Below are 141,429 nucleotides of genomic sequence, written 5' to 3' on the forward strand. Positions count from 1 at the left end.
ATTTAATCCTCCTTCCAGTTCCATTAGGTAGCTACTATTACTGTCACTGGTTCAGTTGAGAAAACTGCCAAAAACACAGCTAGAAAAGGAACAGAACCAGGATTCAGACTTAGGCTGGCCCAACCTTTGCCAAATACATCTTGTCTTCCTCCATCCTGCCACACACCGCCTGTTGCTTCCTCACCTTGCCCAGTCCTCTGGGGGTAGGATCCATGTGACTCCCTTCTTGTTACCTGTCCTCAGCACCCAGTGGGTGAGACCTGGGGTGCAAGCAGTCGTTGCAGAGGTTACTGTGATTTTGCCCCTGGATGACCTGTCCACAACTCAGGAGGGACTGCAGAACTCACACAGCTCTTGGCCTGAGCCCCTGTTACCAAGCGAAAGGAGGCTTTAGTCAAGGACTCTGAGGGGAGATAAATGCTGGGAGTGGACTCAACTCTGGTCGGGACCCAAGCACCCAGCCCTCCCCAAGACATTGTTTGAACTGGGCCAGGCCACCAGACACAGCCCCTCCCGCCCGCCCCAGCCAGGGTGGTGCTTGTGTGGGAAGGACTTTAACTCCAGCTGCCAGACCCCTGAACGGGAGAGGCAGAGAGGACTGGCCAACATGCACAACTTCCGCAGCCTCCTGGCCCTTCTGCTGCTGCCGCTGCTACTGCTGGGGGCTGCCATGGGCCCTGCCGGAGCCCTCAGTGACGATGAAAAACACGTGATGGTGGAGCTGCACAATCTCTACCGAGCCCAGGTGTCCCCGCCGGCTGCCAACATGCTGCAAATGGTAAGTGTGGCCAGGGCCCCCACCAAACCCTTTCACGGCGTGAGTGGAAGCTATCTCAGGGATTCATCTCTCTGGCAGGAACAGAGTCCCTGACATTGTAGAATTCACAGGCCCCCATAAGCAGCCTCTTTATACAGATGAGGAAACTGAGGCTCAGAGGGACTTGCTGGTCCCTCAGGGGGCTTGCATGTCCCATAGCTGGTAGAGCCAGGCCTGGAAGCCCTGCTCCCTGATCCAGTGACCCCTTCCCAGCACTTCCTAAAATGCATGTGCCCCTGAGAGGGGGAACACAGGAAGTTCCTAACACCTTGGTGAAATGATCTTTCAGATACCTCCCAAGGAGATGAGAAGAAAAAATAGAGCAGCAGGATGAGTCCCAGCACCCAGGGTAGGAGAGATGTACTAAGGAGGTGGGGTGAGAACAGGAACCAGAAGCAGACAGGGCTCTGAATCACACAGATCAAAATCTGTCTCGACCACTCACAAGGCCTGTGATTTGGGGTGAGTCCCTTAACCTAGTAAGGACCCTCAGTTTCCCATCTGTAAAATGATGTCATAATTAGAGCTACATAAATATCAACATGGACAGAATCTCACAGATATAATATTGACTGGGGGAAAATGAAATCTAAAAAAAATATACATACATATATTTTTGGTATAGTAGGGTATATTTACATGAAAGAGATAAAGTGAGAAATTCACCCCCTTCCTGCCCTCCCTGAGGGCTACACTGGCCCTTCTTCTCCAGTCACCCTTAGGTGAGGGGCAGTGTCCAGGGACCCCCTAGCTGGTGCCTGAGAGCCAGGTTGCACCAGGGGTCCAAGACCAGAGTTCTAACAGCTCTGTCCAATTGACTGAAGTGACTCTGGGTGGACCCTTTACCTTCAAAGGCGTCTGTTTCCTGATCACATGGTGCGGGCAGTCCCTGCCCTGAGGGTTAGACAGGATGACCTATGAAAAAGATCTAGGAAGGGCTCCAGAGATGCACACAGCACCGCCCTTCACAGCCCTGTCGGGCCTTGGCAACCAGGAATTGCAGACAACAAACTAGGAGCTCCCGATTCTGTTACCAGCTCTGCCAACAGTTCCCCAGTTGAGGCCTGGAACACATTGTTGGGCCTCAGTTTCCCCATCTGTAGGTCCCTGATGCCCTAGAGTCTTGCTGGCTGAGGCTGGGGGCTACACAGGCTGAAAGCTGCTTTGTAGACAGAGGTGGACCTCAGGAGTGGGGCAACATTCTAGGAAGCAGTTCAGGTATTGATGGGATATGCTGCTGCCTGGTAGGAAGTGATCTGAGGAGGGGGAGATAAGGCTGGACTGGGACACTAGGATAAATTTGGGACAAAGCTTAGGCTCAGCTTCAGCAGCGGTAAATACAGAGACTCTGGAGTCAGATGGCCTGGGTTCAAATCTTGACTTTGCCATTTATTAGCTATGTGACCTCAGCCAAGTTACTTAACCTCTCTGTGCCCCAACTGTAAATCGGGGATGATAACACTATAATAACTCTCTTGTAGAGTGGCTGAAAGGATGAAATGAGTGACTATGTGTAAAGCATTTAGAACAGGGCCTGGCACACAGTAAGTGTGCAATAAGTGTTTGATAACAAAAGAGGGAATGGATCCAGGGTGAGGCAGGTGGGGGTTATCACAGATTCTTCTCTCTCCCTCAGCCTCCAAGTCTAAGCATCACCACTTTTACCTCCCAGAAGGTTCAATTTTTCTTGAATCCCATCTCCCCCCACCCCTCCGAGACCATCTCTTTGACACAACCCTGGTTCAGTCTTTCATTTCTTTTCCCACGGAATTCTAGAACAGCCTCTACCTGCTTTCTCAGCCTCTGGCTTCTACTACCAGAATGAATGATCCAACACTCTGGCCTGACTCTTTTCAAAACCCATCCATGGCTCCCACTGGCTCCCTGCTGCCTCCAGATAAAGCTCCAGCTCCTGAGAAGCCCCACTCTGTGTGTCTGGCCTTGTCTACCTCTCCAGCCTCCTCTCCTTCACACTTTCTCCTTGAGTAACCCGAGCAGCTTATCTGTCCACCACCAAAACGTTTCCGATCTCCATGCCTTTGTTGATGTTTGCCCTCTTCTCAGGATGCCTTTCCCCTCTCCACCTGGCCAATGCCTCATCTTTTAACACTTAGCTTAATGTCTCCTTCTCCATCCTCAGGTTGCACTAAATGGCCCTCTTTTGGTGCCCCTATACTACCCATCGCATATCTGTCAGTTACCACATGGTGGCCCAGTTAATGGTTTATGATACTGGGAACTTGGGCTTCTTAGTCCTTGCTGTTACCCCAGGGCTGGCATAGTGCTCAGGACTGTTGAATGAATGAGTGAGTGGATGAATGAATGGACTTGCTTTCATATGGTGACCAAGTGGCCAGTGAGGGTGGGTACCTTGACTCTTGAACCTCCACAGGGGTCTCTGGACAACTGAGAAGCCTTAAGAATCACAGGAATGACTCTCTAATGGTGGGACTCCAGGCATCCAGTCAGGATGGAAATTACAGCCGAGCTCTGTAGGAGAGACTGCTTTAAGCAGGGTTGTGTCTCAGTCATCAACAGCTGAGAAATGTCTGTTGAGCACTTGCTCTGGGCCAGCACTGTGTCAGACACGCTGAAGGAGCTTACAGTCTAGTCTGGAGCCCTGAAGGTCATCCCAGACACCCTGAGCCTGGTCCCCAGCACCCTGCCCCTTTCCTGCTCCCTATCCTCCACTACTACCAGTTTGAGAGAGCCTCAGGGACCAGTGACTTGGGACAAAAATGCCCACAGAGGGAAAGGGATTCACCTGAATTTACAGCATTTTACTATCCCAGCCCAGTGCTCCCATCCGCACCCCAGGCAGCTGCTCCTGAGAACCCTGTGGCCACACAGCCCCCTCCCCTCAGGGTCACCCAAGCTCTTGGCACTTTATGGGCTGTCTGGCTCCCACAGCTGGCGGGCCCCCAGAGGGTGGAGCAAGAGTTGCTGCCAGGCCATCCATTTCTAGGAGAGGCCAAGGACAGTTTAATGGGATCCAGGCCTCCCTCCTCAATCCCTTGGTCAGATGCCTTGTTAATCTGTCTTCCCACCCACACTGGGCCCGTCCTTCCAGCCTGGGACACAGAACCTCAGAGGCCCTCTAATCTGAAATGCCCCCCACCATCTCACCTGAGGTCCTCCCTGGAGAACACTGCCTTTGGGACCTGACAGCTCTTTGGGCCACCAAGGCTCTGAAAATAGGCCTCTCAGTGAGGGTCTCACACACACACTTAATTTTCTTGGGGAAAGGGGTGGTCCAGTTGACAAGAGAGCAATTGGGAGGGAAGCCCAGAGCTGGTAAAGCCGTAGAGGCTGGGCTATCCCAAGGGGAGAGTGGGAGGTTAAAGGGGGTGCTGGCCCCTCAAGTCAGATTTCTGGTGGGTGGGTAGAGGGAGTGGAATGGCTGAATAAACAACCCAGCCCCGGAACATCTCACTGGACATCGTGTGTGCTTCAGAACAGTTCAGGCAGCCCTGGCAGGGGCATCACCACCCACCTTGCAAATAGAATGATATTAGTATTAATTAATAATCCCATTATCAAAAACATCATCTCATTTTTTCTTCCCAAAGTCCTATGAGAGTTCAGAAAAGTTAGGCAATCTCTCTAAAACCACACAGCTGGCGAATGGTCCCAAGTTTGCCTAACTCCATGGTCTGGGATGGCACCCTCCCACCTCCCCGCAGAAGCTCCCCATCAGCACAGCTGTGTTCCAGATCATGGCCACAAGTCACCCCGCAAGGAGGGGAGGGTCTTCGGCCTCCAGAGGCCCCCCCAGAATACCCTCCACCTTCTTTTCTGATCCTCACCCAATTTAGACATCCGTACCTCCCTCTCCCACCCTCCTTTCCCGCCTCCACTGAGCCCGAGGCGTCCTCACCTCCCCCTCACAACCTGACCCGCAGAGGTGGGACAAGGAGCTGGCCGCCTTCGCCAAGGCCTATGCGCAGCAGTGCGTGTGGGGCCACAACAAGGAGCGTGGGCGTCGCGGCGAGAACCTGTTCGCCATCACGGACGAGGGCCTGGACGTGCCTCTGGCCATGGAGGAGTGGCACCACGAGCGCGAGCACTACAACCTCAGCGCCGCCACCTGCGCCACAGGCCAGATGTGCGGCCACTACACGCAGGTGAGAAGCTGGACGGGCGGGCGGGGCCACAGGAAATAGGCGAGGCCAGGCGGGGCGGGGCGGAGCCGGGCTGGGCGGGCCCACCTCTCCCTTCAGGGCCCGTTAAGTCCCGATTGCATCCTTCATAAAAGTCATCTCTCCACAGCAATTCATGTGTTGTCCAGGCCCCCAACGAAGTCTGCTTCTCAGACTGTCTAAACCATTTTCAGTTGTCTCTTTAAAAGCCACAATCTTCTGAAAACCTAGGCGGCCCCTCTCGGCCTCCTGGTCCTGAAGAGACCTGAATTAGGTGTCCCAGAGCCTTTTTCCTGGAGGGTAGTTACTGTGCCAGGCGATCCTGATGGAGCTCTAAGCAGTCTCGTCCTCTGGCCGAGGTTACACAACGGCTGTTTGCCCCAGCAGTGAAGCGCTTCCCCCCGCCTTCGGTCTTCTCTCTCTCACTGTCCCTCTTGTCATTTCTCAGCGTGTCTAAGTTGCTGCTTCTAATCTGCCAGGGACTGATAAAGCAAATACACAATCTTTCTTCTGCCTTGAAAAACTACATGCAAAATAAGAGAGCAAGCTGTCACCAAGTGAACGTTTCGGAGAGCCTTCTGAGAGCATTTCCTGCCTCGTGCAGTCACTCTTTGCTATGTCAGGGTTTTACTGCATTTTGAAAGTTTGAGTTTGCAGACAAGGGGCATAGGGGTGTGTGTAGGAGAATTAACATTAGTGTTATTGAATTCTTTTTTTTTTTGTCCTCCCAATGCTTATTTGTTGTTCAAACAATAACATGACAAATTTTAAAAAAAGAAAAAGGAAATGAACCAACCATCTTCCCACCCATATCCACCAATTCCATTTTCCAGTGTTTCTTTTAGGTGGTATTTTTAGTGCTGATCTTTAGAGAAGGAAATCCCAACATCACCCACCCAGATCAGGAAGTTGTGAGGCCCCAGCCCTCCCTGCCCCCTTCTCTCTGTTCCCTGCCACCTCTCACACTCCCCGTACAAACATCCTCCTGTAGGAATTGCTGTCAGTGCCCAGCAGGAGTCGGGCTGCCCCATCTCCACCCCTGTGTTCTCTAAGGCTGAGTGCATGTGCATTCTGGGGTCATTTCTGCCTGGGAGATGCTCGACAGTGGTCCCTCGGGAACTCTCAGCTGATTCAAGCAGCAAGACCCCAATCCTGGGGAGTTGTGCAGAATTAACAGCGAGAGCCAGATCTCAACAAAAAACGGGCCTCAGTTTGAGTGACTCCTGGGCAGACTAAGCCTAGAAATAGCAAAGGGAGGCTATATTGGCTTGTCTCAGCCGATGGCAGGGCACAAAGGTTGTTTTGACTTTTTAAAATTTATACTTAAGACAGAATGCCTTCTTCCAGTTAGGAGACCCACACTTAGAAATGGCAGGGCAGGTCCCTGCTTACTTGTGATTTGGGGGGAAGTTTTACTTCCAAAATGGCTCCTCCTGTTCCCTTCCTTGGCCTTTGCTTGTTGTTGATGTTTAAGATTCTCCCATTTGAGATTCATTCCTTTGTTATATCCCTCTTTTAAAATGCAAGGGCCTCTAGGAGGAGCCCACAGGAAGAATTCATGAGGGTCTATCAAAGGGGAAGGTTTTCAGAGGGAGAGAGTCCTAGTGAAATAGTGTGTGTGGTTGGTAGAGGAGAGTAGGCTGCTTGGGACAAATTTCCCCCCAAGCCCCCTGTTCAGAGTTTTGTCCTGAAGCTGTGTGTCCTCAGGGACTTGGATCTTACATATAGGGTTCCTCCTCTCCTCACTCATAGAAGGCTGATGTAGAGAGACACCAGCTAGGAGCCATCTTGCCCAGGCTAAACTGTTGGGTTTGCCCTCCTTCAGGTGGTCTGGGCCAAGACAGAGAGGATTGGCTGTGGTGCCCACTTCTGTGAGAAGCTCCAGGGTGTTGAGGAGACCAATATCCACTTGCTGGTTTGCAACTATGAGCCCCCGTGAGTGGGGAGGGAGCCCTGGGGGAAGGGGGTGGGCAGAGCCAAGGGGAGGGCTGAGCTGGACACAGTCTGAGGAGGAGGAAGGGGGCCAACCTGGGGTCCATACCCTCTACCCTTGGAGGAGCTGCAAGGGCACCCATGGGAGTCTGCTCTTACTGGCCCAGCAAGTTAGGGTAGGGCAAGTAAGACCCAGGGAGCGCTTCCAGACTAGGTGTGTGTGTGAGGGGTAGGGACAGGGGTTGGCAGGGACCCCCCTCCCCCCAGCATCCTCCTCGCCTCCTGCAGGGGGAACGTGAAGGGGCAAAGACCCTACCAGGAGGGAACTCCGTGCTCCCAATGTCCCTTGGGCTACCACTGCGAACACTCCCTGTGTGGTGAGTCCGGGGTGGGGTGGCGTTGGGGGAGGCAGGTGAGGCAGGGGACGCCTACTGGATGGTCTGGTGTCTTCCAAGGCTCCAGAGTGGTGCATGGGCCAGGGGAGGAACCCTCAGCGGCCCCACCCCATCTGGGTTCCCAAGCCCGCTTTACCTGCTTTGCCCTCCTTGCACACCACTTTGGCGCCCTGGCATTCCAAATGAACAGCTTTCTACCCTCCAAGCAGAGGGTAGAGGAGAGTCGGGGGCTCCTGAGCACAGGGGGTGGAGGGGTGGAGGTGGGGGGCGTGGCCAGATGGGTGGTCAGAGGGACTCCAAAGGCCAGGCCTGCAACGCGATGGGTGTTTTAGGAACAGGAATCCAGCGGGAGAAATCCCCTGAAAAAGTGGAAGTGCGTGTGTAGAGAGGGGAAGACTTGGACAAGGAGGTGGATGGAGGGGCAACTGTCAGTCACAAGAAATAACATGTATTATCAATGAGGGACATATTTGCTGGACAGGGTGTGTGCATGTGTGTTTGTGTGTCTTCGTAGGACATTTGATCACCTCACCTTGATTGTGGTGGGGTGAGGGATGCGGGGTCCTGCTTGCAGCACTAACGCCAGGCCTTGTCTCTCTTATCAGAACCCATCAGAGGCCCGGAGGAGGCTCAGGATTTGCCTTACCTAGTAACTGAGGCCCCATCTTCCCTGGCAACAGAAGCCTCAGGCTCTAGGAAAGAGGGTATCACTTCTTCCTTAGCAACGGAAACTCCATCCTTGGTAACAGAGGTCTCAGGCTCCCTGGCAACAAACGCTCTACCTGCTGTAGAAACCAAGGCCCCATCTTCCTTAGTAACGGAAGACTCCCCTTCCATGGCAACAGAGGCTCCACCTTCCTTAGCAACTGAGGTCCCTTCCTTATTGGCAACTCACAGGCTACTCTACTTGGATGAGAGACCGGCTACCCTCCCCAAATCAACCCATGATCCTACCCCCAAATCAGCAGACAAAGAGGCCAGCAGTACAAGAATGCCCTCCAGGAGCCCAGAGAGTTCTCTGCAGCCCAAGATGTCCTTGACGGGGACATGGGAGCCGCTACCCCACTCCCAGGAGGAGGGCGAGGCTGAGGCCGAGTCGCCTCATTCCAGTGAGATCTTGGCCTCAGTTTTTCCAGCGCAGGACAAGCCAGGTGAGCCGCAGGCCGCACTGGAGCACAAGGGACACACCTCCTCCAAGTCCCTGTCCAACTCCCCCAGTGCCTCTGCCACCGCTAATGCCATGGGTGGGCGTATCCTGGCCCTGCAGTCCTCCTTGCCAGGTAAGGCCTGTAGCGCCCATCCTACCTTCCCTTCTGGCTCCAGAATGTCAGCACCCTGCCTCTAGTATAGATGATATAGGCACGGCGGGGCATGCACCCTCCGAGTAGGAGCTTCCTCCCTGGCTGCTGGGCCCCACGTGCATGCCTTGGTAGGGTGGGTGGGAGGTCAGGCAGAGCTGTCTCCAGGCTAAGGCAAAGCCTCTCCCTTCCTGCAGGTGCAGAGGGCCCTGAAAAGCATGGCATCAAGTCAGGGTTGAACTCGAGCCCTGGGCACGGCGGGGGCCTCCTCCTGGGGCTGCTGCTACTGCCTCCCCTGGTGCTGGCTGGAATCTTCTGAAGGGGTCACCACTCAAAGGCAAGGCCTCATGGGGGGGACCCTAGCCTCATGCCCACTCTGGATTGTCTTTCTCCAATAAGAGACCACAGCTTCCTGGAAGGTCCTCTCTGTGGCCCAGCAGCCTCCCTTCACCCTAGCCAGACTCCAGGCCAGAGGCCTTGTGCCCTCAGGAGGCCTCGACAGGGACAACCCTTGGCACTGCCCCAGGATGCCTCTGCCTTTGGGGAGGTCCACCCCTCAGCCAGCTGCAGATTGTCCTGAGCAGTGTTCCTGTGGCCTATGCCCACTCTCCAGCTGTCCTGTGGCCACAGTCCTGCTCTCCCAGGGACAGAAGATCTCAGGGCCTCCCAGGAACCCCTCAGCCCCTTCCAGTCCCCTGGCCCCTTCCTTGAGCCACTGGAGTCTAGGGCTGTTCCCAGGAGTGCTTCCTGCCTTCCCAGGGTGAAGAAGTCAGCTGTCCTCCTGCCAACTCCCCCACCCTGTCCCCAGCCCGCCAAACAAGATGTTTCTTGGCTGAAGTCCCTCTGGAAGGGAAAGGCTGCAGGGCATGTGCCTCATCCACAGACATCTTTGGGGGCATGGGGCCTGGCCACTGCGAGCTCAGGTTGCTGCCCACTGACTGCATGTGTCTGGACCCCTTCTGTTCCTCCCATCTCAGTCTAGGGGGTGGAGGTGGTGGTGAGTGAGGACTCTGGGGAGGTCCCTGCCTGCCTGGCCTTGGGTTGTCTACCTAGGCAAGGTAAGGGTTCTCCCTGAGTGTCTGGTCCCCTAACTTTCCTGTTTAGCAGGCAGCGGGTGTCGTGAGGGGCAGATGAAGGACAAGCCCCATCTGAGAGGGGTTCTATGGGTGGGGCAGGCAGGGACCAGGGAAGGGAGGCAGCCCCTGACTCCTGAATAAAAGCCCGTGTAAGAGGACCAGTCGCCGTGCTTGCGAGCAACAGAGGGGGTAAGGGAGGGCTCTTGGGCAGGAGGCCCTGAGAGGCTCACCTCTTCCCCTACTGACTCATGGCAACTGTTCCTTCTCCTTCACACGCCCTCTCCCCCAAACACTCCATTTAGTTCTTTGAGGCACTTTTCCTTTCCTTCCTAACCCCCGCCCCCAAATCTTCAGGTAGCCGGCGGAAAGGGGCTAGGGCCAAGGGTTGGCGAAGGGTGCTGGGCTGACTCTCCCAGCCCTGGGAGTCACTAGTGGAGCCTAGCTGGGTTCGTGACCCAGGATCAAGGAGTGGCATACGACCTCTTCACAGGGGTCCTGCTGGCACGCCCACCCAGGACACAAGGTCTGAAATGTACCTCAGCATGGTTTGGCCAACCCCTGGTGCTTAGAGGAGTCCTGAGAAAGGGCTCTGGAGTCCCAGACACCCTCCAGGGAAGCACAGGATTGTCCCGAAGTGCTGTGGGGCAGGCAAGCGCAAGTGTGTGAGTAGGGCTAGCAATGGTAGGTGATGAGGGCAGCCTGGGACCCAGCTTGGGTTGGTGGGGAGGGGCAGCTAAACAGGAAGCATCCAAATAGTCCAGGGCTGAATGCTGTGTGTGTGTGTATGAGATGATAGACTGTATCTCCATTAAGGTATAACTCATATAACATAAAATTCACTCATTTAAAGTGTACCACTCAATGGTTTTTAGTATATTCACAGGGTTGTGCAACCATCACAATTTGGGAACATTTTTATCACCCCAAACAGAAACCCAGCACCCCTCAGCAGTCACTTCCCATTTTCCCTCCACGGCCCCCAGCCCCTGCCCTAAGCAATCACTAATCTATTGTCTCTATGGGTTTGTCTATTCTGACATTTTATATAAATAGAATCATACAATATGTGGCCTTTTGTGTCTGGCTTCTTTCACTTAGCGTATTTTCAGGTTCATCCATGTTGTAACATGAGATAGTACTTTATTCCTTTTTATTACCAAGTAATATTCCTTTGTATGGAATATATTTATCCATTCATCAATTGTTGGGCACTTGGCTTGTTTCCACATTTTGGCTATTATAAATAATACTGCTACAAGCATTCATGTAAAAGTTTTTGTGTGGCAATATGTCTTCATTTCTCTTGGGTACATACTAGGAGTGGTATCATATGGCTACTCTGATCATATAGTAACTCTATGTTTAACTTTTTCAGGAACTGCCAGACTACTTTCCAAAGTGGCTGCACTGTTTTACATTCCCACCAGCAATGTACAAGGGTTTCAATTTCTCCACACTACCAACACTTGTTACTGTCTTTTTTGATTAGAGTCATTCTAGCGAGTGTGAAGTAGTATCTTGCTGTGGTTTTGACTTTCATTTCCCTGATGGCTAATGATGTTGACCATCTCTCCATGTGCTTAGTGGCCATCGGTATATCTTCTTTGGAGAAATATCTACTCAAGTCTTTTGCCCATTTTTTAATTGGGGTATTTGTCTTTTTATTATTGAGTTGTAGGAGTTCTTTACATATTCTAGATACAAGTCCCTTATCAGATATAGGATTTGCAAACATTTTCTCTCATTCTGTGGGCTGCCTTTTCAGTTTTTCTTGATATCCTTCAAACACAAAAGCTGTTAATTTTGAGGACTTCCGACTTTTTTCTTTTGTTGCTTGTGCTTTTGGTGTTACATCTAAGAAACCACTGCCTAATCCAAGGTCATGAAGATTTATGCCTGTGTTTAAAATTTTTACGTTAATTGTGTGAATTAAAATGTGAATGTTTCTTTCTGGACTCCCAATCATATTCCATTGACTTATGTATCTATCTTTACGCTAATGCCACACCATCTTGATTACTGTAGCATTGTAGTTAAGTTTTGAAATTGGGAAGTGCAAGTCCTCCAACTTTGTTTTTTTTCAAGACTGTGTAGGCTATCATCCCTTGAATTTCCATATAAATTTTAGGATCAGCTTGTCAAATTTCTGCAAAGAAGTCAACTGAGATTTTGATAGGGATTATGTAATCCACCATTTTAGCAATGTTAAGGCTTCCGATCCATGAACATGGGATGTCTTTCCACTTATTTAGGTCTTCTTTACTTTCTTTCAACAATGTGTTATAATTTTCAAAATATAAGTTTTGTAATTCTTTTGTTAAATTTGTATTTTATTAATTTTTATGCTATTGTAAATGAAATTGTTTCACTAATTTCATTTTCACTTTGCAAGTGTATAGAAATACAATTGATTTTTGTACATCAATTTTATATCCTGCAACCTTGTTGAATTCATTTATTAGTTATAACAGTATTTTCAGTGGATTCTTCAGGATTTTCAATACAATATCATGTCATCTGCAGAGACAGTTTTGCTTCTGCCTTTCTAACACAGATAATATTTCATTTTCTTTCCCAGTTGCCCGGGCTAGACCCTCCAGTACAATGTTGACTAACGGCAAGAGCAGAGCCTTGTCTTGTTCCTGATCTCAGGGGAAAAACATTAGGTGTTTCACCATTTGGTATAATATTAATTACGGGTTTTTCATAGATGCCATTTACTAGGTTGAGGAAGCTCCCTTCTCTTTTTAGGTTTTTGAATGTTTTCATCATGAAGGGATGTTGAATTTTGTTAAACACTTCTCCTGTGTCTATTGAGATGACTGTATGGTTTTGTTCCTCCTATGGACAGAATGTATTACATTAATTGATTTTCAGATGCTGACCCTGCTTGCCTTCCTGAGGGGGGAAGGGCGTCCCTCCCTTTGTGGGCCTGTCTTCGCAAGCTAGTCCCAAGTTCTATGAGGTGGTCAGGTGAGGTAGCCTCTGGGCAGAGCCAGACTGTGGAGGCCCAAACCCATCTTTCTCAGTTTTGGGGTGGGATGTACCAGCCTCCTGCAAAGCAAGAACACCTGTTTCCAGCACTCAGGTTCCAGCCCAACCTGTCATATGAGAAAACCTACTAAGACCAGCAGCAGGAATCTCTTTGGAAATTTTGGGGGGTAAATAACAGAAGCCAAGACATGGTATCCCATAGTAGTCAGGGAGGGGAGGAGAATGGGAGGGCAGGTTCAAAAGGAGGGCAGGGGGCTGGCACTCTGAGGCCTCGAGGACCAGAGTAGGGCAGGTCTGCTCCTGCACTCTGCTGCGTGACTCCCAGGCATCTGGGCACTGGCACAGCAACAAGGGCTACAGTAGGGCCCTGCAAAGACCACCACTGCCACCTCGGGCTTCATCACAGGGGGTCCCAAAAGGTCTGTCAGAGGACATTCCAGCTTTGTCCATTGGAATTAGGTTTTCCAGGAGGGGAGGGAGGTAACTGGGTCCCCACAGGGACATTCCCACTCCTGTCACCCCTCCTTTTGCTGACAGCTCAGCTCCCCCCACCTACCCCCCAAATCCTCCACACCCCTCCCCCACCAATTCAACCCAATCTCCTTTCTCAGATAAGGACTCTGTCACTCTAGTTTCCAGGACTGAGAGGAAACATGCCAGGTGCTAGGGGGGGTTGGGGGAGGGGAGCAGGTGAGGCTTCAGCCCTCAAAGAATGAAAGGTTCAGGAGACAAAGGGAGCATTTACCATACACAACACACGCACCTTAATACTGAACTGAAAATGGTTAGGAATAAAAACCTGTACTTTGCTCAACTAAAAACCGAGACAGAGCATCAAAGGTGATTTTCTTGCTGTTTCTGGGTGGAAGATAACCTGGGAAATGCAGTCAAGACCCTGAAATTCAGAAATCCCAGGGTATTACCTGGTAATGGCACTGCTTCTCCTCAAAGTGACTTGACAGGCCCACCCACGCTGGCTCTTTACCTTGGTGGCTTCTCCAGACACCTAGGAGGAGATGGCTGTCAGAGGGAGGGGCTCTTCAGGACCAGCTCAGCTCAGACTCCTGAATCTGGGGGACCACAGGAAGAAATTTCTGCAAAAACAGGACTTGAGGGTGGAACAATGGGAAGAAAAGTTACCCCAGGGCAGTGGTCAGTGCCATGGGAAACCACACTGGGCTAGAGAAAGGTCATGTGCTGTGTGGCAGACACACCTCTAAAGGGCCTTCCTCCTCTACAGAATTGATGCCAGCGAGGCCTGGCCTGCTCACCTTGCCATGTGCTTTCCCTCCCTGCCACTTCAGCTGTCTGAAGTGAGTGTGAGATCTTAGTAACCCCCACCAATGTACATTTACAGGATACCTGCACAGGCATGCTCCTGTGTTCCTGGGGAACAAGGATACATAAGGTAAACTGGGGCAACTGTTACTAGGCCAATGGGGAAAACCAGTTCTGCAAAAGCATCCCAGGGCCTTCCCTGGGCATGACCCAGCCCATACCTGTGAGGAAGTATGACCAAAGTCCCAAATCCCAGCTCCCCGAAGCCATCTCCCCTAGAGCAAGGGCAGAGAAACATCTGGGGAACCAAGCTGGCCCTCAACTGGTATTAAAACCCCATCAGCTAGCTGGAAGCCCATGGTCTGTAGGGGCCAGCATATTCCATTTGTCAGTTCTGCCTGTTTATAGGCAAAAGCAAATGTTGGGCAGAAGCAAATGAAGGGAGCTTTGCCTTTTCCAGAGAAGGCCAAGCTCAGTGCTTCAGCTGGGCCTGTGTCCACTCCTGCTGTAACCATGGGACTGCTACACCAACCGACTTGGTAAAACCCAACAATGTCATCTGCAAACAGTCTGAGAGGACAGCTGGGGGTTTGGGTGGAACATTTTCTGAAGCTGGGAGGACCTTTAGAGCTCCTGTCTACCTGGGAAGAGGTCTAGGCACTAGCTGTTGCTCTGTGAACTGGAGTCTCGGCTTGTCTAATTCAGAAAACCACCCAATGACCCGAGCCTTCGCCCTGCCCCCCCCAACACCCCCCTAGCCTCCCGCCCGGCTGATCTACACCAAGCCCGGGCTCTTCTCATGCCCAGGCCAGGCTGCCCCCAGTCCTGTCACTTTACACACAACCCTTCTCACACAACCACAAAGGACTGAGAAAGACCCTGCAGACAGTTAAGCTCATAAAAATAAGAGACTCCCCACAAAGCTCCAAATCACCACCAATGAATTTATTTGAGGGAGAAAGGGTCAAATCTTATTAGGAACTTTAAACTGGATAGGACTAGACACTGATCTGCCTAACATCTGGGTGTTCACAAGTGCACGGGTAACCATATCCTGCACGTAAGGCATCACCATTAAACCAATGAACATTTGACGAGAAGGACACGTTCTGAGCAGTCACATGATTTCCCTTTCAGAAGGTGCTGCCTCATCAGAAAAGTAGTGTTGAGAAAACCGAAGACAGCCTCCTAGCAAAGGCCTGGACATGACGGCGGCCTCGTGAAAGGGGATCACACCTTATTTACAAAGCAAGAGAGTGAAACTCCCAGCTGAGCTGCAGGATGAGAGCTGGGGCTGACTCGAGGGGTGTGAATGGGGGTTGGGACCTGACTTCATGAGCCTTTGCCCATCCAACGTGGGCCTCCACAAGCCATTCTTTGGCCCCCTGCACAAGGCAGACTCAGGAAATCTGCAAAGTAAGGGGATTCTGCCCCAATTCCCCAGCCCCACCCCACCTTCCCCAGTTCTAACAGTGACCAATCCACTGGATGCAGCCTCACCCCCACCCAACCCCTACTTCTGGACAGACACAAGGCATATATGGAAACCGAAGCCCAGCTGTGCTGGAGCACATCTAGGTGCTGCTGGGTTGGTTGTCTTACAGGTGCCCCGAGATGATCAGGCCTCACCCACGGTGGCCAGGCTGAGACAGCGTGGTTTTTTTTAGGTGATTCAGGTTACTCCAGGGCAAAGCACGATCCTGATGACACCCGGCGGAAAAGCAGGCTAGAGCCTCGAAAGAGCTGGCCCTGGATTGGAAGGAGCAGTAGGGTCAGTGAAAGGGAGGCCATGCTTCTCATCCCACCCCAGAGCCAGGCCAGCGAAAGACAAAGAAGGGTCCAGTAGCTCAGAGACCCCTGAGTCAGAAATAGAGGGCCTAGGTTTGCATTCCTGAGGGCAAGGTCAGAATCTGCTCTGTGCTGAAGCACAAGGGAGCGGTTTACTTCATGCCACAGGGTGTCCAGTATTTTTATTTATGTATGTATGTATGTATGTATGTATGTATGTATGTATGTATGTATGTATGTATTTATGGCTATGTTGTGTCTTCGTTGCTGAGCACGGCCTTTTCTCTGGTTGCGGCGAGTGGGGGCTACTCTTCGTTGCGGTGCGCGGGCTTGTCACTGCGGTGGCTCCTCTTGTTGCGAACCACAGGCTCTAGGCGCACGGGCTCAGTAGTTGTGGCACACAGGCTTAGTTGCTCCGCGGCATGTGGGATCTTCCTGGACCAGGGCTCGAACCCGTGTCCCCTGCATTGGCAGGCGGATTCTCAACGACTGCGCCACCAGGGAAGTCCCGGGTGTCCAGTATTCACCGGGCTACTGAGTAGGAAACCCCCAGAGGAGACTCACTGCCCTCTGGCTTCAGAGCCCAAGTGGACTGGGGCTCCTCCAATACTAGAGGACGTGATGCATGTAGGATCAACTGTATTCGCTGGAAGGCCTGCGTCTGTCTCTGGCCTCCCTGCTTTCCTCCTATCCGTCCTTTTCTCAACCTTGAGGCCAGTCAGTGTGCTAGCTCCTCCTGCCCAGGCCACTGCCCCATTTTACTCTGAAGCCAACCAAGGTCAGGAAAAGTCAGGGATCTGTCCTGGGCCAGCCACCTGGATCCTTGACCCAGAGCTCCAGCCAGCAGGACCGTGCTTGGGCATAGAACACAAAGACTTCAAGACTGGCACCCTTGCCAAGCTCACCACATGGCCCAGCTCCACCCTCAGGCTCTCCTGGGCACCTGGGGCATCCTGCACGGGTGGAGGGAGGGGCCGGCCTCCAACATGCCAGATGTGTTTTCATCCCAGGTTACTTGAGGTATAAGAAGTTCTTGGGCTTCACAACCTACCCTGTGGGCTCCCTCATACTTGTTCTAAGAGTCTTTGAGAGTTGAAGAAAAGAAGACCTTGTCTGATGTGTAATTCTTAAGTAAATTCAGATCTGACCACCTCAAACCCCTTTTACAGGTTACGGAAAAAAACCGAATGAACTTTTTGGCCAGTCCAATAAAATAAATTGAAATTTTAATTTAAATGCCTCAAACCAAAAGTCTACATCCTCTTTATCCTCCTTACAACATCAGATTCCACGACAACCCCTTAACTTTCCATGTAATGAAGAGTCCACAAAAACCTTTCCATCTGACTGATGTGGTAGAAAAGTGAGAAAAACCTCCCTGGAGAGCAGGCTTACCTGCACACTCAGGTACTTCCAGCAGTGGATCCAGGATTTGAACACTGGGGAATAAGGGGGTAGCCCGGCCTGCAGCCTGCGGGGAAGGAGAGCATGTTAGATCCAGAGAACAGCGGGAGACGGATCAGCTAAGGAAAAGGAGCCCTCAGGAAGGAATGGCTTGGGGCTGCCACCACCCCCATACCGAACCACAGATTCCTCCCAAAGGGGTGCGATGAATCCCAGAGGAAGCCAGGGGCCTGGTGGGCCAAGCCCACACATAGAGCAGGTGGGAGGGGGCAGGGCACTGGACGGGCTCAGCCAGGTCCCCCCAGCAGCCTTGGCAGGGTGCCTGCGAAGGGGCACACACCTACCCGCAGTTATTCACGGCCATGAGATCACCGACCAGCAGGAAGGGGTAGGTCAGCATGCTCACTGCGATCTGCAGGGAGACCTGAGGGTCAGTGAGCCCACCTACCACCAGCCCCCGACCCGGGCTCCAGGAGCAGGCACACCCTAGACCGAGGCCTGCCTCCAGCCATCTCCAGAGCTGGCCTCCAAAGCCCCGCCCAGGCCCCCAGCTCAGTGGGAAGAGCAGCTGGCCAGACTTACCCCCATCACAAATTTAGTGTAGCTCCGGATGGCCAGGGCCTGGCTGAACTGAAAAGACAAAAAGGGAGACTGGTTTGCCCCAGGTACCTCGGGATGCAGACTTCAAACATGCAGGCCCCGGCCCCGTCTGCGCTGCCTGGTCTGCAGCCCCTTCACCTCACCCTCCGCACTGGCCTCACACCCCCTCTGCACTCAGCTCCTCACACGCCCGTGGCACACGCTGCGCTCCCTTTCAGGGCCTGCCAGCAGCTTCTGTGGCCTGGCAGTCAGATCCAAGAGAAGATTTGGGAGGCAGAAGTGGGATATCCGGACTGGAGGGCCTTCTGTGACCCAGCCAGGGATGGTGAGTGGAAGAGACGAGGTAGGTGGGATCACGGGCTATGGCCTACGTAACCTCCTCCGAGCTGTAAGCTGCCAGGGCTGGGCCTTTGTTTGCCTTGATCAGTGCCTGCCCGGGGCTCAGCGCACAGTAAGTGCTTACTGAATGGAAAGTCAGGCACCCATCTGAACTGCACACAGAATCCTGGGTCCTGTAGCAGAAGGTGAAGGGCAGCCCTGGGCTTACCGCCACCCTACCTCACCAAACTCTCATCCCCTTCAGGCCCCAACTCCTGAAGTCAACTTTGCCCATGAAACAGCCCCAAACTACAAAGGGTGACTACCTATCCCTCAGCTTCCTGTGACATGGCCATCCCACCCGATGGATGCCCTGCAACCCTGGGCGGAGATGTGCTCAGCCCTCTGCCTGAGCAGCCTCATCTTAGCCTTTAAGCCAGAAAAGCACGTGAAAAATACTTTCGGTGAAGTGTCGACTGCTGTTCTCAGTGAGGTAAGTGCAGCAGCCCCTGGTCAAACACCTGCCCACCTGGACTGGAGGAACCAATCAGCTGTGGGACACCCCTCCCACTCAAGGCACCCCAGCTGTCCCAGGTTGTTCTGTATGTGAAGGCAGCAGCTGACCCACCCGTAACGCCCCTGAGAAAGGGGCATTGTTGTGCTACCGTAATTGCAGGTGGGAGCTGCTCTCTATGGAGCAACTGGAATCTGCTCACATTAAAAGGCCAGTAAGACTCACCTACCCAATTCATATGGCCAGTTTCCCTCTGCCCCAGCTGCGAGCTCTGAGAGGCATCCCTCACTACAGACTCTTTCCCGGACCACCCCCACACCGGAACTGCCATTCTGGGGCCCAGACACAGACACACGGAGACTATGAACCCTGCCCACCCCAACAAGGTGATTCTGGCAGACAGGTCCCCAATCCCTCACCCAGCCTCCGAGGGTGGGTGATTCCCGCTGTTAGAATGTCTGGCTCCCAGGAACCCCTGCCTATCACTGCTCCCCAACTCTTATCTTGGGTCAGGCCGAACCAGCTGACCTATCAGATCCCTAGAATCCTTTCTTCAACAAGTGCCTTTTAGAAGGACCAAGGCCTCCCCGTGCCTGACCCAATCTGCCGAGAGGTCTGTGCATACCAGGCTGTGTAGACCACTGCTAACAAGAGTGGGGTGCACCTGCATGGTACACTTCCTAGCTGACTGAAGCACCCTCAGCCTGGCCCAGGGAAGGACCTAGTCCCAGCCCTGTCAATTCGCAGGCAAGGGCCCCAGGAGAGCCCTTCAATCTCTGGGTCTCATCTGTCTGTAAAACAGGATGTTATACCTGCTCTGTTCCTTTCACAACTGAGGTGCTGTCAGGATCAAATGTCACAATGTTCACTAAAGGGCTTGAAAAAGCCTAAAACAGTGAGCATAAGTTCAAGGGTTATTATTAGCTGGTCTACGTCCTGATTTACCAGGGATCCCTAGTTTGGTTTGGGTCACTGCCTCCAACTAGCCGTGGATAAGCTAGGGTCTGTTTGACCTAAAGCTGCCTAGGGACGGGCATTCCATAAACCCCTCTACGTCTTGTTAGCAATCTCCTCCCTCGAGGCCGTTCTCCTCAGAGGCAAAGCTGACCCAGGGACAACCAGTCTTCTCCTCAGACCCCTCCCCAGAGGCCCTCTCCAGCCCTAGGGGCCCAGTACTCAGAATCCCAGAGTCCTCAAGTCTGCCCCAGACCCTGGGCATCAGCAGTACATGGAAAGATGGACAAGTCCTTGTTCCAACCAACCTGGGAACCTGGATTCTGGTCGTTCCCCAGCCCCCCTGGGGTGTCACTCACGCTGTCATCCACCAGGTAGGCATTGATGAAGTGGGCCAGCAGGTTACAGCCCCACAAGAAAACCACATCTCCCAGGAGGTGAGGGATTAAGCCGCTAAAAAACAAGGTGAGCAAAGATAAGCAGGGGAGGGAAGAGAACAATTCCTGGGGGCTCCACACCCAGGAAGCAGACAAGGATGTTCCAAGCTCAAAACTTCAGCATATCCACCAGCACCACATCGGGAAGGAAGCCCGCAGGGGCCACATGGGCCAGCAGCTATCCACAGCAGGAAAGCAGTGTTCCTTTCTCCATGGGGAGTGGGGGGTGGTATGTGTGTTATATGCTACATCTGACAGCACAAGTTAAGCTTATGGCCTCACAAGCGGTGTTCAAACCACAGAAGCTGGGCCTTAAGATGTGAATGGTGCAAAATCCGGGATTTTCCAATGCAGATTATGAAAGAGTACCTACACGTTAGCAGTCTTCTCCTGGCCTTTTTACCCAATCCTCTCTCACAAAACACTTTGCTCAGTGCACCTGTATTCACCCCTGGAATGTTCCACTAAAAACATTCCATACAAGCTTTTACAAGGAGGGCTGACTTTTAAAGTGATGGCCTTTAGAATGCGCATCTCTACACACTAATGTGAAGTTTCCCTAAGATACAGTGCTGAGGGCAAAAAGCCAGATTGAGACCAGTGGGTCCTGTGTGATACTTGTGGGTTTGGGGTTTTTTTTTCTTTTTATTTATTTATTTTTGGCTGCGTTGGGTCTTCATTGCTTTGTGCGAGTTTTTCTCTAGTTGCGGCGAGCGGGGGCTACTCTTCGTTGCAGTGCGTGGGCTTCTCGTTGCAGTGCGTGGGCTTCTTGTTGCAGTGGCTTCTCTTGTTGCGGAGCACGGGCTCTAGGCGCGCAGGCTTCAGTAGTTGTGGTGCATGGGCTTAGTTGCTCTGCGGCATGTGGGATCTTCCCGGAGCAGGGCTCGAACCCGTGTCCCCTGCATTGGCAGGCAGATTCTTAACCACTGCGCCACCAGGGAAGCCCTTGTGGGTTTTTTTTTTTTGAATGTGTTTATTCGCTTGTTTAGATATAGAAGGACATGGAAAGATCTCCAGGAGAACAGCTATCTCTTGGAGAGAGGACACAGAATTATGATTTTTGAATTTTCAAAAATCTTATTTCAAAATATTTGAAAGTTCAAAATACCTGTAACACATCTATGATATGAGAGATATAAATAAAGTGATCCTTCATGAATGCAATTTCCAATCCTGTTGCTTCCACCTGTGCTCAGACTGACTTTTCACAGGTACACTCAGTGCTTTCTGAGTACATACATCACCTGTTCTATAAACACGTGAAAAAAAAAAAAGAACCCAATGGGTAAGGTATCTGTTGTGTGGGAATCCTACTCACACACCAGAAAAGAATGTATACAATGAGTGTGAAAAACACCAGAGGTGGTGATATGTAGTGTTTTAGGGTCTGAAGCACCAGTCACACAAGCAAATATTTATTTACACACATATATATGCACACCCATACATATGTGTACATATACATAGATATGAATATACATATGAATATGTGCGTATATAAATCAAGGTTTATCAACCTTGACACTACTGACCTTTAGGTCTGGATGATTCTTTGCAATGGGGGCTGACCTCTGCACTGCAGGATGTTTAGCAGCATCCCTGGTCTCCACCCACTAGATCCCAGCTGTGACCATCAAAAGATGTCTCCAGACATTACAGATGTCCCCTGGGGCAAAATCACCTCCTAGTGAGACACACACACACACACCCCCCCTCCTAGTGAGACACACACACACACACACACACACACACACGGCCGATGATGAAACCACAAGATGAGTTAAAAGAGAGCCCCACGTCTAGTGTACTGTGTACACAGCATGTATGTCTCTGCCTAGACCTTAAAAAAGCAAAACAAAAAATATTCGTCAGGCCTGGATTTGGGGTTCTGTTTGTAGTTTACAGTCTTTTCGGTGTGAGTTTTCTTTACAGGTGGAGTAAGATGGGTGTGAGACACCAAGGAGGGCAGGGGGTCCAGGGCCCTCAGGAGACTATATGCCCTGAAGACATCTGCTCTGCAGAAACATAGGCCCAGCAGGACCAGGTCTTGACTTTTTAAGAGAAGGCAGAATAGGGATTGTTTTGTGAAACATCCTAAATGTTGAATATGAAGAACTAATTTCTCAGAAGTGCTATGTCAAACAGGATCCATCAGCTGGAGTCAGCCTGTGAGCTGCCAGAGCTTGACCTTCAGCCCAAGTCACAGGTTTTCAGTGACTTTTCAGCAGTGAAACCAAGGACGATGGAAGCCCTAAAGACCAGCCTCGTGCCCACCCCCAGCCCTGGAGCACATGGACAGGGACAGTGGGGTCGGGGGTGCGGTTTTGGCCACCCCCACCCCCAGCGTGCTGGACAAACAGTACCATTTCTGTGTAAGCCGTGATGTGGACAGGGCTGGGCAGTTTTGTTCCCGATGATCCGTAGCTCGCATAGGCCATGGAGCTCTACGGGCCAAGGTGCAGCTGCTCAGGCAGGGACAGAGCCCTGTGGTTAGTCTGAGGCCAACAGCTGTGGCCTGAGGGCTGAGAATGCGCCTGTTAGTAGAGCCATGCTCCGTGGCCAGTTATGGGGTGTATAAACTCACGTACACAAAGAATCCCAGCAGCCCCTCTTCTTTGAAAATCTTCCCAATGGAGCTCAACACGCCGCTGTGGAGAACATAGGGATACAACGTCACCCGGGCACCTTGGAGAAGCCCATGCCCTGGCCGGGATGGGGAGGGGGCATTCTCTGTCACCAGGCAGAACCCAAGCGTAGATGATTACAGCTCTTGTTGGGGAGTGAGAGGGCGTCTACGCAGTTTATGGAGACTGGGGAAACCCAACCACCCACAGGGGCAGAACCCTAGTTCTCTATTGCTTTTTTCTATGGATCTGGAATGTAGGAATGAACCTTCTAGCCTGGGCTGCTGCAGAGGCGACGGGACCTTCTCCTGCCTGGCTCTAGTGCTTACTTCTGGCTGAACAACCTTTTGGCAAAGAAGCCTGCATGTCTCACAGAGAGAGGAGGAGAGGTGGTGAGTGGAGAGAAGCACCTTCCCAGAGGGCAGAGAAGGAATACAGGGCCCTGCAGCAGGAGGCCCTGCAATCAGACTGCACAGATGCAGCTTGGGAAAAGGCATCTGGCCCTCCCCAGCAGGGAACTCGGGGATGCGCACCCTGCCCACTGCAGCCTGTTAGAGATCACAGGACAGGCTGGATGTCTTAGGTGTGAAATGCAAAGGAGGCTCAAGTGCAACCTCTGTGACCTGTGACAATGCCAAGTGACCTGTTCTGCATAGAGGTTCTGCGAAGCCAAGAGGGCCAGGGTAGCCTAGGAGAAAGACGGTGGGAGCCAGAGCCCTGCCAGGCCCCACTACCCTTCCTCTCAGGACAGTGGCTCAGCCCACTGGGTTCTAAGCCCACGGGGGGAATGGGCCAATTTCCCATTAGTGAACTCAAAATGAGGCACCATGGCAGCCAAGCTTCCTGGGGCAGTGGCCCCAAGGACAGCAGCAGAAAACAACTGAACCCAGGAAATAAGAATTTGAGCGAGGAAGGATAACAGATGCATGTACTCCTGCCACGAGCCTCCAGGACCCACCTCCTGTCCTGCACTGAGCCTCAGAGGGGCAGGGAGGGCACAAGTGCCACAGGGAAGGACTGTGTCAACACACCTATGCCCCTACAGATCCAGCTCAGTGCCAGGCATGGCAGGTGCTGGGTAAATATTTGGTAAACAATGGAAGGCCAAGCCCCAAGGCCATGGGGTGGACAGCTGCTTAGGAGAGGATGAAACGAACTCTAAGCTGGCTTCTGTGACAGCTGGAAAAAGGGCTAGGGCATAACCTAGGGGGTCTAGGAGGGAACCCCGCCAGGACTCCTAATCCAACTAGACTCCAGTCCCACTCACCCCTCTGCAGGGCATCTAGGCTCATCCAGGGCTGCCCCAGACAAGACAGGGAGAAAATACCCCTGGACCCAGACTATGGAAGCCACTACCCCATTCCTCTGAAGCTGGCACATTAAGAAATAGGGCAGAAAAGGGGCAGGAGCTGACCACACTATGGCCTGTCCTGGCACACTCTGAATAGTGACAGGGCCACTCCTGCCAACCCTAAGGATTACCCACCTGTACTTGGCCTCCCGTCCCACAAACTGGACCATGCAGCGCATTGAGATGACTGAGGAAAGAGAAAACACACACAGGTGACATGGTGGCCAAAGTCCAAGACTCCCCAGCTGTGGGTGGGGTGCCCGGCACAGTGGCCACTGCACAACACAGCCTGTGTCAGAGCGCGGGAGGGGAGGAGGGCCCCTGGGATTCCCCATCACACCCCATGACCATGGCATCCCCTTTCTTCTGGCTGGGAAAAGCCCCAGCTCCCTTTGGACTGAACTCCCGGCCAATTCCAGTGATACTACTTCCCAGTAATTCTACCGCTGCCCGTCTACAGCCCATGAGGGGTCACCCCACGGCTGACATGCAGTCTCCAATGGGGCGGCTCACCATGCAGGGGGTGGGCCAGCATGCGGGACACGCACTGCATCATCATCTCATAGGAGGTCTGCAAGAGAGCAGAGGGCGGGGACTTGGTCTGGCCTGTCTCTGGAACTGGTGCTCACTGGGAGCTATAAGCACTTACGGGGGAAAAACTGGGATCCTGCAGCACCCATGTGGGGTCGGTCTACCTCAGATGGCCCCCCTGGTCACCCACACAAAATTCCCTCTAACCAGGACTGCTGCCAGGTCCCAGGCCAGGTCCCGTGGCGGCTGAGAGGCTTTCTGTGATTCCCTGCAGTGGCCCTGCTGGGGCTCCTCCCACATCCCACCCCACTGTGCACACAGCAGGCCCCAACTGTGACACTTCAGTGACCTGCCCAACTGGGCAGTGAGAGATAATCAGGCTCTCCTCTCCAATTCCAGGTACCTACCTCCTTCACCACTTTCTTCAGAGAAGTCTTCATGTCATCTTTGTTGGCAACCTGCTCAATCTCATCTGGAGGGAAAACCTGAGATGCAAAGAACAAAAGTGGATCAAAAGCAAAATACAGGTGCGCCTCTTCGATGTAACTTTGAAGGGATGGAGAGGGCAGGAAACAGCTCCTACTATTTTCTTGGCCATGTCCATTAGCTGGGCCCGCCTTGGGTAACACCCTGGGGCTGGAGCTAGAGGGGGAGAAAGTCCCTGCCTAGTGTCACATTTGTAAGAAAGCAGGCAGATGGTGAGGCAGGGGCCTTTCCAACTGAGGAGACTCGGCGTTGGGCCACCAGGGCTTGGAGTCTGGCTTTGGTGCTGGGGTGGAGCCCTGACCAGTGTGGGAACCGAGAAGCAGGACTGGTGCACATGGCTGCCTCCAGGGGTGGCAGGGGGCTCAGGGGAACCTCGGGCAACCGGTCCTGGTTTCACCCCGGGCTCACCTTCTTCATGCTGCCCCGGGTCACGGTGGAGAGGGCGTTGGACATCAGCCGGGGGCTCAGGCCTCGGAACAGCCCTATCTTCCCATCCACTTGCACAATGTACTTGGCTACAAGAAAGCAGAGGTGGCAGCGTCACGTTCAGCCCAGACGCACCCACTCCTGGGTCACATTCACACCCAGACCAGACGCAGCTTGTCCTTCTTTAGTACCTGCTGACTTCAGTCACGGAAGGGAGCACCGTCCAGGGCCACGGAAGCAATCGGGCCCCGCCCCCAAACATCTTCTCTAGCCCATTTCTTTTTGTAAAACCTTCAAAACATATTTTTCTGACAAACAAGTTCATATGTTTTTCTTTTTGTAGTTTGGAAAATCTACTTGGCAAACTTAACTACAGTTTCTCAACTCAGCAACTTAAGTGCTGCAACCTAGGAACCAATTCTGTTGCTTATAAAAAATGTTTTTCTCTGGGAAAAGAAAAAATGGAAAAAGGCAACCACAAGCAGTGATGAAGTTTGCAACCTAAGGTAGGGAAAAAGGAAAAGGAAGGGCTCCCAGGGGAAAGACTCAAGAGTGTCCTTTGAGCATGCCACAGAGAGGGCCATCCCCACCTCGTCACTGTGCTGCATCCAGGATCCCACCTGGCACCTACTGGCATTTATTAATTACAGGGGGGAAAGCCAGTGGAGAAGTAACTAAAACAGAGGCACCAATGAACTATTCTATAGAAAAACACTTAAGTGGTCAGGGAAGCTGGACCCTGACCCTGTTTGAGTCAGTGTTTTTTTGTTTGGGTCTCTAAAAGGATACTTTCTTAATGTTTTGCTGTTTTATTCAATATCAACTTTTAAATGATGTTCAAAAAGGAGACGTATTTTTATAAACCTGCATACCTGGAAGCTGGCAGAACATTCCCTCAGACAATGTGCTCCCCTCGAGCCAAGACTTTAGCTCTCCAGCACCGCACAGTGGCGGGAACCAGCAAGGGAGGGTGCCGTTCTCTCCTCTGCCACATGTCTGCCAACAGCAATTCCATGTGGCAGCTGTATGGGCTTCCCCTGGTCCTGAGAGCACCTGGTACCTGCATGTTTGGCTTCCTGAGATTGGGGTGGTGCTGGAAAGAGAGGAGTAGGAGGAGAGAGGACACTGGGCGACGTGGCCAGGACGTCCTGCTTCACGGAGTGAACAGGCAGAAGGAAGGTTTATTTTGGGGGAGGGGAGCGCCAGTCAGCAGAAGGGAGAGCTGGCGGGATAAAGCCTGAGTGTGGTCTCCAGCAGGACACTTAACCTCTTTCCATCCAATTTCCTAGCCAGAAAAAAAGGGAGTAAGGACCCCTATTTCTCCCCATCTCAGAGCTGAATTACGAAAAAGTGAGAACAGACAAAGGTATGCAGAAACGTCTACAGAGGTCTTTGTGGGCCCAAAGGGTCCCCTGGCTCGCGAGGGGCTCCATCATTCCATGGTTTCTCTGTAGTCCCTGATAACTCTCCAGGAAGTTCTTTCCGGGAGAACACCAAAGAATGTCATGGCAGCTGTGGCGCTTTTCATAGCTGAGGGGGAGTAGTAGACCCCATCCAGACGGTCGCTAGACAGCCAGACAGCTGAGCCCCTCCCCAACACAAGGAGTCTGCTTACACCATCTGCACTGAAACAACATTTATATAAATGGTGGGGGGCGGGGGGAGCACCTCAGAACTCTGCTCATCTTTGCAAGAGGCAGTAAGGTGACTGTCAAGACCCCTCTGCCCTGAGTCCTTTCGGGAATGACTGTGTGACATGAACAGAGATGATCTGGGTTCCAACCTCTCTACGGCTAGAGCCTGCATAGTGGTGTATGGAGGAATCACACGTAGGGGCTGGCAGCCCGCCACCCCGGCCTCCCGCAAATCCAGCGTCGCTCTGCATACCGGCTTCGTTGCACTACGGCGGGGGGTGCCTCCCTGATTCTGTGACGTCCTCCTTCCCCACGTTGACAACTTTTAAGTGAAACAAATACGAACAGATTTCCCCGCAAAATGACATGTTCCACCTGGCTCTATACTGTACTCAACAATGAGATGGCAAAACTAGAAGAGAAACATGACATCAGATTCTGCCAGCAGGGTGTGAAGTGAAAAAAAGGTGACAGGAGGCGAGGCCCCAAGTTATTTGGCAGAAAGAAAGATTTTCAGAGAAGATGCTAGACTGACTAAACAGATAAGATGAGCAGAGGTGGAGGGAGCACGAGAGGGTCAGCCTGGCTGTGAACACAGAGAGCAAAGGCACATTTAAAGAAGTCTGGGGAGTTCCCTGGTGGCTAGCAGTTAGGATTCCAGGCTTTCACTGACGTGACCGGGGTTCAATCCCTGGTCGGGGAACTGAGATCCTGCAAGCCGTGTGGTGTGACCAAAAAAATAAAAAAAAATAAAGAAGTCTGGGAAGGGTGGGGACTGGGAGAGGGACAGGGATGGTGGATTTGAAACGGCCTTGGCCAGCTGGGGGTCAGGGAATGAGCTGCACAGGCAGCCAGTGGGCTTTGCTGGCATCAGGGAAGCTCCACCGTGGTGGGCTTCCTGATGGAGAGACCCTCTGGCAGGCAAGGCTGCAGGGGGCGGAGGGGGCGGGTGCTTGGATGGAGGGCCTGGGCATGAAGAAGCTGATACGGAGTATGGGGCCAGAGCAGTTAGCAGCCTTCCTGAGCTCGAGCAGCTCACGAGGGCACACCAGGGGTGAAGCTGAGACCCACCATGTACTGTTCTACACCCAGGGGATGGAGATGCCTGAGTGAGTAGGCACCACTGCCTGAGGAATGCAGGGGAACAGGACAAAGGAAAAGAACCCAGGAGGCCCCAATGGGCCTCCTGCTGGAGGAGCAGGAAAGTAAAAGAACTGCTAAAAGGGCAGCCAGACTGCTCAGAAGGCAAAAAAAACACAAAAAACAAAAAATGGAAACCCACTCCCTACCCCCACTTCCAGGCACAGCCTGGGGTGGCCAGGATGACAGGGACCATTGTCTTGGACTGCCCTCTCTCAGGCACCTGTCTCCCTATCCTGCTGCCTGGGCTGACAGCTGGCAGCTCACACAGAGGAGATGGACCAAAGTTGTGTTGGTCACCTGCTCCCATCCTGACGCCCTGCTGCCTGACCCCCCTTCCATGCCGGCTCTGACTCTGGGTGCCCGATGCTGCCCGGTGTGCTCCCCAGGGCCACCTGGGCCTGTTCCCTGTTTGGTGCTTCTTTTTTGTCTCTCTCGGTGTGGGCTTTCCTGCCTGGGAAGCACACTCACCGTAGGTGAAGAAGCTCGGCAGGTAGAGGACCTTCCTCCCCAGCACATTGGTCCCAATGGTGGGGGGCATCGGCTCATGACCTACCTTCAGAATCAACAAATACAAAGGGAAAGTCAGATTCTACTGTTGATTCAGTCTCACTACTTCTCACCTTTCCCAGGCCTCTAACTCTTCTCCCACAAAGTCAAATGCCATTTCTGTTGATGTTTTCCCCATCAAAACATACCCAAAATTTCATCAATGTCTATTACTATCAACATCGTGTAATCTCCCAATGCACAGAAATGTCCAGTCCCAGATACCACCCTTACCATAATCCAAGTCACCCCATCCCTCAACATTCTTACCTTCCAATTCCAGATATTTCCAGTGCAGAAACCCCCCCCCATGTTTATGTACACTAAACCCCACGCTCACCTCAGAAAAAAATCTCAGTTAATTCTCATCGCCAGGTTAAAACATCAGTCCAGTCTCAATCTCAAATGTAGCAACACCAAAACACATCACACCCAAATCTCAGCCCCAAACTTCAGATAGCTCATTCACCCCACACTCAAATTTCTTACTGTACCCACTGCAGATGTCGACAAATCTGTCCCTCTCACTCCCAGCCACCTCGAATCCCAGCTGCTCCTCAAACAATTCCTCAACTGTGATCTAATCTTGATCACCCCGTATCCCTGTGACAGAATGACCCCCTCATTTCTGCAGGGTTATCATAATTCTTGCTGTATAGATAGATGCTGGTTATAATTAAGGTATGTGTTAAACTCATGGGTGGGTGAAGGACCAAGCCACCCAAACCTCTGTGAGGAGGAGAGGTTTCTCCTGAGGGGTGAGGCCATTTGTTATGCTGCCGATTAATGAGAAGATTCTCTGCTGCCAGGCAAGGGGCAAGGTGTCTAGGAGACCAGCGCCTTAGTGGGGTGTGAGAAGGCCTTTCCCTGGCAGGGGACCAGGGCCGTAGCCCTGTCCCTCAGAGCAGGCCAGACAAATCCATGGACCAGAGGAGCGCCTCTTGGATGTGGAAGAGCGTAGAAACAGCAGGGTTGGGAAGCTCTGCCTTAAATAGAACTAGGTATGCTTCCAGCGTTTTCTGGGCTCAATTTCCTTTCTTCCTCACCTTAGTCAAGTGTTTTGAAGTTCAGGCTGTCCCTTATGGATGGGATTCTGAGCTACATGACAGATTACTGATCATAAATTAAGAAACCCCCTCCACGATGGAGAACTTCTTAAAAGAAAAACATCTAGCCCAGGAGAGTTGAAGGAAAGGGTTGGCCAGGTGAACCAAGCAGTTAGCCCTCCCCTTCCAGACCTTTCCCCTTCTGGGTTAAAAGCTCGAAGGTTCTGAGGTTAGTTTTGCTTTGATTTTGTTCTCTCATACAGGCAGCATTCCATTTACACCCTCAACTCCAAGTCTGAGCCAACGTTCTTTTGCTGCCTTATCCACTCCAGTCACAACAACTGGGGAGGCCCATCGATTCCAATTTCACCCTTAAACCTGCTTGTTCCCTTCATCCTGTATCCCCATGGCTCCCAAATCTGTTGAGTCTATTTTCTTAACTTCCACCTGTGTTATCAAAGGCACGCTGACCCTATCTCACTCCTATTCCCTTCACTCTCAAGTTCTAGTTATCTGTTCCCAAGTCTACTCACCCAATTTCATCCCCAAATCTGTTAACCCAGTCCTAACCACAGCCAAAGCTGCGGTTCTATACCATATACTGACAGAGCCAGTCCCTCAAATCTCTAACACCCATGAGCCCTGATCTCAGGCACTGCATTCTTACTCACTTAATCGGGACAGCCCTCAGATCTGCCAATCCAATCCTGCCATCCACCCCCAAACAGGGATCTTCCTTTTTGCAAGATGTTATCTCTGATTCCCAAGCTATACCCATTAAGATTTCACCCTCAAGGACTTCCCTGGTGGCACAGTGGTTAAGAATCTGCGTGCCAATGCAGGGGACACGGGTTCAAGCCCTGGTCCAGGAAGATCTCACATGCTGTGGAGCAACCAAGCCCGTGCGCCACAACTACTGAGCCCGCACTCCGCAGCAAGAGAAGCCACTGCAGTGAGAAGCCCGTGCACCGCAACGACGAGTAGCCCCCACTCACCACAACTAGAGAAAGCCCGCGTGCAGCAGTGAAGGCCCAACACAGGCAAAAATAAATTAATTAATTAAAAAAAAAAGACTTCACCCTCAAATATGTTACACTCAGCACCAGCTGCGTTCACATCGGGTAGACCACCTGTCACCCCAACTGGGCTCACCCATCCGTATCCACCCCCCATACAGTTCTTCCACCCTCTGGACTTCCTCATTCCCCAATTCCCTATCCTCCTTCATTCTCCATTCTCTCTCATTCCTTAACTGCCTTTCCAAGTGACCCTTATTTCAATTTTCTTCTCCTGTAAACCAAACCTACCAAGGTCCAAATGATGGAGCCACTTCCAGGTTCCTTCACATGAAGCCCCCCCCATTCCTTGTACTCTAACATCCTCCATTCCACAGACACTCCTATCAGCCACCCCGAAGTCCCAGCCCTCACCCAATCTCACTCCATCATCCTTGCTTCTCATCTGAAGTACCACCAGTTAGTTCCAAAGCCTCAATTTCTCTCCCAAAGCTGGAATCTCTATTGCTGCAAACACAACCTGAATTTTTGTAAGTAAAGGAGCCCTCACTCCCAAATCACAACCAAACACCAGTCTCGACCTTCCCCCATCAGCCATTTCCAAATCTCAGTCACGATTAGATTCTAGTCAGGCATCGTAATGTCCCTGAAGGAATCTCCTCGTTCTTTGTCACATTCCTTGTCACACTCCAAAATCCACTGCCCCCATTCCTCAGACTCCAGATTTCAATTACTCCTATTCTCAAGTCCCTCTCATTCCAACTGTATCTCCCATTCTCAGTCCATTATCAGGACAGTAAATCTGATACCCATTTGCCTCAACTCAAATCAAATCTCAAGTCTTGGTTAGGTCTCCATCTCAAACCCCGCCCCCCAACTTAACTGAAAATTCTAGGCTAAATCTTCAGATATTAGTCCAAGCCCAAACCATCCACATCTACATTGTGCTCATCTCAGTCATGCCCACCTAATTCTGCCAAATGCACTCTCTCCACCTCAGCTCGGGCGCCCCCTTCCAGCTCCATCTCTCCCTTTCTCAAGCAGCCCAATTCATCTGTAAGGCACTGCTGGTCCCACCAAATATGCCAAGTGCCCCTGCATGCCTCGATTCCAGAGACATCCTACCTTAGCCTCATTTTCTGCCAGCCCCTACACATCCTGCTACCCTGTGTTCCAACTGGCCCTTCTGCCCAATTCCACTACGCCCATACCCCTCAGCCCATCCCCCCATACAGCTCCCACCCCGAACCGTGAATTCAGTGTTCTCCTCCAAATGCGTCATCCCTTTCCCCCTAAAAGCCTCCTGGCTCCCCATTCCAGACAAATCGCCACTACCCCTCCCCCACTGCGTCGCCCTATCTGTTCCCCTCCCCCAAAGCACGTCATCCTGTCCCCTCCTCCCATCAAATCTGTCGTCGCCATCAAATCCAGAGCCCCCATCTCCGGTAAACCGATTCGCCTCCGCCTCTCCCACCAAATTCCGTCACCGTTAAATCCAGTGCCCCGGTCCCCTCCTCCCCGGAGTCTGATGCCCCTTTTTCTTTCCTAAATTTTTGGCCATGACCCTCAGTCCTTTGTCCCCCCAACCCCAAACCGCTTTAAATCCATCTCTATCAAATCCAGAGCTCTTGCTCCCCTTCACCCTAAATATGTGCTCATCTTCTGAATATTCTGCCTTGACCCCCAATCCTCCTCCCCACCCAGTCGCCAAAACTTCCCACCCCTCCCCCAATTCTGTTGTTTCTTCTTTCACCCCAAAATGCTGCCACTTCCCTCCTAGTCCAAGTCCATCGCCTCCATTCTTTCGTCTCCCAAACCTATCTCTCCGTTCCATCGCCCCCTCCCCTGCACCCCCAAATCCCTCGTTCCTTCCACCCTCTCCCAAATCTGTCGCTGACCCCTTTGCCCCCTTCTCCTGCATCCCCAAACCCATGGCCCCTGCATCCCCAAATCCCTCACCGTTTTTCTCCTCTCCCGCTCCTTCTGCGCACCAACCCGCCGTCCCCGCCCCTCTCCTCATATCCGTTGCCATCGACTCCCCGCCCCCATCCTCCTCCAGATCCTGGCCTGTCACCTTCTTATCATCCCCCACCTCCCTATGGCGCCCCTGGTCCCACACCTGGATGAGCAGCTTCACGTAGAGCAGCGGGTGACTGAGCGCCGTCACTCCGGCGCCCAGCGCCACGAAAAGAGCCTCGGTGGTCGGGGCGTTGTCCCCGGAGCCCAGGCCACCGGATGCGCCGTCCATCCTGCGGGCCGAGGGTTGCGCCGCAGGCCGAGGGTGGCGCGGATGTGCGCGGTGTGCAGGCGGCGGATCGCGAGCCCGGGCCTCGACCCCCGCCGCCGCTCCACCGCGAGCTCCAGCTCCTGCTCCGGCTCCCGCCATCCCCGCGGCACCGCCGCGAGCCCAGGGCGCCACTTCCGGGTCGGAAGCCCCCATGGCAAGGGGCGGCGAGGTCACTCCCCCGTCACGTGATGGGACGGGTGCCCTGCCCCTCGCTGGCGTCAGGGGGCGGGGCCGGGCCGCACCACTCGCGGCCGCGGGGGAGTGCAGGAGTGTAGGCGAGGCGGGCGGTAAGCGACGGATGCGGTCCCCGGGCGGGGTCGGGTCCTGGCTCAGCGCTGGGCTGTGAGCCGGGGGTCAGTGGTCGCGGGCGACCAGGCCGTGGGTTCGGAGACTGTGAAGGCGGCCGCAGGCCCGGGCGCTCCCCCGGGAGCCCCGGAGAGCGGCAGGGGCGGGGCTCGGAGGTTCTGGAAGCCAGATGCCCCCAATATGGTCTGAGGCGCTTCCAATCCCCCTCCCAGGCTTCGGGAGTTTTCTCCGCAGTTCTGGGCCCGCCTTTTTGCGGCCCCGCTGCCTGCGGGGCCTCCCGCTGCAGGCCGAGTCCCTTCGCGCTCGCCAGCCTTGTCTCACCCGTTTGCCCTCCCCACCAGACCAAATCCAGTTGCACCGCGGCGGTTGTGGTCCTCCTCCTTTGCAGTTGACCCTTCTTCGCCAACCTGCCTTAGAGCTCATGGTTAGAAAATGTGTTTTGCCCTATTTACTTCACTGGGTCTGAAGGTTTTATTTAGTCCTTCAATGTGAGCACACGCAAGCGTTCTGCTAGGCGCCGTTAGTCTAGTCGTTAGGTAATAAAAATGAGTAATAACTGGCTCTTAAATTGCACTTACTTGTGCCATCTTTTGAAGTGCTTTGCAGCAAGATAACTCAAGTATGATCCTCTCAGCAGCCCTGTGAGCAAGGTGTTTATTCCAGCACGTGCCCTGTTCATGTTTGGCACCGTGCCCATCCCCTGCAAGAACACCTAAAGCCTGCTAGTTGTGGAGGTGCTCGATAAAAGTTTCTGTTTCAACGGAAAGAAAGCGAGTGTCCAAGAGTCGGCAGGGACACAGCAATGGGTGACCTGATCCCTTTGACTGTATTTATCCTGTGTTCATTGTGAGAAAGTTCTTTAGAATAGACATCTGCCTTCTGACCCCTTAATCCGGGTTTGAAGTCTGAGCTTCCTGCCTCCCTTCCTGCCTTGCCCCCTGAAAAGCCACCTCCCGGCTGGCTACTCCTGACAACAAAGACTGCGTACACTTTCCACATCTCAATCCTGTCAGTCCGCCTCCCTCACTTGCTCTCTCCCCCACTCTGGCCTCTCTAACCCAGGTTTGTTCTGGTGTGAGTCACTGGAAAGCTTCCTAGCCCTTTCAGGTTACAGTGTTTGCCTCTTCAAACACAGCTTTCATCAAACCTACCTCCCACCCCCAGGAGCACTTTAATTGACTTCCTTTTGCCTGGATTCTGATTTAGCTTTCTTAAAAGGGACCTTAAAGTCAGCTACATCCACAGCCTTATCTAACGTAACAGTGCCTTACTAACTCCACCCGGAAGAGTGGGGTTACCTTCCTTCTGAAACTTCCTCACACAAACCTTCTCCTCCTCTGGGCTTTTCCTCCCCATGTTTCTGCAGCTCTCTGTTTTTCCTTCTGAACCCCATAGTGTGTCCACCATTAGGCCTTTTACTCTGCCTTACGTAGTCACCTTACTTTTTGTGTGTGTTTGGTCCTTTCAAAATGGTTCCCTGTAAAGCAGCTACATTGTGTTGCATTGTTTTGTATCTTTGCACCAACTGTGGTGATATACATATAGTAAATGTTCAGTGAATTGTTTTTAAGTAATTGAACAGTTTAGCCCAAGAAATTAAAGTAAAAATAGGTCAGTTAAAGCTGTTAGATCCCTAGGGAACGAAGTGGAAGCAAATGCAAAACTGCCCTGTAGCTGTGTTTCCACAACTCAGGGCTCACAGGGACAAAAAGAGGAAGGAAAAAAAAAATCCTCACGATAAAAATACTACAAACCACTCAAAAACACATTCCATTACAAGAGTAAATGCGCAAAACAGGAGGATTAATACTCGTGGGAACTTGATGTAATAAGTAATCTGAAAGAAACTTTAAGGGGAAAATGGTAGTTTTCAAATGAAGGCAAAGAATAGAAAGTGCTGAAAAAAAAAAGAAAAGGACATTGTGAAAAAAGAAGAGGTATATTTGAAAAGGAATCAAGTAGCTCATCTAGAAATGAAAAGTGTACTCACTGAAGTGATTGAGTGAAAGAAAATCTTGCTCAGTATTCCCTCTACTGAGCAACCTGGCAGTATGTACTCAGAGCTATGAAGCAGTTAGCTCTGGGCTGGTTAGTGCCTCCCTGTGTGTGCCTCCCATTACCCTCTGTGACTGCCTCCTCACAGGGCTTACGGTGCAGCACTGTGGCTGCCTGCTTTCCTGTCAGTCTCCTCATTAGACTGTAAGCTCTTGGAGTCCAGGGACTATCCTATTCATGGTTGGCACAGTGCCTGGCACGTGGTAGGAGCCCACTAAATACTTGCTAGAAAATGAATGAGCAAATATACTTTTAACAGTTGTACAAAGTTATTTATGGTAGCACCACTTAAAGAATGAAAACTTGGACTTCCATGGTGGTGCAGTAGTTAAGAATCTGCCTGCCAATGCAGGGGACACGTGTTTGATCCCTGGTCCGGGAAGAACCCACATGCTGCGGAGCAACTGGGCCCGTGCGCCACAACTACTGAGCCTGTGCTCTACAGCCTGCGAGCCACAACTACAGAGCCCACTTGCTGCAACTACTGAAGCCCATGCACCTAGAGCCCGTGCTCCGTAACAGGAGAAGCCACTGCAAGGAGAAGACCGCGCACCGCAACGAAGAGTAGCCCCTGGTCACCGCAACTAGAGAAAGCCTGCACGCAGCAACGAAGATCCAATGCAGCCAAAAATAAATTAAAAAAAAAAAAGAATGAAAACTTTAGGGGGCTTCCCTGGTGGTGCAGCAGTTAAGAATCCTCCTGTCAATGCAGGGGACATGGGTTTGAGCCCTGGTCCGGGAAGATCCCACATGCCGCGGAGCAACTAAGCCCATGCGCCACAGCTACTGAGCCTGTGCTCTAGAGCCCGCGAGCCACAACTACTGAGCCCATGTGCCACAGTTACTGAAGCCCGTGTGCCTAGAGTCCATGCTCTGCAACAAGAGAAGCCACCGCAATGAGAAGCCCGTGCACCGCAACAAAGATTAGCCCCCACTCACCACAACTAGAGAAACCCTGCGCACAGCAACAAAGACCCAACACAGCCAAAAAAATAAAGAAAGAAAATAAAGAAAAAAAGGGAAAAAAAAGAATGGAAACTTTAGGAAGACCCATATGCCCCAAAGTAGGACCAAACAAACAGCAGAGGATTAACAAGAAATATTACTCTTGGGAATTCCCTGGTGGTCCAGTGGTTAGGACTTGGTGCTTTCACTGTCGTGGCCCAGGTTCGGTCCCTGGTTGGGGAACTAAGATCCTGCAAGCCTCGTGGTGCAGTCAGGAAAAAAGAAAAAAAAAAAAGAAAAAAAGAATACTGTTGAGAATTGCCAGGTATATAGATCACCAGTCCCCGGGATCCTGTGGGGAACTACTGTTACAATGAAAAGAGAGAATACAAAATAGTAAGTACCCATTATTGCAACTAAGTTGACATCACACAAACCAGGTCAGGAAGGAACTTGAGGTGATGCCAAGGCCAGCATGAGAGTTCAGGCCTCACCTGGGGAAGCCCAGGTGTCAGAATTTATCCTGGTATAAAGAAGATGGGTTTGTCTGGATGCAGGCTCCCTGTTTACTAGTTCTGAGCAAGAATGTTCTGGCTGCTGCCTCTGTTCACCTGCTTGCCTGGGGTAGGGGTGGGGAGCGCTGGCCTTCCATCTGTACTGAATTCCTGGGGTCCTATACTCACCTTAACTCAGGAATCACCTCTTGTCCTAATTAGGCTAAAAGAAGGTACATTATAACTGTCATCATCTCAGGAATTCTGGCATATCGTGCAGGTCACCAGATGTATTGGCATGCGAGATCCCTAAGCCTTCTGGGAGAAACATAGAAGACAGCTAAGGGACTAATAGGTCCCAAGGCCTTGGGATGAAGCCTACAAGAGTGAAGACGGGGAAATGGGGCCTCTACACTCTGGGGAGACATGGTGTGTCACGGTGAGCACAGTACTCACCCAGGGTCAAATGCCTGGTTGGTGTTCTGCTCTATCATCCTGCTCTTGGTGGAGAAAGGTGAGTCCATTTAAATCTCTTGTGCCCAATGTTTGTTTATCCTGAGAGGTGGGAAGAAGTTTTCTTCTCCTGAAGTAAAAATCAAGCATTAATGGGCCATTGCCCCGAGTCTGGGTGAGTTTGGGGATTAAGACAATATCAGGACTTTTCATTCAGTGGAAGAATATTTAGCACTGAAAAGACATGAACTATTGATATGGGCAATGACATGGGTGAGTCTCAAAGACATTATTCTAAGTGAAATAATCCAGACACAAAAGAGCACATGTTGTATGATTCCATTTATATGAAGTTGTAAAACAGGCAAAATTAATCTGTGGGGATAAAAATCAGAACAGTGGTTACCTGTGGAAGAATGACTGGAAAGAGGCATGTGGAACTTTCTGGGGGGAATAAAAGCATTTTTCATCTTGACTAGGGTGGTAGTTATGTGAGTAGGTACACTAGTAAAAGCTCACCAAACTGTACTCTTAAAATCTGGGCATTTTCTTCTAAGACCATTATTCCTTAATTAAGGAAGAAATATTTCAGGACTAAGATTCTTGTTGTTTCCTTTTAGTGAGTATCTAAGGGTTTTAAAGGGTCAAAATGTTGCACACATTCGTGTGAATTCTTACATAACTAGAAAAACAAAACTATTCCCTTCTCCACTGCTTCCCTGTCACCCTGTGGCAGAGTCTGAATCCTTATGTGCAGTGGTGTGCTGGTAAGTGTTTAATAACTGGCTCTCTAGGAAAAGAAAAGCCCTGATTTGTAGCACTTGCTGATTCACGTGGTGTAAATATTCTCACCATGGCTGATTTCATGGTGCTAGTGAGATGTCACTGAGCACAGATTTGGGAAGAAATGGGTACAGTTGACTTTCGCAAGCCAGTAGGAGCCAGCTCCAGCACACCCCTGCGGCAAGCCTTTATTGCAAAGCTTCCGGGGAGTCTTGGCGGGGCTGAGGGAGCAGCCGTTAAGCGGTGTGAGGCTCTGGGGTGAGCAGCCATTTCCTATTAGCTTGAACGTGAAGGATGGCAGGAAGGAAGGGACACTGCTCTCAAGTGGTCGTGTAAATACAACCCCATTGTAAGAGGGGTCAGCCTTGCAAGATACGGCAGTTCGGCAGCTGTATAACTGGGGTTAGCAATCTGCTGGCAGCATTTGGATTTTCAAGTGAAAATATGGGTTATTTCATTTAAAATTCCTGAATTTTCTTGGGGAGAACAAAGAGCAAAATCCAGTACCAGAGGGCCTGCACTCCCTCCTGACAAGAATAGGTCATAACAGGATAAAAGCTGCCCCCGTGAGAAGGGCATGGATTCTCCACCCATCTCTGCATCTCAACAACACACCTGCTGCAACCAGGGGTTTGCCTACATGGCTCTAGTTGGAATTTGAGTTTCTAAATCCTGGTTTACATTGTGCAGTCTCTAAGAATTAGTTTGGTTTCTGGTAGAACGGTGTGTGTGTGTGTGTAGACTGTTACTTGCTGGGTGAGCTGAAGAATATCCATGCACAGCTACAGTCCTCCCAGTTGGAGGAACCAGACTTGGCATCTTAGGGTACTCACGTTCACTCTGGGTGCTCTTGAGCCACCGACGGACAACAGAACCTGGCCAGGGCATTGACTGGACCCCTGATTCCCAATTCTCGCTGAACATTAGAATCGCTAAAGGAGTTTAAAAAAAAAAAATCTCAGCCTAGGCAGTTGACTAAGAATCTCTGGGGATAGAGTCTGGAAATTAAAATGTTTTAGGGAAGCTCTACAGATGATCCCAATATGTTTTTTGTTTTTTTTGTTTTTGTTTGTTTTTCTTTTAATGAAGGCACCAGTTAAAGGTGCTTTTTCCTTGGACCAAAGGAAGAGTCACAGGTAGCATCCAACTTAAGTTCTCTTTCCTCCTCAGGTTGTAGTTCTCAGTCCTTCGTCTAAGAAAGGGGCAGGACAGTAAGAGAGGTGTGGCTTGCTCACCCCCACCGCTGCTCGGGACCAGGTAGAAGTTGCATCTCGTTCAGAAGACTAGGGCCGGGGTTCCAGCAGGGACTAGAGGCAGAATGAACTTTGGCTCTCAGTGAAGCTGGGTGCCCTGTGAGAGTTCAGAAGGGACAGAAAATAAAAATGCCCCTTGAGTCCTTCAACCAATATTTATTGAGCACCTACTATGTGCCAAGCACTGTTGCAGTTACTGGGGATATAGCAGTAAGCAAAATAGACAAAAATGCCTGCTTCATGGAGCTGGCATTCTAATGGGGGAGACAATAAACATAATAAAGAAATCAGTATATGAGAAAGAGATAAGTGAGAAAAATAAAGCAGAGGAGGGGGACTGGGAATATGTAGTGGTATTACAATTTGGGGAATATATGGGGATGAGGAAGGCCCTTGGTGAGAAGGTAACACTTAAGCAAATATTTAAAGGAGGCAAGAGGGTGAGCCAGGTGGGTATATGGCAGAAGAGAGTTCTAGATTGAAGGAATGGCACATGCAAAAACCCTGAGGTGGGAGTTTGTCTGGCAGGTTGGAGGGCAGAGAGGAGGTCAAGTCCCTAGAGCAGAGTGAGGGGGGGATAGTGGTGGAAATGAGGTCAGGGAGTATTGGGCCTTGTAGGCCATTGTCTGTGGACTTGGCTATGACACCCAGTGACACATAAATTGGAGAGATCCCTAAGGTAGACCAGACAAAGGTGGCCCTTGAAAAGTGTGGGGAAACTGAGGCTAGAGTCACGGACATTCAGTCAGCTTTCTTTCTGATTTGCCTTATAGGGGACTGGGACTGTGATGGGGGGGGTCACTGAACCCTGAGATGGGTGGAAAACTGCAGGGTGTATGTATGTGTCACCCTGAGGGGCCGGGGCCTGGGGGAGGAGGCGGGACAGGGCTGGGGCTTGATGGAACCTGGTCAAGGTGGAGGGCAGACGATGGAGGAAAGAGAACCCTACACTCTTCCACGACCCCTTCCTACATGCTCAGAGTGTCCTACTCCCTATTCAGGAAAGATTTGTGGAGGGCCTGCTATGTGGCAGGCACTGTGCTAACTTCTGGGGACACAGAGACACATAAGCCAAGGTCCTGTCCCCTCAGGGTCTTGTAAAGACTACAGCCTCTGGCGAGATTTTAAGAGTGTCATTTGTCACATTTCCCCACGTTCCTAGCACTGGGGCTATTTGCTGAAAGGAAAGAAGGAAGAGAGAATCCTGGCGGGAAGAAAGAAGGAATCATGCAGCTCTTTGATGGGAGAAATGGATTTTAGTGGTTCGTTATGTAACAGTTCTCCCAGAAGTATGCAAAAGCGGAGCTTTGTGACAGAGAAGATGCGCTGATGGTGGATCTCCAGCGGGTGGAGAATAACTCCTGCTGGCGTGTGGGGAGATGGGCAGCAGTAGCTCAGGCGGGGAAGTGCTCATGGGATAAAGGTCACCAGTGGGCAGGGCAGCTGGCTGTGCGGAAACAATCTGTTCTTTCTCCACTCAAAACCTGTCGATTCTCTCCAAGCTGCTCATGTTTCTCCAGCAGGTCTCAAGAAAGGCCCACAGCTGTTTGAAGATAAAAAGAGCCTGACCTAGGGTGTGAGGGCCCACCTGCTGGCCGTGTGCTCTGAGAAGCCGCCGCCTAGCACCATTCCTGGGCTTGGGCCTTGCCTTGCTGGCTCCCATCTGGCGCCTTCCTGCCCGGTCCCCATTCCGGTTGTGTGGGCGTAGCTCGGCCTCCTGCATGTTCCCTGTTAAGGCCAGCCCTGCTGCTGCTTCACCCACCCGGCTGGCTCCTCATTCCAGCTTTCCCAGGACACCACCCTAGGTCCCACCTGAGGGCAGCCTCTGGTGACCTTGAGGCCTTCTTGAATAGCAGGACAGGGCCAGGGCCTGGCACAAGGCTGGCCCAATCCCTGAGAGTACCAAGTCTGAAACTAGATCATTCACACGCCGAAGAAGAAGAAAGAGTTGTTTATGTTCTTCACTGACGTCCTCCCGGCCACCCACGTCAGGACTGACACGTTTGCTGTCTTGTCTTTCAGGCCTCCGCACCCCTAGAATGGACCTTCCCCTGGCTCATGTGGAGGGAGGTTGATTTTAACGCCCTGTGTTGCTCAAGGCGCTAATGGGCTCTGAATAATCACACCCCACGGACTGACAGTACAAATTAGGAACACCCAGAGCACAAAGGGGCAGGGGGCACACAGAAGGGGAAATATGGGAAGCTTCCTGGGATGGGAGCAGGAACAGCAGGAAGCAGGACTGCCTGAGCCTGGCACCCAGGCCTGCTGATGGGCAGCCGGCAGCACCAAGCTCTCCCCGAAGATAGGAAGATAAATGCCGGAGGGACTGAACGGGAAAATTCTGGCTGTTTGGAGGAGGGGACAGAGGAGACTAGTCTATGAGGGGGGCGAGCTTTTTTCATCCCTCCTCCTCCAAGCCAGGGACTGCTGAGGAAAGCCCACCCCTCCACTGGCACTGGTGGTGTGGCCTCTGCTCATCACATGACTACCCAGACAGCCCACACCCCCAACCCTGTCAGGGCCTCCCCGAGCCTCGAGCCTCATAGGGGCTAGAAGACTGAGGGGGAGGGGGAGGCTGCGAGGGGAGGAACGGCAAGGGCTGCACCAGACACTGGAGCAGGTTTCAGCCAGCTGCCGGCATCTCCCCTGGATCCACGTCATCCCTCACTCACAGGCCTGTCTGTCACAGGCCATTAAGTTCTTGGCAGGTGCTATGTTTGGCTGGGGCTGCAGGCCAGGTTGGGGGCAAGGGGGTCCCAGGGAACATGCCAGCCTGTCCTCTCTGGGCCTTGGCTCAGTGGGGCTACGTGCTCCTCTGGGGAGTCCTCACTCTCCCCTGAAAAAGCCACACCCTCACACACCCCTGGAGATCACACATCTCTCTCTCTCTCTCTCTCTCTCTCTCTCTCTCTCTCTCTCTCTCTCTCTCTCTCACACACACACACACACACACACACACACACACACACACACACCATCCAGGTCCCAAATGTTGACATTTCCTCCCTGGCAGCCCCCAAATGCCCTCTGTTGCCCCAGGGCTGCCAGTGAAAGGCCCTTTGGGTGCCCCTAGTCTGCACACAAAGCCCCATTTGCATCCCAGGGCAGAGCTTTCTTGCCAGCCTGCCAGCTTGTCTGCCATGTGACTGCCCAGCCCTACAGTTCCTGCTTGGGCATCCCTCCCTCTTTCCCTCTGTCTGGGCTGCAGGAACTGAGCTCTTCCATCCTCCTTAAGGCTTGAAAGCAGAACTAAGAGAAGAGAAAGCATGAGGCTTATCTATGCCAAGGACCCCAAGAGCCCTGAAATGGATGCCCCCACTCAGAGAGAGATGTATTCACAACCATTGAATCAGGGCCTACTCTGCATAAATAAAATTCAGTTCATGTGAAAGCACCTCAGCTCAGCAGACAAAGCCTGCCAGGGACAGGCTCCTGGGGCCCCCTCAGCCCGTGTCCTGCCATTTCCCAGTCCCTAGACACTCCAATGTGCTAGACTCCCTGCCCTTATTCCTAGTCTCTCCCTGGTCTCTCAAGCCCACACCACTTCCTTCTGCTTTGAATGCCTTTTCCCACCTTCTCAACCTGGAGAGTTTACTCATCCTTCATCCTTCAGGCTGCCTCTGCTAGGAAGCCTTCCTTGATAGCACCCTCTGCTCTCTGCAGACTTCAGTGCCCCTTCTTTGGGCACAGCTTCCCTGTTCAAAGCATTTCCCACATTGTATTTCAGTTGTTAACAGGCCCATCTTCCTCCTTAGACTATGAGCTAAGGGGCAGGGGACAGTGTTTAATCCATAACCTCTACCATAGGGCTGACACATAGTAGATGCTCAAGAAATACTTGCCAACCGAATGCATGACTTAATGAATGGGGCAGAAGAGATCCAAGTAAACAGAGAAGAACACCAGGTCGCTGAGGAGGGAAAGGAATGCTAGCAGTAGATATCAAGGAAGGCTTCCTGGAGGAAGTAAATAAGCTGTTGACAGGGTGGAGACATTCCAGGCAAAAGGAACTGATTGGTCGGGGGTGGGGTGCAGGGGAGCCATAGAAAAGGTGTTCTGTCAGGAATAACATTCACTGAGCACCTTCTCTGTACCAGGCCTTACTCTAAACCCTTACACATGGTATTATTTAATCTTCACAACAACTATAGGAGATTGGCACTGTAATTATCCCCATTTCACAGATGAAGAAAGTGAAGTTCAGTTACTGGCCCAAGGAGTTTAGGTCAGATTTGATGAGAGAAGCAGAACAACCAGAAGTGATACAGAATATGGGATTTGACCTTATGCAATGGGGCAGCTACTTAAAGAATTGATGCTTCTGAGTCTAAAATCCTCATGGCAGGCAGTGAGGAAGGGAAGATGGATGTGAAATTGGGGAGAACAAGAAGGAACTGAACCAGTAAGGAAGGGCTGGGACTCTGGAGGATGAACAGGCAGCCACGCCGAGACAACTTCGGTGACACAAGTGACCTGCAGAAGAAGTTGGCACCCTTTGTCCTGGAGCTAAACACACACCCAGCCTGGGACTAGACAAGCTGAAGGAGGTCGGTAGAGAACCCACAGATTTGCATCAACACGCGTGAACTGCAGCACCGCAGGAGCCCTGCACCAACCACAGGAGCAAGCACGGCTGCTGCGTCCCCCCCTGCCACCATGGTCAGCTTGCAGGAAAGGGAATTCTGGAACTGTGGTTCAGCTTAGCTCAGCTGACACAGCCCAGAGCTACCACTCAAGGTCCCAACCCAGACCTGCATGTGTATAAGGAAGAAATGGCTGGGAAGTTCATCAGAGCCAAACCAGGGGCTCTTGGCAGCACTCCAAGGAATTTGGGATTCCTTCTGTGGGATAACAGTGCTGATTTTCGAGACTGTGTGTTGAGTTGGAAGCGAAGGTGGGACATGCCCCTGGTGATGTCCTGAAGGTGCTGAGCATATTGAGGTTGGGGTGGGAGACAGGAAGAGATGCCTGTGGAACCCTGGGATAGATTCTGAATTGGGTGGAAGAGGCTGTGTGTAAATGAGGGAACCAGAAGCTGAGCCTTGGGTGGTGCCTACAGGCGAGAAGCAAGTCAGGCAGAAAGGCTGGCAGAACTGTGTGGGCCGAGGTCAGGGAGGTGGGAGGACCAGGGAAGCAGAGCCCTGGAAGACTTTTTTTGGGTGTGGGCATCTTGGCCCTCCTTCTTGGGCAGATGCAGCTCTGATGGTGCCTGTGCCATGTTTGGAGTTGGGCATTTAGTGTGGCCTCCTGCTGGTGCCCCTACCCACTCTCCCCCACCTTCATGAGGGGCAGGTCCAGATGCTGCTCTGGAAGCCCAAGGTGCTGGCAGCTGAGGGGTGAGATAAGCCTCTGGGCTCAGGCTGTGATGTTTGTCCATCCTGCATGCCTTCTGAGGCCCCACTGGGTGCAGGACACTGGGCTTGGCTGGGGATCGCCCAGGAAGCATGGGCACCTGGGCCCTGCAAGCCGGGAGCTAGTGTACAGTCTGGTGGGAGGCAGAGGAGGAAACTGGGCCCTGCAGTGGAGAAGAGAGGAACACGAAGGAGGGAGGCCTCCTGAGACTTGGGAGGAATCCAGGAAGAAGTGGCATTTAAAGACGAATCCAATCAAGCCCCTAGATCTAATCACACTGACAGGAAATCCAGGGGCCAGCTCTGCAGTCAGCAGACTGTGGTACCTGTAGGGCCAGGAACCCAGTGTCCTCATAGCCATATTGTGGGGGAAAACAGAAAGAACAAGGTGAACCTGTGGATGAAAAGAGAGTTAATAGACAGAAGAACAGCCCATTGTAACATGTGGACCTTATTTGGATCCTGATTTTTTTTAAAAATGGTGATCGGTTAGTCTGCTCAGGCTGCCATAACAAAATACCATAGACTGGGAAGCTTAAAAACAACAGAAATTTATTTCTCACAGTTCTGGAGGCTTGAAGTCCCTGATCAAGGTCTGGCAGGGTTCTGTTTCTGGTGAGGACTCTCCTCCTAGCTTGTAGACGGCCACTTAGTCTCAGGTGCCCTTTCCTCAGAGTATGCAGGAGTGTGTGTGGGGGTGTGTGGAGAGAGAGATCTCTTCCCCGTCTTATAAGACCACCAACCCTATCAGATTAGGGCCTCACTCTCATGACCTCATTTAGCCTTAATTACCTCCTAAAGGCCCTTTTTCCAAATTCAGCCACAATGGAGATTAGGGCTTCAATATGTGAATTTGGAGGGACACAATTCAGTTCATAGCAGATGACATTTATGAAGCATTGGCACTTTGCTGACTGGGTATTTTATTATATTGAGGAATTACTGCTAAATATCTCTTGGGGTATAATAATGGTAACAGTGCTTCATATATATACACATACATGTATATAACATGTATAAAATATATATATGTATGCATGTATAGAATAATATTGGCATTATATGTACTGTGATATGTACACAGTACATTATACGTACATTATGTGTACATTTTTGCACACAGGAGTATATATATTTCCTTATTATTTATTTACTTATTTTTAAAATTTATTTATTTATTTATTTATTTATTTATTTTTGGCTGCATTGGGTCTCCTTTCCATCCCAGCCTCCAGTTTACACTCAGGAGGGCAATCCTTTTTCCTAGCTCCTATCATATCCTTTTGGAGATATTCTACACACGACACACGAATGTATGTGCAAAACTACCTTCCTTTTTTTTTTTCTGTAAAATATAAATGGTAGTGTATAATGTTGTTCTGCATCTTATTTCTCTTTTTTCTACTTTATCTTTAAAATCATGTCAGATTAGTACATAAAATTTCATACTGTGGGGCTTCCCTGGTGGTGCAGTGGTTGAGAGTCTGCCTGCCGATGCAGGGGACACGGGTTCGTGCCCCGGTCCGGAAGATCCCACATGCTGCCGAGCGGCTGGACCCGTAAGCCATGGCCACTGGGCCTGCGCATCCGGAGCCTGTGCTCCGCAACGGGAGAGGCCACAACAGTGAGAGGCCCGCGTACCGCAAAAAAAAAAAAAAAAAATTTCATACTGTGTAATGGCTCTACTGTATAAACGTACCGTAAAGTCATGTAACATTTAAGTTGCTGCCAATTTATGTGCTATCATAACCAAGGCTACACTGAATACTTTGTAGACCTAACATTTTTGCACACAGGAAGAAATATATTTGTATAGGCAACAGGAAGAAATGAGAACGCTGGATCAAAGTGCATGTGCATTTAAAAGTTTTTTAATTAATTAATTAATTTTATTTTTGGCTGTATTGGGTCTTTGTTGCTGTGCGCGGGCTTTCTTTAGTTGCAGTAAGCGGGAGCTACTCTTCGTTGCAGTGTGCAGGCTTCTCATTGCGGTGGCTTCTCTTGTTGCAGAGCACGGGCTCTAGGCGTGTAGGCTTCAGTAGTTGTGGTGCATGGACTTAGTTGCTCCGCAGCATGTGGGATCTTCCTGGACCAGGGCTTGAACCCGTGTCCCCTGCATTGGCAGGCGGATTCTTAACCACTGTGCCACGAGGGAAGCCTCCTTATTTTTTAGATATGCACCAAAATATTTGTGGGTGAAATCATCTGATTTGCTTCAGAATGGTCTGGGAAGGGGAAGTGAATGTGGCTATAGATGGAGCTGGGCTGACCATGAGTTGATGGTTGTTTGTTGGGTTATGAGTTCATGGGGGTGCATCATATTATTCTGTCTACTTTTGCATATGTTCTAAATTCTCCATAACAAAAAGTAAAAACAAAAAGTGAGGAGGATTATTGAGATTTAGGGTTGGGGGGAGAAGCCAGGCATCTGCTAGAAGAAATTACTCAGGCAAAGCTCTGACTGAGGGAGTGAGGCTTTTGGGTGTGTGAGGCCCCAGTGTTTCACAGGCGCTGGATCGTGAAGCTGTGCCAGGTGCTTCAGGTACCAAGATGACTGAGGCTCAGTCCCTACCCTCCAGGACAAACACCAGTCTCAATGGAGGGCCCTGGCTCAGGGCAAGTGAGACCAGAACCCAGTGGGAGAGCCCTGAAGGGCCTGTGAAGCTTGAATAAGGGGAACAGAAACAGTTGTCATTGTTCTGGAAGTGCTGGGAGACCAAGTGGTAAAAGGAGGCATCAGGCAGAGACCACCCAGTGTGCTAGGAATAGGGAAGCCTGAGGATGGAGCAGCAAGAATGTGATCCTCCAGGCTCCCAACCAAATCTTTGCTGGAATTGTAGGAAACTGACCTTCGCTTTAGAAATCTGACTTCTTTTTGTGTTCTTACTAGGTGACTTTGGGCAAGTTACTTAAACCCTCTGATCCTCAGTTTCTTCTTCTGTAAAATGGGGATCGTAATAGGGCCCACCCCATAAGGTTGCTGTGGTATTAAATGAGAAAATATTTCTAAACCACTGAAAAGAGTTTGTGTTAGTTATTATTATCATCAGAGTTTCAGGGAGGAAGTTGCCTTCCCTTGGGTCAAGAAGGTGGAGACATCAGTTACTAAAATGAGAGAACCCCAGTGGGGAGGTGGGAACACCATATTACTCTTCTCTGCCAGCCCCTAATAGGTTTGTGATTTATTTTTAATTAAAAAAGCTGTTTTCTTACAGTGGTGAGCAGGGTCAGATGCAGAAAAGAAGTTGTAGAGAAAAGACCAAATAAAATCCACTGGACCTTGTGAGAAAGTGTGGTTGGCCAGAGTGGTGAGTGTCTCAGGCCAAGAGCCCAGTTCCAGAAACTCCCTCTACACCCCGGTTGCCCTCTTGGGGTGGCTTCTGGAACAGGGGGTCTACAGGAGTGAAAGGTCAGGCCCCGTGGGGGTGAGGTGGGGCCTAAACAGGCTCCTCCCTCTGTGGGGAGCACCCGCCTTTCCCCTTCAAGGCTGTGGCTCTGGGACCACTTCCTCTTTCCTCACTCTGAAGCAGGGAGCAGGCCTGCTGAGGCCTCAGGAAAAACGGGACTCCAGGGTGCCTTAGCACACCTGTGACCCCAGGTGGGGGTGGCTGAGTGTGCTGGTTGGAGACCTCTCTCCCTGCTACAGGGGTAGCTGAGGACCACCTTAGAGGCCTGCAGGATGGAGGGGGCGAGTAAGGCGAAGCTGTCATCTGTGTCCAATCTGGTGACTGTGTTTGATAATAGCAGGTACGGGGTAGTGGAGGTGGGAAGGGTCACCATGGCCAACTGGCAGTCTCTCTCACGCTCCTCTGCCCACCCCTGGGCCCTTGGGCAGCCCAGACCCTCCCAGTCTCCAGGCTAAGGAGCAGGGCTGGGGCCATCTTGGACCCTCACAGTGAGCAGTTCTCTCTCTGGGCCCTGTCCTGCACATCTCCTCCTGTCTGGGCAGTGCCCACGTCCCCCGGCCATGGGTTCCTTGGAGCATGGGAGAGTGTTGTTGGGGCACCAGGCCTGGGCATGGGTGAGAGCGTGTGTGTTGATGTGTTGGGGAGAGTCCAGCTGTGTGTGTAATTATGAGTGAGCGTGGGTGGACCAGATGCCGTGTTTGGGCTGCAGAACTCCACCCGTTGTCTCTCCAGCAGAAATAATAGCTAATACTTATCAAGTGCTTACTCCCTATGAGTAGGATAACCATACAATTTATCATTCAGACCAGGACACAATGGAAACTGAAAGTGAATGCCATTAAATTTTTTTGGTGGGAGGGAGGGGACAATAGGAAAGGTTGAGACTATCACAGGCAAACCGGGATGTGTGGTCAGCCTACCTATAGGGCACTGTTCTAAGTGCATTTGCTACTTATTTCATTTAATCATCTAACAGCCTATTGGGGGTAGGTTCCATCTCTATACCCATCTTACAGATGAGAAAGGGGAGGCACAGAGAGGTGGGGAGGCTTTAAGTGCTTTAAGTTCATGGGCAAGGAGCAATGCAGGGGCTTCCATCTGAAGGGAAAAGCCTGGACCGGATGTGTAGAGGTCATTGTGTGTCTGTATGTGACATTAATCCATTCTGCAGGCATTTCTTAAGCCCAGGACTGTGTTAGGGATTGTGACTGTTGTAGGTAGGGTTCTCTGGAAATAGACTCTGGGGTAGAGATTTGCTTCAGGAAGTTTGCTGGGGAGGCTTTTGGGAACAATACTTGTGTGGGTGAGGGAGGCAGCTTTGGGCACAGGGAGAGGTTGAACTGCCGATCACTTGCCACAGAGGCTGCAGCTTGTGCCAGAGAGCTCTGGAGCTGGAGGCCTCTCAGGCTGTTCCAGATGAGGCAAAGGGCTAGGTCTTTGTACCCCCACATGGACTAGTCATTGGATGTGGACTTGACCTTAGATGAGGTAGCTCTCTTCCAGAGAGGGCAATTCCCAGGGAGGGACCCAGTCAATAACCTGTCAGCCACCATAACACCAGAAGCTAGGGGAAGAGTGCCTCAGTGCTGAGGGGGTGTGGGTGGCATAGCACAGCATCGCACAGGAACTGTATCAGATGCAGGAGCCTAAAGAATGATCCCTGCCCGGAGGACTTCTGTCTTTCGTGCTAAGCTCATGGAATGACCATGATGCCAGGTCATGGACAATAGATATCATGGGAGGGGCCTTGACGCTCTGCTGAGTGTACTCAGAGCAGGCAAAGCCTCCTGTGGGCTTCACGGTGGAGGCAGCATAGACGTGGACCTAGAAGGGCAGTTCAGCTTCCTGAGCAGGTGACCTGACCCTGCCTCTCCCAGAGGGCTTTGCCGGGCACATTCTCTTCAGCACCAAGGACAGCTCTAGGCAGCACCTTCCTGGACCACCACCCCACTCAACATGCCAGGCATGCCCAGTGGAGACCCTCAGCATGTGTGCTCTGCCTAGGCAGCACTCCTAGCAGGAGGAGGCAGCCCTCAGACCAGATGGGGTCAGAGGAGGTCTTGTCGGGAGGGTGGGAGTCACTCCTTACTGTATGAGGGGCCCCATGCCAGCTGCCTTGGCCTAAGCTTTCTTGTGAGGCACTTCCCTTCAGTGCCTTAACTGATCTGAAATTGAGGGGTGAAGAGGAAACAGAAGCTGGCCTGGGCACTTGGAGAGAAATGCAGAAGCTGAAACCAAATGTAGAACAGAAAGCCTGAGACTCAGCTAATTCCATGAGCTGCAGACCAGACCAGTGTGCTGAGGAACCGTGGTGCATTGGAGTGCCAGAGAGGAGCCATGGGGGACTGGGTCCCAATCCTCTCTCTGCCACCAACCGGGGTGTGATGTGGGGCAGGTCACATTGACTCTCTGCACCTGTTTCTCCTTGACTCACATGCAGAGGGGCAGTTTAAGGCTCAGGCTCGGGAGACAGCCTGCCTGATCTGAATCCCACCTCTGCCCGCCTCTTGCTACAAGGTCCTCTCTTTTCCTAGCTGCAGAATAGGGGTAATGAGAAACTTTCTCACAGAGCTTTGAACATTTTGTACCTGTCTGGTCCTCCATTTCCCAGCCTGCCTTTCTCATAAGGGTGCCCACCCTGTGCTGTCACCACAAGCCTTTCCACACCAAAGGGAATGGGTCCCAGCCCAAGTCGTTGGATATATTCCTTGATGGTGGCCTCTGTTATCTAAAGAATTTAACTGGCCTACAAATCCAATAGGCAGGATAACAAAGCCACACTACGAAAGCTCATCCCTGGAGGGAGAGGGAAACTGATCCCAGGCTGGCTTTTCCCACCACTAGAGGTGTGGAGGGCATAGCTCACACTGAAAAGCCCCAGCTTTATCAGCTCTGCCCTCCCTTTAGAGTGTTCTATGGCTCCCACCTTCCCTCGATATATCAGTTACTGGGATTTTAGGGGATTTCCTGCTTACAGAGACTTAAAACCAGGGGTGAGGTCCACAGGCGAGGTGATCTGGGAGGGCACTTAAAACCCTCTATGTGCAAAAAGAAGGGTTCCTAGCTGCATTTTAAACAGGGAAGTGTGTTGTTCCCCGGAAAACAAGACACAGTATATGCTGACTCATTTTGAAGACTGGAGTTCCCTCCAAGAAAGTTGTAGGGGAGGGAAGTAGAAGTCTCAGTCAGTTCTTCCTGTGCACCAGGTACTCAGAGGCCAGTGAACATCTGTGATTTGCACTAACTGCCCCAAAATCCCCACCAGAGAGGTGCTATTCTTCTCCCTACTCTACAGGATGGAAACCCTCAGGTCTGCTGTCTTCTCCTCAGGACCCCAGGAGCAGCACCCAGAGTCCACGGCCTGGAGGCTGGGCATCACCACCCTGAGTGCGGGCCTCCTTCACCCACAGGGCCATGGGATAAGCCCACCATGGAGGAGGCCATGGACTCCGGGCCCAGGACGGTCAGCAGGAGGTATCTGAGCTCCCTGAAGAGCAAGCTGTCCATCAGGGACTGGAGGAAATCTTGCCAGGCTAGGACCTGCCCTGGCCCAGGGACACAGGTGCCCGAGGGGTAGAAGTGGGGAGCTGGGTGGGGGCCCCTCCACTGACCTCCTTCCCACACATTCTCTCCCAGCCAGAGCCAGCACTTCCCCAGGTGGGGTCTTGTGTGACCAGAGATCAGCTGAAAGCTAGATTCACATCCACCCCACCCTTAACAGCCTTTGATTAAGTGTCTACTATAAACCCCGCTGCTGGCATTATTTCTCATAACCCTCACTATAGGAGTCTTTTAGACATGGAAATTGAAAGTCAGACAGCTTAAGGAACTTGTCCAAGGCCACAGAACTTGGAACCTAGTACCTTTCCCAGGGGCGGCCTCCATTTACCCACTGAAGAAGGCAACAGTGCCAACTAGAAATAGAGGTCAGCGCTAATTCCTGCCCTTAGACTCATCCTGGGCAGGTCACCTCCCTTCTCTGGGTTTCAGTTTTCTTGTCTGTGGAATTTAAGGGCTCAGCTGCATGAGGCTGTGAACCCTGGAGCCAGACTACCAGGGTGCATGTCCCAGCTCTTCTGCTTACTATGTGACCTTGGGCAAATCTCTTTAACCCTTTTGTGCTTGTTTCCTCATTTATAAAATGGGGACGGTGATCATAGTAGTACATACTATGTATACTGGTTATCAGTTGCTGCATAACAAACTACACCAAAATGTAGAGGCCAAATAGTTTATTATTTCTGACAGTTTTGTGGGTTGATTGGAATGCTATTGGATGGTTTTTCTGTTGGTCTCACTTGGAGTTTGTCTTAGTCAGTTCGGGATGCCATAGCAAAATACCACAGACTAGGTGACTTAAACAGCAGAAGTGCATTTTCTCACAGCTCTGCAGACTGGACATCCAAGATCAAGGTGCTGGCAGGGTTGGTTTCTGTGGAGGCTCCCTTCCTGGCTTGTAGATGGCCATCTTCTCACTATGTCCTCACACGACCTTTCCTCTGTTCACATGCTCTCCTGGTGTCCCTCCCTCTTCTTATAAGGACACCAGTCTTAATGGATTAGGCTCTACCCTTCTATCTCAATTAACTTAATTACTAAAGGCCCTATTTCCAAAATATAGTCACATTGGAGGTTAGGGCTTCAATGTATTGATTTGGGGACACAGTTCAGTCCATAACAGGGTCTCTCAAGTGGCTGAAGTCAGATGCTGGCTGGGGTGGGAATGCCCAAGATAGCTCATCTCCCAAGCCCGGTGCCTGGGCAGGGACAGCTGGAAAGCTGTGCTGAGCTAGGATGCTGGCATGGCTGGACCCCTGGCTCCCTCTCCCTGTAGTCCCAGGACCTCTCCTCTCCATGTGGCCTCTCCATCAGGGCAGCTAGACCTCCAGATGGGGTAGTTTGTGGCTCCCAAGAGAGCACAAGTGGAAGCTTCCAGGCCCCTTAAGGCTTTAGGCCCAGAACTGGCACAGCCTCACCCTGCCCCATCCTCTCAGTTAAATCGGTCCCAGCACCAGCCCAGATGAGTTGCAGGAAGGCATGAATCCCAGGAGGTACGTTTCACTGGGGCATCTTTGGATACTGCTCCCATCAGAGGGGACCAATGCTCTCCTTTTCCTTCTCCTCCCAACTCCCCTGCAGGAGCCTGAGGAGAAGAGGGTCGTCCAGGAGCTGCTGGAGACAGAGCAGGCCTATGTGGCACGCCTCCACCTGCTAGACCAGGCCAGTGGCCAGGATGCCCGCTCCTGAGCCCCAGCACCTGGGTGTCCTCACCCCACCCCTGCTCTCCCTTCTGACCCACCTCACACGAGCTGAGAGTTAGGACCTCGGGGTTTGATTCTAGGAAGCCTTAGTCTTTTAACTCCATTGGCCGGAGTTCAGGCAGAAATCGGGATTTAGCTCATTAGCGCCACTCCTGGTTCCACCGTTGGTGCCTGGGCTGGTCTCACAGGAGTGGAGAACACACCAGCCAGTCCTTCCAGGCCCCACACAGCATCCTCATCTGTCATTCCAGCTCCCAACATCCTCACCATTGTTAGCCCTTCACACTTGCTTAAGGAGCCCTAAGGCGAGAAGGTTAAATCACTGAACATCAGCAGTGGGATCTTGAGCCTGGCGAAGTCCAAGACTTGACAGACACGAGATAGGCCCATTTCTGACATTCATCAGCTGCCAGCCTTTGGCCAAGTCCCTGTGTCTCTAGGCCTTGGTTTGCGCATCTGTAAAGTGGCCGGAATACAATCTTCCCTGCTTCTCTCTCTTCCCAGGGTTTTTGTGAGATTGATGGGAGATTAAGGAGGTGGAAGCATTCAGCAAGCTGGGGAGGGACCCCAAAGCCCCTGGGACTGTGCTTATCTCCCCCTGGGCTGTGTTGGGGGTGGAGGTCCTTCTCTGCCACAGGCCCAGTGACCCAGTGACGGCTGTAGGTGTTCTTCCAGGAGCTGCTGAAGGAAGCCCGCAGCAGCAAGGCCTTCCCCGAGGATGTGGTCAGGCTCATCTTCTCCAACACCGCCTCCATCTACCAGTTCCATGCACAGTTCTTCCTCCCAGAGCTGCAGCGGCGGCTGGATGACTGGTGAGGTCCAGCAGGAGCCCCTGAGGCCCCCTGACCACAGCCCTGGTCAGGTCTGGTTGCAGCCCCCAGGGAACTGGGTTTGGCCTATTATGCCTCTGCCCTTGCTGTGTGGCCATGACTCTCCTCCTCTGGGCTTGCTCTGTCTGCACAGTGAGGGGCTTGGATGAGGCGTGTGTGTGTGTGTGTGTGTGTGTGTGTGTGTGTGTGTCCTGGAGAAGGGGATGGATCAGGTCCTCACTAGGCTGAGTGACTTAGGAGGCAGTGGAAATAACCAGCACTAACTGAGGGTTTCCTACTTGCCCTGACTTGGGCTTTACACCTATTAACTCGCTTAATCTTCACATCAGCCTGCTGTGTGATGATGGCATCGTGGTTATGCAGGAACCCCTCTCTGTTTTCAGAGATGACCACTAAAGTATTTAGTGCTGAAATTAGTATCTTGCCAAAGAAATGCCATGATGTCTGGGATGTCCTTTAAAATTCTTTGTTAAAAAAGAATCTTAGTAATTGTTAAGTGCAGGGACAGATACATAGGGGTTCGTTATTATATTCTTTTTATTTTATGATTGCTTAAAATTTTTTGCAATAAATTTTTTAAAAAAAGACAACCCTGTGAGGTTGCCTACCATCATGCCCAGTTTTTTCAGATGGGAAAATTAAGGTATAGAGAGGCTAGGTGACTGGCCCAAGAACACACAGCTAGAGTAAGTGGTGCAGTTGGAAATCAAACTCAGGCAGGCCAGCTCCAGATGGTCAGTCCTTACCGCTCTGCTGTAACAGTTCCTGGGTCGAATGACCTTTACTTACCTCTCTGAGCCTGGATTTCCTCCTCTCTAAGATGGGCCACTGACTGTCCCTCCTCCCCCATGCAGTGTTGTGAGAATTAAATGAGATGAGACATGCACCGAATCTTGGGCAGTGCCTGGCATGTGGCCCTAGTTATTGTTACATGAACAAGCATCAGGTGGTTATTGAATGCCTGTTGTGGGCCTGACACTGTACTGGGCCTTTAGGGGAATCCAATCCATGGGAGAGAACAGCATCTGCCCTCAGGGGGCTCACAGTCTAAGGGGGAGTGAACCATACAAATGTGTGAGGATGACACGCCCCCCCCATACCTGCACCCAGAAGTGCCGCAGAAAGGCTGTGTTGGGGGGTGAGGGGAGCCTTACCTAACTTGACCCTGTCTGGAGTTAAGAGAAGAGGTCCCCAGGCCGAGGGCAGTACCTGGTGCCCCTCCTGCAGGACGACCACCCCCCGCATTGGCGACGTGATCCAGAAGCTGGCCCCCTTCCTGAAGATGTACAGTGAGTATGTCAAGAACTTTGAGCGAGCCGCCGAGCTGCTGGCCACCTGGACTGACAAGTCTCCACCCTTCCAGGAGGTTATCACCCGCATTCAGGTGAGGTTGGGGTGGGCGCGGGGCAGAGCCTGCACTGCCACCCCAGTGTGCAGTAGCTCAGGTTCCCCAGTGATTTTGGGCACCTCCCTGGCTCAGTTGCTGCACGCTCCCCCGACCCTCAGGGGCAGCCTGACCCACCCCTTCCCCCTCTCACCCCCACGCTCTCCCTCCCCCCTCCCTCCCCAAGAGCAGCGAGGCCTCGGGCAGCCTGACCCTGCAGCACCACATGCTGGAACCTGTGCAGAGAATCCCACGCTATGAGCTGCTGCTCAAGGAGTATGTCCAGAAGCTGCCAGCCCAGGCCCCAGACCTGGCTGATGCCCAGAGTGAGGACACCCCCAGGGAATCCAGGGGGTTGGGGAGGTTTGAGCCACTTCCATAATTTATGGAGCACCTGCTAAAATGGTTATGATGACCATCAGCCATCAACACTGACCGCTGGTACTTCATAGACATTGTCTATAGCATCAGCCACTTTTTTATAGACATTAAGGCCCAGAGAGGTTAAGTGACTTGCTCAAGGTCACACAGCCAAAAAGGAACAGAGCTGGGATTTGAAACCATGCCTTCACCCCTCTGGATCTGGGGGGCATTGAAAGTCACAGAAGCCAACGGCCTAAGCCCTGTTTTTTGGTGGCTTCTAGTCTCTCCACTCTGGGTGGGAAATGGCCCCCATCATCCAAATACCTCATGTGCCAGGCTACAGGGGAAGGCTGCTCCTGGGGGTGCTCATGGCAGGCCCTGAGGCCACTTGATTAAGCCTCAAGGACCTCCTGCCTCAGCCACAAGCCCCGTATTTTCAGGGGGTAACTCTGGCCCTGCCCCCGTTTCAGAAGCCCTTGACATGATCTTCTCAGCCGCTCAACACTCCAACGCAGCCATCACTGAGATGGTGAGCATCCCAGCCCTCGGAATAGAAGCAGTGGGCATCCTCAGGGGCCCTGTCACCTCCTCTCTGCAGCTCTCAGCCTCCCCCAGCCCACCCAGGTCTCTGTATCTCCTCATCCCCTGATCCTTCCTCACAACACCTGGCCCAGCTCCCCCTCACACCCTGTCCCTGTTCACACAAGGCAAACCTTCCAGAAGCAGGCAGGCCCTGCCTGGCCTCGGCTGAAGGTGCACCTCCTGTCCCCAGGAGCGGCTTCAGGAACTGTGGGAAGTGTACCAGCGCCTGGGCCTGGAGGACGACATAGTAGACCCCTCCAACACCCTGCTGCGTGAGGGCCCTGTCCTCAAGATCTCCTTCCGCCGCATCGGCCCCATTGAGCGCTACCTTTTCTTGGTAGGGGGATGCTGGGGGACCTGCCTCACACTGGGGAGGGAAGTCCACGGGCCCTCTGCCCCAGGTTCTGCCTGCCTGGCATCTACCCAGCTGGCACTGCAGGACGAACAGGGACGAGCCTGCTTCTCTATCCTTCTCTACTTTGGCACCCAGGTGACTTGGGACAAGTCACGTGCTACCTCCAGGCCTCAGGAATTTCTAACTGAGGGGGTTCCCAGACATGCCCTGGGAAGCAGCAGAGTCAGAATTTGAACCCAGTCTGTTTGGCTCCAAAGCCTGTGTTATCAATCTGTGCTCTAGAGAGTGTACAGCAGGAGGGAATTAGGTTGGCTGCTAGGAAGAACTGCCCTAGTTTGCACTGAAGAAGCCAGGGTGTCTCCTGGAGATCTGGAAACTGGTCCCACCTGAAGGTTTTGGGGAGGGAGCTACAATCTCTCATAAGCCCCTGCCACCCTTGCCCCCTGTGAGAAAGGCCTCGTAGGTTTCTGAGGTCTGATGTGGTTCCTTGATGCCCACAGGTAGGGCAGTCCTTCAGTGACCTACCTGTTGGATTGGGGCTAGACAACCACTTCCTCATCACACCTGTGAGGTCCTGTGAGCTGGCCCAGCGGGTGGCGAGAGGGGAGGGAGACCCAGTGGGGCTCAGCCCACGCCCAGGGAAGCCTGCCTGATTGTCCTTCCTGCCCTTGCCACTGTGCACACACTCATGCTTGTGTCTCCTGCAGTTCAACAACATGCTGCTCTACTGTGTGCCCAGGGTCATCCAGGTGGGCGCCCAATTCCAGGTCAGGACCCGTATCGATGTGGCCAGCATGAAGGTAAGAGGGACCCTAACCACCTTCGGGCTTTACCCCAAGGGTGGGACCGAGTATGTGGAGTAGCAGGAGGGGCCAACCTGGGTCTCAGTCCAGGAACCCAGGTGTGTCAGGTCCAGGGCAACATGAAGGTGGAAAAGTTTTGGGGTTAGATCTCTCCCACCTGGCCTCCCAGCCTTCCTGTCCAGGGCCCTTCCCAGCTTCCAGCTTTGCTCTGCTTTCCCTACCATCTACACCAGTATTTTGAAAACTTTAATACATGCATGAATCCCCTGGGTGTCTTGTTAAAATGTGGGTTCTGATTCAGGAGGTCTGGAGAGGGGCCGGAGATTCTGCATTTCTAACCAGCTCCTGGGTGATGCCAGTACTGCAGCTCCCCAGGCCACACTTTGAGTAGGAAGGGCCTCCACTTTCAGCTCAGCTGCTGACTTGGGTGTGTCCCCATCCAGAGATGGCCACAAATGAGCGGAGACAGCACAGCAGTCCATAGTAGTGCCCAACGACTGGGCGGTCACTGTGGGTTGGGTTGGGCCCTAAATCATCCCACTGGATCCTCTTAACAGCCCTGTGATGTAGGGGCTGTTATTATCCCCTGCATTTTTTTGGTTTTTAAAAATCTTTAAAAAATAATAACTTTATTACCTAAAAATATAGATAATACACATTCCCAAATCAAACTATATCAAAAATATATGCAATATATATTGCATATATATGCACCCCATCCCCTAGTTCCCCTTCCTGGAGGCAGCCTTTGCTTCTTGTGAGGCCTTCCAGAGGTAGTCTTTGCATATACAAACTAATAGTATATTCATTATGGCTTCCTTACTTTTGTTTCACATAAACAGTGAGACTATTTTTCACATACACTATTCTGCACTTGACTTTTTTAACTAACTACTAATTCTGGAGGTGCTTGGAAATCAGTTCGTTAGGAGCTTCCTCATCCTTTTGCATAGCTGCATAGCATCCCAGCATGTGGAGGTACCGTAATTTGTTCAGCTAATCCTCTACTGACAGACATTTAGATTGTTCTCAGTTGTCAGTGTCTGCAAATGAGACTGCAGTGAATAACTGTGTACAGTATGCCTGTGTGTATATCTGTAGTTAATCCCACTTTTAAAAGTAGGGAAATAAAGTGGTACATCCAGACAATGGAATATTATTCAGTGATAAAAAGAAATGAGCTATTAAGCCATGAAGAAACATGGAGGAAACTTAAATGCATATCACTAAGTGAAAGACGCCTATCTGAAAAGGCTACATATATACATACATAGTATGTACAATACTATGTGATTCCAATGATATGACATTCTGGAAAAGGCAAAACTATGGAGACAGCAAGAGGATCAGTGGTTACCAGTAGTTGGGGGAAGAGAGGGATGAACATGGAGGATTTTAAGGGCAGTAGAACTATTTTGTATGGTACTATAATGGTAGATAACAGTCATTACACATTTATCCAAACCCACAGAATGTATAACACCAAGAGTGAACCCTGATGTAAACTCTGAACCTTGGGTAATAATGATGTGTCAGTGTAGATTCATTGATTCTAACAAATGTACCATTCTGGTGGGGGATTGTTATTAATGGAGGAGGCTGTGCATATGTGGGCTCAGGGAGTATATGGGAAATCTCTGTACCTTCCTCTTAATTATGCTGTGAACCTAAAACTGATCTTAAAAAAAAAGTCTTTTTTAAAAATTAAAAAAACCCAAGGCCCAGAAAGATTAAGTAACTTGCTTGGGGGTCACACAGCAAATCCTGGTTTGCATGATCAAACTCAGGTATAACAGAGTCCAGAGCCTCTGTACCTAACCAGCATACTATACAATCTCCTACTAAGGCTTCAACCTGGAAGGATAAAGCATAGGGTGGAACTGAAGGCATAGTGGAGGAAATAGGAGGGGAAACTTCTTGACAGCCCCTCTCTGATCGCTCCTGAGTCCTGGTGGCTGGGGCTGGAGAAGCAGAGGTCAGATCTGGCCTCTATCTTGGTACCCTTACCTCTCCCCCTTCCCTACCCCTATTGACTCCCCCTCCCCCCACTCATCTCCCAGGATCTGCCTCAGGAGGGAGCTGCAGGCAGAACTCGAACCAGGACACTTCTCCACCTCTGGAGAACCCCTGAGCCTCTGAGAGCCCCCAGAAGGAGGGCCTTGCCCCTGCTGCTGACTGGGCTTGCCTGGCATTTGGGGCTGAATCAAGGACTTGGGGGTGGGGTGTAGCCTGCGGGTGATGAGGGCTGATGGAGGGACTTGGGCACCTTCTGGGGCTTCACAGCCCGTCCCCCATATCTCAGCTGAGTTCCCCTAGGAGTGCAGCCCCCCCACCTTGCGTCATCCAGCTTTCCTAACTGAAGTGGCCAGAATGTCCCAGAGGCTAGGGTGCGTGCAAGCACATGGGAGCCTTGGTGAGTGAGACTGAGAAAGGCAAGTTATGGAGAGTTAAAGACAGAGAAATGGAGACAGGCAGCCCTGTCTTAGGACTGACTGGCAGAGACCCAGGCATAGAAAAAGAGAGGCAGAAAATTGACAGATAGAAAAGCCAAGAAATATGGAGACCACAACAGACTATCGTAAAGAGAAAATACATAGAAATGGGCCTGACAGTGTCAGATGCTCAGGGTATGTGCCGAGGGCTCCCGGGCCCAGTGTGTGCTGGGTTCCTGGCGTCTCCAGTCGCAGTGAACATATTCCCTACAGGGCGTGTCTGGTGCTCTGGTGGCCGCACAGCGCCCACTCCTGGATGGCACGGGCCTGGCAGGAGCAGAGCTGTCCACCTACACGCATTTGTGCAAGAATCATTTCCTGAGTCTAAGCTTTGGAGGCGGGTCTGAACTTTGACCAACATGATGGCTCCCACTGGCTGTGACCCCCTGGCCTCCTCCTCCCTGAGTGTCAAGGAGGCCTAGTTCTCAGCAGCTGATTCGCCCCCCAGGGTCTGACTTGGTCCTATCGTTGTGCCATCCTGTACAGGGCCAGCCTGGGAAGAAGGAAGGGGTTAGGGTACATATGTACTCAGCGTCTCCATGGACAACTGTGCAGGTTGTGCACTGTGCAAGCACACCTCAACTAAGATGAGCACACCTCATCCACAGACGACAGCATAGATTGCATATTTACAGTTCTCACTGTCCGGCAGATGGCAGTCAAGTGTCTGGTTCAACAAACCAGACACTTGACTGAATGTTACGCCCGTTTGCCAACAGATGTCAGTAAAGTGTTTTGAGGAAGGGGTGTCTTTCTCTAATTAGCACAAAGGCACTGAGTGGGCTGGCAGGGGCCTGAACTGGCCAAGTCTGGTGATTGAGCCTGGGTATTGCGGAGCTCGGGGAATTGTCCTCTAGAAACCTTCATCCTGCCCCTCTGCAGAGGTGGTCCCTCAGGTCAGGGGCTCTTCCCAGTTCCCCTTTTTCTATTAAAAGCATCATGTTTCTTCCTGGCCGTGGACTCCAGACCTTAGATTTCTCCCTTCTTTTCTCTCTCCCCTCTCCTTCACCCAATCAGGCATGGAGTCTTGCCAGATTCCTGATACTGTTCCCCAGGTAGAAACCTTTTCTCTCTCCAGGCAGGCATGGACCATTCAGGGTATCCCTCCCTACCGGCCTCTGGGCTGCTGGTTTGTCCTATTTTCCCCAGCCCTTCGACCCTTATACATAGCTGCTGGAGTGGCTTTCCCAAACACCTCTCTCCACATGAGCTTCTCCATTTATAAACCCTTAGAGCTTCCCCATTGTCAAGGGTATCAAGTGCAAATCACATCAGGCCTCTTCTAGAGGGAACGGACTGGTTCTGTGGGCCCGAGATGTAGACTAGGCCTAACATGAGGAAGAATGTTCCCAGAGTCATGCTCTCTGAGGTGTGGTGGGCTGCCTGAAAGTGTGCCAAGGCCTGGTCACCTCGTGACAGGGAGCCAGCAGAGGGGCCCACATGTCAGGTGGATTCAGTGACAACAAAGTTGCTCCATGCTAGGCCCTTGGGCTCTAGGTCTGTATCTTAGCTTCCCTTTGTGACTCTGTCTCCACATTGCCTGGGAGAAGTCTGTGCTTACTGGGCTCTGGGAGTGCGGTGGAAATAGATGTGCTTCTGCTTTACCCTTGGGGACCAAAAACCTGAATTTGAATCTTCATTATGCTCTTTAGATGCTGTGTGACCTCAAGCAGGTCTCTTGCCCTCTCTGATCTTCATTTTCTCATCTCCCAAATGAGGGTGATAATATCTACCTGTCCAGACTGTTGTGAAGATTTTCTTTAACTTTTTATTCTGGACACTTTTAAGCTGAGAAAATGGTACAATGAACCCCCATATACTCATCACCTGGCTAAAACTGGTTTCCTCAGCAATCCCCCTCTTAATCTCCTTTTCTAATGGATTATATAAGAGCAAATCTCAGACACATAATCATTTCACCTATAAATACTTCAGTATGTCTCTTCAAGAAATAAGAACTCTTTTTTTGCCCTAAAAGTTGCCAAAAGTACCATTATTACATCTAACAAATTAATGATAATTATTTAATAACATTAAGATCCCTTAGTTTTCCATGACTGTCTCATAATTGTCTTCTCACAGCTGATCTGTTTGAATCATTTGTAATATGCTTCTTACATCCCCTTTTATCCATTATACCTCCCTCTCCTAGTTTTTCTCTCATTTATTAGTTGAAGAAATCAGATCATTTCTCTGGTAGAGTTTCTCACAGTCTGGATTTTGCTGACCGCACCCCTGTGGTGTCATTCAGCATGTCCCTCGGTCCCCCATATTTCTTGTAAACTGGTAGGTAACCATAAATTCAGCTGTGCCAGGGGTCTGTAGCTGTTGACAGGCACTGCCTTCAGGGGCACATGATGACCATTAAGCATTAGAATTGATTAGTGGGTTCAGCAGTTGTGCTGATTAAATGAGACCATGTGTGGGGTGCTCAGTGGCTGTCACATAGTAGGTGCTCTGTGACGGGCAGCTTTCATAACGGACTCGGGACCTGTGGAGTTCTGGGACAAGGATGGTAAAAGACAGGAAGTGGGGGTCTGTTGGATCTGTGAATTGGGTGATCAATTCCTCCATTCACTCTATGGGGTAAAAAGGTCTTGTTCTAGGCCATACATCTGGTCTTGAAAAAGCTGTGTCCCCAAACCCAATTTGTGACCCAGTTTCCATTTTGGGTGATTCCTTTGTCAGGAGCCGTCACCCCTTCCTCACACTGGGCCAACTTACCTGCTAAAGTTCCAGGAGCCCTAAGTCTCATTTGCTGTACAGAGCGAGGCCAGGTTGCAGGCGCATTTGCTTGGCTTGATGGGATTAGGGAGCAGTTGAACAAGCTCCCTATCCTTGTCTCTAATTTGAATTGTCCTTGGGGCACAGTTCACCTACCTCCCTGCCACAGTGCCTGGGGGGCGGGTGGGCGAGTCTGAGCAGTCTCTCCCTCCCATTCCGAGCAGGTGCGGGAGCTGACTGACGCGGAGTTCCCCCACTCCTTCCTGGTGTCCGGGAAGCAGCGCACCCTGGAGCTGCGGGCCCGGTAGGCAGGCAGGCTGAGGGCCGGGCGAGATGGGAAAACTACGAGGGGCTGCTCTCCTCAACACCTGTGTTCACTTTCTGAGCAGGTCCCAGGAGGAAATGATCTCCTGGTTGCAGGTATCAGAATGCTCCAGGGCCCCTAGGATTCTGACCTCCCTACCCAGGCTGCGGGGGAGAGAGGGATGCTGTGTGTGTGTGTGTGTGTGTGTGTGTGTGTGTGTGTGTGAGTGCACACCCGCCTGCTTGCTCCCTGTTCTTCCTCAAAGTTGCTCTGTAGTAGTTGGAGTCAGACCTGGGTTCAAATCTTGCTGCCTCTCACTGCCTAGCTGGGTGGCCTGGGGCAAGTCACTTAATGTCTCTGAGCCTCAGTTTTCACATCTGTAATCTGGGTCTAATATTTTCTCCTCCCTTAAATCAGGCAATGTACACTTAGAATCTAACGTCTAGCAACCAGTAGGCTTTTAGCAATGTTTGTGGAATGTGTAGATGGATTCACAGATGAGCAAGCCCTTCTTGCCGCCCCCCTAACCACCTCCCTGTGCTCCGCCACCTGCCCCAGGCCTGCCAAGCCGCCATTGACCAAATCGAGAAGCGGAATGAAACCTTCAAAGCTGCGGTCCAGAGCCCTGAGGGAGACACCCAGGAGCAGGAGGTAAATGAAGGCTCTGTATCCCTCCTGGAGCCGCCAGCCTTACACAGGAATGATTCCCTCTCTTTGTTCTACCTAGGCCAGCTTGGAGGGCTGGAGAGTGTCACCCACCATGAATGATTTGAAGGGATCAGGGGAAGCTCACACACGCCAACATCACCCTACTCAGAAACTCAATGCCAAAGATTCCCCCATTGGCAAAAAATTCCTTTGGGAGGCTTTATGTGCAACTACCCCTAGGAAGGATTTTACATCTATATGTATAACTCGGGCTGTGGGGGTGGTGTGTGTGCAGGTTTGGGTTTTTCTTTTTTCTTTTTTTTTTTTGCTATCTTCCAAGAGTTCTTCATTTATCTCTATTAATTCATGCTCCAAGGGCAGGGACTGGTCCTCAGTTTGAAAGAATCAGAATTGACTATGTCAGCAAATAAAAGCAAATCAGTCCCTGAATCTTTTGTAATGTGCAGTGAGCATGTCTGCCCTATGCTCTAGAGAGACAACATCTATTTTCAAGGCTGATTGCTATAGGAAGATTCTTGAAAAGACAGTCCAGAAAAAAGGAAACACAAGAGATCCTAGGAGAACCATCTCCCAACATTTCTTTTTGGGGGGGGGGGATTTTAAATTTAAATTTTATTTATTTTTTATACAGCAGGTTCTTATTAATCTATTTTATACATATTAGTGTATACACGTCAATCCCAATCTCCTAATTCATCCCACCACCACTCCCCCACCCCCGCCACTTTCCCCCCTTGGTGTCCATATGTTTGTTCTCTACATCTGTGTCTCTATTTCTGCCCTGCAAACCAGTTCATCTGTACCATTTTCTAGGTTCCACATATATGCATTAATATACGATACTTGTTTTTCTGTCTTACTTCACTCTGTATGACAGTCTCTAGATCCATCCACATCTCTACAAACGACCCAATTTTGTTCCTTTTTATGGCTGAGCACTATTCCATTGTATATATGTACCACATCTTCTTTATCCATTCATCTGTCAGTGGGCATTTAGGTTGCTTCCATGACCTGGCTATTGTAAATAGTGCTGCAATGAACATTGGGGTGCATGTGTCTTTTTGAATTATGGTTTTCTCTGGGTATATGCCCAGTAGTGGGATTGCTGGGTCATAAGATAGTTCTATTTTTAGTTTTTTAAGGAGCCTTCATACTGTTCTCCGTAGTGGCTGTATCAATTTACATTCCCACCAACAGTACAAGAGGGTTCTCTTTTCTCCACACCCTCTCCAACATTTGCTGTTTGCAGATTTTCTGATGATACCCATTCTAACTGATGTGAGGTGATACCTCATTGTAGTTTTTTTTTTTTTTTCGCGGTATGCGGGCCTCTCACTGTTGTGGCCTCTCCCGTGTGGAGCACAGGCTCCGGATGCACAGGCTCAGCAGCCATGGCTCACGGGCCCAGCCACTCTGCAGCATGTGGGATCTTCCTGGACCGGGGCATGAACCTGTGTCCCCTGCATCGGCAGGGAGACTCTCAACCACTGCGCCACCAGGGAAGCCCCTCATTGTAGTTTTGATTTTCATTTTTCTAATAATTAGTGATGTTGAGCAGCTTCTCATGTGCTTCTTGGCCATCTGTATGTCTTCTTTGTAGAAATGTCTATTTAGGTCTTCTGCCCGTTTTTTGATTGGGTTGTTTGTTTTTTTAATATTGAACGGCATGAGCTGTTTATATATTTTGGAGACTAATCCTTTGTCCATTGATTCGTTTGCAAATATTTTCTCCCATTCTGAAGGTTGTCTTTTCATCTTGTTTATAGTTTCCTTTGCTTTGCAAAAGCTTTTAAGTTTCATTAGGTCCCATTTGTTTATTTTTGTTTTTATTTCCATTACTCTAGGAGGTGGATCAAAAAAGATCTTGCTGTGATTTATGTCAAAGAGTGTTCTTCCTATGTTTTCCTCTAAGAGTTTTATAGTGTCCGGTCTTACATTTAGGTCTCTAATCCATTTTGAGTTTATTTTTGTGTATGGTATTAGGGAGTGTTCTAATTTCATTCTTTTACATGTAGTTGTCCAGTTTTCCCAGCACCACTTATTGAAGAGACTGTCTTTTCTCCATTGTATATCCTTGCCTCCTTTGTCATAGATTAGTTGACCATAGGTGTGTGGGTTTATCTCTGGGCTTTCTATCCTGTTCCATTGATCTGTATTTCTGTTTTTGTGCCAGTAGCATATTGTCTTGATTACTGTAGCTTTGTAGTATATTCTGAAGTCAGGGAGTCTGATTCCTCCAGCTCCGTTTTTTTCCTGCAAAACTGCTTTGGCTATTCGGGATCTTCTATGTCTCCATACAAATTTTAAGATTTTTTTTTCTAGTTCTGTAAAAAATGCCACTGGTAATTTGATAGGAACTGCATTGAATCCGTAGATTGCTTTGGGTAGTATAGTCACTTTCACAATATTGATTCTTCCAATCCAAGAACATGGTATATCTCTCCATCTGTTTGTGTCATCTTTGATTTCTTTCATCAGTGTCTTATAGTTTTCTGAGTACAGGTCTTTTACCTCCTTAAGTAGGTTTATTCCTAGGTATTTTATTACTTTTGTTGCAATGGTGAATGGGATTGTTTCCTTAATTTCTCTTTCTGATCTTTCATTGTTAGTATATAGGAATGCAAGAGATTTCTGTGCATTAACTTTGTATCCTGAAACTTTATTAGATTCATTGATTAGCTCTAGTAGTTTTCTGATGGCATCTTTAGGATTCTCTATGTATAGTATCATGTCATCTTCAAACAGTGACAGATTTACTTCTTCTTTTCCAATTTGTATTCCTTTTATTTCTTTTTCCTCTCTGATTGCCATGGGTAGGACTTCCAAAACTATGTTGAATAATAGTGGCGAGAGTAGACATCCTTGTCTTGTCCCTGATCTTAGAGGAAATGCTTCCAGTTTTTCACCATTGAGAATGATGTTTGCTCTGGGTTTGTCTTATATGGCCTTTATTATGTTGAGGTAATTTCCCTCTATGCCCACTTTCTGGAGAGTTTTTATAATAAATGGGTGTTGAATTTTGTCAAAACCTTTTTCTGCATCTATTGAGATGATCATATGGTTTTTCTTCTTCAATTTGTTAATATGGTGTATCCCATTGATTGATTTGCATATATTGAAGAATCCTTGCATCCCTGGGATAAATCCCACTTGATCATGGTGTATGATCCTTTTAATGTGTTGTTGCGTTCTGTTTGCTAGTTTTTTTTTTTTTTTTTTTTGCGGTACGCGGGCCTCTCACTGTTGTGGCCTCTCCCATTGCAGAGCACAGGCTCCGGACACGCAGGCCCAGCGGCCATGGCTCACCCATGGCTCACGGGCCCAGGCGCTCCACAGCATGTGGGATCTTCCTGGACCAGGGCACAAACCCGTGTCCCCTGCATCGGCAGGCAGACTCTTAACCACTGTGCCACCAGGGAAGCCCTGTTTGCTAGTATTTTATTGAGGATTTTTACATCTATATTCATCAGTGATATTGGTCTGTAGTTTTCTTTTTTTGTTAGTATCCTTGTCTGGTTTTGGTATCAGCGTGATGGTGGCCTCATAGAATGAGTTTGGGAGTGTTCCTTCCTCTGCAGTATTTTGGAAGAGTTTGAGAAGGATGGGTGTTAGCTCTTCTCTAAATGTTTGATAGAATTCACCTGTGAAGCCATCTGGTCCTGGACTGTTTGTTGGAAGATTTTTAATCACAGTTTCAATTTCATTACTTGTGATTGGTCTGTTCATATTTTCTGTTTCTTCCTGGTTCGGTCTTGGAAGGTTATACCTTTCTAAGAATTTGTCCATTTCTTCCAGGTTGTCCATTTTATTGGCATAGAGTTGCTTGTAGTGGTCTCTTATGATGCTTTTGTATTTCTGCGCTGTCCGTTGTAACTTCTCCTTTCTCATTTCTAATTTTATTGATTTGAGTCCTCTCCCTCTTTTTCTTGATGAGTCTGGCTAGAGGTTTATCAATTTTGTTCATCTTCTCAAAGAACCAGCTTTTAGTTTTATTGATCTGTGCTATTGTTTTCTTTGTTTCTATTTCATTTATTTCTGCTCTGATCTTTATGATTTCTTTCCTTATACTAACTCTGGGTTTTGTTTGTTCTTTCTCTAGTTCCTTTAGGTGTAAGGTTAGATTGTTTATTTGAGATGTTTCTTGTTTCTTGAGGTAGGCTTGTATTGCTATAAACTTCCTTCTTAGAACTGCTTTTGCTGCATCCCATAGGTTTTGGATTGTCATGTTTTTGTTGTAATATGTCTCTAGGTATTTTGTGATTTCCTCTTTGATTTCTTCAGTGATCTCTTGGTTACTTAGTAACATATTGTTTAGCCTCCATGTGTTTGTGTTTTTTTACGGTTTTTTTTTCCCTGTGATTGCTTTCTAATCTCATAGCGTTGTGGTCAGAAAAGATGCTTGATATGATTTCAATTTTCTTAAATTTACCGAGGCTTGATTTGTGACCCAAGATGTGATCTATCCTGGAGAATGTTCCCTGTGCACTTAAGAAGAAAGTGTAATCTGCTGTTTTTGGATGGAGTGTGCTATAAATATCAATTAAATCTATCTGGTCTATTGTATCATTTAAAGCTTGGGTTTCCTTATTAATTTTCTGTTTGGATGATCTGTCCACTGGTGTAAGTGAGGTGTTAAAGTCCCCCACTATTATTGTGTTACTGTTGATTTCCTCTTTTATAGCTGTTAGCAGTTACCTTATGTATTGAGGTGCTCCTATGTTGGGTGCATATATATTTATAATTGCTATAGCTTCTTCTTGGATTGATCCCTTGATCATTATGTAGTATCCTTCCTTGTCTCTTGTAACATTCTTTATTTTAAAGTCTATTTTATCTGATATGAGTATTGCTACTCCAGCTTTCTTTTGATTTCCATTTGCATGGAATATCTTTTTCCATCCCCTCACTTTCAGTCTGTATGTGTCCCTAGGTCTGAAGTGGGTCTCTTGTAGACAAGATATATATGGGTATTGTTTTTGTATCCATTCAGCGAGCCTGTGTCTTTTGGTTGGAGCATTTAATCCATTCACGTTTAAGGTAATTATCGATATGTATGTTCCTATTACCATTTTCTTAATTGTTTTTGTAGGCCCTTTTCTTCTCTTGTGTTTCCCACTTAGAGAAGTTCCTTTAGCATTTGTTGTAGAGCTGGTTTGGTGGTGCTGAATTCCCTTAGCTTTTGCTTGTCTGTAAAGCTTTTGATTTCTCCATTGAATCTGAATGAGATCCTTGCCAGGTAGAGTAATCTTGGTTGTAGGTTCTTCCCTTTCATCACTTTAAATATATCATGCCACTCCCGTCTGGCTTGTAGAGTTTCTGCTGAGAAATCAACTATTAACATTATGGGAGTTCCCTTGTATGTTATTTGTCATTTTTCCCTCATTGCTTTCAATAATTTTTCTTTGTCTTTAATTTTTGTCACTTTGATTACTATGTGTCTTGGTGTGTTTCTGCTTGGGTTTTTCCTGCCTGGGACTCTCTGTGCTTCCTGGACTTGGGTGGCTATTTCCTCTCCCATGTTAGGGAAGTTTCGACTATAATCTCTTCAAAATATTTTCTCAGGACCTTTCTCTCTCTCTTCTCCTTCTGGGACCCCTATAATGCAAATGTTGTTGCGTTCAATGTTGTCCCAGAGGTCTCTTAGGCTGTCTTCATTTCTTTTCATTCTTTTCTCTTTATTCTGTTCTGCAGCAGTGAGTTCCACCATTCTGTCTTCCAGGTCACTTATCCATTCTTCTGCCTCAGTTATTCTGCTATTGATTCCTTCTAGTGTATTTTTCATTTCAGTTATTGTATTGTTCATCTCTGTTTGTTTGTTCTTTAATTCTTCTAGGTGTTTGTTCTTTAATTCTTCCAGGTCTTTGTTAAACATTTCTTGCATCTTCTCGATCTTTGCCTCCATTCTTTTTCCGAGGTCCTGGATCATCTTCACTATCATTATTCTGAATTCTTTTTCTGGAAGGTTGCCTATCTGCACTTCATTTAGTTGTTTTTCTGGGGTTTTATCTTGTTCCTTCATCTGGTACAAAGTCCTCTGCCTTTTCATTTTGTCTATCTTTCTGTGAATGTGGTTTTCCTTCCACAGGCTGCAGAATTGTAGTTCTTGCTTCTGCTGTCTGCCCTCTGGTGGATGAAGCTATCTAAGAGGCTTGTGCAAGCTTCCTGATGGGAGGGACTGGTGGTGGGTAGAGCTGGGTGTTGAGCTCTGGTGGGCAGAGCTCAGTAAAACTTTAATTCACTTGTCTACTGATGGGTGGGGCTGGGTTCCCTCCCTGTTGGTTGTTTGGCCTGAGGCGACCCAACACTGGAGCCTACCCAGCTCTTTGGTGGGGCTAATGGCAGACCCTGGGAGGGCTCATGCCAAGGAGTGCTTCCCAGAACTTCTGCTGCCAGTGTCCTTGTCCTCATGGTGAGCTATAGCCACCCCCCACCTCTGCAGGAGACCCTCCAACACTAGCAGGTAGGTCTGGTTCAGTCTCCTATGGGGTCACTGCTCCTTCTCCTGGGTCCCGATGAGCACACTACTTGGTGTATGCCCTCCAAGAGTGGAGTCTCTGTTTCCCCCAGTCCTGTCGAAGTCCTGCAATCAAATCCCACTAGCCTTCAAACTCTGATTCTCTAGGAATTCCTCCTCCTGTTGCCGGACCCCCAGGTTGGGAAGCCTGACGTGGGGCTCAGAACCTTCACTCCAGTGGGTGGGCTTCTGTGGTATAATTGTTCTCCAGTTTGTGAGTCACCACCCAGCAGTTATGGGATTTGATTTTATGTGATTGCGCCCCTCCTACTGTCTCATTGCGGCTTCTCCTTTGTCTTTGGATGTGGGGTATCTTTTTTGGCGAATTCCATTGTCTTCCTGTCAATGATTGTTCAGCAGTTAGTCATGATTCCGTTGTTCTTGCAAGAGGGAGTGAGCGCATGTCCAGGTTTGGGTTTTGAAAGAGCCTGAAAAATGTGAGACCAAGGGAAGGTGGAAGGCAGGTGGGGTGGTAGTTATGGAGAGCGTCTGTGACTTGATTTCAGATCTGAGCTCTGAACTCTGGCCTGCTGGGTGCCTTTGCTGAGTCCCTTGATCTCTCTGGGGCTCAGTTTCCTCACCTGTAAAATAGGACTCATAGTAACTGACCTCCCCTTTACGTGGTCTTTATTCGTCCAGTCCGCTTCGTGTGGAAGCCACTGGGAAACATAGCACACATAATCTCTGCCACAAGCAGGTGGGTACAGGGGGTCCTGAAGTGCCCACCCTGCCACCTCACAGCTGCAGTCCGAGAAGCTGGGCCTCCGGGCGCCGCAGTGGGTCCGTGACAAGATGGTGACCATGTGTATGCGCTGCCAGGAGCCCTTCAACGCCCTGATGCGCCGCCGCCACCACTGCCGGGCCTGCGGCTACGTGAGTACCCACCTCGGCCTCTGCCTTCCCAGCTCAGGCCCTGCCCTCCCATCCCTGCCAACCCTGCCCGCTTCAACCGGTACAGCCAGAAGCACTGGGCGCTAACTGTGCCAGGTGTGTGAGTTACCTTGTTTGGACCTCATGGTGCCCACGTGTGAAGCAGGTCGGCTCTTCGCCCCGTTCTGCAGGTAGGACATGAGGCTCAGACAGGTTGAGCGACCTGCTCAAGACACTCCCCAAAGCTGATCCTATTCATTCATCTGCTTCCTCACCACCATTTCCCAAGACCCCCAGGGCCCAGCACCAGGAAATGGTCTCCAGTTCCAGGGTGGGGGCACCCAAATCCTTCAGCCCCTGTCGGGCCTTTAATCCACCACCTCATCAGCCCCACACCTGTTACTCACCCACCCCTCACCGTCCTCTTTTCTTGACCAATCTCAGCTAACTGTCCCCTCCTCTTCTTGGCAAACCCTCAGCACTCCAGCACCTGCTCGGTTCTTCTGCTAACTCTGCCCGCCAGGTTCAAGCCTCAGCTTCCTCACCTGTACAATGGGGATTAGTAACACCTACCTCCAGGGTGGTAATGAGGACTCAACAAAAGAAGGTTCACCCCCTTCCCTCTCTTTGTCCCCCTTTCCTTGCCCCTCCTCAATCACTTGGGCAGCCTCACTCAGAGGAACAGCCACCAGCTGATTGAGGAAGGAACCACTCCTCCCTCTTGTCAGCTCAGGCCCAGTTATCAGAGGCAGATCTTGCTTTGCTTTTTAAGCACTTGCTGTACTTGAGCTGTTCTCTGTTAACATTACAACCCTCTCCATTTACTCTGCAAACAGAGAAGCCCTTTAATGACCTCCGTCTTTAATGACCTCGGGGGACAGGAGGAGACCAGCTGGGCAGGTTGGGGCCAGTCAGCGAGGCGTCCCCAAATGTGTTAAACTGCAATCAGGACACAAAGTAAATTTCTAGGACTGGGACACACCTATGTTCAGGTGTAAGTGAGTTTCATACCACAGCCAAATAGAAAGGATCTGGGGATTAGTTTCCATTTTCGGTGAGTCACATCAGTAAATAAGAGTTGAGTCTACTCACACTTGTAACTTTGTAAGTAGTTTCTAAAAAATTATTTTAAATAGTTAAGAAATACAAAGAGGCACAAAGAACATATAACAACACCCATGTACCTGCCTTCCAGGGACAAAAAGAAATAAAATATTCTGAGAACTAAATGAAATGTATGATCCTTGATCGAATCCTGGGTGGGAAAAACAGAACCAGAAACAAAAGTCATTACTGGGACCATTGGGGGAAATTTGATTATGAAGCATATATAGGTAACAATATTGTATCAATGTTAAATTTCCTGTGTGTGATCATGACATCATAGATAGGGAGGAGAATGCCCTTGTTCTTAGGAGACACCAGCTACATATTTAAGGGTGATGTGACATGATGACTATAATTTAAACTCAGATGGTTCAGAAAAAACATATATATGTATGTGTGTGTGTGTGTGTGTATATATGTATATATATATAGAGAGAGAGAGAGAGAAAGGGAGAGAGGGAGAAATCAAAAGTGGCAAAAATGTTCACAATTCGTGAATTTGGTGGTGGGGGTATCACTGTATTATTCTTTCAACTTGTCTTCAGGTTTGAAATTTTTCAAAATAAAAAGTTGGTAGAGGAGAGAAGAGAAAATAAATACATGCTAATTGTATTTAAAAAACTTAAATCTCAATATAAAACAAAATAAAATATTCTCAAGGTAGCTGAAGCCCTGTGTGTGGGACTGCATGAAGCACCCGATTCTGGGGTTTCTCCTGCCCATACGAACCTTTGTACTCTGTGAGTCATCCTTTCTGTGGTTGGGTGCCCAGTTTCTGCCTCCCCGCCTGCCAGACAGGAATCCTGGTGACGGTGGGGCAAGCCCAGGCCGTCCCCTGTGGCTCCCTCCCAGGCCACGTGCTGTGCTGGGCACACAGACTGGCTTCCTGATGAATAACCCTTCGTCCAAGTCTCTATCTCTTGCCCCCATTTCCAATCCCACATCCTGGACTCACTGTGACACTCCAGTCTTCCTGGAAGTCACATCCTGCAGTGCCTGTGTTTCTCCCCAGGTTTCCTCATGCCTCTTTCACCCCATCTCCCCAGCCTGATCTGTGACGGCCTTCTTGGGGACGTCTCCGTGGTGGGCTGGGGGCCGGGCGCCACTCCACAGACTCCACATGGCGGGTCTTCCTGGCAAAAACAGCCAGCCCATCATTTTTGTATCAGAACATGTTTGACTCTAGGACTGGGTGGACTGCAAAATCTGCATGACTCTTAATGCTAAACTGTAGAATGGTAAAGACACCTTCTGTTTGAGGAGGGCCAGTTGCTGCCAGAGAGCTCTGTGGCCTTCGTCAAGTCACTGTCCCCTCGTTGCAGGTGAGAGTAAAAGTCCCAGGGCTGGTCACCTGGTGGGGTTGCTGGGAGTCATGTGAGATGGCAGAGGGGAGAGAGAGCACTCAGAGAAGTGATCAGATGCAAGGGGTGTGCGCAGGTCAAGCCCCCGGGATCGGTAGCTGCCCTCACAACGGGGAACGTGAAGGGAGAGAGGTTGAGCTCCTGCAGTGGGGGCCAGGCCTCGAGCCCCCAGCTGCGGGCCCTCTCCCCCTGCACTGCAGCCTCCAGGCGGCTGGGCCTCTGCCAGCGCAGGGGATGCCCAGCTCTGCCTCCATCTCTCTCCTGAAGCTTTCTTTTTATTCCTCCAGTCTCGGGTTGCTCTCACGTCCTCACCTTCTGGGCCAAGGCACGAACGGGGACCTCCATGCCTCACCTCAGCCCCCAAGCCTCTCCTGCCTGTCTTCCCCCAGGTGGTGTGTGCCAGGTGCTCCGACTACCGGGCTGAACTCAAATACGATGACAACAGGCCCAACCGAGTCTGCTTAGACTGCTATGCGTTCCTCACCGGAAACGTGCTCCCTGAGGACAAGGAGGACAAGAGGCGTGGCATCCTGGAGGTGAGGGCCGGTTTCCTCTACTAGGCAAATGTGTGCACGGCCTCACCAAGTGCTGGCACTTTCCTCAGTGCTGAGGAACAAGCCTGGCGTGGTCACACTCCCTGTCCTTCTCTCTCTGCCCACAGACAGCCCCCCGATGGAACACCCCCCCACCCCAGCCCGGCCCTGGCCAAATAAAACAGAGCTGGGCCTGTCACCAAATAGAAGCAACTTTTGGCTCCAGGCTATGGCCCAGGCTCTCCACCTTTCCTCTGCATCCTCATCCGATAATCGCACGGCCCCCTGGACCACTCCTGTTCACATCCCCATGCCCTGCCCTAGCAGTCCCAGGAGGTGAAAAGAGCTGGTGCGGCTGATTCCATTTTACAGATGGGGGTACTGAGGCTGCAGGTCAGAGTCCCACTGCAGGGAAGAGGCAGCCTGGAGACTCCATTGTAATTGGAAGGGACTTCAGGGACCAGCTGGCTGGAGACCCAGGCCCAGAGAAGTGACTCATCCAAGGTCACACAGCGAGTTAGGAGCCAGCTCTCTGATCTCTACCACAGATGTTCTCTGCTGTCCTTGGGGCTGAGCCACTCCCCACCCCAGGCACTCCCACTGCTGGTCAGCACCTCTAGGGCACTAGCACCGAGCCCAGACACTGGTTACCCCTGCCCCTCTGCCACTCCCTCATTAAAGCCAGGTTGACATCCCACTGTCCTTGGGAGGTGGGAGAAGACCCCAGTCTATTCCAGCTGAACTCAGCTCCCAGGTTCAAGTTGGTTCCTTTCCACTGACATCTGCCCACTCTCCAATCCTCCCTCATTCTTTTAGGCCCCGGCCCTGCCCATGCCCTCCCCCATCACTAGACCATACCACACAGCTTTTGCTCCTGGAGAGAAGGAATGGTCTGCCCCTTTTCAGGCTCCAATTCTGTTCCCTGGGGCAGCTCTCAGGGGATAAGCCCTCCCAGCACCTGCGCAGAGGTCAGGCTGGCTGAGGTTTGACTGCAGCTCTGCCACTGGCCAGCTCTGTGACTGCAAGTCCCTGATGGGACCTCTCTGAGCCTCAGGGACAAATAACACCTCGTTGCAGGGTTGCCGAAAGGTTTAGAAAGAGTGATTTCTAATGACCGACATCTTTCAGGTAGTGGGTGCCCTGTTCCCTGACAGTCCCTCTCTCTGGTTTCAGAAAGGAGCTGCGGCGGGGTCCGAGCAGAGCCTAATGTGCAGCTTCCTACAGCTCCTCGGGGACAAGTGGGGCAAGAGTGGGTCCCGGGGCTGGTGCGTGATCCCCCGGGATGACCCCCTCGTGCTCTATGTCTATGCTGCCCCTCAGGTAATGCCATGCCCCACCCCTCCTCACAGTATGTGTGTGTGTCAGGGGTGGTGGTGGGGGTGAGTACTGTTGGCCCCATAAGTCAGATGAGGCTCAGTGAGGACCTGGTTCCCTCAAGTCACAGGGTTAGTGGCTTTCAGAGCTGGGCCCAGACTCCAGGTCGCGACTGCTTTGCCCTCAGGGGGTGACCAGTCCTCTTCCTCAATGCCCTCCTGCCACCCCACCCCACTTCATGGGTTTTTGCGGGGCAAGAGGCAGGTAGGTGCCTGGTACCTTCCAAACAGCCATCTGAGGCAGTGGCGCCGAATGGGAGGACAGCAGCCCACAGCTCTGCCCTCCCCTCCCAGGATATGCGGGCCCACACCTCCATCCCCCTGCTGGGCTACCAGGTGACCGCTGGGCCCCAGGCGGACCCCCGGGTCTTCCAGCTGCAACAATCAGGCCAGCTCTATACCTTCAAGGCCGAAACCGAGGAGCTGAAGGATCGCTGGGTGAAGGCCATGGAGCGGGCGGCCAGCGGCTGGAGCCCCGGGGGGCCCAACGACAGGGACCTGTCTGACTGAGCCACAGCCGGGCCTTCTCCCCCTCAGAGCCCTGCTCCTGCCGCGCACGGGCTGACACTTCAGCCGACCCACTGCCCCAAGCTGAGCTTTCAAAGAATCGATTTCCAGTTGTCTGTGTTCAGACCGTGTGTCCTGATTTGAGATTCAGAAAACATGGGTTCATTCCTTTGGGGAGGGGATGACGAAGCATCCCAGTTTGCCCAGGGCCGAGGGGATTCCTGGAACGTGGGACTTTCAGTGCTAAAACTAGGAAAGTCCCAGGTAACCCAGTACTGTTGGTCACCAATGTGGTTCACAGGCTGGCTGCACATATGTATCACCTGGGAAGCTTTAAAAGATACCAACAAATAAATATAAAAATAAACTAAAAATTCAAACAATGCAATGCCTGGATCCATTACCAAAGATTTCTGATTTGACTGGTCTGGGATGGAGAGGCATGGGTATGTTTTAGGAGTACCCATATGAGTCTGATGTGCAGCCTAGGTTATCCAGATGAAGAACAAAGCAAGCAAACTACCAAGTGCTAGGCATGAGGTTAATAATAATAACAAATATCAAACATCTACTGAGGCAGGCACTGTTCTAAGTGTTTTACATGGATTATCTCGTTTTACCTTCAGGACTTATAATCTCCATTTTTCAGATGAGGACACTGAGTCTTAGAGAGGTTTAGTCATTGGCTCAAGGTCACACAGCTGGTGGATGCCTGAGCCAGGTTTTAACCTAGTGCACTAAGGTGAAGGCTCTGTCCATCGGGTAGCAGAGCAATTGGCTGAGCAGAAAAGGAGAGGAAAGAGGGAAGAAAATGGGGAAAGACAGGAGGGGAAAGGTAGGAGCAGGAGGAGAGGGCAGGAGCATCTCTGGCTGGTGGGTGAGGCTGCTTTTTCATAAGAGACCACCAGGGGGTGGCAATGACCAGCAGGCCACATCCAAGAACCCTAGCCGGGGCCCTGACACCCGAAGCCACTTCCATCAGGCCCAGCTGCGGCTGGGCTCTGCCCCTGAAGAAGGTGAAACAGACCAGTCATAGATCTTTGTCCCCTTCTAGGCCCAGCAGTTTGCCTACCGCCACCCCCCAACCTGAGGCCACCTCCCTTCCCTAGGGTATTTTTTAAAGCCCAAGAAAACCTAATTGGCATGATCTCTTTGGGGACCAGGCTGACCTGGCCATAAGTTCATTCCTTCATTCAACAAATATTTGTTGAGCATCTTCTTTGAGCCAAATGCAGTACCTATAGTGGGGGTACAGCAGTGAAGGAGACAGACAACATTTCTGCCTTCATGGAGTTTATATTCTTATTCAACAAAATAAATGCATAAAAGGTAGAACATATCAGATGTGATGAGTGCTCAAATAGAGTGACGAACCATCCAGACGTTCCTAGTTTTAAAAGTAAAAGTCTTAAGTCTCAAGAAACCTCTCAGTTCCAGGCAAACCAGGATGGTTCATCACTTTAGTGGAAGAAAAAAAACAAGAAAGGGATCAGAGGGGGAATAGGATGTGTGTGTGAAAAACACACATGTTTGAAAAACAACCTCAAGGAAAGAAGAAAGGGAGGGAAACACACAGATATCTGGGGGAAGAGCATTCCAGGTGGAGGGAACAGCAAGTGCAAAGGTCCTGAGGTGGGAGCCTGCCTGGTACATGCAAAGAACAGTGAGGAGGTCACTGTGGCTGAAGTGGAGTGGGCAGGAAGGAGATCAGAGGAGAAGACATCAAATCATCACTAAACTAAGGGTGGAGGTCAGTGGAGGCAGGGCTGAATGAGATGGGGAGTCTTGGGGGGAATCTGATTTGTTTTGTTTTGTTTTGTTTTTGCGGTACGCGGGCCTCTCACTGTTGTGGCCTCTCCCGTTGCGGAGCACAGGCTCCGGATGTGCAGGCTCAGCAGCCATGGCTCACGGGCCCAGCCACTTCGTGGCATGTGGGATCCTCCCAGACCGGGGCACGAACCCATGTCCCCTGCATCGGCAGGCGGACCCTCAACCACTGCACCACCAGGGAAGCCCTGATTTGTTTTAACAGACTCCCTCCTGCCGCTTGTTGAAACAGACTGAAAGGAATGAAGATAGAAGCAGTTGAGAGGCTGCCACTACCATCAAGTGAGAGAGGAGGAGGCTTATATCAGGGTTGGAGCAGTAAAGGTGGTGAGAAGGGCTAGGATTCTGGGTATATTTTGAAGGTAGAGTGGAGGAGACTCCCCTATACAATGAATATGGTGGTAGAGAAAGAGGGAGCCAAAGGTGACTTTAAGGCCTCTGGCCTGAGAACAAGGTGGTGGGGTGCAGCTGCCACTAACTGAGATGAGGAGACCGTGGAAGGGGCAGTTTGGGGGATAGCGACACACCAGGAGCTCTCACGTGGACGAGTTATAGCTGAGGTGCCCACTCATGGCCTCGGCCAGTAGTCAGGTATCTGAGCTTAGGCACCAGGTCTAGTCTGGGGCTGTAAACATGAGAGCCGTCATCCAGAGACGGGGTTTAAAGCGTGTGTGTGAAACAGAAGGAAGGGGTCCAAGGACCGAGCCCTGTGCACCCCAACATTTGAACTGTGCACATGCCCAAATTCTAGGTGTTAACACCCTGACATTCTAGCTGCACACACCCCAACATTCTAACCTTTTGACCTGCAGTTATAATTCTGAGAATTTACCCCAAGGAGACAAATCAGTGTGACAAGACTCACGCACATTATTTACAATAGTCTCCCAAACTGGAAACTACATAAATATCCATCCAAAGGAGACTCAGCAAATAAACTTACGCCCATGGAGAGGGAACTTGTGGCAAACTGCTGCGTACACACAGTGGAGAACCGTGCCGCTGTTCAATGAGAAGGCTTCAATCTTAATGAACTCACCTGGGAAGACGCCTGTGAGGTGTTAAGTGGGCGATAATTACAGAAGGAGCTAACATTTTAAAACACTCACTCTGTGTCAAGCACTGAATTAAGGCCTTGGTGGAGATTATTGCACTTAATTCATAATAACATTAGAAGTAGACACTATACCAAATCCTCACTTTACAGATGAGAAACCGAAGCAACGATGGTTGAGTAAAACTTGCTTGTGGTCACATAACATGGGGTAGAAGAGGTAGCACTCCAACCCACTGGGCTGTGGGTGAAGATATTTTACATCTGCACCAACTAAAGGGGTACAGAACACATTTTACAAGTGGTGGTTTTGCTTTCTTCTTTACATGCTTGTGGTATTTGAATTTTTTTTCAGTATGAGGTATTATTCTATAATCACAAGAACAAAAGTGCCTTTCCTGTGTTAAGGGAACAATAAAGGAAGGACCAGGGGCTTCCCTGGTGGCACAGTGGTTGAGAGTCCACCTGCCGATGCAGGGGACACGGGTTCGTGCCCCAGTCTGGGAAGATCCCACATGCCGCAGAGCGGCTGGGCCCATGAGCCATGGCTGCTGAGCCTGCACATCCGAAGCCTGTGCCCCGCAACGGGAGAGGCCACAACAGTGAGAGGCCCGTGTACCGCAAAAAAAAAAAAAAAAAGGACCAAAGGAAAACTCACCCGCCCTGCCCTCCTTCCCGGGATCCTGAGCTGCCACCACGTGGGATCACTAGGCATCAGTGCCAGAGCCGAGAGCCTAGATACCCCAGCGGCTGCTGGGAAATGCAACCTGGAAGCACTGGCCGGAATGGAGTGCTTATTCCATGAATGAGTGTGACGATGTGGAAACGTGCAGTGATCAGAGGGTAGAGCAGAGCCTGGACCTGGCAGAACTCAGGGTCCCACCAGAAAGCCATGGACACCAAGAGGGTGCCATCCTCAAGGCTTCTCTCCTGGGAGCTCAAAGAGGCCTGTGTGACCTGGGGGAGTCTCTGACCTTCCCTGGCTGCATCTCACCCTGGCTTTGCTCACACAATGACCCTATTTGTCCCAGGCTCATGGTCTACATCAGGAAGGGAAGACTCTAAGGGGTTCAAATTTTCACTCCTGAAGCCCCTTACATCTAAAAGGCTGGAGGCTCCCCTAGCAGTCTGGTGGCTCTGGTGCCCACGTGCCCTGACCCTGGAAGGGGAGCTGGGGGTGGGGGGAGGGAAGGCTGGCAGATGCCAGGGTGGGGGCATCTCTGGAGGGCCTCGTGGACCCCGAGTCAGCGGAAGACCTTGCCTCTCCCTGCCTTCCCTCCTGGTCCTGGGGCTCTGGGAATGGCATTCACTCATTCATTCACTCATTTCTTCCTACATTCATTATTGCTAGAATTATTGAATATTTACCATGCAGTCAGCACTCGGCACACGTCATCTCATTCGTTCAGTAACAGCCTTTTGGCATCGGTTCGACTGTCCACGTTTTACATACAGATGAGGAAGGTAAAACCAGTCAAGGCTAAATAAATTGTCCATGGTCAACCAGGCTGTAAGGAATGAACCCAGACTCAAACCCTGGCTCGTCTTATTCCAAAGTCCGCCCGTAGCTGGCACTGGGGGGCAGTATCCCCAGTGGTTAGTGGGTCCAGGCCTCCCCACAGCTCTGCCACTTACTGGCTATATTGTCTTGGGTGAGACTTCATTACTCTGGGCTGGGGTTTCCTCACCTGGGAAAGGGGGTTAACCATGGTCCTACCTCCCTGGGGACTGCGGGGGAGGGGGGTCCAGCACTCAGAGCAGTGGTGGCCACACGTGATTATTACAGGCGTTCACTGTTTCACTCTGTACTGTCTGCCTCTATGCACTGCAGTGCACATATTTATGGAGTATCTGGGAATACAAAGTGGAGTAAATCATAGTCCCTGCTCTTAGGGAGCTCAGTGTCTAGGTCTTTTAAATCACCTGGGAAGCTTTTGAAAAACTCCCAATGCTCAGGCTGCACCCCAAGGCCATTAAATCAGAACCCCTCATTTGGCTGGGCTGTGACATCAGCATTTTAAAGCTCAGCAGTGGTTCTGATGAACAGTCCCTTCAGAAAGGGCAGGACCAGTTCTTGAGCTTGGGAACCCTGGCTCAGGTCCCCAGGGGTTCCCTAGCAATGGTTAGTCTGAGTGGGGAATGGGGGAAGTGGCCTTACTATGGCACTAAATGATTTAGGATTTATTGACGTATAATTTACATACAGCAAAATCCACCCTTTATAAAATAGTTCTATGAGTTTTGGCCAAAGGTACAGTCATGCAACCACTACCACAATCAAGACATAGAACAGCTCTATCACCCCAAGAAGTTTCCCTGTGCTGCCCCTTTGTAGTCACCCTCTCCCCTCACCCTCTGGTCCCTGGCACCCACTGCTCTATTCTCTGACCTATAGTTTTGTCTCTTCCAGAATGTCATATATTTGGAATCATACAGTACGGAGACTTTTGGGTCTGGCTTCTTTTACTCAGCCTCATGTATTTGAGACTCGTCCACGTTGTTCATGGACCAGTACTTTGTTCCTTTCCATTGCTGAGTAGTATCGCCTAGGTGGGTATACCATGGTTTGTTTACCCTTTACCAGCTGAAGGACCTTTGGGTTATTTGTGGTTTGGGGCAATTGTGAACAGTGCTGCTATGAACTGTAAACATTCATGTTCAGGTTTTTTTTGTGGTCATACATTTTCATTTCTCTAAGGTAAATACCTAAAATTGGATCACTGGGTCATATGGTAGGTGTATGATTACCTCTCTCAGAAACTGCCAAGCTGTCTTCCAGGGTGACTGTACCATTTTGAATTCCCATCATCAGCAATGAGAGTTTCCCATTGCTCACATCTTTGCCAGCATTTGGCACAAGCAGGGTTTTTGCTTGTTTGTTAAAATATTTATTTATTTATTTAATTGGCTGCCCCAGGTCTTAGTTGCGGCACGCGGGATCTTTAATTGAGGCATGTGCACTCTCAGTTGCGGCATGTAGGATCTAGTTCCCTGTCCAGGGATCGAACCCGGGCCCCCTGCATTGGGAGCACGGAGTCTTAGCCACTGGACCAACAGGGAAGTCCCTGTTTGTTTTAAATTTTAGCCATTCTGGTGGGTGTGTAGTGCTTACAACTTTTTAAGTTTATGAATGTATCAAAAACATCATGTTGTACATCTTTAATTTATACAATTTTTATTTGTCAATTTTACCTCAATAAAGCTGGCGGGAGTTTATGAATGTAATGAAATAAGGGCCTGTAATAGTAAATATTTTGCAAACATAATCATTTAAGGCCCTATTATGTACCAGACAGTATCCTAATCCTTCCAAAATCCTAGGGGCAGCTGGTATCATGGGAAGGGCATCCATGACAGTCTAAAAGGCTCAAATCCCAACTCTGTGGTGGGCTTGCTGTGGGACGTTGGGCACATCACTCAGTGTCTCTGAGCCTCCATTTATTTATTGTAAGTAGATTGAGCGATGCCCCCTTGCATGCTTGGTGTGAAAACCAAAGGAGATAATGCAGGGAAAGCTCCTGGCCCACAGGAGGGGCTCAACAGCTGGGAGTTGTTATTAGCTACGCTCTTTATGTAGCAACATTCCTGGGATAATTTGTTCCAGCAGCAAGTCTAGTTGCTTCTGCCTTCAGGATATATTCCAGATGGAGCCTCCTCGCACCCCACACCTCTCACACAGCCACCTCTCTGGTCCAGGCCACCATGCTGCCCTCTCTCAGGTGACTGATTTCAAGAGCTGCTCCCTGGCTCCTGCACTCATACACTCGCCCCCTGGTGGTCGTACTCCAAACAGCAGACACAGGAGTTCTCTTCCATCTGAAACTCCCATCCAGGGTCCTGGTCCCAACCCTCCCGTGGCATCACGGTAAGAAGTCCATCTGATGCCTCCCTCCTACAGTCCACCAGGCTTTCTGTGATCTGGCCCCTGGCTGCCTCTCAGAGCTCGTTTATTCATCTCTGTATCCCAGAACTTAGCACATAGTAAGTGCTCGAAAAACACCTTCTGGCCTGGATTCACACTAGCGCTGTCAGACCACCAACATGGCAGGCATTAATTCTCTTCCATTGAGGTGACTGGAGGTCAGAGAGGTGCAAATGATGTGTGCAAGGTCATATGGCACTTCTGTGGACTCTCTCAGGGACTAGGACAAGGGTCTCCTAACAATGACTGTGGCCTCATACCTTTGCCTTTTCCTTCTGGCTGCCTGTCTCTGCCCCATGACTGGACCCCAGGGCCCTGCTTCTTCCTGAAATTGGCCATGGTGGGAGTGGTCCTGCCATGGAAATTGGCAAATCAGCCCCCCTCTTATCCCTCATCCCCCAACAGAGGTCTGATTGTTACTTTTTGCCAGCACGACACCGTCCACGAAGTCTGGCATCCTGAGGTAACTGAGTGAAGCCACCTTGCTCACCTGTCCACGTCTTGAGCTTGCAACCCTCAAGGTGACCCAGGTGCCTTTTCCATCTCTTCTCTCCTCTGCCTGGCCTCAGGCTCTATCCTGGGCCAGTTGCTAGCTGGCCTTCGGCCTATACACAGTGAGCTTCTGCAAGTCAAAGGCCAAGGTGGAGGTGAGGGCACCTTCCTACTGGTGCTCCTGGCCTGACCCTGGCCTCTACCTTATCACATCCTTCTTGTTCTAACTCCCTGAGCCACTGACATGCTGGAGCCATTTCTGCCTCTGATTTCTTCTCCTTACCCTCTTCTCTCCATGATTCTCTCATTTCTCATCTTTGGTATTCTAACTGTGTCTCTCTTTACCTGTGGGAATAAAAACAAGAGATAACTTTTTTTTTTTTTCTGGCGGCGCACCACAGCACAGCATGTGGGATCTTAGTTCCCCGACTGGGGATCAAACCCGTGGCCCCTGCATTGGAAGCGCAGAGTCTTAACCACTGGACTGCCAGGGAAGTCCCAAGAGCTAACTTTTTTTTTTTTTTTTGCGGTACGCGGGCCTCTCACTGTTGTGGCCTCTCGCATTGCGGAGCACAGACTCTGGACTCGCAGGCTCAGCGGCCATGGCTCACAGGCCCAGCCGCTCCGCGGCATGTGGGATCTTCCTGGACTGGGGCACGACCCCGCGTTCCCTGCATTGGCAGGCGGACTCTCAACCACTGCACCACCAGGGAAGCCCTCAAGAGCTAACTTTTAATGTACACTTACTGTGTGCTTTCAGTGTATCGGTGCATTTAATCTACAAACCAGCTCCATCGTACAGATGGGAATAGGGAGGCAGAGAGAGATTCAGCAACTAGCCGTAAATCACACTGCTGGTAAGTGGGGAAGCCAGAACTGACTCCGGATGCTCTGTGACCTTTCTGGGAAGCGGCAATAATCACGTCGGACTTAGAATTTTAAAACACGGGTTTGAGTTCTGACTCTGGTACCTCCGTGTGACTTCTCTCTCTGTGCCTCAGCTTCCTTCCTCATTCATAAAATGGGATGAACAGCACATACCCTGTCCATTCATGGGATTGTTTTGGGGTCAAATGAACTAATGGGTGTAAAAGGGCTTTGAAAATGTTGAAATGCTGAGCATATGAGTGGATTAATTGTACATGGTTCTGTTTTCCAATTTTTATTTTCTCTCTTGCCTCTCTGAAGGGTTCTTTGCCTTGGTTGTGCCAGTATGTGCAGGGCCCAGACACAGAGGCACTCAGTAAATAACTTTTTTTCCTCTGTTCTCTGCTGGGCTCCCCTTTCTCAGGCCTTTCAGGGAGACTCATCACCTTTCCCCTCTCTCACTATCATCAAGCCCAGACTCAGAGGGCGGGAGGGTTCACCCCAGCAGGGTTCCAATGCTCAGATCAAGACCAGCACCGGATGAAGTCCACAAACACTTCTTAGACATTATCATGGAAGCCAACTGGAAATTATGCTTCACTTTATAGAAACTGGCTTAAGGAAACTTTTCAGAAACATATCTACTTTTGTGGAGCAAAGCAAGGTCTGACTTTATTTTTTGGCAGCCTGCCTAGTCTGACTTTATTTTTCTTCTTAAAAAATTATTTTTGGGACTTCCCTGGCTGTCCAGTGGTTAAGACTCCATGTTTCTACTGTAGGGGACACAGGTTTGATCCCTGGTCAGGGATCTAAGACCCCACATGCCATACGGCGCCTCCCCGCCCCCCAAAAAACAACAAAAATCAACAACAAAAAATTATTTTTAATATATTTAATTTTTTTCATTGAAAGTCACCACTTTCTTGGAAGTATAACTTATAATAAAGTGCATAGATTTTAAGTGTATGGAATGATAACTTTTCACATGTATTCACCCACTTAACCATCACTCAGACCAAGGCCCAGAACATTTCCAGCACCCTGGAGAACTCCCTCATGCTCCTCCCAGGTGATACCTGTTCCCACAGTTTTGATTTATTTTGGTACAAAATTCAAAAGGAACAAAGGATAAACTGACAAATCTTCCTCCCACCCTGCTGTCAGACACCAATTTTTTTCTCCTAAGAGTCAATATTACTGGTTTCTTTTTTAAATTTCTTTTTGGCCTAGCGGCATGTGGGATCTTCGTTCCCCAACCAGGGATGAACACATACCCCCTGCAGTGGAAGTGTGGAGACTTAACCACTGGACTGCCAGGGAAGTCTAAATATTACTGGTTTCTTATAGATATTTCCAAAGAAAGGAGATACATGGACACACACATATTATATCATATTATGTTTTATGTTTTGTTATGTTGTAGAGATTATCCCAGTTTCACCCTAAAGGTACTTGACTGTGCAGTTGTTGTACACCTTGTTTTTTGTTGTTGTTGTTTTTTACTTAACAATACATCTTAAAACACTAGAGTTATTTTAATAATTAGCAAACTAATATCTTTACCAAAAGACTTCCTCTTACAAAAAATTTGGTTTATAAAAAAATCTAAAATTTTATTACTAAATAATTCTGTGCTCTGCCTTATGGCCTTCTGAGGGTCCTTAGGCAGCAAGCTACTACATCAAAAAATACGATTCAATTAGGAAAATGTGACTCATGTTAACTTTTCGGCCCACTCAATAAACCATTGTATGAGATTCTATCTTATTGGTATTATCTTTTCCTTTTATAGCTCTTATCAAATAACAGTGTCATTGGTTTATATTCTCAGTAACTCATGAGTTCTAAAGGACATGTATGACAGACCAAGAAAAAAAGGGGGGGGACTAAAATTTGGAGCATAAATTGTAGAATTTCTCAAAGGTCTGAATTACTGGAGCTTATTAGGTTGGGGTGAATAAATGGGGAAAGACATATATCGTACTTTCAGATGTATTAGGAAGTTTTCCTGAGAAATTGGTCAAGAAGAATCCACTGGTGTTGTATGAACTTTCCCAGGGGGAGGGCAGACCAGGCCCTGCCAGAGGGCAGCTGAGGGTGTGGGGCTGTGAGTTCCAGGAAGCAGAGTAGGGGCCACCCAAGAGCGGGAAGACTTGCAGGTAATCTGAATCAAAGTCCTCACATGCATCAGCAAGGCCAAAGGGCATAAACAGGGCCCCAAACCGGAGGCACAGCCAATGGGCAGAGCTTCTGAGCTGGACTGGCTGAGAAGGGAGTTAGGAACAAGCTGGGAGGCGCCAGGTTGTTGTCAAGAGTGAGGCTAAAGTTCATTGGTCTCTGGGTGCATGTGTGGGGCATGCTGACCCAGTGTAGGAACTTTGTGCACCATCCCTATGGAGTATTGTTACAATAATGGCCCTGGAGAGAATTACCCCCACCCCTGTGTTCATGCCTCTTTGCAACATGATTTTGCTGCTTCTACTACCACAAGGTGGAATTATTTCACCTCCTCTTTTTTTTTGGCTTGCAGGATCTTAGTTCCCCAACCAGGGGTTGAACCCATGCCCCCTGCAGTGGAAGCTCGAGTCTTAACCACTGGCCCACCAGGGAATTCCCAATTTCACCTCCTCTTGAATCTGGGTTGTCCTGGTGACTTGCTTCGACCCATAAGATGTGGCAGAAGTGATGTTCTGGCAGCTCTGTGGAGAGCTCCATATGGAAAGGACTGGGGCACTCAGCCTACAGACAGCACCAGCTTGCCAGCTATGTGAGTGAGTAACCCTAGAAATGATCCTCCAGCCCCAGTTGAGTCTTCAGATGACTGTGGCCTCAGCCAACATCTGACTGTAGCCTCATGACAGACCCAAGTGAGAACCGCCCAGCTGGGTCCTTCTCAAATTTCTTTTTTTTTTCTTTTTCTTTTTTGGTTGTGTTGGGTCTCTGTTGCTGTGCACGGGCTTTCTCTAGTTGTGGCCAGCAGGGGCTACTCTTTGCTGCAATGCGTGGGCTTCTCATTGTGGTGGCTTCTCTTGTTGCGGAGCACAGGGTCTATGTGCACGGGCTCAGTAGTTGTGGCTCGCGGGCTCTGGAGAGCAGGCTCAGTAGAGGTGCACGGGCTTAGTTGCTTTGCAGCATGTGGGATCTTCCAGGACCAGGGCTCGAACCCGTGTCCCCTGCATTGGCAGACAGATTCTTAATCACTGCACCAACAGGGAAGTCCCCTTCTCAAATTTCTGACCAACAGAAACCATAAGAGAAAATAAATTATTGTGGTTTTTGTCATTATATTTTGGGGTAATTTGTTATATAGTCATATAATTAGTAAACAACCTCTATGTCCATCAACAGAGAACTATTTAAGTATATTACAGTACATACATATAATGAAATACCGTGCAGCTGCTTAAAGAAAAATGAGGAAGTTCTTTATGTACTGACATGGACAGCCCTCCAAGATGATTTAAGTGAAAAATGCAAAGTGCAAAAATAGTATATAGAGGGGAATTCCCTGGCGGTGCCATGGATAGGACTCCGCGCTTCCACTGCAGGGGGCACAGGTTCGATCCCTGGTCAGGGAACTAAGATCCTGCAAGCTGCGTGATGCGGTCTAAAAATAAATTAAAAATAAAAAAAATTTGGGCTTCCCTGGTGGCGCAGTGGTTAAGAACCTGCCTGCTAATGCAAGGGACACGGATTCGAGCCCTGGCCCGGGAAGATCGCACATGCCGTGGAGCAACTAAGCCCGTGCGCCACAACTACTGAGCCTGAGCTCTAGAGCTCGCAATCCACAACTACTGAGCCCACATGCCACAGCTACTGAAGCCTGCATGCCTAGAGCCCGTGCTCCGCAACAAGAGAAGCCACGACAATGAGAAGCCCATGCACTGCAACAAAGAGTAGCCCCCGCTCATTTCAACTAGAGGAAGCCCGCACACAGCAACGAAGACCCAACACAGCCAAAAATAAATAAATAAATAAATAAATTTATTTTTAAAAAGAAAATAGTATATAGAGGATACTATCATTTGTGAAAAAGTTATGTATATACATATATGTATATATAGAGAGATATATATGTACATATGCATATATTTTATATGTGTGTATATATACATACATACTATGTACATGTATATATTATATACGCACATAAAATATCTCTGGGAAGAAAATAAGACACTGGTAACAGCAATTGCCTCTGGGGAGGGGAACTAGCTGACTTCAGAACAGAGGTGGGGAGATGCCTTTTAAATTTTGAACCTCGTGAATATACTATCTATTCAAAAATAAAGTTTAAAATTTTTAAATAGTGCTTTCTCTTTAGCTCAGAAATCTCACCTCTAGTAATTTACCCCTCGTAAATAATCATGGCAAAGATTTAACTATGAAGATGCTGCCACAGCTCCATTTAATACCATAAAAATGGTAAAACAACCCAATTATTCAACAGGAAATTTGTTGAGTAGCTTATGGTGCGTATCTGCCACCATCGAAAGTGGCATCATAGAAAACAATTCAATGCCCAGTGAAGTGATCATGATATAGTAATGGATAAGAAGTTATGAAATGGTAAGGTTCATCTTATCTTTAAAGTAAATTCAACTATATAAATGTAGATGAAATGGAGATTAAGACACATCGATAGATACAGATAGATATAGAAACCCAATGTTAATGGTGATTATCTCTGGGAGGTCCAGTTACTGATTATTGTTAATTTTTTCTTCTTTTTCATCTGTGTTTTCAACGATAAACATGTACTACTTTTGTAAAAACACAAATGCTGAAAGTTTGTCTCTCTTTTTTTAGAGACTCATAAATGATCCTATAAATAGCAGCTCCCAGTAGATAATTTGAAACTTTGTTTTTAAAGACCACATTTTTTCAAGCACAAAGATTACCAGACCTTTATCACTGGGTAGAGAGAGCTGCCCACCCTATTCCACGTCCCAGCATTTTGGTCACAATATTGACCCCCTCCCAGCCCACTGGCCAGTGGGGGCCACGTACAGGGGCTGCATCCCCAAACTATCCCTGATCAAAACTGGTAGGCAGGAGAGGCTCCAGAATGTCTAGAGAAAGGTGGTCATCTCTGAGGAGTGGTCTTGAGACCAGTCTTCAACCTGCATTTCCAAAACCAGCATGCTGTTTTCATCTCCAATTTTAGGTTAAAAATCACCAAGTGTTATTGGCTGAAGTTGTTGTTGTTGAAGTGTTATGTTGAAGTTCTAATCCCCCAGTACCTCAGAATATGACTGTATTTGGAGATAGGGTCTTTAAAGAGGTAATTAAGGTAAAATGAGGTCAACAGGTGAGCCCTAATCTGATATGACTGGTGTCCTTATAAAAAGAGGATATTAGGGGGCTTCCCTGGTGGCGCAGTGGTTGAGAGTCTGCCTGCCAATGCAGGGGACACGGGTTCGTGCCCCGGTCCGGGAAGATCCCACATGCCGCGGAGCGGCTAGGCCCGTGAGCCATGGCCACTGAGCCTGTGCGTCCGGAGCCTGTGCTCCGCAGCGGGAGAGGCCACAACAGTGAGAGGCCCGTGTACCGCAAAAAAAAAAAAAAAAAAGAGGAGATTAGGACCTAGGCACAGGGGAAGGCCACGTGAAGACAAGGAGGAGAAGAGGGGCCTCAGAAGAAATCAACTCTGCCAACACCCCTGAGCAAACTAATTCACCAAGTTTCCTAAAGATACACTTTTATGCAAGATTGAGAAAATGTGCTTTGTCCACAGAAAAGACTGTTACCTTTTGGTGGTGACTCTGAGGTACGGAGCTGATGGTGACCATGGGGGCCCTGGGCACCCCCAGTGCTTTAGGTGCCACCACTGCAACCTACATGTGAACAACCCTGGCCTTTATAGCAGGCGAAGGTTGGGAAGTAATCCCAGCACCCATCAGCCTGAGAAGCACCCAGGGCTTGCCTTGTGATGTGGGCTCTAGCTCCCTGTCAAGACTGCAGCCCTACGTGGAGACTGGCCCTGAGGCCCCTGCTGGGTCTCACCAGTCCCCCTCCAGGGACCACTTGGGACCCTCTCAGAGGGACCTTCCCTGCCTCCCAGACCTGCCCTTCCCTCATCTCTATCTCCAGAGAGTCACCTCTACACCGCCATCAGACCGCGGAATATGGTTGGTGGTCTGGAGGAATTCACTGTCTGCACATCTACAGGACCGCTCTTTGTGGGGCTTCAAAGCCCTGCGCATCTTACTCTCAGAGGCCACATCCCTCAAATGTATTCAAATGGACCCACGTGCCACAGCACATATAAGTTACACAAGTTATATAAACTACAGGAGCTGAGTTACAATCATCTAGTTAACATTTTGTAGCCATTTCGCCATTTCATCCTTACAATATACTTTTCTAATTTTGGAGCTAGCAATGATCCCAGCTGTGGCTCAGGTGTTTCCAGGGGTGTTTGAAAAGCTGGATGGCCTGACCCCAGAGGAGCCCTCCAAGTAACCAGGGTCCAGTCGCAATGCCCCAATCCCCTTTGGGTGCTGTAGGGTAGGAGGGATGGCACTTTTTCAAGCAGAGCTGTCTCTTCCTTCTCTGCTCCCTGGCTACCTCCCACCTTCTCTCACTTCTAGCAGATTTTCAATGAGGCCAGAAAAGCCAAGGGCTAGGAGGTCCTTAGCCATCATAGAGTCCAAACCTCCTACCCATGACAGAGATGAGAAAACTGAGACCCAGGAGCAGGAAGGTCTTCTTCAGGAACACCATGCATTTTTTCAGAATTTGCACTCGGAACTCTGCCCTGGGTTGAGAGTGAGATTTTGAGATTGCTCAGGAGGAACCCTTGAAGCAGTGTTTCCATCTTTCTCTGACCAAACTCCTAGGTTTGTTTTCATCCCAGGTGAGTAGTTTTCTCTCAGTTTTGCTTGCCTCTTATTCTTGACAGCTCCCTGCCGAAACTTGGGGAAGGCTGGAGCTTTGCCCCAGGTGCTGAGTGTCTTGGGTTGCCAAGTACAAAACAGGATGCCCAGTCAATTTTGAATTTCAGATAAACAACACTGTTGTTGTTGGTTTTTTTTTTTAGTATCAGGGCATCCCAAATGTTGCTGTTGATCTGAAATTCAGATTTAACTGGGTGTCCTGTATTTTTATTTACTAAACTGCCCACCCTCCCCCCTGCAGCTGTGAGTTTTCTTGCCACCTCAGCAGCATGAGTCACACAGCTGTGGACCTCTAGGCAAATGTTTTTGAACGGAACAGCATCACGGTTTGGGGGAATCCCCCCATTGTCCCATAACGCATGTGGACATAATGCAGAAACCCTAAAACAGTGCCCGTTCGAGGAAAATAGAAGAGTCAACAGGAGTGTGTAAGGCACTGGGGAGAACCCCAGCCGTGGCAGTGCTGCAAGCAGGCTTTAACTAGATCGCTTGCTCTTCAGCTTTCAGAGCTTACTTTGAGAATCTTGGTGATATTGGAGATCACACCTCCCCAGCCAGCTACTTTGAAGGCCTGATAGTCTTTCTTCCCCGCCTTTCTGAGAAGAGGTCTACTGGGAAGAATGGGCTTGTGGGCTGTGTGAGTTGGACAGGTTGCTTGACTTCAGGGATAATGATTGTGTCCTTGTCATGGGATTGCCAGGGGGACTGGGTTATAGGAGGAAATTAATGTAAAATGCTGGCACACGGTAAGTGCTTAACCTCAATGATGGCTATTGTTATAATCACATCAGGACTTTTGCTTTACCGCCAAGCCAGGTCTTCTTAAAAAGGTGGGCTCTCAGCTCTTGGGGTTCCCACACTGTGTCCTCAAAAAGCTTTGGGTCTCCAAAATGGGCACATTTCCTGGCCCAGAGTCAGCAAGAAGCTGATGTCACCTGTTGGCTCTTGGTTTAGGTTAGATGTTCAGTTGCCCAGCAGAGCCCGGAGGAAGCAGGACTCAGAAGAAGTTGGCTTTGAGGGTTGAGGAAATAAGTTTCCACCTGGGATGTCCCTGAGGGAGGGCAGGCCGCATTTTGTGCACGTGCCCTGTTGGTGGGGGCAGGGAGGGAGTGCAGGGGGTGTGTCCCTGGAGGAGGAAGAAAGGAGGGGGCATGGGAAAGGACCTGCAAAACACAGGTCTTGTTTCCTCTTCTGCAGTGTCCACCCCGGGGCCCCAGCAAATGAGCTTCACGTGGAACTGAGGTGGGAAAGCCCCCGATGTGGAACCTCTCTCCTTTTAACACCTGGCTCTGCACAGGGCCCTGGGGTTGGGACACTCCGGCTTCTTAGAAAGAAACTGAAAGCCCTTAGGAGAAACTCCACCACTTCCCCTTCCTTAAGAGGAACTTGGAGTTGCCCTGACAGGAAAGTCTTGGTGGGGCTTCTCGGAAGCTGCCACCGCTGCTGTACTGAGGAAAACCACAGGCCGCAGCCAGGCCAGGGGCCAGACTTGTGCAGAGCTGGCCATTGACAAAGTCACGGCCAAGTTGAACTGGGAAGCTGCCAAGGTTTTCTCTTCAGCTCCACCTGCCACCTCCTCTTTGGGGAGTCCTCATGCTGCTCCCCTCTCTATCAGCCACCCAGGGTCCCCTCCCTGCCGTCCTGTGGGGCTCTAACCCGGACTGTGCTTGTGTCAGTGCTCCAGCCTCCCCTACTGTATTCACTACCCATCATGACTCATCCATCCCGCAGACAGGCACCGGCCCTCTAGTAGGGGGAACTGGGGGACCTAGTGGGCACAGGGAGCTACGTTTTGGAATAGGTCACACCCTCTGAGCTGTCTCGGATGGCCTGGTGAGTTGACAAAAGGGCATATACTGGGCACACAGGGATGCCTGCCTTAACGGTGGCTGCTGTTTGCTTCATTCAGTCATTTCTAGACTGGACACAAGCTTCCCTCTGGGGGCTGGGGGGTGCCTCTCCCCTTCCCAGACTCATCCAAGGGCAGCTGCTGCAGCAGGAGGAGACAGTACACAGGGACAAATCACATGCAAGGCCCAGCCACAAAAGGGGCTAAGAGACCCTCGGGGCCTAAGTGTTAGTACAAATGTGTCAGTGGGTTTGGCACCAGAAACTGGCCATGCCGTTCCCCTGCTGAAAACTTTCCATGGCTCCCCACTGCCTGCGGGGACAGAGTCCAGACTCTGTGGCCCGTGTGTAAGACCCTTTGCTGGGGCTCCCAACTCTCCTCTCCAGCTCCTCCCCTGGGCTTTGCTCTGTTGAGCCTCTGTTTTCTTCACCCACCCAGCCATCTCCTGCTCACATACTCAGACCTAGCAGGGCATGGATGTCCTGGGGAAGTTGTCCCTGCCCCTAACTCCAGTCTAGATGGGTTAGGGGTTGCCTCTGTGACCTCACCGGGCACATTCCTCCCAGGACCTTTATCCACATCGCCTAGTGATTGCCCAGTCTCTTGATCATCAACCAGCCAGAGCTGTGGGCTTGGCATATCTCAACGAACATTTGGTGAGGGAAGAAATGAATAAATGAGTGGATTTAATGCTATCTGCCAGGCCGTGTGGCTGAGAGCCCCACGTGCCCACAGGTCCAGACATCCATGTGTGGATGTGTCCATCCAAGTGCAGTGGGAGGAGACACGTGCTTGCTTGTCACAGTGTCCCTGAGTGTGTGTGGGTCCCTGCGTTTATCAGCCAGCATCGCTGATGATGTGCTACGGGCCAGCAGGTGGCACTGCGCCCCTCTACTGAGGTGTTTGTCCATCCTGACTGCCACTGGCTGTCCTCACTGGAGGGGCCTCAGCAGGCACAGAGAGCCTGCCTCCCTCAGCGCACAGGAGGCCTGGCTGACTGGGTCTCACGCGGAATCGCTCTGGTCTTCCGACTGAGCAGCCAGGGCTCTGATGCCGCAGTGTGCAAACTCCCGTTCAACCCATGTCCGTGGCACTGTGTATGCCCAGAGCCAAGCCCCACAAGGGAGCCTGAAGTCCAGGCAGCCGCAGAGCACAAAGATTAAAGTAAAAGTATGGGCTCAGAGTCCCAGCTCTGCCTCTGACTGGCTGTGTGACCTTGGCCAAGTCCCTTAACCTCTCTGAGCTTGTTTTTTGGAAATCATGGCAATGTGTAAAATGAAATGATGCAAAACAAGGACCACAGTGGGGCTGTATCATAAGGCAGTGGCTCTCAAACTGTAGCCCTAAAGGGCTTGTTAAAACACAGATTGCTGGGCTCCACCACCAGAGTTTCAGATTCAGTGGGTCTGGGGTGGGACCTGTGAATTTGCATGTCTAACGAGTTCCTGGGTGGTGCTGACGCTGCTAGTCTGAGGACCACATTTTGAGAACCCCTGGATACAGGATACTCATAGTCAGTGGAGACACAAGGTTATAAATACAGCACAAAAGCAGCAGGTTTCTGGTGAGATATTATGGAAGCAGAGGAGATGGAAGGGCAAACTCCAAGGGCTATAGGGGCCCAAGGAAAAGGGACATACCCCTGTGGCCTGAGCAGTAGGAAGGGGAGGAAGAGTGGCCTCTGGACCTGGCTCTGCTCTCTCCCGCCACTATTCTCAGCTCAGCCTCTGGGCAGTTATGCTGGAGGAAGTGAGCCCAGGGGCCGGCTGTCCGGCTGGCGGGGCACCAGGCCTGCCTTGCTCCACGTGGCTGCTGCCTTTCCCTGAAAGGGATGGGTCAGTTGGTTTTCTGCTGTGCTTCCTCAGCTTCTGGGAACTCACATTTCCTTTCTCTTTCTTTTTTGAATAGTGCTTTTTAATCAAATTATCATGAAGGCAAAGCATGTCCATTTTAGAACATCAGTACAAAGCAGAAAAGTATAAAGAAGAAAATGAAAATAGCGATCGAAGTTCCAGTCACTCAGTGGTAATCACTGTCTCTTTCCTTCCTTGTATATGTGTCTCATGCACAATATAGTATCCACTTGACATTGTAGCATTAGTGTTGTCCTTTGACAGTAAAACCTTAGGAAACAAGAATTTAAGGGCAGCACAAGAGCCTAAGTGAAGCTCTTGATGCATTAACTGCTGCCAGCGTTTCAGGTGACTTCTCCAGGGGAACCTCCTAGAAAGGGACTCACTGGGTCCAAGGGCATGACAAGTTTTAAGACTCTTGATACATATGGACAAAATGCTTTCCAGAAACATTGTGCAGGTTGATGGTCCCATCCAGGGTAGGAGGGGAGTGGCAGCTGCTGGGCCCAGTTCACAGCGTTTGAAATGAAATGAGGAGGCCATGCGGCCGCAAGGTGGGAGGGAAGGAGGGCCCAGCACTGCCCAGCCTCAACGTCCTCCTGGGCAGTGCCACGCCCCATGCCATGCTCCAGGCGAAGGATGTGCCATCTTTGGTTGGACCTGGCCTGGGCAGAGCTGCCCTCCTGCTCCTGGAGCCAGGGTCGCTCTTGACCTTGTCACTTTCTTGCATACCTCCTGTCCAGTCTGCAAATGCTGTTGGGACTAGTTTCAGAACATCCCGAGGTGACCACTTCTTCCTACTCTACCACCACCAACCTAGCCCATCTCTGCCTGGATGGTCTCAGCAGCCCCCCATTGTCTCCCTATCCTCTTCCATCCCTTGCCCCATTAGAGCCTATCTCCATAGCAGCCAGAAAGATCCTTTTGAAACTTAAGTCTAACCAGGTCACTCTTCAGCTCAAAACCCTCCAATGGCTCCCACCTCACTCAGGGTTAAAAGCAAAGACCTCAGTATGACCTACAAACCTTTAGGATCTGTACCTCCTCCACTCCCATTACCTCCCTGACCTCACTTCCTACCACTCCCCTCCTTACCTATTCAGCTCCCTGATGCTCCTCAAAACACCCAAGCACACTCCTGCCTCAGGGCCTTTGCACTGCTGTTTCCTCTGCCTGGCACACTTCCTTGGCTATCCACAGGCGTCCTCCACTCAAATGTCTTCTCAGAAACAACCACAAGCTAATATGACTTATTCTGGAAAGGCCCTCCCTGACCACTGTGTTCTTTCCTTTACCCTGTGTGATGCTCCTTCAGGGCACTGCCCACTTACTTGATTGTCTGTTTTCCTACTGGAAGAAAACCTCCACGAGGGCAGTCCTCTTTGCCTATTTTGTTCACTGCTGTATCCCCAGCACCTGATGCACAGTAGGTGTTCAGTGAACCTGTTGAATGGAAAACTGAATGAAAGATTTCAGCATCTGGGTATGTGTGTGGTTTCTCCTCTAGACCCTACCTTGCCACCTATAAGTCGCCAGCTTATGGACAGCGCCCAGCACATGCCAAGCACCCGTGTAGTGTTTGCCGTAAAAATGAACACGTGAGGGGAAGAAGGAACTTGAGGCAGGTCATGGGAGACTGCTGCATGGAGACTGGGAAACTGGGATTCCAGATGAGCCCCTGCCACTCACTATCACGGAAGCCTTGGGCAAGTCCCCTCACCTCTTTGAACCTTGGTTTTGTCATCCATAAAATGGGTATGATGATACCTGTGCTGGCAGCATCACAAGGCTGTGGTGAGGATTAAACGGCAAAGGTAGGTCAGCAAAGCACAAGGACAGCCCTGTCCAAGCTGCAGCTCCTCTATGAGGCTCTGCCCGACACCCCCCTCACCCCACCGACCACTCCTGCTCTGAGTGCCCAAGGAGCCCTGCTGGTGTTTTCACATGCGGTATATTTACAAGACTGTGCACCCTTGAGATGGGGCCAGGCCTCACCATCTCTGCATCCATCACCGGGCACTGTGCCTGGCAGCTGGGCAGTGCCCCTTGGACATCTGATAACTGGCCAACAAATACATTCACTGAAAGCGATAGACGTGTTACTGTGATACAAATAAATAAGGATGGGGATTTCAGACCCAGACAGAGGGCTGCAGTGAGGCAACCCAGCTGGGGGCTTTTTGGGTTCTGGGTAGGAGGGCCTGCTGGGACTCCAAGTGCCCCGACTGAGAGGAAGGGAGAGAGGTACTGATGGACCGGTCTCGTTGACTCTGGGACAGGGTCTGGCCAGCTTCCTCCCCAGACATCTGCCACATTGGCCACATCTTCTGGGCTGTGGGGAGGAGGCCTGGCTGCCCACCTGCATTCCTTGCTCTGTGTACCCATGATCTCATGCTGGCCCTGCGGCCGCCCACGGGGCAGGAGGCTTTGCCCCACTCTGCAGATGAGGAAATGGAGGCTCACAGAAATCAATGCCCCGACTTGGGTGGTCATCTTGCCTGGGCTTGGGCAGGCACCCTGGTGGGCCCAAGGCTCCAATGGGCAGGTGGAATGTGGTCAGGGAGACCCCTTCACACTGTCCAGTCGGGCTTTAAAAACCCCATTGATCCTATGTGCCCACTTAATAAACTCTGGTCAACTGGTCGACTGACTCTCCCTAGGGCTTCCCAGCGGGGTCCTGGGGTTTTCCAAGCCCAGCTGCCTTCCCTCTGCAGACTCGGTGACACAGACAGGGCTAGCTGACAAACAGGCCCTGCCCAGGAGGGTTGTGGGATGCAGCGAGCGAAACTCCTTTTAGGAAAGAAATCATCTCAAAGCCAAGGTTGAGAAACCAGTGTCTCACCAAGGCCTGGGGGTGGGGGAGCCCAGGTGAGCTGACTCAGTCCTCAGGAATGGGTGGGGTCTCAAGGGGAGGCGGGCACTTCCTCCTGCCCCAGCCCAGGGTCCTGTTCAATCCTTACTGAGGAGTTTCCTGGCGACAGGCAGTTACCTGTCGGCCGCCCGTGTGGGAAGCAGCTTGGCGTGGCCCTCACCATCTCATTAGCGGTGATTCACCCAGGACTCACCTAGCTGTCAGGGACCTGTCCCACTGCCCGCTGGAACCAGCTTGGCTGGCACCCTTGGAGAGGCAGAGACCCTGTTCCTCCTGCTCTCCAGCTTCCGTGGCATCCAGGGCAGAGCCTGCCTGGCACACAGTCAGAACTCAGAATTCATTCATTCAACCGACAAATATTTATTACACACCTCCTGTATGCCAGGCACCATTGCTAGGTTCTAAGGATACAGAATGAACCAGGCAGACCCAAATCCCTGCCCTCCTGGAACTCACTTTTCACGGGGAAAGACAGACAGTAAACAAATAAGTATGTGGATCATACGAGCTCTTGAAGATGGTGAGTGCTGTGGGGAAAAAGCAGGGAAGAGCGTGAGATAGGGGTTGCAGTTTTAAGTAGAGTATTAGGGTGTACCTCTCTGAGAGGTGATATTTGAGGAAAATCTGATGAAGGTGTAAAATAAGGGAGGGAAAAGGTGTACTAGAAACAGCAGGTACAAAGGACCTGAGGTAAGAATGCAGGGTGAGGGCCATATTTAAGGACCATCAAGGAGACCAGTGTAGCTGAAGCAGAGCAGGCAAAGAGGAGAGCAGTGGGAAACAGGGTCCAAGGCTGGGGGCGGGGTGTCCAGACTGTGCAGGGTGTTATAAACCTTTGTAAGAACTTTGGCCTTTACTCAGCTGAATCTGTCAAAATTCTCCAAAGTCCCCCACACTGAACCCAAGACAAGTTTCCCAGGCTTCTGCCTGGCTCAGAAGCCAGAGAGCGAAGTCAAGGGTCAGGGGTGGTTTCACAGAGGAGGGTCTGGAAGGATGAGTTTGATGAGCAGAGGGGTTGCTACCTGTGGAGGATGGGTGAAGAGGAAGATGCCAGTTTGAGAAACAAGTACCTACTGCAGAGGGATGTTGTGGGGAGAGGAAGAGAAGGGAGCAGAGGCTGAAAAGGAGAGAGCCCAGCCACCCCAAGCCTGTCCTTCTAGACTCATCGGAGACACACCCACACTCTGCTCCAGCCTCTCTCTCAACTCTGGGCCTTTGCACATGCTGTTCCCTCTGCCTGGGAATCCTCGCTGTTCTTTGCCTGGTGAACTCCATTCAACCTCCACAAACGGGTCCCTGAGTCCCCAGAGCAGGTGCTTCTCCCACCAGCTCAGCACTCTACCCCACTCCACCTTTGAGGCATTTTCACACTGGGTCCTATCTGCCCCCTGAGGGGTCTCGCTTCTCCGTGAGATGGTGGCTGTGGACCACATAGGGGTTTGCTCACCTTTCCATCCTCTGAGCCTGATGCAGAGTAGGTGCTGAAACAGCTGAATGAATGAGGAATCGCTTGCTAGGATTTGGATCCCTTAGAGGTTTCAGAACAGTAACAAGACCAGATTCACATTTTAAGAAGATGACTCTGGGTCAGTGTGCATGCAGGTGGGGGGGGAATTGGAGGAGGGTGACAGCTAAGAGGCTACTGCAATCATCCAAGCAGGGGCAAGAGAGTGTCAAGGAAGGAGAGAACCAGGGTGCCAGCTGCTGGGAGTGAGAGGAGGAGCAAGATCTGGGAGCGGTTTTTAGAAGGGACATCCACACTGGCCCTGGGGACGATGAGGAAGAGGGAGCAGAGGGTGGAGTCCAACTTTCCCTCTTGTTTTGCGTCCTTCCCTCTGTCCTGCCCATGGATAGACAGAAACCACTTCTCAGACACAATACAGCACAGTGGTTTAAGCCCAGGCTTTGAAACCTGACTCTGGGTTCGAGTTCCATGTCCACCACATATTCGCTATGTGACTTCAGGCAGCTTTACTCAGCCTCTCTGTTCTTCAGTTTACCCATCTGTAAGGCAAGGATGACAACTGAGAATCGGTTACTGGATTTCATTGATTCTCAGATTCCTGTTTTAACATTTCTGAAATCTGGCTGAGTCTTAAAATCAATGGCATGTCATGGATTAATTGGCAGCATTCTTTAGTGATACATCATATGTGGAATATCTGAAGATTGATGGAGCCTCAGATTTGACAAAACACAAAAATATATGGAGAGACCAGTACCTGGCATGCCATAAGGGCTGAATAAATTTTAGCCATTATTACTGTCATTATTTGCTTTCTGGAGTGCTGTTCGTCATACAAGGTAACAGATGCCCCATCAGAATAAAGAGACAAGTATACTCTGGAGCTAAAAGAGAAAAGGAGCTAATTCATAAATAGCTATAAAGGTGAAAGAAATCTTAGTAATTTCCCCCCCCAAAAAAAACACCCAAAGCGTAATGCTTCCTGTGAAAGAGCCCATAGAATTCTGCCAAAGTTCCAGAGAAAACTTCAGAAATTCCTCCTTTACAATGGAGACCAGAACTCCTGGCTCCCTGACCGGCAGGGGGAACCAGGGCATGTCCCCAGATGACTTCAATGGTGCTCCCTGTGTCCTTTCGAATTTCCCTGAGTCACCATTACTCACTGCCCACAATCAGGGCTCAGCTACCTTCCAACCAGGAGACCGATGCCCTGGGATCAAGGGGCATCCTCAAACAAAAGTGTGATTATGGAGTGTTCAGCACGGGTTGTAAACTGTCTCCAGCTCAGGAGAGCAGGGTGACCCTCGCCGCTGTCTTATTTTTGGCCTCTCGGGTTGTGTTCCTGCCTACTGACTTGGCAAATCCTGGGCGACTCGCCTTGTTTTCTCTCCTCACTTAAATACATGTCTGGAAAAAGCCTCCACCCCCAGACCCTGCTGTGTGTGGAAATGGTGACAGGCCTGGAGGAGGAGGAACTAGTCGGCTGGTTCTCGGAGCCTTCCCCTGGATGAGGGGGGAGAAGAGCTGGCCTAGGCAGGCGCTCTTAGGCCCAGCTGCTCAGGTCAGCACCGCTCCCAGAGGCCGGTCCGGAGTCCCTTCGGGCTCAGCAAGGGCCCCCCCCCACCACAGCTCTTATTCTCTCCTGCTCTGTCTGTGTTGACGAGAGACCATTTCGGCTCCTTTTGCTGTGTCAGCCTCACAGAAAAGTCTCTGGTGACAGGGACCGGTTTGCGCCTGGGATTGGAGGGCAGTGAGGCTGAAAACTCAGGAATCCGACCACGCACAGGCAGCATGCACATGCTGGATGGCAAGGGGGTGGATAGAGATAGCTCTGTAGCCGGCAGCCAGGGCCAGCTCTCAGCAAGGACGGAAGCAGGACAAGTGTGCCCTGGACACTCTCCCGGGGAGAATGAGGGACTGAGCAGTCAGCACTGGGTCTCTTGGGAGACCCACCCTTTGAACAGGACAACTGCCCTCTCTCCTGGCCCCCAGACGTCAGGCCAGCATTCTTCCAGTGCCCCAGTCTGATGGCATCTTCATTCCAGAACGTGCAATCTCCTGCAGATCTTTCCAATCACGAGTTCCAGAGTCTCTTCTCTGGGCTGCAGTAAATACCAGGATGGTTTCAAAGCCTCGGGACACCCCATCCCACCCCTCCCATTTGCACGGGGAAGATGGAAGTGACAAAGGCATGTTATGAACCCTTGAAGGAAAGCACTGCGTGATACCTGGGGAGACAGGTATTATCATTCCCATTTATCATCCCCATTTTAAAGATGAGCAGGCTGAGGCGCTGGGAGGTTAACAGCCTTGTCTGGGGTCCAACAGTTAACAAGTAGCAGGTTTGGGCTTTTCACCAAGGTCTGTCAGTCACCAAGAGCCTTCACACTTGACCTCTGTTATCACACCGCATGCTTAGCAGGTGCTTGACAAAGCCTCTGGCACACAGGCGGTGGGGGTAGGAGTGCTTAATAAACAGTAGCTAGGACTTCCCTGGAGGTCCAGTGGTTAAGACTTTGTGCTCCCAATGCAGGGGGCACGGGTTCGATCCCTGATCGGGGAACTAAGATCCCTCATGCCTCATGGTGCACCCAAAAAAACAGAAAACAAACAAACAAAAAACAGTAGCCACTGTGATAAATAATACTGATACTGATCTCATAATAACTCACAGAGGTTGCATTTTTGTTCGCATTTTAAAGATGCAGCTGAGGCTCAGAGAGGCTTAATAACTTGCCCAAGACCACACAGTTAGTAAGTGGTGGAGCCGGGTCAGGTTTGAACCCCAGTCTCTTCTGACTTCACAAGCCATGGTCTAACCACTGCACTCACTGTCTCTTTGGGGAAGCACCACTGGCCCTGCTCAGCTGCACCCCTCATAGATTGAGATTCTCTCTCTGCAGGGCCCCATATCTGGAATTTTCCTCTTGCTCATCTCTCTCTCCTGGGCAGCACCTGAGCTTTTTTTCTTTCTTTTTTTTTTTTTTTTTGCTGTACGCGGGCCTCTCACTGTTGTGGCCTCTCCCGTTGTGGAGCACAGGCTCCGGACGCGCAGGCTCAGCGGCCATAGCTCACGGGCCCAGCCGCTCCGCGGCATGTGGGATCTTCCCGGACCGGGGCACGAACCCGTGTCCCCTGCATCAGCAGGCGGACTCTCAACCACTGAGCCACCAGGGAAGCCCAGCACCCGAGCTTTTGATGCAGCTTCCCAACTGCAGGGACCTCTTCCAGCTGTGCAGCACCCCATGCAAGCCACCTCTTTACTTGGTCTCCGTAGTGCCTCGAGGCCCCGCCCCCAGAGTCCTTCAACAGAGCCCCAAAGCCCTGGCTTTGAACTTCTCAACAAGAATTTCTTCACCAAAGGTAATCTCGGGAGACATGTCAGGAGCAAGATAACAGTGGGGAGAGGTCACTGAGAAGGATGAGAAGGGCTGCACGGGGCGGGGTGGGGGGGAATCTGCCCCCCACGCCCCCCACCCCCTGCAGCGGGTCCCTTGTTTCCTTTGTGAGATCTTTGGAGCCAAAGCAAATATACTAGCAGACTTGGCCAACCTTAGCAGCTCGTGTGTGCGCCTCCCCATTTGCAGGCCACAGTGGACAGCTCTCAGCAGGTTGAAAGCCCTGGCATCCCTGTCCAACTTGGCTTGATTCTCCAAGGATCACAGACAAAACACACTCCTTTGACCAAATGCTGGGTCAATCCTGCAATCGGACTCATTTGCAGCATTTCTGGAGTGGTGAGAAGAAATGATAATAGTTCTGCAAAAAGAGATCCTGTTTACTTCACACATTAAGATAGCTACTTAAAAAAAAAAAAAAGATAACAGGTGTTGACAAGGATGTGGAGAAATTGGAAGTATTGTGCACCGTCAGTGGGATTTTGAAATGATGCATCTGCTATGCAAAACAGTATGGAGCTTCCTCAAAAAATAAAATAGAACTAGCCATATGATCCAGCAGTCCTACTTCTGGATGTATACACATCCAAAAGAATTGAATGCAGGGTCTCAAAGAGATATTTGTGCACCTTTGTTCATTGCAGTGTTATCCACAATTCCACCAAGAGGTGGAAGCAATCCAATGTCCATTGAGGAAAAATGGATAAACAAAATGTGGTATATTCATACCATGGAATATTACTCAACTTTAAAAAAGAAGGAACTCCTGTCACATGCTACAACATGGATGACCCTTGGGTACATTTTGCAAAGTAAAATAAGCCAGACACAAAAGGACAAAAAGTGCATAATTCCACTTATGGGAGGTATTTAAAGTGGTCAAGTTCATAGAAACAGAAAGTAGAATGGTGGTTACCAGGCACAAGGGGGAGGAGAAAATGGGGAATTTTTGTTTAATGGGTATAGTTTCAGTTTTGCAAGATTAAAATGTTCTAGAGATTGCACAACATGTGGATATACTTATCACTACTGAACTATATGATTAAAAATGATTAAGATGGTAAATTTTATGTTTCTTTTTTTACCATAATTAAAATAACATTTTAAAAGGGAGGGAGGAATTCCCTGGCAGTCCAGGGGTTAGGGTTTAGCGTTTTGGGGCTGGATTCATTCCCTGGTCAGGGAACTGAGATCCTGCAAGCCACGTGGTGCAGTCAAATAAATAAATGAATAAAAGGGAGGGGGAACCTGTTGATTTCTTCACTTTGAAGGGATTTATAATACTGACCAACCTAGGCACTTTATACATGTTATCTTCTTTCATTCCCACCATGACTTACTGTGGTAGGCGTTGCTATTCCTTGTTTATAGCCTGGGAAATTGAGCCCCAGTGAGAGAAACTGACTCACCCACAGTTTCATGGAACACAGTGAGGGGAAGAGCCCTAATTTGTACTCAGATTTGTCTTCCTCCAAATTAGGAGTCTTATCCCTGCCCTCGTCCCCCTGCTGGCTGAGTGTCTGATTCAAGCTCCCAATCACTGACGGAAAGAAAACAAACTTTTAACATGAGGGCTCCATTTCCCCAGATGGAGCCCAAGGTCCTGGGTGAGGCCCAATGCATCTTCTATTCCTCGACTTGCCAGGGGAATTAAACCGACCGAGTACTGGGCACACGTAGTTACTGGGTAAAAAACACTTGAGAAGTAGTTGACATTGTTAAACTTCTCCAAGTTGATACTGTTGAAGTTCTCAAAAACTCCAGGAAGCGTTTTTAAACTAGGGGCAGGGGGCATGCGCAGCCCTTGGGGCGCGCGCGCATGCGACCCATTAGCACAAGAGCGGTATCACGTGACCGTTACCGTCGCAGTTAGAGGTCCGCCTTCGCTGACTGTCAGCCTCAAGGTGGTCCTCGAGGCGGAGAGCGCGGTGAGAGGCAGAGCGGATGGCGGCCTTCTCCCCGGGGCCTTCCAGGCCCTCTGGCTGATGGGTGAGCTGCGAGGCCGGGGACAGGCTGGGGGATGTGTTCTCCAGAGCTCCAGGGCCCTCGCCACAGCCGCTCACTGGCCGGGGCCCAGGCCTTGAGGCAGCAGTGAACCTTTCCCCCATTCCCCGCTCGAGGCTGTTTGGAGCAGTCCAGAGAGCTGTGGTCCACATTCAGTGTCACTTGAGGGTAAGTCGCTCCAGCTTGCACAGGCTGGGAATTCTCTCCACCCCATTTTTTTTTTTTTTCTTTTTTTTTCCGGTACGCGGGCCTCTCACTGTTGTGGCCTCTCCCGCTGTGGAGCACAGGCTCCGTTCGCGGCAGGCCCAGCGGCCATGGCTCACGGGCCCAGCCGCTCCGCGGCATGTGGGATCTTCCCGGACCGAGGCACGAACCCGTGTCCCCTGCATCGGCAGGCGGACTCTCAACCACTGCGCCACCAGGGAAGCCCTCTCCACCCCCATTTGCGCTGCTTCCCTTGCGGGAATTGAGCCACTTTGGGCCCATTCGCTTCTGAGAGCTGGGCCACTCTTTTTTGTTTTGTTTTCAATATTCAGGTATTTATTTGGTTGCATCGGGTCTTAGCTGCGGCCCGCGGGCTCTTCGTTGCATGGGCTTCTCTCTAGTTGTGCGCAGGCTTCAGGGCGTGTGGGCTTAGTTGCCCTGCGGCATGTGGGATCTTAGTTCCCGGACCAGGTGTCGAACCCGCATCCCCTGCATTGGAAAGCGGCCTCTTAACCACTGGACCACGAGGGAAGTCCCTTGGTCAACTCTGTTTGGAGGCTTCTGTCTGGGAGTGGGAGTGGAATTTTTTTTTTTTTTAATTGAAGTAGAGTTGATTTACAATGTTGTGCCAATCTCTGTGGTACAGAAAAGTGACTCAGTTACACACATATAGACATTCTTTTTCAATATTCTGTTCCATCCATTATGGTTTGTCACAAGGTATTGAATATAGTTCCCTGTGCTATACATTAGGACCTTGTTGTTTATCCGTTCTTTTTTTTTATAATTTTTTATTTATTTTATTTATTTAATTATTTATTTATTCTATTTATTTATTTTTGGCTGCATTGGGTCTTCATTGCTGTGCACGGGCTTTCTCTAGTTGGGCCAAGGATCGAACACGTGTCCCCTGCATTGGCAGGCAGATTCTTAGCCACTGCGCCACCAGGGAAGTCCCTATCCATTCTAAATGTAATAGTTTGCATCTACCAACCCCAAACTCCCAGTCCATCCCTCTCCCTCCCTCGTCCCCCTTGGCAACCACAAGTCTGTTCTCCATGTCTATGAGTCAGTTTCTGTTCTGTAGATTCATTTGTGCCATATTTTAAATTCCACATATAAGTGATATCATACAGTATTTGTCTTTCTCTTTCTGACTTATGGAAGTGGAATTTAGACTACAACTCCTCTGATTTTCTGTCTGTGTGATGGTAATTTATCTGTTGTGTTTTTGTGTGTATCATTTTGGGGTGAGCCACTCCGGTTTGCTTTTTTTTTGTGGGACTTTTGTTTGTGGGACCATGTTTGTTATTTGTATGTTGTATGTGTGTGAATCAGTACTTGCACTGGCTAGTTGAGACGTCTTTGGTGAATAAATGGAGCTGAGTGTGACAACACCAGGTATCCTTCCCTATTGTGTTGGGATTCACCTGTGGTGAAGCGTTGTTTGGGATTTTCCCTTTGCAGTGATTGGGAAGCTCCCTTTTTGGTGCTAGGGAACTGTGATCCTGCAAGACCGTTTGGCATTGCATTTGTTTGGTTGATATTTGATAATGCCTGCTGTGATAATCAGAGCTCTTTCCATTTTATAGGCCCCCTAGAGTGTATTTTGCAAAACTGGGAGATTTTTAGTATGCTCCTAGAAAGAGAGAGAAAGTAGTTTGTTTGTTTGTTTGTTTGAACACTGCGTGGCCACTATATTCTTTAGACTTCAGAGGAAAATTGGTTATGATGAAACTCCTTTGAAATTCCAAAATTGGTTCTTTTTGCATATGCAGTTGGAAAAAGCTGGCTTGATGCAATACTTTTTTCAGAATCCTGACCCTGAGAAAATAAAAATATTTCTAGGAGAAATCTTGAAGTTAACTAAGTAAATTTAACTTATTTCAACTGTTATTTTTGGTTTTGCATTTGTCAGGTGAATTGCCATGACACACACAGTCACGATTCCCTGTCTTTCCATTTGCATGTTGTTTGTTGTTAAAAAGAGGGATCCTTGTTTGAAAAAGTTAAGGAAATTGTTGGACTTCACCCTTTTGTTTCTGTCCTGCAGGAATTAGATTTTGTTCTTTGTGTGTATGTTTGCATTTGTCTTGTGTGTAAGTGTGCCGGCTATGGGAAACTCAAATTTGTTTCCCAAATGCAGCCCCTTCAGGTGCATTCTCCAGAATTGGACCGCTTTCAGTTATAATATTGCTGAATTAACTTGTAAATGAGCTATATTTCATAGACTTAAAAGTAAGCACTTAGAAATTAAATACTTCCTAATATTTAGAAAATTGTCCAAGGGTGGGGTGAATTGGGAGATTGGGATTGACAGATTATATCTATGTATAAAATAGGTAACTAATGAGAACGTACTGTATAGCACAGGGAACTCTACTCAATGCTCTGTGGTGACCTAAATGGGAAGGAAATCCAAAAAAGAGGAGATATATGTATACATGTAGCTGATTTACTTTGCTGTACAGCAGAAACTAACACAACATTGTAAAGCAACTATACTCCAATAAAAATTAATTTTAAAAGAAAGAAAGAAAGAAAGAAAATTGGCCAAAATGAATTTCAGGTCCTTATGATTTTGGAAATATGTAGTACTGAATTGATATCTGGTACTGAAGCGAGCTTAAGCTTATTGGTTTGTTAAGTGTAATACTTCTGTTGTATCTAGGTATACTAGAGATCAAATAAGACCTTATATCTGTTGCAAATTTGTCAGCAAGGAAAATAACTTGATATGATGAAACTTTAAGTCTATCTAAAATAGCCTTTCCAAATAAATTAATTAATTAATTAATTAATTAATTAAAATAGCCTTTCCAGATTTTGGTAACTTGAAACTGAACTAAGTTAAATGGCAAGAATTTATTGACTATCTGGGTCATTTCAAATAGGATAAGGGAATTCCTTGGCAGTCCAGTGGTTAGGACTCCAAGCTTCCACTGCAGGGAGCACGGGGTCAATCCTTGGTCGGGGAAATAAGATCCCGCATGATGCGTGGTGTGGCCAAAAAAAACAAACCCAAAAAAACAAAAATCAAATAGGCTAAAATATTGGAACATTGGTTGCTGGGCAAATCTAAGTTTACCTGTCTTTGCATTCTGAGGAGAGGAAAACTAACGCATAAGTTTCCAATCAGAAAATGCTGGTATGAGATTGCCAACAAACACATGAAAGAATGCTCAACATCACTAATCATTAGAGAAATGCAGATCAAAACTACAATGAGGTATCACCTCACACCAGTCAGAATGGCCATCATCAAAAAAACCTACAAACAATAAATGCTGGAAAGGGTGTGGAGAAAGGGGAGTCCTCTTGCTCTGTTGGTGGGAATGTAAATTGATACAGCCACTGTGGAGAACAGTATGGAGGTTCCTTAAAAAACTAAAAATAGGGCTTCCCTGGTGGCGCAGTGGTTGAGAGTCTGCCTGCCGATGCAGGGGGCGCGGGTTCGTGCCCTGGTCCGGGAGGATCCCACATGCCGCGGAGCGGCTGGGCCCGTGAGCCATGGCCGCTGGGCCTGCGCGTCCGGAGCCTGTGCTCCGCAACGGGAGAGGCCACAACAGTGAGAGGCCCGCGTACCACAAAAAAAAAAAAAAAAAAAAAAAAAAACTAAAAATAGAACTACCATACGACCCAGCAATCCCACTACTGGGCATATACCCTGAGAAAACCATAATTCAAAAAGAGTCACGTACCACAATGTTCATTGCAGCTCTATTTGCAATAGCCAGGACGTGGAAGCAACCTGGGTGTCCATCGACAGATGAATGGATAGGAAGATGTGGTGCATATATACAATGGAATATTGCTCAGCCATAAAAAGAAACGAAATCGAGTTATTTGTAGTGAGGTAGATGGACCTAGAGTCTGAGTGAAGTAAGTCAGAAAGAGAAAAACAAGTACCGTATGCTAACACATATATATGGAATATTTAAAAAAAAAGGTTATGAAGAACCTAGGGGCAGGACAGGAATAAAGACACAGACGTAGAGAATGGACTTGAGGACACGGAGAGGGAGAAGGGTAAGCTGGGACAAAGTGAGAGAGTGGCATGGACTTATATATACTACCAAATGTAAAATAGATAGCTAGTGGGAAGCAGCCGCATAGCACAGGGAGATCAGCTCGGTGCTTTGTGTCCACCTAGAGGGGTGGGATGGTGGGGGGGAGACGCAAGAGGGAGGAGATGTGGGGATATATGTATATGTATAGCTGATTCACTTTGTTATAAAGCAGAAACTAACACACCATTGTAAAGCAATTATACTCCAATAAACATGTTAAAAAAAGGCTGGTATGACAAACAGTTATTATATGTTTTGAGCAAAAAAGGAGTTTTATGCATGGTCAGGCTGAGATTAGATTAAACTTAGTTAGGTAAATGGAATTTGTTATTAAAAGTAGGGTAGTGCAAGACTAGATTTGGTTCCTCTCTGCTAAAAGAACAAGTTTACTTAGAATGCTGATTTTGATAACAGATTATATGAACTTCCTTGCCTTTAAGTGATCTGTATTGGCTTTTGAGATCTCTTCTCACTTTGGATAAGAAATAAGTAATGTCTTACAGTGACCTATGATCTTATTTAACGAAATGTTTTGAAACTTTTTGAAAAACTTGCCAAATATCAAATTTTAATTAAAGTTCTTTTGACCTCCAGCTAACTTCGGGATGCTTTAGAGGGCCCCTGAGGCATCTCAGAGAGGAATATTTAACTAGTATTATTTGGTATATTGAATTACATGGGAAGCATTGTCAAATGAGTGATAAATCTTCTCAGATTATATGGTATGGATAAATGTTACTACTATAGATATTCTAGAAATTATATAAAGTTTCTGAAATATAGATATGTCCTGGTATAATCTATCAGCCATAATTCTGGTTATATCAGAGCAACTTGATTAAGCTTTTTTGTCAACACATTGTGATCAGATCTTTAACCTTGCCTTTTTAAGTCTTTAATAGATAGTTAATCTGAAGCTTTGCAAAAGTGCTTCATCTTCAAGAAGATTCATAGGAAGGACTTTCTGACAAGTACAGGTCTCTAATAAATCTCAGATTACACTGCTGAACTGGGTAAGAAATTTAAAATCCTAATGGAAAACGTGGTGACTTCATAAAAAGTTAACAAAAAGATTGGGTACCGTGTAAACTGGTGAATATGGTTACAATGTTTATGGGTTTTGTCTGGAGTATTACTGATTTTGATCTGTGTTCTCCAGATATAGGGAAGCCCTTCCCCTCACGTTACTCCTGACTTAACAACAGTTTGGTAAATTTTACCTCTTTGAGTAAAATTGAAATATTTTTCTTTTCTCTCTGGCTGGTCCCTCCAGAAACTGGAGATTCTTGGGTTCTGGGCAGCCTTATCAGGTGAAAGGGAAAGACTATCTCCTAGCATGTACAGGAATCTTGATATTTTGGGGGCCGAGAATTCCACTAAGGCAGAATCTGATGGCAGGCTTTTAGCATTTCCTGGCCTTGAGAGGCCTTTTGGGAATTCAGTCTAAGACTCCTGAGGAGTTCCATCAAAGCCAGTGCAGAGGAGCCTAGTAGTCAATTGACCGGATTTATTTTACAAACAAATTAGTCTTGATTTGGCATGTTTGTGAAAAACACTGCTTGCTTTAAGTCTGTTGCTGAAAGCACATGCACAATGCTTGTGTGACAACTGGGCATAAGTGACACAATATATGGCCTATAAAGTGTTTCCCCATTAACATACTTCAGAGCCTGTTCACAATATCTGATCACTTTTCCCCAATGTGAATATCTAGGCAAATATAAAGAAGGCCTAGCACTGAGGGGCACGATCTAGACCCAGGGCAAGCAGCTAAATAACTCCAGCGTCAAGGGACATGTTTTGGTTTGTTGAAGGATTTGCAATTGAAAAGGGAGATGATGGGGATTCCCTGGTGGTCCAGTGGTTAGGACTTGGTGCTTTCACTGCGGGGACCCAGGTTCAGTCCCTGGTTGGGAAACTAAGATCCCACAAGCCGTGTGGTGCCACCAAAGAAAGAAAAAATAAATAAATAAAAAAGGAGATGATGCACATATTTTGAGCTATGGGGAAGTCATTCTGGCTGATACGTGATTTAACTTAAACTTTACTGACCAGAGCAGCCTGTTTTGTGGCCTTTTGAACATGCATTGTACATCTGTCTTGGCCATTAGGAGGGGGATACATTTGAAAATCAAAAATGGAATAGCTGTGCTTCAGACATTCAAGGTAAAACTAGGTGGCCATTGTGGATGTGATTTCAGACACATTCCTGTATTGTTGAGGACTTGAATTTTCTGAGCTGTGTCATACTCAGGATTCCCCCAGCCATTCTCAAAGCAGTGTCTGCTGGCAGATGGCAGCTTCAACCTTATAACCTCAAGGTCTCCTCTGGTAACTATTAGCAGAAAAAGGAGACATGTAGTGGCCAATAACTCCAGCTATGTATATGTTAATACCACATGAGAGGTTAAAACCTACTTAGTTAAAACTATTATACAAGACTTGGATCCAGGACTTGGAACTCAGGACTATTTCCAACTCGGTATCCATTCCCCAAATCAAAGTAGGACTACAGCCCATTTTAGCAGGAAGTAGCCAGAGTGGTCGTTGCCCCATTCCTTGAAAGACTTGGGGAAGGATGAAACAGGATTGGAGGTTGAAACTGAGTCCCCCTAAAACTGAGTTCCTCTGCTGAGTTTATGATTAACATCTCTATCCAAAACATTATACTCATGTGTTCTCCTCAAGATTGAGGAATATCAAAGAAAAGGGGGGAATTGTAATAGGGGCAAGGTGGGTGTGCAGCTGTTAGCATTGGACCGTTAGTGCAAGACCCATAGTTCTCGACCATCAGCAAGGTTGTTAGAAGTCCCACTCCATCAACAGCCAACCTCACAGTGATCCTTGCAGCAGAGAGTGTGGTGAGGTAACATCTTCATGGAAAGTACCATTTAAGTACTTTCGACTCACAAAGCATTTTCACATACGTTAACCTATTTGCTCCTGATGATATCCCTGGATAAAAGAGATCATCATCATCTGCATTTTACAGATGAGGGAAGCACAGCTCAGAGGGATGTGTTCAAGGTCCCCCAGCTGGGATTACAATCACTGGAGGCATGACTGGACAGGTGTCTCAGGCCCCCGAAGTCTGTGATGCTTTCACAGGTGGCCTCACAAATTATGGCCAGGCTCTCTCTCTCACTCAGCCTTCTCTGTTGATCTTGTGCTATGCTCACCTGCTGACCAAGAGGGTGAGCCTTGATCTCCAAGGCCAAATAAGTGCCGGACGGTCCGCATGAAGGCTGGAGACACTTTTCTTGAGATTGCAGTTTTAGCATCAAATACCCAGCCAACTACCATGTGCCAGTAAGTGAAATGCTGGGGCATTCCCAGGCCCAGGGAAGGGTTGTTCAAAAGGGGTCAGGCTGGAGTCCAGCTAAGCAAGGAGGCCTGGCAGCTGACACAGGGCAGGGAGGCACAGATGGGGTCAAGCTTGGGGACATAGCTAAGGCTGTGGTGTCAATATGAGCCAACCTGGTCTGCTGCCCAAGGGTTGGAGCTTTGCCCAGAGGGGCCAGAGGGGGCAGAGGAGAGGACCGAGGTTTCTTGCTCTCTGCCCTATCTCCCGCACCCCCATCCCACCACCCCCTGCCAAGTGTGGACAGCTGCAAGCCTGAGGATGGTGGCCCTAGAGTGAGGGTGGTCGTGGCCTGCAGGTGGGGGCAGCAGGATGGCCACCCAGTGGCCAACCACATCTGTTTGGTCCTTTCATTATGACATTTTTTCCTCTGATTACAAAAGTATCTTGTGTTCACAATAAAAAAAATTGAGGGCTACCAAAAAACCCACAAAAGCACAAAAAAAGCACCCATAATGCTCTCTCTTTTTTAACTGTATAAAGGACAAAAGGTAAAAAGTAAACACCCTCATCTCCCCACTCCTCACTCTCCCCTCCCCCACACACCCAGGGGTCATCACTGATGGCAGTTTGATCATGTTTGTTACAGCTCCTCTCTTCTTCTCTTCCTGTTGGAGGGAAGGGGGCAGTGATTTCCCAAGAAGTGAAACAAAAACTCAGTCACTGTTTTGACTGACAACATAAACATTTGATTTTAATTCCTTTTAAATATGTTGGTGACAAAGTGCTCTGTCTGAGACGTGTCCTGGCTCCATCTACTTTGGACACTTGTACCTTCCCCACCTCTGGCTGCCCTTATCACCTCCCTGTGAGGAAGACCAGGGAAGGAGGCCTCTGGAGGTTGATTTCAAGGCAATTAGGAGGCTTTCTGCCTCCAAACACTTCTCTTTTCCCCAAGACACACTTTATTTATTTATTTGTTTGTTTGTTTGTTTGTTTTTGGCTGCGTTGGGTCTCTGTTGCTGTGTGCAGGCTTCCTCTAGTTATGGCGAGTGGAGGCTACTCTTCGTTGCAACACGCAGGCTTCTCATTGCGGTGGCTTCTCTTGTTGCGGAGCATGGGCTCTAGGCCCACAGGCTTCAGTAGCTGCAGCATGCGGTCTCAGTAGTTGCGGCATGCAGGCCCTAGAGTGCACGGGCTTCGGTAGTTGTGGCACACAGGCTCAGTAGCTGTGGTGCACGGGCTTAGTTGCTCTGCGGCGTGTGGGATCTTCCTAGACCAGGGATCGTGTCCCCTGCATTGGCAGGCGGATTCTCAACCACTGTGCCACCAGGGAAGTCCAAACATTTCTCTACTAGGTCACTGATGCCTGAAATTCCACTGTTAAGATGTCATACCTTTAACAGAAAACTTCATTTTCCTTGAAAATACAACTCCCTCATGGGAACTGTGAATCCTTTAAGAGTATAGAATACAAACTGAGTTTTAAATTTCTTTCCTGAGGACAAGGTTTGTTTTTTTTATTTTTTAAGATATTAATGTTTCTTTTTTTTCTCATTATAAAAGTAACACATTTGTTGTGAAAAATGTAGAAAAAGAGAAAAGCATAAATGAGAAAATAAAACAAAATTTGCTCACAGAATATTACCCAGAGATAACAAAACTAATATTTTTATGTAAAAATCTTCTGGTCTTTTTAATTTTATTTTATTTTTGGCCGCACCACACGGCTTGTGGGATCTTAGTACCCCAACCCAAGGATTGAACCTGTTCCCTCTGCAGTGGAAGCATGGAGCCCCAACCACTGGACCGCCAGGGACTTCCCTTCTGGTCTTTTTTCTATGTGAATTATATATGTGTAGATAAACGTACACAAACACATTCGCATACACACGTATAAATAATGCCAAATCGGCAGTTTCTTTTATTATTATACCATGTCACTAAATATTCTTTGATATCATAACTCTTAACACATACACGTACACTGTCATATAAATATACCCAAATAGGGAACTAGTCCTCCCACTGCTGGACAATAAGCTGGTGCTAATTTTTCTCTATGATATCCAATGCTGCAATGAACATTCTTGTGTAGAAATGCTGCGAGCAAGTTTTAATCACGGGATTAGGGAGCACACACTTACATGCCAGTGTCTGGGGGCAGGACACCATTGAGAAGAGTGTTGTCTACCGAAAACCTGTGGAACGTGGAGACTGAGGGCACCACAGCCTTCACGGACTCATGGCGTGGCCTGCGGATAGCCCACCCTGCGTGGCCCGTGAGACATGGCAGGAAGGTGCTGCTTGCTGGCCAGATTAGCAGCCTTAGTGCTGTCCTCCCTCTATAAAAATAGCTCACATTCTACAATGGACAGTCCGCGCTACTCTCTCTTAGGGCGAGCCGCACCCACAGCCCCCACAGGCACAACCTGGCACTGCTGGGGCATGGGAGCCCACACCCTGGCCACAGCTGCCCGGGCCAAGGTTCAGCCTGACACAAAGGCAGCCATTTATAGGCTGGATGTGCAGGAGGAGCAGCCCAGCATTAAAACTCTGCCCGGTGGGGACCTTCTCTATTGGACAGTGGCTCACCAAGCCAGCTCTCTCTCACCAGGATGCTTGAAAACCAGAGGACCATTAAGTGGTCAGAAAGTGAGGGTTGGGGACTTCCCTGGTGACACAGTGGACAAGACTCTGAGTTCCCAATGCAGGGGGCCCAGGTTCGATCCCTGGTCGGGGAACTAGATCCCATATGCATGCCGCAACTAAGAGTTTGCATGCCACAACTAAGGAGCCTGCCTGCCGCAACTAAGACCCAGTGCAACCAAATTAATTAATTAATTAATTTAAAATATATATGTATATAGTTACAACCACAGGTGCCACTACAACCACTTTCTAATTGTTCTCTTTACAGTCACTGAAGTAATTTATTTTAAAAAAAAAAAAAGAAAAGAAAGTGAGGTTTATATGGGGAGAAGGTAGTGGGCAGGAGTCAGGAGGTAGAAACCAGGAGGCAGCAGAGACATCAGGTGAAGAGAATCCATAACTGGGCTTGTTGCAAGCATCCAGTGACTCCAGAATGAGGACCCAGTTGTTCCAGAGGGCTGCTCTTTGTCTGGTGAGACCCCTCCTGGGCTTCCTAAACAACCTTACAATAAAGGCTCAACCCTGGAAGTAACTAGAGTTGGTCTGTGTCCCCTGCAGCCTGTAGGAGTCTTACCCGACACATGTGGACAGTACTCTACAGCTTATGTGATGCATTCCTAGGACTTCTCTCATCACAACAACTGTGGGAGGGAGAGTAGTTTATCCCCATTTTACAGGTGAGGAAACTGATGTTCAGAGAGGATCTGAGTCTGCTGGCAGGTCAGGGAGCAGAAACTCAGAGCCACGTTTGCTGACCCCACATCCAAGCTGGTCTCACCACACCAAGTGGCCTCCTGTCCCGTCCCCACAGATGTCATCACTATGCTGCGGTACCGCTCGTGTGGTACGCTCACTAGCCCTCTCTGAAAGTGAACTATCCTTAGTTGATTTTGTGTGTTTCAACTTGTCTACTCAACTTGCTGTAATGCCTGAGGACTGGGTTTGCAGGTTTTCTTGTTCATAGTGCTCAGTACTTGTGAGGATGCAGTAGGTGTTCAATAAGTTCTGATGGTTCCAAATGCAGTTTTTCAAAATGCAGAGGCCCACATCCCACCTCGGAGTACAAAACAGGACTCTAGGCAGTTCTGAAAATTCCCCTAGGAGTCTGATCACATTCCAGGTTGAAAATCAGATATAGAGGATGCTTAATCAACCCCCTCAACTCTCAAAAAAAACAGCCATGACCCAGGAAATAAGCAAAAATATGTAAATGAGCAACCAAACTGAATCTCATAAATTTTATGCACAAAAGATGAAACATGCTTGTCTTAAAACAAACTGCTCAGACTTCCCTGGTGGCGCAGTGGTTAAGAATCCGCCCGCCAATGCAGGGGACACAGGTTCAAGCCCTGGTCCGGGAAGATCCCACATGCGGAGGAGCAACTAAGCCCGTGCGCCACAACTACTGAGCCTGCGCTCTAGGGCCCGCAAGCCACAACTAATGAGCCCGCATGCCACAACTACTGAAGCCCGTGCGCCTAGAGCCCGTGCTCTGCAACAAGTAAAACCACTGCAACAAGAAGCCCGCGCACCACAACAAAGAGTAGCCCCCAGCTCACCGCAACTAGAGAAAGCCCATGCACAGCAACAAAGACACAACACAGCCAAAAATAAATAAATAAATAATAAAAAAAATAAATTTAAAAAAATAAAAAAGCAACAAACTGCTCTAGCCTCACTCTGCACCTCCATACCCTTACTTTCTTTACACATTATTCTAATGAGGTTGGTCACTTGGTTTCTCAGCCCGCGGTTTATTGGAAGCATGCATAGAAATAGCTATGAGAAACTGAAAGCTGTTACAAACATTGGTAATCGTAACAGTGGTCTTGAGTTATCAAGAAAAGGTCAAATACAGCAGGAAGATGTACAATCCATTTTAGAAAGATCTTCTAAAGAAAACTGGTTTAGGTGTTTAAAGGGCAGAGTTTCAGTTGCCCTGAAAACTGACCATGTGCTAAAAAGGAGCCCAGGCCTCCTCTCTGGTATTGCCAGTCCTGCATGCAATGATTGTCTCATCACACTGCACTGACAGGGTCCAGCTCTCCAACTTGTGTGTTGTGTCGTAGCTAACTGCGTGAACTCTGGAGACAGGCTCACCGGGTTCAAATCCTGGCTCTGCCACTTCTGAGCTGTGTGACCTTAGGCAAGTTACCTAATCTCTCTGTGCTTGTTTCCTCATCTGTCAAATGAGGATAATAATAGCACCCACATCCGGATCAGGTACATAGAGAGCTCTTATACATGAGAGTGATGACAGCAGGGATTGAATCTTACTCAGCTCTGTCCCCACCTCTCCCTTAGCCCCTTACTCCTCAAAGTGGGATCCACCAGCAACTGAGAGCTGGTTAAGAATGCAGAATAACACACCCAAACCTATTACATCCGATTCAGCATCTTAAGATTTTGTGTGCATATCAGAGTGTAGAGGCCCTCAATGAATACTGTCAGATGAATGAAATTAGGCATTATTGTATATGGAAGTCCCAGGAGCATCAGAAAGACAGAAACAGGGAGCAGGGGGGCCTAGCTCCTGAGGAAACTAAGGAAGTGGGTGCAAAGGAGAAAGTGTGGGCAGCTGGGAACTCAGAGGGCCTTGGTTCAGCCACTTTCCCAGCTGTGTGACCTTGGGCCTCTGTACCCTCCTGTGTGAGATGGAGGAATGCCCACCTTACAGGGCTGTAACCAGGATGAGAGATAAATACATAAAGTGCCTGCACGGGGCGGGCCCTCAGGCTGTCATTATTGCAGGCTCACAACCCCTCACCCGAAGCCCTGGGGTCAGACGCCTGTGGGTTTTCAGAGCTTTCAGATTTCAGAAAGCTCACATGATGCGGGTGCTGACACTACAGAACACCCAGCAGGGTCTGGGCAGCACCCTTAATTAAACACAGCAAAGCTTTTGCGGCGAAATGTATGAACAGTAAGAGACATATTAAGGACTTTAAATAGTCTCACATCACGGCAGACCAGATTTGTGGCCAAATCAGTTTATATCAAACCTATTTTTTTTTAAAGTCTGATTTTTAGAGCTTTTGGCTTTCAGAATTGTAGACAAGGGAGTGTGAGCCTGAATGACAGAGGAGGAGGGGCGGCCCTGGGGGGAGAGCCGACCAGGCTTGGAGGGGTGTGCAGGGGAAGGGCTGATAGCTTGCCTGCAGGGGTGAGTCCACAGGCAGAAGGAGAGGGCAGAAAGCAAGACTTGGAGGCCTTGTAGACAGGAGGAACCCTGATACATGGATGGTAGGAAGTTGCCACGGTTAGGGCCTGAGCAGGAGTGTGACCTAATCAAAGACAGAACAACAGGTTGGTCAGGCTTGCAAACAAACAGGAACAGGGCATCCTGGCCCCACTCGAATTTCCCAGCACAGAATCAAGAGTGGGCTCACCCCTACTCCCCACCCACCCTGCTCCCCCAACTACCCAAAAACACGCAGAGGAAAGGTTTTCATATTCTATCACACTGTCAGGGCAGCCCACAGGGTCTTATCGATTACATAGGCACAAGTAAAATGATCACAATGTGAACAAAAAATAAACATAATACGAGTTCCACCGTGTGCCGCTTGCCATGAACCTGTTGTCTCCAGCTTTTACAGCACTGCTCTAAGGTATTAATTATTGTTCCTTTTACAGAGGAGGACACTGAGGCCCAGGTAGCCTAAGAAAGTCCAGGGTCACACTGGTTTGTCTAATGCCAGTGCCTGAGTGCCTTCCAATAAACCACATGCTCAGGGGATGACTGAGGCCAAGGCAAGAAAGGGACAAGCTGGGGGGCTGAGATCTGGGAGAGAGAGCAAGTCCTGCAGCCTCAGAGACTTTTGATTCAGACTTGGGTTCTGCCCTCCACCTTTCTGAATCCTTATTTATGTCTTGGATGTATCTCTTACAGACCCCAGAGTCGGGATTTGCCCTCTATCCACTCTGACAACCTTTATCTTTATTTTTTTTTTCCTTTCTTCGCGGTACGCGGGCCTCTCACTGTTATGGCCTCTCCCGTTGCAGAGCAAAGGCTCTGGACGTGCAGGCTCAGCGGCCATGGCTCACGGGCCCAGCCGCTCTGCAGCATGTGGGATCTTCCCGGACCGGCGCACGAACCCGTGTCCCCTGAATCGGCAGGCGGACTCTCAACCACTGCGCCACCTGGGAAGCCCCAGCCTTTATCTTTTAACAGGAACATTTCATCCATTTATATTTAATGTAATTGTGAATATATTTAGGATTAAATCTACTCTCTGCTTTCTATTGGTTCCATCTGTCCTGTATTCTTTTTTCTCTCCTCTTTTTTCCCTCTTTTGGATTTAATTTTTTTTTTTCTTTTTTTGCCGTTGAATGCTTCCCTCTATTAATTTGGAGGTTATTCCTCTTTCTCTGTTTGGCCCTGCTCTCGATATTTCAAGGATTATGTGATATATGTATGTTTTGTACCACGAGTCCAATAGCTTGAGATGATCTTATAAAAACAAGAGCTTTGGAGTTCGACAGGCCTGGGTTGGAACCCTGGCTTTAGAACTTTTTTAGCTGTGTGCTCCTTTCCAGCTGCTTTCCTCTAAGTCTCAGTTTGTAAAAGACGGGTTGATGGAACTCATCACCCAGCTTATTGTGTTACTTTAGTGAGCTGAGGGGTGCCAAGTGCCCTGCCCAGGGCTTGGCACAGGGAAAGGGCTCAATGTTCCTCTCTCCCCTCTGGCCTTTGACTCTCTGCATCCTGGAAGAATTGGCCCCAGATGGAGGCTGCTCAAGAGCCTGGTTACATAGCTGGGCTTTACCGTAGAAAACCTTCCCAGAAGGAATCCCTTTGGAATAAGATGTTCCCAGGGTGCAGCCAGTCTGCAGCATCATCAGTGGACAGCACAGCCTTAGTCTGGAAATTCTGCTAAAATGGGGGAGGGAGATGGGTAGCATTGATCAGTGTCCCAGGGGAGCCCAGGGAAGGGAGGAGGGCTCCCCAACAGTGTGTGTGTGTCTCTAATCTGGGCAGAGAAGGGGGGCTGACCGGTAAGCAGCAGCTTCTCCTCCTGGGAGGCAGGTGTGTCCTCTTGTCGAGGAGAGCAGTGACTCACCAGACTACCGCGGCTTGTTATAAATATACCGAGACACTTAACTCCCTCGGCCCTGAGTCTGTATTAGCACAAGTGGTGCTCCATAATTCCATAATGAATTAGGTTTCCTAAGCACCTTAAGACTGGGAGAGCGTGTCCCAACCTGGGGACACAAATATTACGAGCTACATGGCCGGTCCCCCACCCCCACTGTGAATCAAAAAATAAGTCCTCTTTCTCTCTCTTATCCATTTACTTATTTACAAATTAGCATTGGGTGAATTTCGAGAAGCAAGGGTAGGCCAAATGTGCCCTGCCCTTGCAGTGGAGGTGCCGAGCCCTAACCACTGGACCGCCAGGGAATTCCCTTACCTGTTTTTTTTTTAATGTAGCTAGTAGGAAATTTAAAGTTACATTTGCTTTGGGAAAACTGCTGAAATCTGAATAAAGTTGATAGTGTTGTGCCATTGTTAATTTCCTATTTTGGGGGCAAATATACCATAGTTATGCAAGATGTTAACCTTAGGGGAAGCTGAGTGAAGAGTTTACTGGAACTCTCTGTACAATCTTTGCAACTCTCCTATAAATCTGAAATGTTTCTGCACTTCGCTGTGGCACAGTGGTTAAGAATCTGCCTGCCAATGCAGGGGACACGGGTTTGAGCCCTGGTCTGGGAAGATCCCACATGCCACAGAGCAGCTAAGCCTGTGTGCCACAACTACTGAGCCTGTGCTCTAGAGCCCCCGAGCCACAACTACTGAGCCTGCGTGCTGCAACTACTGAAGCCTGTGCACCTAGAGCCTGTGCTCCGCAACAAGAGAACCCACCACAGTGAGAAGCCTGCACACCACAAGGAAGAGTAGCCCCCGCGAGCCACAACTAGAGAAAGCCTGTGTATAGCAATGAAGACCCAATGGAGCCAAAAATAAATATAAATAAAATTTTTTTAAATCTAAAATGTTTCCAAAATGAAAAGTGTAAAAATACCCCCTCCTATTACATGTGTGATTACACTATATTTCTATTGGAGAAACATATAATAGAATTATATTTCTAGCACAGAGCTTAAAACAGTTCTCTAAGAGGTATTATCGTCATCTCATGGGTGAAAAAAACCAGTGCTCAGAGGGGTTAATCAGCAGGATTTGGGATGCTGTCTGTTGGTTTTGAAGCCCTTGAACTTTCTGCTGTACTCCTTGGCTTCTCCTCCAACAACTGGCACCCACTAGAGCTTTGTGAGAATTCCTCCGAGGGTACTAGTGTGGGCATGTGGACCCATGGATAAGCCACTTGCTGTGGTGGGCAGGGGCTGGTGGGTGGGAGGAGGTGGGGAGATGGAGAGCAGAAGCAGGGGAATCTGGGGGTTCCTGGGAAGAGAGGACTGTCCAGGTAAGCGCCAGGCAAGGTCTTGAAACCCTAGGACAAAGGGGAGGAGTGATGGCTGAGCTGATAGGCTTTCCGTTTTGTTGACTGGCTTTTTTCTTTGATCTCTGCCTTGCTTTGGAAAGGATGTCAGGAGCATCTGCTGCTGTCTCAAGGAAAGAACTGGCGAGGCTGTTAATGACTTGGATGAACAGGCCCCAAAGGGGACAAATAATGGCACACAGGGGTAGAGCCGGGTACCTGGGCGTGTCCTGGTGTAAGGAAAATGCAGTGGGGATACTGTTTCCATCTTGTCTCTTTGCACCTCCCTCCTTTCTCATCTCAAACGGAAGTATGCTTGTTCTGATGTAGAAGACCCTGCGTCCTGACCTGCAGGCCCAAGGCTCAGCCACTGCGAGCCTAGGCAATCCCCTTTCCTGTTCCTTTCTGCTTTGCAAGGGGGCCTGAAGGTGCCCTCTGCTCCACATCCTGGCAGGCCCCCCAGACCCAGCCTCAGGCCTCTCGAGGGAAAGAGCACCATGCCTATAGTCCAGAGCTCCTGCTTCTCCTTTGGGCCTGCCCCCCCTCAGTCTGGGAGGCCACAGGGGGCCCTGGCTCTCCTACCAGCGAGGGTGCTACTCTCCTGCACTCCGGGGCAGACAGGGCCAGCCCAGCCGGCAGTGCACTGTCTGCGGCCAGCCGCCCGCCACCTTCCCACGTCCAGCTGTGCGCCGGGCGCCCCTGTCCTGACGTGCCCCTTCCCCTCCGCTGCCCTGCCGCGCACTCCGCTGCGCGGCGGCCAGATGTGCCGGCTTTGGTGCTGTCGGGCCCTAATGAGGTCCAGATGTGCAGCCTGGCCTGGGCCGGTGGCGGCGGCTACCAAAGGAGAGGGAGGCCCTGGGAGGGAGGAGCCGGGCTGCAGCTGGACGCCCGGTGCTGGAGGAGGAATGCGCTAGGAAGGATTCCTGCTGGAATGCGAGCTGGGGTGACTCTGCCTAAATAAGGGCCTGGCCTCTCTGCGAGCCGAGCCGGAGACCCAGCTCCTCCAGGTGCGGCAGTGCCTGCACGTGCCTTCAGCCATCCCTCAGTCGTCTTAACAATTTTTTTCTTTTTTACAGTTATAAAAACTATACACAGCAATGAAAGGCAGTTTAGAAAACCCAAATAAGCTAACAGATGAAAACAAAGAAATGAAAATAAAAATCACCTATAATCTCACCACCCAGCCACCGCTAAAGTTCTGGGATGCGTCTTGCTAGACTTTTTCCAAATACAAATATACGCATAGGTTGGTTTGTGAGTTTGAATCGTCCCACAGAGACTCTTAGAACCTGCATTTTTTTAAAAATTAATTTTTTTGTCTGCGTTGGGTCTTCATTGCTACATGCGAGCTTTCTCTAGTTGCGACAAGCAGGGGATACTCTTCATTGCGGTGTGCGGGCTTCTCATTGAGGTGGCTTCTCTTGTTTTGGAGCACGGGCTCTAGGCGCGCGGGCTCAGTAGTTGTGGCTCATGGGATCAATAGTTGTGGCTCGCGGGCTCTAGAGTGCAGGCTCAGTAGTTGTGGCGCATGGGCTTAGTTGCTCCGTGGCATGTGGGATCGTCCCGGACCAGGTCTTGAACCCATGTCCCCTGCATTGGCAGGCGGATTCTTAACCACTGTGCCACCAGGGAAGTCCAGAACCTGCATTTTCCACGCAGCTCTTCCCACATGAGTCTGCTATAACCAGTGTTTCCCAAACTGATCCCACAGAGCACCAGGGCCATTTTGCTTGCTGTTCATAGGGGTCTCTTTCCCCAACTATTTGGGACTGAGCACTGTGAGCACTGTCTCACGCCAACCTAAATGGGCTTCTGTCCTGGAGAACGTCTCAGAGTCTTTAATTTACTAGTGTGTGTTCTGAATCATCAGGAAGAGACTGGCATTTCCTAAACATATTTCACTATGAAATCCCTTGAGGGATCCTCCTGGGGCTTGGGTCTGTGGAGCATCAGGTAGGAAATGCTGTTCTGTGTCATTCTTCGTCATGGCTGCATAGAAACCAACTGCATGTGGACACCATCATTTATTCCAGTATCCATCACTGGGTGGACATTATGGTTGCTGTCAACTTATTGCTATTACAAATAACTCTGCGATGACCATCCTCGTACTTCCCCCTTTGTTGTACAGAAACGTTCCCAGAAGTAGGACTGTTGTCCATGTGAAAGACCACTTTTAACTCTCAGGTTCAGGGGACCTGGTGACCCCAACTCCTCGTCCAGCTCTTATACGGCGGGGAAGGGGTTTACCCCACTCCCACAACAGCGGGCACCTGAGGATGTAGGTGGGGTCTGCAAGTCTTTAGCTTAAGCATTTCTCGAGCACTCATAGGCATTGAGCCTTGGGGACTGTAGTGAAAAATAACTTTTCTTGGGCTATTATCAGCAACACTGTAACAAACATCTGTTAACAACTATTTTCCAAAGAACTGTTGCAACCAGAGAGTAAAACCACACCTGGGGTGCAGAGAACCCTTTACTATGAAGGGTCACCTATGAAGCCATACAGCCCCATAGCACCCCTGGGTGCCTACCAGGTAGAATGACACTGTATAACCCCTAACATGCTGCTACTTAAGGTGCCGAGTGATGGCTGCCTGTGAGATTGGGAACACAATAGGCATATCGTAAGCATAGTCCAGACCTGTGTAAGCCTTGCCACTGACGTCTTCCTCCATATTATTTCCTTTGATCCTCACAACACCCTGTGAAATAGGGAGTAGTGAACTTACTAAGTCACTCTACAAATGAGGAAACTGAGACTCGGGGCAGGGCATTGGCCCAAGGTTGCACAACTAAGTGGTGGAGAGGAATTAAACCCCAGCGATACCACTCCACGCCTCTGAGCAACGCGTCACCTTAGTAGTTGCATGCCATTGTCAGCAAAGGAAGCCTTCCTTCCTTTACATTGGGCTTTATCAACATGGGGCCAAGGACCTGGGCGTTCTGATGGGAGGGTGGGGGAAAAACCCCAGAATTTCTAGAGCCTAAGGACTGTGCTACGAGGCCACTCCTGGGGGCAGGTGTGTGTGTGTGTGTGTGTGTGTGTGTTTCCTTTGATGGTGGGGACGGAGCGGGGAACCGGTCAGAGAGGTGCAGTATGGCTCCCACAGGCCCCACAAGCAGGGAGAAGGTCTTACTCATCTTTGCATCCTCAGTGCTGGACACAAAGTGAGTGTTCCACACAGGCTCCTAAATTCAAGACAACCCCCAGCCCTGGGGAGAAACTCTCCTGGGCTCAGCCCCACACAATACACACGGGGGTCAGGGGGTCCTGTGTGTATTGTCTTCTTGGTTCCCCTCACACTTACCCTAATTCCAACCTTAACTTCTCCTCCTTCCCCGTCCTTCTCCGCACCTTAACCTCTCTGTGTGTTTGCCCCCTCTTGCCCCCTCCCCTGATACTCACTGAGTTTGTCATCAGAGGCTCGGTCCCTTAGACACCCAGGTCCACAGCTGAGGAGCTCTAACTAAGCACTGCTTTGATCCTCAAGGGCACCTTCTAACTGAGCTCTTAGCCTTATTTGTGTACACTTCTTTTGAAAATCTAAGCAAAGACAGGGATCCCAGAAAAATGCCCAATGCACATACACCTTCAGTGTCAGGAGCTCATGCCTGGACCCTCGGACAGCCCTAGCCAAGAAAGCCTGTTCCTGGTGAACCCAGCTTGGCACACACTTCCATGGGGTGGGTGGGTGGGAGCTGCTTTCTGTAACCTTCTATCAGCCCTGGGACCAGATGCTACCCAGTATGCTTGCCTCCCACAGAGCCGATGGCTTGTCGGCAACTAACAGGTCCACTATCCCTTTTTCTGTTTCAAAAACCCCAAACTTCTGAAAACTTTTTGTCATTAGGCATTTGACTGCAAAGCCTGACCTGATGTGAACTATTTGGCTGCAAAACCAACCTCAACTAAGTGGGGCTATTTACAGCCTTTATTTACACCACTTAGTGTGTGAATATTCATAGACTTTGCTCAGAAATGTTTATATGTTTACCAGGTGCTGACCCGGACCCTGCTGGGAGTATTTTATAATATATACAGTGTAAGTGAACTCATCATGTCACCTTTCTAAACTAGGAAAAATCCTGGGTTCTGAAACCTTTCGGCCCCCAGTGGTCTTAGGCAAAGGATTGTGGACCTGTATTTATAAAATTTTTCTAAAGAAGTTCATGGACTTATGAGTGAAAGGAGCCAGACACGGAGCACATGTACTGTATGATCCCATTTATATGAAGTTCAAGAACAGGCTAAACTAACTGACAGCCATAGAAATCAGAATAGCAGGTACCTCTGGGGAGGGAAATTGACCAAGAGGGAGCATGAGGGGACCTTCTAGGTCACTGGAAATGTTCTGAATCCTGATCTGGGTGGAGGTTACACGGGTACATACATACATAGAAATTCAACAAGCTGGGACTTCCCTGGTGGTCCAGTGGTTAAGACTCCGCACTTCCACTGCAGGGAGCGTGGGTTCGATCCCTGGTCGGGGAGCTAAGATCCTGCTGCGCAGCGTGGCCAAAAAAAAAAAAAAGAAAGAAAGAAATTCACCAAGCTATACATTAAAGATTAGTGCAGTTTGCTGTAAGCCTGTTAAACCTCAAAATAAAAGTAAAAATAAAATGTATGGAATATATTCTCTCAAATTAAGCCATAAGAAGCTGCTTGCCTTGGCACCCCATCCCACCCTGTGATGTCTTTGAACTTTCCAACAAAGCTTAAATTAAAATCATCATAATATATGTTTGGCTTGTCTTAATCCCAAGAAATGAGTTTAACACAAAAGTCAAATTGAGTGAACATTTTTTTAAAACTCTGATTTGTCCTCAAAAAAAATCCATCCCCGGGCTTCCCTGGTGATGCAGTGGTTAAGAATCCGCCTGCCAATGCAGGGGACGTGGGTTCGAGCCCTGGTCCAGGAAGGTCCCACATGCCGCGGAGCAGCTAAGCCCGTGTGCCACAACTACTGAGCCTGCGCTCTAGAGCCCGCGAGCCACAACTACTGAGCCTGCGTGCTACAACTGACGCTCACACGCCTAGAGCCCGTGCTCCACAGCAAGAAAAGCCCGCACAATGAGAAGCCCGCGCACTGCAACAATGAGTAGCCCCAGCTCGCCGCAACTAGAGAAAGCCCGCTCGCAGCAACGAAGACCCAGTGCAGCCAAAAAAAAAAAAAAAAAAAAAAATCCATCCCCTTAAAGGGTATCTTTGCTTTGAAAGTACTGCAGGAAAGCACTCGGGGCCTGGCTTCCTTCAGCAAAAGCCTTCCAGTCACATCAACCTCTGAGAAGGATGCTGCCCCTGGGACTGCTGCTCAAAACACACCAGCTTGGGTGGTGAGCACAGATCCAGGCATCCCTACCCATGGGGCTGCAAGTCAGAACTTGCACACAGCCAACAGTATCCTTTAATTGCATCTGATTAGCTAGAATTTGGAACTTGTATCTGTGAACAGAAGGGCATAGGGGACTCCTTGATTAAACAAGTCAGATAACCATATATTGCTAAGAGGAACAGAGATCTTCTTTCCCATAGCTCTCTCACTGCTCAGCATCTGACTGCTCACGGCCTTGTCCTTTGACACTCACTCCCACAGCATCCCCACCTCCGCCTTCTCTCCCACTTCCTATCTGGGCTCCGGAGCTCAGCCCACTGGGGCTGCTGCTTCTCTGCTACTCTACTCTGTGACCCAGTTCAGCCCACATGCCAGCCTTCCCATCTTCAGCCAGAGGGCACTGAACTCATGGCCTTGGGCTGTCCTCAGCTGCTTCAAATCCTTTTAGGAACCAGTCAGGGTATAAACAAACAAACCGACCTACTTGGGCTTTTTCCTCATCTTTCTAGAGCACACTGTCCAATAGAAGAGTCCATGCTGATGGAAGTATTCTCTGCTGTGTTGGCCAATGTGGTAGCCACTAGCTGCATGCGGTTATTGAATGCCTCATATGTGGTAAGTTTGACTTAGGAACTAAGTTTTTACCTTTTTTAAAATTTAAATTTAAATACTCTGTGTGGCTGGTAGCTACCATATTGGTCAGTGCATCTCTAGAGAGAGGGAGGGTTGGGGGCCTAACATTCCTTTAACCTCGCCCAGTGGCCTGGAATCTCTGCCTGCTCTTTGAAGATATCCAGCCCTTGTCTCCCCAGCTCCCAGATCTGTCTTCTTCCAGAATCACTGGGAGCATTTGTTGAACCCCTACACTGTGCTGGACGTTTCACAAATGTAAACCAGATATACTGGGTCACCTCAAGTCCTAGGACAACATTCAAAAGAAGCTCAGAATTCTAAGACAGCTTGAAAAGTAACACAATAGGTCTTTTCTGAAAACCTCCTGAGGAAGCACCAGGGGGAATGTATGTCAACAAAACACAGGGACTTCTTATCTCCCCAAGTCCCACTCCTTAGCCCAGCAGCTCTGCCTGTCTCCTCCACAGCCCCAAACAAGGAATGGTTCTGCGGGTCTCTTCTTCCTCCCTCCACCTTCATTCTTACTTATTTAAAGAAATTTGACCCACTCTGGGCTTTGCCCTGTCTCACTCCTCTGAAACAGCATCCCAACAGGCCAGCCTTCTTCCTTGGCAGGAGAAGACAGAAGTGGCAAACACTTTGCATGGACTTTTGTGTGTGTGTGTGTGTGTGTGTGTGTGTGGCATGCAGGATCTTAGTCCCCTGACCAGGGGTCAAACCCGTGCCCCTGCAGTGGAAGCACAGAGTCTTAACCACTGGACTGCCAGGGAATTCCATGGACATTTTTTCTTTTATCCCTGATACACAAGGTTACATTGTCCCCAGTTTTACAGAGTTTACAGATGTGGAAAGTGAGGCACAGAACAGTTAAGGGCACACTGACCCTGAATGGAGGAATTGCAATACCAGCCCAGATTTGTGAGAGTCCTAGACGATGAGGGGGTCTTTCTGTTAAAGACGTACACATCCAGAGAGCTGCACCATCTGTCCCTACTCTGACCATAAACCCACCACTAGTGGCTGACTAGCAAACCCATCTGCATTAACTTAATATGCTAGCTGTAGAGTCCCTAGGTTATCCCAGCCCCAGGAAATTGCTCATTTTAACCAGGAGACACAGGCTTGACTCCAAGGAGTGACTCAGTGAGGATCTCAAGTCCCAGTTTCTCAGCCGGACTTCAGGGCTGGCTAGGGCATGCTGACCTCCTCTCCAGTCTCATCCTAGTTCTGACAAGGCCAACCTGCACTCCAGCTCATCATGACTCCGCTGTCCATCTAGTCCATGGGCCAGGCCTTCCCCACTGCTGAACAGCCTGCTGCTCCACTTTTTTAAAAAATTGTGGTAAAATATACATAATATAAAATTTACCATTTTAACCACTTCCAGGTGTACAGTTCTGCGGCATTAAGTACATTCACATTGTTGTGCGACTATTACCACCATCCATCTCCAGAACTCCCTCATCTTCTCAACTGAAACTGTACCTATTAAACAATTAACTCCTTATTCCTCTCTCCCCAGCCCCTAAAAACCAACCATTTTACTTTCTATCTCTATGAATTTGACTGCTCTACATATTCCACATAAGTAGGATCATACAATATCTGTCCTTTTGTGTCTGGCTTAGCATGTCTTCAAGGTTCATCCATGTTGCAGCATGTGTCAGAACTTCATTCTTTTCATGACTGAATAATATTCCAGTATATATATATATATATATATATATATATAATATTTTCCTTATCCATTCATCTGTCAATAGATATTTGGGTTGCTCCCAGCTTTTGGCTACTGTGAATACCATTGCTACGAACTTGGATGTACACACATCTATTTGATTCCCTACTTTGAATTCCTTTAGGTATATGTGCAAAAGTGGGATTATGTAGACCTTTTAATTCTACATCTAATTTTTGAGGAGCTGCCATTCTATTTTCCACAGCTACTGCTTTACTTTTACTCTCATGCCATACTCCTCTGACAGCTTCTACATTAGCCAGCATATTATCCATCATGTTTAAAAATGTAGGGCTACACTCATCACTTCCAACCCAAGGAATGCAGATCAGTCTGGAGAAACTCATTGGTGGTATGTCATGAGGCTGGTTTTGATCTGGCCCATTTCAAGGTTCATATTAGAAATTCCAGTAAAGGTGTGTAGGTCTGACTGACATAGAGATGTTACAAGATGAGAAGTCTGACATACATAGAATGAAGTTTATTTGTTTGTTTTTTTTTTAATATTTATTTATTTAGGCTGCGCCAGGTCTTTGTTGTGGCCTGTGGGATCTTTTTTTTAGTTGCGGCACACGGACTCCTAGTTGCAGCATGCATGCGGGATCTAGTTCCCCGACCAGGGATCGAACCCAGACCCTCTGCATTGGGAGTGCAGAGTCTTACCCACTGGACCACCAGGGAAGTCCCTAGAATGAAGATTTTAAAATATTGTGACAGGCAGCGTGATGGAGCTGAAACCTCACACCTCATTTGAGACTCAAACCCAGCTGAAACTGCGCACATGGTCTCAGGGCTTAATGAAACTCAGGTTCTTTATGTCTCAGTGCAGAAAAAGGTCCAGTGGTTAAGACTCCGTGCTTCCAATGCAGGGGGCGCGGGTCCAGTCCCCGATCAGGGAACTAGGATCCCACATGCCATGAGGCATGGGCAAAAAAAAAAAAAAAAATTCAGTGCAGAAGGAATTCAGTAGATTTATTTAGAGAGATACACATTACATAGGCAGAACGCAGTCTGTCTCAAAAGGCAAGAGTGGCCCTAGGAGATACACAGTCCACAGACAGAGTGTGGGCCATCTCAGAAGGTGAGAGACCCCAAAATATGGGATGGTTAGTTTTTATGGGCTGGGTAATTTCATAGGCTAATGAGGATTATTCCAAATATTTTGGGGAAGGGGCAGGGATTTCCAGGAATTGGACCACTGCCCACTTTGGGGCCTTTTATAATTGGCTTTGGAACTGTCATGGCACCTGTGGGTTTGTCATTTAGCTAATGTATTACAATGAGCGTATAATGAAGCTCAAGGAAGTCAGATCTTCCACCATCTTGGACCTAGTTGGTTCTAACCAGTTTTTGTCCTATCCTCAATGGCCATGTCATTCTTTTAAAAGTTGTACCCTGCCCCTTTCCCTCCTATCTCAAAGCTATAAAACTAGCTTCTCTTCACTGAGTACCTTGATGGACCAAGCACTACATTCATTTCCTTTAGATATCATTTGATTGTCACACCTCTATGAGATCACCTCACTTTACAGATAAGGACACTGAGTCTCAGAGAAGCTCAGTAACTTATCCAGCCTGAGCTTCTAGCTGAAGGAATCTGACCCCAAATTTCATACTTTCCACCATACCACTCCATCACTTGCTCTGTGTTTTTTTTTTTTTTTTTTTTTTTTTTGTGGTACATGGGCCTCTCACTGTTGTGGCCTCTCCCGTTGCGGAGCACAGGCTCGGGACGCGCAGGCTCAGCGGCCATGGCTCACGGACCCAGTCGCTCTGCGGCATGTGGGATCTTCCCGGACCGGGGCACGAACCCGCGTTCTCTGCATCGGCAGGCGGACTCTCAACCACTGCGCCACCAGGGAAGCCCACTTGCTCTGTTATAAAAAATGAAATGAACATCGAAGGGGTAAATGACATAATTCACATTAAAATCGGAGGGGAGCTGGCTTGTCAGCATTGATGCCATCAACGTCTTGTAAGTTTTGCTGAACTTAAAGGACAGTGATATCACTCCTAAAATAGCTCACATAAACTTAGGCTTCATCAGTAGCATATAGTGACAAAATCAAAGGGGCTAGCCGTCCTACTGTGCACCACACCAGTCAGTGGCAACGAGAGGATGTGGCCAATTCCAGACATTAGGCTTTTTTTTTTTTTTTTTTAGCCACACCACGAGGCTTGTGGGATCTTAGTTTTCTGACCAGGGATTGAACCCCGGACCACGGCAATGAAAGCTTGGAGTCCCAACCACTGGACCACCAGGGAATTCCCTAGGCTTTTTTTTTTTTTACTAATTTATTTATTTATTTATTTTTAAAATTTATTTTTGGCTGTGTTGAGTCTTTGTTGCTGCACGCAGGCTTTCTCTAGTTGTGGCAAGCAGGACTACTCTTAGTTGAGTTGCGCAGGCTTCTCTCATTGTGGTGGCTTCTCTTGTTGCAGACCATGGGCTCTAGGCACGCGGGCTTCAGTAGTTGTAGCACGTAGGCTCAGTAGTTGTGGCTCGTGGGCTCTAGAGCGCAGGCTCAGTAGTTGTGGTGCACAAGCTTAGTTGCTCTACAGCATGTGGGATCTTCCCGGACCAGGGATCGAACCCGTGTCCCCTGCATTGGCAGGTGGATTCTTAACCACTGTACCACCAGGGAAGTCCCCATACATTATTTTTTAAAGGGTCATAAGCCAAAAACCCTATGGAAGAAATCGCTGGAAGGGGAAGTGTCTGGAACCAGGACCCACAGAGAACTGGAAGGTATTTGGTTTAGGGAAAGATCTTAAATATATCTGGAAGAGAAATTCAATTTCTGTGTTGTATTAGAAAATGCACTAGAGCCAGAGGGAAAAGCCAGTGAGAAACAGACTTTGCTTCTGATACAGTCTCTCAAAGGCAGAATGGGCTTTCGAGGAAGTGAGATCACTGTTATTAGAGGTGTCCAAGGAGCAGAACATGGAGGATTTCCCTATCAGGGATGGTCAGTTCAATTTCACTCACATCCATTGAGCACCTACTCTGTACTGTGATGGAACACCAGGCGAGAGGATACCAAAGCAAATGTCATCATGCCTTTCCCTTAATAATAACATGTGATTAGGGTTCCCAGAGGAGGTGACATTGACCTGGGTCTCAGAAGTGCAGTAGGATTCTCTGAAAGAATTTCTAAGCTAGGACTAAATGACCTTCCAGGTTCTAAGATTCTAAGATTAAGCTACATTAAAACAAACAAACCCAAACACGCTCAGAGTCCATCAGTGGAGCCTGGCAGCGTAAATTAAAGTCCATCCTTTGTTGTTGTTGTTGTTAAAATTTATTTATATATCTTTGGCTGCGTTGGGTCTTCATTGCTGCGCACAGGCTGTCTCTAGTTGTGGTGAGCGGGGGCTACTCTTTGTTGCGGTGCATGGGCTTCTCATTGCGGTGGCTTCTTGTTGAGGAGCACGGGCTCTAGGTGCATGGGCTCAGTAGTTGTGGCACGCAGGGTCAGTAGTTGTGGCTCGTGGGCTCTAGAGCGCAGGCTCAGTAGTTATGGTGCCTGGGCTTAGTTGCTCCGAGGCATGTGGGATCTTCTGGGGCCAGGGCTTGAACCCGTGTCCCCTGCACTGGCAGGCAGATTCTCAACGACTGCACCACCAGGGAAGTCCGAGGTCCATCCTTAGAGCAGAAAAATATTCAGCTGAAATATAATCTAGGATGTTCTTAAACATTGATATAGAAGGATCTCCAAGATATATTAAGTATGGGAATTCTCTGGTGGTCTAGTGGTTAGGATTCAGTTCTTTCACTGCCGTGGCCTGGATTCAGTCCCTGGTCAGGCAACTGAGATCACGCAAGCTGCATGGCGTGGCCAAAATAAAAGAATTTTTTTAATTTAAAAATATATATTAAATTTAAAAAAAAAGCAAGGTCTAGGCACTGTGTGTGGTGGTCTACTGTTTGAATTTTTTAAAAAATGATCTGGTTATTAAGAACACACGCAAGTGCACAAACGCCCTCGTGCGCTTTTATTGCATGATATGTCATATCTCTAGCCTAGTAACAGAGGTTGCATTTGAGGGGAAGTGGCTGGGACATAGGTGTGGGAAAGAAACTGTGTCTGACATACCCTTCTGTACCTTAGAATTTTAACTGTGTAAGTGAACTGCCTATTAAAAATGAAGTTAAAATAAAACCAGAATCATTAAAGGCACCTACCTATTTCAGCATAATTTCCAAGAGTGCCTTCCTTAGCCTTTTCCTCTGTGTCCACCTGCCTCCATTGAACAGGTCTATAGGGGTGTCTTCCCCTCAGAGGAGGCCTCCCCAGGGAGCTTCTACTTCCTTCTTTCCTTCCTACCTCCTCAAGGCACGCAGCATCTAGACCAATGCTTCCCAAACATTTACATGCATACTGGCCAACTTGGTATCTTGTAAAAATTCAGATTCTGATTCAGTAGCCTAGGGTGAGTCCTGAGATGCTTCATTTCCAACCAGCTCCCAAATGAGGCCAGTGCTGCTAGTCACAGACCACATGTTGAGTAGGGAGGGTCTGGACCTCTGTTTCTACGATGAGGCTCATAGGTTAAGCATCTACAGGTCTTGAGAAACTGCCCTGCTCCAGAGAAGAGGGGGGCATGTTATGGTGGAGATTCTGACAGAGAGCAAGGCATGTCCAACCCGGTCCTGGTCTGAGCCTCTCAGCACTGCCAATGTTGCAGGAAGGGGAACCCCTTTCAGGGCCCGAGAGTGAGCTCTTGTCTAACACTCGGAAATGAATTGTCCAAGGAGACAAACGTGCTGACAAAGCAAAAGACTTTATTGGGATGGGGCGCCTGGGCGGAGAGCAGCAGGCTAAGGGATCCCAGGAGGACGGCTCTGCCACGTAGCTCACAGTCTCAGGTTTTATGGATATAGGGTTAGTTTCCGGGTTGTCTCTGGCCAATCATCTTGCTTGGGGTGGTGCATGCATCCCTCAGCCAAGATGGATTCCAGTGAGAAGGACTCTGGGAGTCTGGTTGTCCCCTCCCTCTTTCGTCCCCTCCCGAATTCTCCAGGTTAGTTTTGGTGGCAGTACCATGTTCCTTATCAGGATCTCCTGTGGTGAGACAGCTCAGGCAAGTGGGCCTGGATAAGGCGTGCAGCTGTGGTCAAGAGTTCCCTAACACCAACAAAGCGGGGCCACTGACCAGTGTCCCTGGTTTCCATTCCCACCTCCCACAGCTTTGGCTGGAGCGCAGACTGACTACCCCAGCTGCCTCCACTGAATGGAGACCCAGACAGCGGGTGGGACAAAGTGGTACCCCAGAGGGAGCTGGAAGGAAGGCAGGCTGGATTACAGCACTGTGCACTGTACGAGGCCAGCTGGCCTAGACTCCACCAGCCAGAGAAACGCTTCTCTTATTTCTGATGGGCTTATGGTGGCTACGGGCCACCCCCTCTCTCACGCCCTCCCTGAAAATTCAGAAGCCAAACCAAACCTCCTACAGAAAATGAAACCAGACAGCGTTTGGCACCTTCTTCCTCCCTGGGTGAAAAGCAGATGTCTTGGATCCAGGTGTGGTAGGACCACCTGCTCTGGTAGAATGCTGACGGCCACCCAGTGGAGGTCTCCTCACTCACCCGGGATGGGAACTGACCTGTGAACCTGGAAGTCAAGCTGCTAAATGCCCTTACTGCACCCCTTGCCCCAGGGGACAGAGTAGTTTTCCAGGCCACACACGTGGGTTTCCCTGATGAAGCATTTTCTGTCTGACAAAACCCTGCTCTTGGCCAGTGTCAGAAAGAAACAAGTGTGGTGTGAGTTCTGGAAGGAGATCAACGGGCACATCTCCTCAAGGCTGACACCAGCCCTGGCTGGAGCAGCTGCCCCCCGGCCAACACCACCAGTGACCACTGGAGGAGTGCCAGGAAAGGCGCCCTCCCCAACAGTATCCCCGCTCACCTGTGACCATGCCTGAAACTGCACCACGCACCTTCATTCTTCGGGGATGAGAAATTGCATCTCTCTCTTTTTTTTTTTTTTTTTTTGGCGGTACGCGGGCCTCTCACTGTTGTGGCCTCTCCCGTTGCGGAGCACAGGCTCCGGACGCGCAGGCTCAGTGGCCATGGCTCACGGGCCTATCTGCTCCGCGGCATGTGGGATCTTCCCGGACTGGGGCACGAACCCGTGTCCCCTGCATCGGCAGGCAGATTCTCAACCACTGCGCCACCAGGGAAGCCCTGAGAAATTGCATCTCTTAAAATGCTCCCACCCACAGGAGAGGTAATACATTAAGCTGTTATCAGTCATCTACACTTTAATGTGAATTAGTTGAAGCGCCCTGGAATGTTACACCTGGAATGGGCCTAGTCCAACCCTTCTTTTTACAAGTGAGGAAAATGGAAGCCCAGAGCAGAGGCAACTGGCTCAAGGTCAGGCAACAAGGTGGTGGCCAAGTGGCAGGAAGAGGCATAAGGGATGGATTGTAAACAGGTGACTGGGGCGATGCAGAAAACCCCAATACAGTCAAGGGGAGCAGGGGGCATCCTCAAGCTTGCAGTTTATAGACTAACTCAAGAGTTGTACCGTTTTTCCCTCAAGAACAGGTGAGAGGCATAGCTACAAGCCCCACCCAGCCCCGCCCTTGAGCATAATGTCTTTGAAGTCTCCTGGTTTTATTGTTTGTTTGTTTGTTGTTTTTTTAAATTTATTTATTTATTTATTTTTGGCAGCATTGGGTCTTCATTTCTGCGCACAGGCTTTCTCTAGTTGCAGTGAGCGGGGGCTACTCTTCTTTGCGGTGCACGGGCTTCTCATTGTGGTGGCTTGTCTTGTTGCGGGGATGCAGGGGACATGGGCTTGAGCCCTGATCCAGGAAGATCCCACGTGCCGCAGAGCAACAAAGCCCTCAAACCACAACTACTGAGCCCACGTGTTGCAACTACTGAAGCCCATGCTCCTAGAGCCCGTGCTCCGCAACAAGAGAAGCCGCCGCAACGAGAAGGCCACACACCGAAACGAAGAGTAGCCCCCGCTCACCGCCAGTAGAGAAAGCCCGTGCACAGTAACGAAGACCCAACACAGCCAAAAATAAATAAAATAAAATAAATAAATTTATTTAAAAATTGTGGGTGGGTTGGGGGTACGAGGAAACAGGCTCTCTTGTTCTGACGGGACAGAACACAAACAAAAACGTCTGCATGTTGGACAGTTGTGATATTTACCCAAATGTTAAATACACACACTTTTTACCCAACGATGTCTGGTCTAGGGATCTAGCCCACACCTGGGGGAAATGATGCTCAACCATATTCACGGCTCCGTTATGTGTGCTGACCCTGAGAGCCTGGCCTGAGCATCTGACCATCTTTGAAGGCCTTTTCGACTCTGAACAAAATCCAGGAGCTAGATTTCTTACTTTCCTGTCTCATGATCTTCTCACACCACCTCAGGATATAATTAGTAAAATAATAACACCAGCTGATGCCTACCAAGGGCTTGATTTGTGCCTGGCTCTACCTAGACTAAACTCCTTCAGCTCTCATGACCACCTCATGAGTTAGCTACTATTCTCATCAGCCCTGTGTGATAGACAAGGACACTAGGGCAGGTTAGTGCTAATCTTGCCCAAACTTAGCACACGTCAGAGAGAGGATTCGAACCAGGGTCCATGCTCTGAACCTCTGCACTATACCGCCTGTCTGTACAACAGCACATGCATAGGGATCAGCTACCGTGTGTATTAAGCAAAGCAACTTCTAGGTGCTAATCCACCGTGTTAGTCACTTCACAGTGCTTTTACAAGGTCATCTCCACAGTCCTGCATTGAGTGCAGGAGGTTGGGGGGGGCGGGTTGTCACTGAGGGAACCGAAGATAAAAAACAGAAGACACTGTCCCTGCTCATAAGAAGCTGACAGTATGTGTGAGATGACAACAACAGTCCTTACATTTGTGCAGCACATCAGCTTTCAGAGCCCCTTCATTTTCTCATTGAATCTTCTTGACACTCCTGCCAAATAATTTCCATGATCTCTGCTCAGGATGAGGAAACCGATGCTCTCCAAGTCACACGGAGCTGCCCCCAAGATCATCCAGCCACCCAGGGGCGGGACTGGAACCTGACCTCAGGTCTCATGACTCCCACTCTACTAAAGGGGAAATGACACGCTGCCTTGACAACCCAGCTCAGTGGTTTCCAACCTGCTCCAACACGAGGACTCCTTTTTCCCTTCAGAAATTGTTGCAATCCTGCAAATGAGGGGAGTTGTTATTTTGGGCTTTAGTCAACTGGGGAAATTCATAGTGAAAAAACAACCAAAGCTTCGGCACAGTTCAAAAGGAGCAGCACAGTTATATCCCAGACGTCACTTATACAGTCGGCAGACGACATTTGGAGTACAAATAGGGACTTCTTGCAATACCTGCATCTCATGCGCAGGTAACAACTTGCTGAGACCATACTGTCAGAGCAGTTCAGAGAAGGACACACATCCAAAGTCCATCTCCTCTGCCAGGGTGCAGGAGAAAAGGGCTCCTAAATTGTATTGGACTGGCGGAAAGTAGAATGGAGGAATCGTTGGGAGCAAAGGAACTTGGCCACAGGAGGCAAGTCTGTGGGAAGCCCAAAGGGTGTGTGGATGGATATGTATTTCTGTTGGAGGGAAAAGTTTATTCTAGATGCCAAGGGCCATCTGAGCAGTTGGGATTAAGAAGTAGATCAGAAGTAGAGAGAGTGGTCTAGAGGGGAACTAATGCAAGTCAAAACGCCTTATCTGATGCCTTTGGCTTCAGATGTGCTTTGTAATTCAGGGTTTGGTTTTTTTTGTTTGTTTTTTAATTTTAGAAAAGCAACGCAGTGCCTATACTATACATTTTGTACTTTTTTTTTTTTTTTTTTTTGGCCACGCTACAAGACACACGGGATCTTAGTTCCCCAACCAGAGATCAAACCCGCACCCCCTGCAGTGGAAGCATGGAGTCTTAATCACTGGACCGCCAGGGAAGTCCCCTGTACTGTATATTTTGTAATGCCTCTAGCAGGATGTGGGCAGCATTCTGTATTCAAATATGTTGATATTTCTGCAATGAAGTGTATGGATCATGGATCGTCATACCAGGTGCGACTAAAGAAAGACTTAAATGACTTTGCATTCGTTCAGGACAGGTTTTTTTGCCAAATGTGTTTTCTTTTCAGAGCTTTTAGGTTTTGGAGCTGTAGATTAGGGATTGGAACTTGAATAGGTGCCATTTTTGGCCAGCTTGCTACATGCCAGGCAGTAGTTCTAAACTGATCTACATGCGTTATCTCATTTAACCTTATGTCAACACTGAAGTTATTATCCTCAATTAACAGTCAAGAATAGTGAGGTTCAGAGATGTTGAGTGACTTGCCCAAGGTCACTCAGCCAGTCTGCAGCAGGGCTGGGACTGGATCCCAAGTCCCTGTGACTCCAAAGCCAGGGGTCCCCCCGACCCCCTTCCAGGGAGGAGAAGCCCATTCTGCCAATCTCACCATTTTGTTTAGGTCACCACCACTCTTCAGCACTGCAATTATGCATCAAGGGACAAAGGGAACAACTGAAGTCCAAGGCTGTGGTAGTGATTTCTCACCTGTCACTGAGTGGTCACACCCGCATCACACCGTTCTCCTATGCACGTATGTCCCAGCTGAGCAGAAGAGGCATGAGCCACTCCGTGCCCTGGCCTGTGTAGAAGGCCACCATGCTTGGCAATCACTTACTCCCTTTTCCAGAATCCACTCAGGGCAGTACGACACAACAGTTACACTGACTGATGTTAGAAAGGTCTGGGTGCACGTCCCAGCCCTACAGCTTACCAGCATGCAAGCTTCTATGACATTAAACCTCTCAGAGGTTTAGTTTCCTCACCTGTAAAATGGGGGTAATAATAGCACTTGCCTTGTTGCTGTTGCAAGGATTAAGTGAATGAGCATATGTCACGTACTGAGGATGGAGCTGTACTAGAATGAGCGCTTGATATTAATCCTATGGAAAAGCCCTTTCTGCCCCCAAGCAGCCACCCTCTTCTCTACTTTGTACACTTGCCTGTCTGAGCTCTTCTACCACTTTTTTTCCTGTTTATTTGCCAATATATGTTTCTTGCTATTAAACTGTGAGACCTTCTTAAGAAGAGGATTTATGCCTTATTTATTTCCAGCACTCAGCACAGTGCCTGGCACATCATAGTTATTCATTATGTGCTGAATGAATGAACAAAGGAAGGAAGGAAGGAAGGAAAAGGGCTCTGTCCGCAAAAGCTTATAATTTTGCTATGGTGAAGTCATCAAAGTGAAAAGAAACCATATGATCCTCATCTTCTATAGACATATCATAAAATCTTACATCCTGCAAACCCATGGGGGATGGGGATTGCAAAAATCACATAAATTGCAATCTCAGCCTCCAGGGAGCTGAGTCTACGCTGGGTGATGGGACATGCCCAGGTGAAAAAGAGCTGCAGAGCAAGGTTGTGGTACTTGCCAGCCAAAGGACATATAGCGCCACTGGAATTTCAAAGCTGGGAGAGGGCAGAACAATATGGGATGAGTCACAAATGTGCGTATCATCCTTGTCGTATTGTTGGGTAACAAAAGGAACAATGTCACAAGGCAGGATGAGCCAAGTGCATGCCTTGGAGTGGTGGGCACAGCCTTGGGTGTAGGTTCAGAGGAAGGAGAGAAAGAGAAGACAGGCTTTTTGCTGGTGGTCAGGGCAGGTTGTCTGAGACAGCGGGATCTGAGTCTGGGGTCGAGGCCTCTCCAGAGCTGATACTGGCTTGGAACCCCCAGTGTTCAGAGTTTAGCTTCTACCTTCCCTGTGCTGATCTGCCTCTGGACTGTGAGCTCTTCTAGATCTGGGTTTCTGATAGCTTTTTTATTATTATACAAGTAACATTCTTTCATTAAAAAAATAAAAAGCAGAAGAAGAAAAAAGAAAGAAAAAGAAGAAAATAAGAGAACCAGAGAGAAAAAATAGCCTATAATCCCATCTCCCAAAAAAATCACTCAATATTTTGGTGCCTACCCACGCATCCACCCACCCTTCACCCACACTCCTACCCACCTACTCATCCATCCGTCCATCCATCTGTATCAGAGTTCTTAGCTGCAAACAACAGAATCCACTTTAACAGAAAAAGAACTTATTTAAAAATATTAAGAGGCTCACAGAATCCAGAAGGGATGATCGTTACAAAGGTCCAATATTCAGGGATGACACCCAAACCATCCAGAGGTATTGATACTTTTCCAGCAAAGCCACCATGGCAGCTATCAATCAGCACAAATTCTACAACTTGCCTCACCTCATCTCCTTCAACAGTAGTGAAAACTGGATCCCCAAACATCTCCTCTGTTGCTCTAAAAGCCAGGTACCTCACTAGCCCCATTTTCTGGGATGCCCACTTCCTCAGTTGGCTCTCTTCCAAATCAGTCTCATGTTGTTGCATCTGATTGGTGGAACCTAGGTCACACACCTATATCTTAGCTGCAAAGAAGTCTAAGAAAGCACATTTCTGGCCTTTATGTTGAGAAGTGAGATTTATGATGTGGGGAAAACCCACAAACATAGGAAAGAGGATCAAAAGATACTAGTGACCATTAAGACATGCAAATGTCTCCGACACTGCAGTTTTTTTCTCCTTACAAATATAGAATGATACCAATTTAATCATTCTCTGAATCTCTGGTGCCTGGCACACAGTAGGCATTCAATACATGAGGAAGGAAAGGGAGAAAAAAGGAGGAGGGAGAGATTACACAATTACATGCTGCCTTCCTAAGCCAGGCTGAATGAAGACTTGATGTTTAGTCCATAAGACTCCCAAGGCCTCTTGTGGATTATGAAGGGAGGGGACTTCCTCCCACCCCCATCAGAGACGTGCTCACATAACACCTCTCTCCATGGCTTGCAAGCATCTGGACCATGTGGAATGCTGTGTCCTAAGCAGTCCCTCACTTTCTGTAAAGCCCACCTGTTGGCTTACTGTTACTCAGGCTGTCACTGGATCTACTCCCCTCTGTAATCTCAGAGTTTTGTGAGGGTTTAGTATTGTCTGAAAGCAATCTAAAACAGTTACTGCAAAGGCAACCTTAGAGGCCTCTCAGGATGATAAAGATCACTGGCACTTAAATTCAAAGAGATCTGTTAAAATCTGTCTTGTTCTTCACGGTCAAGGTGTGGCATCACAGAATTACATGGGTTCTGCCTTTTAGAAGCTTATACTGTAGTTTAATTGATAAGAGGCAAGAAACACTTAAATGACAAGGAGGTAGGTCTCTTGGTGCCAAATGAGGTAGGAAAAAGTCACTGCTCCCAGGGTTCAGAACCGCCAGGTCAGCATAGGCTGGGCCGGATGAGGGAAGCCCACTGAGAAAGGGTGTGTCGAGGAAAAAAGTAGCTAAGGTACCAGCTTGGCAGCAGCAGCAAACCTGCATTCTCCCTGACTTCTCCAAAGCA

The 141,429-nt window shown here is 49.4% G+C and overlaps 3 protein-coding genes across 9 annotated transcripts; 2 read left to right on the forward strand and 1 right to left on the reverse strand.

Annotated features, from left to right (window-relative positions):
* Nucleotides 1-580: 580 nt before the first annotated feature.
* Nucleotides 581-12,087, forward strand: PI16 (peptidase inhibitor 16). Of its 2 annotated transcripts, none has more exons than XM_082637159.1 (7): nt 581-778; nt 4,720-4,941; nt 6,782-6,891; nt 7,177-7,265; nt 7,889-8,563; nt 8,779-8,918; nt 11,033-12,087. In XM_082637159.1, the coding sequence occupies exons 1-6, from the start codon at nt 608-610 to the stop codon at nt 8,898-8,900; spliced, it is 1,389 nt and encodes a 462-aa protein (XP_082493285.1). In that variant the 5' UTR covers nt 581-607; the 3' UTR covers nt 8,901-8,918; nt 11,033-12,087. The 2 variants fall into 2 exon arrangements, with proteins under 2 accessions (XP_082493285.1, XP_082493284.1); XM_082637158.1 differs by having other exon boundaries at nt 602-778; nt 7,889-8,434.
* Nucleotides 12,088-14,853: 2,766 nt separating this feature from the next.
* On the reverse strand, nt 14,854-33,218 carry MTCH1 (mitochondrial carrier 1). 4 transcript variants are annotated; one of them, XM_082639886.1, is made up of 12 exons: nt 32,867-33,216; nt 28,608-28,692; nt 25,345-25,451; nt 24,858-24,935; nt 24,433-24,490; nt 24,055-24,106; nt 22,533-22,592; nt 19,867-19,960; nt 17,704-17,751; nt 17,466-17,533; nt 17,113-17,188; nt 14,854-15,678 (listed from the first exon to the last, which is right to left on the reverse strand). In XM_082639886.1, exons 1-12 carry the CDS (start codon nt 33,185-33,187, stop codon nt 15,607-15,609), a joined length of 1,119 nt encoding a protein of 372 aa, XP_082496012.1. In that variant the 5' UTR covers nt 33,188-33,216; the 3' UTR covers nt 14,854-15,606. The 4 variants fall into 4 exon arrangements, with proteins under 4 accessions (XP_082496012.1, XP_082496010.1, XP_082496011.1 ...); XM_082639884.1 differs by having other exon boundaries at nt 19,816-19,960; XM_082639885.1 differs by lacking the exon at nt 14,854-15,678 and adding an exon at nt 15,921-16,179 and having other exon boundaries at nt 32,867-33,218.
* A 71-nt stretch (nt 33,219-33,289) lies between these two features.
* FGD2 (FYVE, RhoGEF and PH domain containing 2) lies at nt 33,290-76,457 on the forward strand. 3 transcript variants are annotated; one of them, XM_082639882.1, is made up of 17 exons: nt 33,290-33,321; nt 37,115-37,273; nt 51,495-51,646; nt 53,224-53,304; nt 54,009-54,157; nt 55,403-55,559; nt 55,747-55,885; nt 56,393-56,451; nt 56,695-56,841; nt 57,567-57,659; nt 63,103-63,182; nt 63,268-63,298; nt 63,741-63,833; nt 71,110-71,241; nt 74,096-74,242; nt 75,413-75,559; nt 75,907-76,457. In XM_082639882.1, the coding sequence occupies exons 2-17, from the start codon at nt 37,261-37,263 to the stop codon at nt 76,120-76,122; spliced, it is 1,836 nt and encodes a 611-aa protein (XP_082496008.1). In that variant the 5' UTR covers nt 33,290-33,321; nt 37,115-37,260; the 3' UTR covers nt 76,123-76,457. The 3 variants fall into 3 exon arrangements, with proteins under 3 accessions (XP_082496008.1, XP_082496006.1, XP_082496007.1); XM_082639880.1 differs by lacking the exons at nt 33,290-33,321; nt 37,115-37,273 and adding an exon at nt 48,275-48,424 and having other exon boundaries at nt 51,415-51,646; XM_082639881.1 differs by lacking the exons at nt 33,290-33,321; nt 37,115-37,273; nt 63,103-63,182; nt 63,268-63,298 and adding an exon at nt 48,275-48,424 and having other exon boundaries at nt 51,415-51,646.
* Nucleotides 76,458-141,429: the final 64,972 nt, after the last annotated feature.

This window comes from Mesoplodon mirus, assembly GCF_964341445.2.
Source record: "Mesoplodon mirus genome assembly, chromosome: 12".
Taxonomy (NCBI): Eukaryota; Metazoa; Chordata; class Mammalia; order Artiodactyla; family Ziphiidae; genus Mesoplodon; species Mesoplodon mirus.

Excerpts from the sequence above, each read along its gene's own strand:
- PI16 (XM_082637159.1), top strand. The coding sequence starts at position 608 with ATGCACAACTTCCGCAGCCTCCTGGCCCTTCTGCTGCTGCCGCTGCTA. Across the intron at positions 6,892-7,176 it reads GTTTGCAACTATGAGCCCCC|GGGGAACGTGAAGGGGCAAA; the intron begins GTGAGTGGGGAG and ends CGCCTCCTGCAG. Across the intron at positions 7,266-7,888 it reads CTGCGAACACTCCCTGTGTG|AACCCATCAGAGGCCCGGAG; the intron begins GTGAGTCCGGGG and ends CTCTCTTATCAG.
- MTCH1 (XM_082639883.1), bottom strand. The coding sequence starts at position 33,187 with ATGGGGGCTTCCGACCCGGAAGTGGCGCCCTGGGCTCGCGGCGGTGCC. Across the intron at positions 24,107-24,432 it reads GCTGGCCCACCCCCTGCATG|TCATCTCAATGCGCTGCATG; the intron begins GTGAGCCGCCCC and ends CTCTTTCCTCAG. Across the intron at positions 17,189-17,465 it reads ATGGCCGTGAATAACTGCGG|GCTGCAGGCCGGGCTACCCC; the intron begins GTAGGTGTGTGC and ends CCTTCCCCGCAG.
- FGD2 (XM_082639880.1), top strand. The coding sequence starts at position 48,357 with ATGGAGGGGGCGAGTAAGGCGAAGCTGTCATCTGTGTCCAATCTGGTG. Across the intron at positions 48,425-51,414 it reads ACTGTGTTTGATAATAGCAG|GACCCCAGGAGCAGCACCCA; the intron begins GTACGGGGTAGT and ends TCTTCTCCTCAG. Across the intron at positions 56,452-56,694 it reads ACGCAGCCATCACTGAGATG|GAGCGGCTTCAGGAACTGTG; the intron begins GTGAGCATCCCA and ends TCCTGTCCCCAG.